General features: G+C 54.1%; 6 protein-coding genes across 17 annotated transcripts; 2 read left to right on the top strand and 4 right to left on the bottom strand.

The window, feature by feature from the left end:
• The first annotated feature begins 4,742 nt into the window (after positions 1-4,742).
• On the top strand, positions 4,743-67,813 carry ANK1 (ankyrin 1). Of its 7 annotated transcripts, none has more exons than XM_032203972.1 (45): positions 4,743-5,712; positions 30,349-30,441; positions 38,461-38,562; positions 43,417-43,515; positions 44,542-44,640; positions 45,315-45,413; positions 45,525-45,710; positions 45,849-45,947; positions 46,474-46,572; positions 46,881-46,979; positions 47,399-47,596; positions 47,715-47,813; positions 48,186-48,284; positions 48,561-48,659; positions 48,831-49,028; positions 49,207-49,305; positions 49,393-49,491; positions 50,591-50,788; positions 51,001-51,099; positions 51,488-51,586; positions 51,898-51,996; positions 52,101-52,193; positions 52,434-52,506; positions 52,884-52,907; positions 53,716-53,818; positions 54,110-54,257; positions 54,479-54,576; positions 54,664-54,888; positions 55,289-55,443; positions 55,547-55,758; positions 55,885-56,089; positions 56,263-56,359; positions 56,714-56,942; positions 57,105-57,230; positions 57,318-57,437; positions 57,572-57,656; positions 57,901-57,975; positions 58,539-58,670; positions 58,866-59,012; positions 61,037-61,109; positions 61,748-62,006; positions 63,290-63,373; positions 63,657-63,824; positions 64,117-64,239; positions 65,528-67,813. In XM_032203972.1, exons 1-44 carry the CDS (start codon positions 5,587-5,589, stop codon positions 64,213-64,215), a joined length of 5,517 nt encoding a protein of 1,838 aa, XP_032059863.1. In that variant the 5' UTR covers positions 4,743-5,586; the 3' UTR covers positions 64,216-64,239; positions 65,528-67,813. The 7 variants fall into 7 exon arrangements, with proteins under 7 accessions (XP_032059863.1, XP_032059857.1, XP_032059860.1 ...); XM_032203966.1 differs by having other exon boundaries at positions 60,557-61,109; XM_032203969.1 differs by lacking the exon at positions 64,117-64,239 and having other exon boundaries at positions 60,557-61,109.
• Positions 67,814-68,902: 1,089 nt separating this feature from the next.
• NKX6-3 (NK6 homeobox 3) lies at positions 68,903-70,736 on the top strand. The gene is made up of 3 exons (XM_032204089.1): positions 68,903-69,284; positions 70,254-70,423; positions 70,506-70,736. The coding sequence occupies exons 1-3, from the start codon at positions 68,903-68,905 to the stop codon at positions 70,734-70,736; spliced, it is 783 nt and encodes a 260-aa protein (XP_032059980.1).
• Positions 70,737-75,383: 4,647 nt separating this feature from the next.
• On the bottom strand, positions 75,384-82,462 carry GPAT4 (glycerol-3-phosphate acyltransferase 4). The gene is made up of 12 exons (XM_032204084.1): positions 81,645-82,462; positions 79,694-79,763; positions 79,113-79,410; positions 78,860-78,934; positions 78,354-78,443; positions 78,142-78,235; positions 77,593-77,708; positions 77,308-77,363; positions 76,894-76,979; positions 76,527-76,655; positions 76,367-76,446; positions 75,384-75,764 (listed from the first exon to the last, which is right to left on the bottom strand). Exons 1-12 carry the CDS (start codon positions 81,807-81,809, stop codon positions 75,656-75,658), a joined length of 1,368 nt encoding a protein of 455 aa, XP_032059975.1. The 5' UTR covers positions 81,810-82,462; the 3' UTR covers positions 75,384-75,655.
• Positions 82,463-82,474: 12 nt separating this feature from the next.
• LOC116499375 (protein phosphatase 1 regulatory subunit 3C-B-like) lies at positions 82,475-88,956 on the bottom strand. Of its 5 annotated transcripts, XM_032204085.1 has the most exons (4): positions 88,904-88,956; positions 86,764-86,822; positions 84,257-85,162; positions 82,475-82,542 (listed from the first exon to the last, which is right to left on the bottom strand). In XM_032204085.1, exons 3-4 carry the CDS (start codon positions 85,117-85,119, stop codon positions 82,491-82,493), a joined length of 915 nt encoding a protein of 304 aa, XP_032059976.1. In that variant the 5' UTR covers positions 85,120-85,162; positions 86,764-86,822; positions 88,904-88,956; the 3' UTR covers positions 82,475-82,490. The 5 variants fall into 5 exon arrangements, 4 of the variants coding, with proteins under 4 accessions (XP_032059976.1, XP_032059977.1, XP_032059979.1 ...); XM_032204086.1 differs by lacking the exon at positions 86,764-86,822 and having other exon boundaries at positions 88,904-88,923; XR_004254221.1 differs by lacking the exons at positions 84,257-85,162; positions 86,764-86,822; positions 88,904-88,956 and adding an exon at positions 83,793-83,810 and having other exon boundaries at positions 82,481-82,542.
• GINS4 (GINS complex subunit 4) lies at positions 85,102-92,934 on the bottom strand. 2 transcript variants are annotated; one of them, XM_032204091.1, is made up of 8 exons: positions 92,836-92,934; positions 92,635-92,721; positions 92,323-92,436; positions 91,771-91,868; positions 91,342-91,430; positions 90,855-90,945; positions 90,648-90,766; positions 85,102-85,162 (listed from the first exon to the last, which is right to left on the bottom strand). In XM_032204091.1, exons 1-7 carry the CDS (start codon positions 92,932-92,934, stop codon positions 90,670-90,672), a joined length of 675 nt encoding a protein of 224 aa, XP_032059982.1. In that variant the 3' UTR covers positions 85,102-85,162; positions 90,648-90,669. The 2 variants fall into 2 exon arrangements, with proteins under 2 accessions (XP_032059982.1, XP_032059981.1); XM_032204090.1 differs by lacking the exon at positions 85,102-85,162 and adding an exon at positions 86,850-89,527.
• A 468-nt stretch (positions 92,935-93,402) lies between these two features.
• On the bottom strand, positions 93,403-97,199 carry GOLGA7 (golgin A7). The gene is made up of 5 exons (XM_032204170.1): positions 97,046-97,199; positions 95,963-96,115; positions 95,512-95,613; positions 95,157-95,220; positions 93,403-94,381 (listed from the first exon to the last, which is right to left on the bottom strand). The coding sequence occupies exons 1-4, from the start codon at positions 97,154-97,156 to the stop codon at positions 95,173-95,175; spliced, it is 414 nt and encodes a 137-aa protein (XP_032060061.1). The 5' UTR covers positions 97,157-97,199; the 3' UTR covers positions 93,403-94,381; positions 95,157-95,172.
• Between the last annotated feature and the right edge of the window lie 5,726 nt (positions 97,200-102,925).

Here is a 102,925-nt window from a genome sequence, read left to right as displayed (position 1 = left end):
CAAACATCGATCTTCACCTAGAACAGAGCAGAGCTCCAGCGACATGTTTCATCTCTTGAAACAGCTGCACTGCCTTGCAGGCAGACAGAAATTTGCTTCTGTACTTCCCTCCTCACAGGAGGTTCTTCTGTCCTTGATTCATTTGTGTGATTATTTTCTTAAGGATTCCTCTGTCGATAACTATTTGTTCTCCCATGTGAAATCCTTTATCCTGAGAACCCTTTGGAACAGGGACTCTGTTGTTGATATGATCGTCATTTGACACAGTACAATCCTAGTCTGTCATGAATATGATAGTACAAATAATTGTTTTCAAGGAAAAAGTGATAAGTTTGTTGCTCTGTGCCAAATAATTAAATAAGGTTCTTGAAAAAGTTTCATGTAAATTATCATGTTGGCTAATGCATGCAGCTGGTATCTTTCAGCTAAAGGAGGAAGTCTGCTTACTGAAATTTTCATCCTCTGTTTCCCCATTTTGGAGTGATTTTATATTTCTCCACCCAGAAAAGCAGCAACAAGATATGATCCATAATACGTTTTCTACTGTTTTGTGTATTTCCTGAACAACTTACTCAAAGAAGAGAAAAATCAGTGTTGGGAAAAAAAAAAAAAAGGAAGTGGCAAGTTAAGTGAAATTATTGCTAAGACCATTTCTCACTTCCTCTGTCCTGTGTCCTTGCTCCATTCTGAAATAGCAAGAATGGAGAAGAAGATGAGATTTTCTTCAAATACAGCAGATCTCTAGGGTCACTTTCTACCAACCATACACCTACAGCGCACAAAAGCTTGGTATCAATCCTAGGTCAAATGCTTCATAACTTAGAATATGATTTGTGTAAGCCCCTGCACAGGACAACCTTATATATATGGCAGAGATAACTAATTCCAGTTAACTTGGTCTCTTAAATCACTCTGTCAAAAATCAATGTAGATGTTTCAAAAACAACCCTCCATGAATTGGAAGACCATCTAGCAGGCTTGTCACTCACCCTCAAGTTAAAGCACTAAGCGTGAAACACTAGATGCTAGGGTTGTAAAAGGACAAAAGCCCTGGATGTAGAGTTTGATAGAGACAAAATCCTCTCTGGTATCTTGAGAGGAGAGGAAAAGGGTGTCATGTAGGAAGAAATAAATTGGTTTTGGACAGCAGATTTCCCAAACCAGGGCTTCAGTGAATCCTGCTGGGAGGAGCTATTCTCCAGAGCAGCTAGTTCAAGCTGTTTTGTGTTCCCTTCTGACAAAAATTGTCTTCTGCAGTCTGATGTAGGCAAGACTGTAGTTACTTTAGCACTGTCCTTGTCCTCCTTTGGTTTGTGTTAGGGAGCATGCTGTTGAGACCAAAGCAATTTGCAGAATTTGGTCCTTGGCAAGTGATCAGAACTGCCCAGGCGCGTCCAGCGAGAGGTCAGCAGGTGATGGTAGAAACTCCAGGGACAAAGAGAAACACTGAAAAAGTGTTTTTTTTTAGAGGCTATCACAGGTGTCCTTGATCATCTCTGTGTGCATCCAGCTGTGAGACATGTGATATGTTAAGAAATGTGCCCACTGTTTTCAGGAATGTTGTCATAAATACTGTGCAGAGCTCAGTGAGTCCAAGTAGTAGATGATGGTTCAGGAGGAAGGTAGAAAGGAAGACATGGGAAAGCGCCACCTGGAGGCTCTGACAGTGTTTACATAACTGTGGGGCACTGTGCTATAGTCGGGGTATGATGAATATATTACTCTGAATGAGTTGGTGAGGAAAATGGATTTGAACAGGGAAGGATTTCTGCCCTTGAGAAAGCACAGGCAGCCCTCTCAGCTGCACCAGTAAAGCAACTGAACTGCTGAAGTGCACCCCTTTTTTCCTGCAAATAGCTGATGATGCTTTGGTGCTCTACGAGGTGTGCCTATATGGTATTAGATCAGAAGTTTCTCTGACTTACAGATGGAGTCTGAACCTGGGGTTGTCTGGGGTCTTGCTTCTCTGCTCTTCTTTGTGGGCAGACAGGGGACAACGGTATTTTGCAATTCATGTGTCTAATGGTTTTCCAGTCAGGATCAGTCATGCATAGTGCAACGGGGGGGGGGGGGGGGGGGGGGGTGTAAGATAAATACTGTGTCCAGGAACTATCTTTTGAAAAGTTCTCTGCATCTTACCTTCCCTTTAGCATCTCGTCTCAGCATTCTAATCAAGCTGTGGTTTAAGGGCTTCCAGAGAAGGAGGCTGAGCCCAAATCATCATGTTCAATAATCTGTGATGGATCTTTCCTGCCCAAATTTGTCTCACTCCTGTATGTTTTGCTATCTGTAGCATTCTGTAAATTTTTCTGCTGAGTGAAAGGATATATATTTTTAGTTATTTTAAATATGGTGCCTCAGATTCTTCTGTTGTATGAAATAATGTGCAATTGTTTCCTTTTGGACGTTATCTGTATCACTCACATTTTTCTGTGCTCCTTTGTCACCTTTCTTCCAGTCTGAAGGTTCTGCACTAGTATGTGCTGTCCCTTTATGTATCACGATGTTTGAGGTTGGAAAGGACCTCTGGAGGTCATCTGGTCAAACCCCCAACCTAAAACCAAATACAGACAATCCTGGTTCAATTCTGTGGTGTCAGAGCTGCCTCCTAAACTGCCTGCCAGTGCGCAAGAGAACTCTTTCAGCCTTACTGTATACATTTCATATCTCTTCTTAGAATCCTTAGAATCTTTTTGCTATTTTTATTTGAATGAGTGCTTCATTCTGTGTCAAACAAGATGGCAGCTGAGCGTATGAGGAGCTTATCCTCAAACTTGAGGAGCTCATGAAAACATACTTGCTCCTTCTGTGAGACTGCATTTCTTTCTTCGTGTGTGTGCACTGAGGAGGAAGCAGGTTTTTAGACAGTTACAAGGAGGTGATTCTCTGTTGTGTCCCCTGGGGCATCAAAAGTGTGACCCCATATCCTATTTCTCCCTTGATGGTAACTGTTCTTGTCCTGTGCTTGTTCTGCTGTGGCTTATAGGGAGTTAAGATGGGATCTCTTTGTAGGAGGAGACAGTGTCCTACAGGCAAAAGTCTGCGTACGGCCACTGCCTGGTGCCATTCAGCTTTGTCTATAGTGGATGCTTTGTTAGCATTAGGAAATACAGAACATCTCAGGGCAGAGCCTGGACTGTAGCACTGCTACTGCTTGACTGCAAGCAAGCAGACCCTGCCACATAGTGGGGCTGGGTTGCAGAAGTCTGACCCAGCTGAAAGCTTGCATCCACGAAGGCAGAACGTAGGTTAGGGATGAGATGTACTCACAGCAGTATCTTGCTGCTGGCTTGCTGACATTTCCTGGACCTCCACAGGCAGGTTGTCTCACAGTTCTGAAAGGTCAAGACCCAAGCACTGTGAGGAGTTGCACATGTGGTGGGAACCGTTGCAGTTGCATTTAGCAGAGCTTGGTTTAATTCCTGGGTTCTGTATTTTGAAAAATGAGGTAGTTCCTCAGAAATTATTCTAAACTGGCAGGGAGCTGGTTTAGGGTGCAAAGTCATGCAGGCAGAACTGAGGAATTCTCAGTGTGTTATGGTTAATTGTGACAATTAATTTCCCTCCTGTGTACATGTTGGTGGCTGCAGAGATATATATATATACATTTCTTTCTTTTTTTGATTTGGCCTCTGCCTCTTTTAGTCTGTGAAGTGTTTCCAGTGGAAGAGACAGGATTAGGGTGACTGAGTGCAGCTGTGCATGTGGCATCTCCTATCTATAGAGTCTTTCACTATACTTTTTTTTTTTTTGATGGGTGTTCATAAGATGTTACTGTATAAAGATGTGCAGCTGTATGTAGAGTGCTTTATTTATCTAGATGAGTAGAGTAGAGAGAACTATAGGTGTCCTTGGAAAACCCTTGTAAAATTTGATGATTTCCTGTTCTCAGACTTTATTAGGACCCCATAAACGTTTGCTGTATTCTTACCCATCATATGCCATATAAACTAAGATACACAGATCTTTTTTTCTGTTTTTGATCTATGTTTCTGTTTCTTAGTCTATGGATGAAGCAAGGGAATTGGAGGAACTTCAAATGAGAAAGAAATGCAGGAAATGCAGGAAAACTTAGAAAAGTGACCTATAGCGCCTAAGGTAATTCTGCATTTCTCCGCTTCCTGTCACTCCGTATAACCTGTCAAGTAGTTGCTGAGAACATTAATCCCTGCTTCCCCGTCTTTTGATACAAAAGGGACCCTTTATGTAGAAAATAGGCTGTGCCAGAACAGCACAGGGTATGCAGGGCTGCTACCTGGGCAGATAATGTTCTGAGTGCTTTACCCATAGGTCTACACATAGGTGAGCTTTACGGGGTTGGGGGGGGGGGGGAGGGGGGTACACAAGAATTGGACTGATAAAGGCAGGGCTGATAAGAAGTGTCTGAATAGAGCACACTTTGCTGCAGCTAATGTGGTCATCACCAAAGTGTCAATCTCACCCACTGGCACAATCTGCAGGAATCAAATTTACATCGCTAGGCCTGATCCCTGACTTCTGACCTGTCACTGGTTGCGCTTCAGGAAGGCAGCTGCAAGTGAAATGTACAGATGTGTGTGGAGAAAGGGTGACTGACTCCAGCAGCCTTAACTAGGGTTCCTTGAAGAGGACTTGAGCTCTGGTGATGCCTGAATGGGCAGGGGCTTTACTCTTCAGGAGCTGTGTAATCAAAGAGCAGACTGAGCCCCCGGTTTCTGTCTCCCATTCACAGCCAAGATCCCTCCCCTCCCCTTGCTGTTCACTCCGTGGAGAAATGCAAGGAGAAAAGGATGCTGTTAAGCTGCACTTTGCTCTGGTACTTGGCACAGCCTTTGCAGTGTCGGCTATTTTCTGAGAGGGATGCTGCCTTCCTTCTAACCAATGCAGCGCCTGCCTATAGCTCCCCCTGAAAGGAGCTGGAATCATAACCCAGAGAGTGAGCGAGTGATGCGGATGCTTCACAGAGAGTGACTGAGAGAGAGAAAATCGGAGAGACTGGAATATGTGCCTGCCTTAGCAGCATTGCAGTGGTGAAGCCACTGACTGACTGCATGCAGGTTACTGCTCTTAATGCATTGCTACAGAGAGCCCCAAAGTCAAGATGAAATGCATCATCCTCCTTTTTCACTGCTTCTCTGTTGTCACCCTGCATTAATTGCTGAGAGTTATTTTCCTTCCTGTGGCTGGCTGCCTGCATCTCTTCTCGTGCTGCAGGAGAGACAGTGAAGGAGCGAGCGCTGCACCAGCCTGGTGTCCTGTCCCACAAGGAGGATTCTGCATGATGTGCCAGTGCAGTCAGGGGCTGCTGAAATGGTGCACAGGACGTCTGGAACAGCTGGATTTAGGATTATTAATGGTTTGTGAAGGTGTCCTGGACTCCGTCTAGCAATTAGCTGGAGACATCGGCTGTCCCTTGGGGCTTGTTGTCTGCTTTCTATCTTCCTCTCATTACTGCTTTCACACCCATCTGGGTCGACAGCATTTGAGCTAGGGGAAGGGACCTTCTTGGCCAGTAACAGAAGGGTGCTGTGTGGAAAGTGCCGTTGTGAGCTCTGGAGGGAACTGCAGCCTTTGTGAGCTCTGGAGGGAACTGCAGCCTGACCAGCCATGGCTCAAGCAGCTAAGCAGCTGAAGAAAATCAAAGATATTGAGGCTCAGGCTTTGCAGGAGCAGAAGGAAAAGGAAGAATCCAATCGCAAGCGCAGGAACCGCTCTCGGGACCGGAAGAAAAAGGTCAGTGGCACTGGGGCAAGCAGCCCTATATCCAGATGCCTATGCTTGTGGCAGTGGGTGCTGTTTGCGTTTGGGAGGAGGGGAGAGAAGAGGGGGGCAGCCTGCTCCCTGTACAATTTCATGTGCACGCAGCATAAGGAACAGTCCCTGCCAAACAGAGGACAACTTTTGGGGTCAGGAGTCTGCTGTTTGCCCCAATGACTTAGGAAGGCAGCTAGAAAAAAGGTGGGTGAAGGGAGAGAGGAAGGGAAGGGTTCATCTGGGCAGCCAAAGAGTCTCACACAGACCACTTCCAAGTCCTTTAATCATCTGCCAGTAACAGATTTGATCTCTGAGATAACATTTCTGGCTTCTAGCTTCATGCAGTTTCCCAGAGTTGCTCTGTATATGCAAAGTGAAGGGGCCGGTGACCCTCACTCCTTTCTCCAGTGATGGAGTGGTCTCAGTGTCCACTTCATGCCCTGCTTTACCCAGAGCACCGAACCCAGGGTAAGGTGGCCGCTCAAGGAGAGGGAGCAGTTTTGTGCAGAGGCTGAGAGCTCTGCTGCTGCTCAGGGCAGGCTGTTTGTGAGCGGGACACAGGTCACCCCTCCCGAGAACAGCATGCTGCTTGTTGGCAGGGGGTGTGCAGGCAGTCAGAAGCAAGAAGAGGTGTCTTTCCCCTCTGCTGACACTGAGGTGCGGGAGCCTTTGGTCCGCCAGCTGTTCCAAGCTGTAGCTTCCCTCTGGAAAGTTACTGCCATTTGTTTTCTTGCTGCCAGCTTCCTGCAGGAGCAGGCAAGTGGCTAAGATAGCTTTGCTGCCCCTTGGAGATCTCGTTCTCACAGCGGGGCCTGATGTGTGTGCTATACACCAATGCGGAGAGGCAGTGAGGAGGGAGGTGAAACCAAGGGTAATCCTGTATATACATGAAGGAGGTTGCGATACCGGGGTGTCTTAGGTAGACTTCTCCTCTGTATTTAGCAAAAGACTTTGTGACTTCCATGTGTCCCCTGTGAGCAAGAGGCTTAAAGCAGAGCTCTGCTGCTTGGAGCATGTTGACAGCTGCTTCCGTGCAGTCCTGAGAAGTGTCCTGCTGAGGTGACAGGGACAGGCACTGCTGACCAGCCCTCAGGCTTTTATTTTTCCTGCCACACTGCTGGACAATTGCCAGTTTAGGTTGTCTGGGCTAGTCCAGACACTGTAATTCCAATTTCATTCATGCCTGTTTCTGGTGAAGGCTCACTCTGTGTGGCTTTCAGAAGACCATCCTATTCCTTCCCACCTCCCCCCTCCCCAGCACAGTGTATGTGTGTCTCAGTGATGGGCTGGGAGATCCAAAGATTCCAGTAAAGTGTCTGGACTTCCTCAGGTGGAAGGTCCTAGGGAGGGCACCTTCTTGCCTGCCCCATGTGAGAGGCCTAAGTCGCACTTGCTGCCAGGACATGGTGACAGAAGGAAGGAAAGCGGAGAAACACTGCTGAATAAACCCAAGAGGGCTCTGGTTCCCTGGGACAGAACAGACCTTGCAGCCATAAAGAAGTCTCTTGCAGCACACTAGTCAGGATTGTCACAGCATGAGGAGCGTGGATCAAGGTCTTCTTGGAGAATTCAGTGGGATTCTGGCACACTGAGGAGAAGCTGATTTTAGCTACCCCTTCCTGAGTATTACGTCCAGGGAACACACTCTGACAAGGGAGACTGGCCTGCCTTTCAGCTTACTGCCTACCGTCAGGGCAGGCAGAGCCCCTGCTCACCCCCTCCCTGTTTCTCCTGGGACCAAAGCTGGGACAGGGATGCTTTCCATGTGAGGCTGAACGCCAGGCTGTCTGACCAGGAGAGCTCTGTGCCTGCCAAGAACAGCTAATTGTGGAGAGATCGACAGACACGTTCAGGACAGACTCAAAGTCTGCAGACAGCAGCTTGGAGCTTGGATGTGGGGTTTTAGCTACAGTGCTGGCATGTCAAATGCTGCCTTCTTCAGTGGTAACTGTTTACTGCATGCGGGCTCGTGGCTTTTTCCTGCAGGGCTTCTTTTACTCTTCTACAGGGCAGCTTGTCTCTCATGTTGCTTCAAAGGGCTTTGCTTTGAAGAGCCACCAACCCAGGAAAGTTTGGTGTGGGGCAAGCTCTCTTTTCTTATCCCCAGCCCTCAAAAGCCCGAGTGTTTGTAGTGGTAGTGGTTTATTGTACAAGTCTCTGTTGGCACCAAGCTGAGGGCTGCCAGAAAGTGTTGGAGTTTCTCATTATGTTTTGCAACAACAGCTATGGGGGTCTCATCTGTGCTAGCCTGGATGTTTGGCCAGTGCCTTGTGAGTCTGTGTGGGGTTTGCATAATGTCTGTGCAGAAGGCCTCTCTTCCAAAATACTCCTGCACTGGCCATCAGCATGGACCAAAAATGTTGTGTCACTGGGTCCTTCTGCTTCTCCACCTGTGTCTGCCATTTGTCTCTTGCTTTATCTCTATGCACATCAGTCTCCTGTGAGCAGAGGAGCTGCTTGTGTTCTGTGTTTGTACAGTGCAGCATGTCAATGTCTTAATTTACGGCTGAGCCCACCATACACTGCTGCAGTGCCCTTTTTTAGAGTTAATAGTAGGGCGTGACCTGTGATCCAGGGAGGTGCTAGCATGACACAAAGCAGCAGAGACAGCCAGAGGAAGGAGATGATGGCCCCAGAACAAGTTTCTTCTAATCTCATGCAAGCTGATCCCTGTATCCATCAGCATTTCCAGCTGTTTTTGTGTGGTCGTGTGTGTCCCCTATATTGCACAAATTACCAGTTGGTGGTTGAATCCTACAAGACCATTGTGTCCTGTGATAGATATCTGGAGGTGGTGAGTTCAGTTATTTAAAGCTGTGTTGCCCCAAACCCTTCTTCTTGGACCATAATTATAGTTGTTGCTTTTTAGTTTCCATGGAAATTTCTTGGCTTTTTTATTGAGTGTGTGTAACGAGCTCAGCTGACCTTGCATTGTCCATTTCCACGTTGTGTGCCTCTTTTTTGTCTCTCAGCACAGGAACAGTCCAGGTGTTATAATCTTTCCTGCTCCTCCAGTATGCTCTGCCTTCACCATTTGTAACTCAGGTGGTGAGAGCTGGTGTTTGGTTTAATAGGGTGCATAAAGTATTTAAGCCATGGCAAAGGTGTCACCCACCTTTGCTCTCTGTGCAGCCTAGCCACACTTGTATTTTGGGCCGAGCTGCCACTGAACAGCTGGACATGTTCTGAGTAGTGGTCCTGATCTGTGTGCTCCACAGCATTGCTGGAGGTTGCCTTGGTCTGAGGATGGCCCTAGGATACCAGCTCTCAATAGTCTGTTCTGTCCCCAAATTCAGCACAGGTGCTGAATTGTGAGGAATTGCAAGGTCCTCACAAGCATAATGTGTTGGTGGCTCCTTGGAATGCTCTGCAGACAGGTAGATGTGATGGGGAGTAGCCCATCAGCAGGGGATGGGAGTTGAATCACAGAAGTTTGCTGCCATTAGAGAATTGGCCAAGCATCAACTGGAATGGCTTCTCACTGTTTCTGCTGCAGTACCCTAGCTTCAGTGCTCTGTGTGTTTTGTTTAGATGGCCAGCCCACAGGGGACCACGGCCACTGAGTTAACAGCTTCTGGGCTGCATGTGGAGTCTCTGATGTGGTCAGCTGCGCTGTCATTAGGGCAGGTGGTGATACATTGTAGCAGTGTCTGTGTTTTGGACCAGCTATCCATCCTTATTTCATGGTTCTGGGAGATGCTGATGGTAAAGAACACCTCCTTCCTTTCATGGCAGGTGTGGCGTGGTCAAGCTGCCACAGCGGTTGGGAAGCCTCCCCCTTGGAAGTCACACAGAACAGTCGACAGATATAGACCTGCCTTTTGCAGGATTATTGATGCTTTGGCACAACTTGTGAGGCTGGTCTGTAAATTGTTACTGTCCATACAGTGTTACTGATTCTTTTTTGGGTTGTATGTGGCTTATTATGGTGATTACATTGTCGAGATAGAGAACATATGGAATCCCTTTCTGGGAATTCTGGAAGCATTTGCCAAGCTCACCAGCCTGGTGGTTAGAAAGGGCCCAAAAGGTGTGACCTCGTGCTGGGACCCAGGGTATTTGGCTCACCTTTGTTTCAAACGTGCATCTTAAGCAACTTGCAACTGTACCAAGTGCAACACGATGGATTGCTAGTGCCTGCAGTGCCTTGCAACCTGACAAGCTTTGAATGAGATGAATAAATAATAATAATAAAAAAAAGCTAATAGTTTTGTGACAGTTGTTCTTACTAGTGAAGTACACGAATTCTGGTACCAAATACAGCCAAATATCCAGTCAGGTCTGAAGAGTGGCAGACATTCATCTGAGGAGCACAAAGAGGCAGATAAGAGCTGAACTCCTCAATTGGCATGTGAGATTCATGGGGCCAGAACATGGAACCTGTAAAACATCTATAACAAGGGTGTTATGCAGCAAATATGACCAACAGTACTTCAGGAAGATCAACAATTCTAATAATGTCCAAAGGCCACCTCAGTTGCACATATGAAAGTGGGTACAGTCGCTATGCAGCACAGCTGGTGGCTAGCAGATTAAATAACAAGCTAACTAGAAGGTCAGAAGAAGGCAATTTGTATGGTAATTGCTATCAATGTTTAAATGATAAATTGTTAGTGTGAAAAATGTGATACATCTGCTCACTATGTTCAGAGCAAGTTTTGCCTGGGCATCTAAAGAATAGAGGAAAGTGCACTGCTGTCTCAATTTACTACTTTTTTGTTTGTTTTTAATAATGAGGAGCAGACCACTTCTTTTATCATTCCACTTCTGTCTAGTTCCTTTGGTTTGCAAGCGTCCGAGAGTAAGATGGTCTCTCGGTATGGATTTGTGCAGCATCTCGCCCAATGCCATCTCGAGTGCTGAAAGAAATTGTTTCCAAATAAGAAATTCTGCACAAAACTCCTCGCTGTTTTTCTAGTTGTCCATTTCCAGGATGCAAAACACATATCAGTCTGTTATATATTGGAATACATCCCAGCAGGAGTCAGAAGAAACTCCAAGCTGAGGTAGGCGAGGTGAACTGGGAGAGGGGCTAGATCCTGAATGGGCAGCTGTGAAAAGCTAGAGGTGATATGGAGGGTGCTAATTCTTTTGCATGAAAGAAATTCTGCATGTTTAGGAAATGTGGGAAATAGTTCAAGTCAAGTAGGGCTTGGAACAACAGCCACAGGTTCCATCAGACAAAGAAGCAATTACAGATGCTTTGTTAGTAGGACAACTGATCAGTCATACAGGATGAGCGTGCTTGTGCTTGTTGTGTCACAGTCCAAAGAGCTTGCTCATCTCCTGTTCACTGATGAACTGTGTCAAGTGGAACCTAACTCCAAGCATAGGATCCCTGAGACTTAAAATCCAGGCACCTCTGTCAGAGCTGTGCAAAAAGCACACAAGAAACCAGGGTGAGAGGTGGCTACTGGAGTGCTGCAACAGAGAAGCTGGTGAGGCTGTACTCTGCTTGCCTGCCATCCTTCCCCAGGGCTGTCACTAACCAGTAGCCTTCAGCCTTGTGCTGGCTTTAGAGAGGCTGCAGGGAGCAGAGTGCTGGACAAAGAAGGGCAAAGGAGTTCAACAGACCTGGGCTGCAGACAGCTTAGAGCATCCCATGTATAACCATGCCTTCCTCCCATGGGTGTCGGGCTTGGTGTAGTTGCTGGACTGGGCTACCTGGGTTCCTGCATTCGGTGGCATTAGATCCTGCCAGATGTGTGATGTGGCTGTCAGCCACCCAGGGCTGTAGGGGCTGCTGGGTGCTGTGTTGGTGTCTAACCTGGAAACTGGAGCTTGCCAGCAAGAGACGAGACCATATCACCTGCAGAGTCTTAGAGCACAGTGCTGCTTTACCTCTGTTGTGTGCCTGCTCCTAGAGCATCCACTCCAGCTGCAATTTCTGCAGTCTCCAGCTGCAAATTTTGTTGTCTCCATCAAGCAGAACTATTCCTGCATATCCTTGAATGGGCCTGGCAGTGGGGTTAAGCAGTCAGCACCACAGATGTTGAAGCAGGCGAAGTTGAGAGATTTTCCTGGCTGGTCATGAAGCCCAGCACTTGGATCTCAAGCCTGCTTCTGGTTGTGCCCATGCTTCCTTACAAATGGATGCTAGAAGCTTGTGCGTGTCTCTCACTGGACATTCTTGCAGTAGTACCCTTTCTGCAAAGGTTGCCGTTGCAGGGAAGAGCGTGAAATGGGAGCCTGGAGTCCTTGGCAGCTCTGGAAGGACAGGCAAGACACTGTGGGAGACCACTGGGGCAGAGTAGTCCCATTAGCTGATCCTGCACTAAGGAGCTCCTCCTTGCTGGAGGAGAAGCAGAGTCAGGAAAGGACATTGAAGTACACAGATGCCATCTCACCCAAGGCGGCATCAGGAGAACAAGTGTGATGATTATGCAGGCGTCTTCCCTAAAAAGTTATCCAGCTGTTGGTGTGGCACAACACTGAAGCAGGTATCTTTAGAGCTTTGTCATAGTTGTACTAGGTGAGGCTGTTAGGGCACCAGATGCCCCAGCCAGGCTCCAGCTACTAACATCAGCTCTTTGCAGCCAGGATTGTGTGTCTGGATTCCAGTTCTCTGGGTATGAGGCACATTTTCTGCAAAGGAATTGGTATCTAGTATCTTCTGCCTGAAACTTGATGCTACTGTGCAGTGGCAGGGAGAAGGGGCATGGGATATCAGGACAGCCAAAACCTTTGAGGCTCTATGAATGTAACTGGCCGAGTGTGTGGACAAAGAATTAGACTGTGTTACTATGAATGGGCTCAGTCAATTAGCTATCTAGCTATTACATAGGCTTTCAAAAGGATTTTGCAATTGAAAGGGCCATCTTAAATCTTTCTGTGTGTTGTGCATGCTAGGTTCAAGGCAGCAGTGCAACGTTGAATCTTTTCTGCTATAATTGCCCGGTTCTTAAAGCATTTTGTATACACAGTTGCTGGCAGACTGGGGCAAAGCATGAGCTCCTTTACAGGTGATCCAGTGCACTGACTGATGGAGCAGCTGTGGAGGATTTGCACCCACCACTGTCTGCCCAGTGCGCCAGCAAGGAATTGATTTGTGCAAGCAGAAGGTAAATGTGACCCTCCAAGCTCTATCAAGGTTGTTGGGGAAGCAAGTCCCATCAGGGTCTGGGAAGGATTACGTCAGCTGGCTGCACTGTCAGGAGATTCAGACCTCTGATTTGCAGAAGATTAATAAACATTTAGTTCATGTTTTATGCTGAGTTGGGAAGTACGGGGGCTGAGTGTGACAACGGCTTCCTCTGATGCTGTTTATCTGACCTGCCACTGGAGTACTGTGTGAATGGAAATGCTGTCAGGATTAGAGAGAGCATCAGTGCTACACTGTGTTGTGCTGCTCTGCCGACTGAGGTCTGCAAGGGGACATTCTCCACACAACCCACTAAGGTTTCCTCTCCATCTCTCTGTTTCTCTCTCACAGGGAGTCATCAGGAAGCAGAGGTGGTTTCAAACTTCCCTTTGGCTAAATTCTGTCCGATTTCACTCACTGCTGCTCACAATCACCCTCTGGCATTTTTCCATTAGGCTGCAATGCAGCGTGCACTGGTTATAATGGGAGCATCTGTGCTCCCAGCATTTGTATTTTCTTTCCAGCGATTGCATTAAGTATGGGGGAGGGATGGCAGAGAATAGTGCATGGCATATTTATGTGGTGGAAGCAAAATGGCAATGCAGAAATTAGACTACTCTCAATGCTCCTTTACAGAAGAGAGGTTACAGGAGTTTGTGGCTGAGCACAGGATGCTGGAATGGACACAAACCAAGATGTCTCATATGGCCCAGAACACGTATTCAGTAGCAGTTCCTCTCTGGTGTTTACCTTTTTCTTCTTTCACTGTCTGCTTTGCCCTTTGCAGGATGTGGTGCTCAGGTAACCTGGTTTCTCAGATAATGAAAGCTGAAGTATGATAGATTGTGTTTGATTGGGAAGTTCATCCCTTTCTCAGTAAACAATTGTCCACAAATACTAAAGGCACTTTTAAGTGAAGAAGAGCTTGCACACTACTTAACTAGCAAGGCATTTTAGAGCCGGTGCCTCTGTCCTTTGCTGACACTTCCAGACAAGAGGGAACTGCAGAGCTTGTGATGGGAGGGGGAGCAGCTGGCATGTAGAACATGAGCAGAATATAAGCATCTGGATGAGAGGGATGTCAGGTCAGAACAGACCCTGCTGCTGCAGGGACTCGCTGGCGGCTAGAAGAGGCACAAAGAAGAAGCTGGTGCCATTCTGCACTGCTGCTCTGCAGGCTCTTAAATTATTCAGGTAATAATGGTATCCATATGTGCTTGGTGAACCAACCAGATATCAAGGTATTGGATTGAGGCAAGCAGCGTTTAAAACCTTGCGGCATTCAGAAATGTGTTTCAGGAGCAAGCTCCTTCAGGCTGTGCCCTATCCTCAGTGCCTGGTCCCCTGCGCTGTGTGGAGCACCCCTGGTGTCTGCCCAAGCAGGGCAATTGCTGTGCACAGGGAGTGAGCCCTGCCCAGAGCAAATGCCTTCAGGAGGATGCGAAGCAAAGGATGATGCCCCTTTTGATAGTCCTGTGCTTGATACCATGAGGGGCTCGGGTAATTCATGGTGAGAAGCTGCTTCTGGTGTGCTGCAGCTGAGGTACAGCAAGCTAGGTTTGAGCTCAAAGGAAAGCAGCTTTACAGAGATCTAAATTTAGAAGTTTAGTCTGAATTATGCTAATTTGTTTTAATTGTCTAAGTATGTCAAGGTTCTTCAGAAATATACCCTCTCTTTGCTGGCCTGGGAAGGTGCAGCTTCACTGGGGGCGTGATGGAAGGATAGGTCAAGGATTACAGACATTACTGTGTTCCCTGTCCTACTTACATGTATATCTCTATAGCAGTCCTCACCTTCAGCTCTCAAAATGCCATGAGGTGAGGTTCTGAAAACGTTAGCCCTGGACTGGACAGACTAGCCTTGTTAAAATCTAAGACGTGTAGAGGGCAGCCTCCTGGACACAGGGAAGTTCCTGATATATATAGCCCCTCTATAAAAGGACTGCTCAGCATGGCAGGACTAACTGAAAATTCACATTTCCTTTCACAGCTGAACTATGTCATGTTTTGAGCCACAGTGCTGCAAACAGCAGCAAAATCCAAGCTCCCTTCCTATTTGCAAACCAAATTTTGCTGACTGGCTGAAACATTAAGCCAGAGCCATATATTTCTTTGCAGGGGCTGCAAATGTAGGGGACTATGTTAAATCTAGGGCTGCAGAATGTCGCAGCCTCAGTGAAAAATCTTCAGCAGAAACAAAGCAGCAGGTATTCACCGAAGTGTCTTGGGAGGTGGAGGGAGAGAATGCAGCAGCAGGAGAGCATTTAGAAAACAGACGAGGTTTCTAAATTTATACAGGGATGAGGGAAGAGGGAGAAAGTGTGCGCGCGCGTGTGTGTGTGTCTGTGTCTGTCCAGGTCATTGAGAAGCCTCCTGTTAAAGCAAAAAGGTACTGCAGCAAAACAACAAGTAGAAATGATGGTTACAGTCATTTACTGCATTGTGGTAAGAGGACTTCTCAGGGCCTGCAGGATACATACATGTGTATATTATGGACCTCTTATATGGGAAATGCAGAGAACAGAGTGCTGAAATCCTTTGCAGAGTATAAACTGTGTTAGATTTTTAACTCATCTGATAGTCCCTGCAAAGGACTAATAAATATTTCCACCTTTTTACAGTGTAATTTGTTCAGAAAACAAAGGCTTCCAGATAATCTACAGGAAAAACAGTGTACTCAGAGTCCATTTAGTTCTGTCATGATGCCTGGAAGGGGAGCATTGTGTCTTTCCCAGGACTTGCTGAGAACAGCAAAAAGTAAAGAATAAGATAAATGCTATGAGAATGTGCTGTTTTGGTGGGTGACATAGACAGGTGTGGGGTGAGTTGAGGACAGTTTCAGCTTTAACAGTGTGCTTCCTGGCTTGCACTGAGCATCTCGGAGCACATGAAAGAGGCTGCCCCTGTCCGTACATGGCTCTGTGAACACTGTGCAGGTATCTCACTGCTGTCTGTGGGCAGCAAAGGCACCAGACTGTCAGTATGACTGCCCCATCTAGATCTTGTTCCAGCTCTGCCTCCCTGTCGTCTGGCATATTCATGGACCCTGAGGCAGTACAGATGCCTGGCATCCTAATGCGCTGGATGGAATACACTCTGAGGGTCTGTCATCTATTTTAAACAACGATCTGGGAAAGAGAAGAAGGGAGTGTCTGTGCCATCACCTCGCAGTGAGTAAGCTGTCTGCTTGGTGCTCTGACTGAACCAGCCTGTGCTCGCAGAGTCTCAGAGCCTTGCCTTGGGCAAGTGCTGTGGGAAATGCTGTGCTAGACATTCTAGGCATTTGACCCTTCCATCTCCAAATGTGCTGCAATTAAACTCAACATCTTCTAAGACACTTCATCAGCTTGCTCTCTCTCCTCTGTCCCCAGCTGAGGGCTTTGCCTCTCAGACCTGAGCACCGTGTCCTGGCACACACACATTGCTCTGTTCAGAGAGAGTGGCTCTGCTGAGCAGTAGGTACTAATTTCTTCAATAGCCTAGCTCTGTGTTGTCACTTGCAGTGTAATTGTTGTTAATGGCACTCGGAGACCTTGGAATCTCTTGTGCAAATAGAGAGGTCCTGGGCAGTGCCAAAATGCATGTACCATCAACCTGATAGCTGCTGTCATCTAGCAGTCTTCTGGGTAAAGTGCTCATGAGGTCCTTGTGGAGAGATTGTTGTGCTACTTCCTGAAACATGTTTTGGCTGCACTGCTGGAGCTACTTGTCAGCTCTGCTGCACAGCTGGCTTCTGATTTAGGAATTTGCAAAGAAAGAGTTTGTTATGCTGGCGCTATGGATGGACATTGAAAATCACTGGCTTTGTTATTGGAACGGAAGAATCTGAAACAAGCAATTCCCTTTTGCTGTGTAGTTCTCTATAATCTTGCAAAAACAAAGTTAAGCTGGTGTTACCAGTGCACGGAAAGTTTCAGAAACTACCATCCTTTCCAACACCTTGTGTTAGGTGGCTGGGAGAAGAATCTTACCATGCAACACATGAAGACTGTGAAACTGTATTGCAGCACAAGGCAAATTCTTACAAGTCAGTTGTTCTTTTTGCAGGTGTCACACAAGCTGTAGGGATGGAGTGAAAAAATGGCTGCTTTGGGCTGTATCTTTCTTCCAGCAGATAGTATCTGCCAGAGCTTTAGGCAGGGATGAAATAGATGCCAACTGAGCTGTTTCTTGCATTCCTCTGCATGGGGAGGGAGGGGAAGGAGTAAAAGGGGTCTGCCTGGGAATCAGCTCTACTCTGTTGATGACTGCTATGAGCTTTTACTGTGTGCTGTAATTGCATGCATGCCTCTTCCACTTCTAGGTTCTTACTCTGATATTTGAAATAATAATATTCTTCTGAAAATGATTTCCAAGGTTTTGCTTACAGGAGTAAATAATGTGTTTTTAAATAAGATGCTAAACTTCAATAATCCCATTTCTATGGCTTGGAAATCTCTGCACGGAGTTCCTTTTCAGCTCTTTCTTCTCCCCCCACCTTCATTTGCCTTGTGGTGGATGAAAGTGCTCGAGTTGGCGGTGGGCCTGGGAAGTGGTGTGTGTGGGGTGGTGATGTGCTAGGGAGCTCTCAGCAAGGGAAAACTTACCTAATTGGCTTTTGATGTTGGACTTGCTTTCCCTGTAGTGGGGAGGGTTATGGTTCCACTTCCTCCACTTTTAACGCTGAAACAGAAGTTACATCTGTGGGTCAGTGTCTTTGGCATGGCAGTGTTTCAGCTCTCAAGCAAGAAATGACTGCACAGAGTCTGTACTTGGCCTTGCAGGTTATAATTTTCTAAGCTCTTCCCTTCTTCAGCTCCTTTTCTGGCAGAATTAGCTCAGCTCACAGGGACAGTAGATTTGGTCCAAGCAAGAATTGCTCGGTGAAGCGTGGCATGGCAGCTCTCTTCATGTACAGGTTGGACGTGCCACTGAATTGATGCATAGCAATGTGCTCCTGTTGAAGAGTAACATGATGGTCATCAGGCTGACCCCTTTCTGTACATACTAAGAAAAATGCTTCCTGTCAAGACTGCTGTCAAATAGCTGCAGTGCTGAGATTGCAGTAAGAGGAGCTGCAGTATCACAGGACAAAAATATAAAATATCTGCTGCCCGTCAGTACTGTATCAGCAAAACTTCTCACAGCTTGTGAACTCATCCCTGTCAATGGTGAGATATGTCTCAGGCCTGCCAGAGGAGTGCTCCGTGGCCAGCAGTAGCACAAGACATAAACAAATTCACCCTCTCTCTGTCCAAAATGTGGGGCAGCAGTGTTCAATGCCTCCTGACAACATAGCAGCAGGGATCAGCAGCACCTCCACAGGGGGACTCTCAACACACTGCATAGCACCCCCACCACAGCAGCAGCAGAGAGGACAGTGGTTCTGCCTTTCTTGTACTGCCCAGACATGGTGGGTATGCTGCAGATGCTGGGGCAGAGGACCTGACATCTTTCCCCAATTCACTTTGTTTGAAAGTCATGCTTTGGAGCTGAGAGTACTGTGAGGATGCACAGAGCGAGCTGATCCAGAGGCTGTGCTCAGCACTGCTGTAGTGAAGCAACTTCCTTCTGGAGTTGGGAGATCAGGTCCATTCACTGGGAAGGGGCATTGCACGTTGGGCATTGTAGTCTGCACAGACTTCATCTCTGTAGAGGTGTTTTGCCCATTTGCTGGAAATAAATGCAGTGTTGTACACAGAGAAAGACAAAGGAGAGTGCCCAGTAATATCACATGAACCTGTAATTTGTTCTTGACAGAAAGAATCTATTGCAACCTACTGTGAGAAAAAAAAAGGAGCTGAGCAGATGAGGAAGGTTCAGAATTTCCTTCATTGTTTGTGTGAGATTTCTGAAGAAACAAACAAACAAACAAACAAAAAAAAAAAAGCAACTAATGTGCAACTAATGTGCTTTTTGTCCTCTTCCTGGAGCTGCAACCACTGCAGTTAGCTTCCTGCCCTCCAGGTGTCTGCTCTTTACTGCCAACTGCTGAGCTTTGCCAGCAGGTCACCAGGATAATGCTAAGCTTATTTAGTGAAGAATGGTACCTTGAAAATATGCACAAATCATGCTTATGTTTAAATTACGAGAGATACATGACATGCCAGTGATGTGATTAGGAGCTGGCAGGAAACAGTAGAGATTTCTGGGGTTGGGTGCCCAACCATGAAAATAAGGACCTAACTTTGGCTGTGGCTTTGAAGATCAGTATGAGCAAACATGCATACAAACTAGTTGCTTGGAGGTCGTCATGCCTCTGAAGAGGCACTAAGGGTTGCAGAGAGCTAGGAGAACAGGCTACAGAGCTGGAGGCTTCCAGCGGGACCAGATTCCAAAACATGGTCAGCAGCTAATGCAGCAAGGCAGCTGTAATGAAACCATTGTGCTGTTATGTCTGCCACTGTGCTTTGGCATCCTGGCCAAAATGTGCTTCCCAGTCTCCATCCATGGGCAGGTGAAAATGGGTCCTCTTTTGAAAAGAACTTGAGGAAGCCAACAGAGGAGATAATCAATAGGATTTTCTTTACTATTTAATTAAGTTCACAGGCATGTACAGCCAGGGCATTCAATGTAAAATAGGCACTTAGACTCCCACCATACTCCATGAAATTAAAAGGAGGAAATCTAAAGGTTTTAGGATGAACTGTCTTTGTGAGCCTTGTAGCCAGCATCTCTTATAGTTGCTGTCAGAGATCCTGTGATGTTTGTGTGTGTGTGTGGACTGACTCCTCTGTCCTGCCAAAATCCTTCTCAAGCAATTGCATTCTGTTTCCTTCAGTTCCCTTGCTTCTCTGGTTCTTTGAGTTCTCCTTAGCATTTCTGTGGTCTGCTAGAGGCTGCTTTCTCTTACACTGGTTATGGGCACATTGGTTTATCTGAGGGTGACCAAATTTAGGGAAATCTTTGCAGTTGTGGAGTAGGCTGTAGGCTGAGTCATCAAAATGAAAGCAGTGGAAATGGAAGAGTGCAGTACATCGATGTTAACTCTGTTGGAGATCAGGTTTCTGTGTTTCATGTTGCAAAGCATATTCTGTTAGAAGGCTAGCATAAAAAATGCTGAAATAAAATCGTCCTCTGTGCCCCCACATTTCAAGGCTTCTTGGATTGTACTGAGCCACCGTAACCTGGTAGTTGAGCAAGGGCACATGGGATGCAGGGGCTAGTGCCTAAAATTTCCTGGCACTGACAGCATTGGTTTCATGCAAAGAGCAAGGTAGTTCTAGTGGTAAGTGCTTCAAGGGTATTCATCTCTGAAGGTACACGAAATTGTGCAGTCCTTTTTGAGCTTTGAGGTGCCCTTGCAGTGCAGGGGATCTCTGAGAGCTGCCGGAGAGGGGATCAAACTGCCTGCTTCTCTTGAGGTTTGCACAGCCTATTTGTCTTGTGGAATTACTTCCCCCTCCTCTGCCTGTGATGCAATGGGAGATGGGGACAGCATTATGCCGCATGTTAGCTGGCTGTGCTGGTGCTTCCCTGCCCTGTAGAAGCCCCAGCAGGTTCCCCAGCTGCTCTGCGGACAATATTCTATGCGCTCAGCTCCCAGTGCTTGCTGCCGGCACCAGTAGCCGGGAGTAACAACATCTTATTTTTGAATCATTTAGGGGGGGATTTTTTATTAATAACCCAAATTACCCCGCAAAACTGCAGCTTCTCTGATGTTAAATATTAAAGTCCACTAAGTAGGTGAGCCAGCACAGAGAACAGCATGCTGGTGACAACTTGTGCTGGTGGGACCTCCAGGGTGCATCCATCCTCCCTCGGTGGAGAGCCCTCCATTGTCAGGGCAGCCAGGTGCTTCCCCACACAGCTCCCCATCTTCCCAATGGCATTTTGCATGCTTTAAACAGATCAGCACATCAAAGGCTGGCAGATCTTCTCTCTGGCGTTGCCATGGCAGCAGCAGCTGAGAGGATTTGGATGTTTCTGGGGCGGATTGCGTTGCTGGGTGCATTGGGGCAGAAGAGGACTGCTGTCCATGCACCTGCATTCCTGTCCTCACAGACACGAGTGTGCACGGAGCTTTCTCACTGTGTAAGGGGCTGCTCTGCCTTGGCTTAGGGTGCTGTGATACCTCCAAACTGCCCCCCTCGTCTCCGTGCAGTCTGTGAGAGAAGAACGCTGTGCCACACGTCAAGTAGGTCAGCTGAATACACCCTTAGAAACGCTTGCTTCTCTCTGCTGGCTCTCCAGGGAGCAGAGGGGTCTGCCCCAGGAGCTGGCCCTGCAGGTGCTTAATGCTGTTACAGTGAGGCTGCCCTCTGGGCGCCTTCCTCAGGGCCCTCCTCAGTGCCTTGCAGCTCCATGCATGCTGGTGCAGGGGATTTCCAGGAGTGGGCACAAAGCTGAGCTTTGAACACTGTGGAAAATGCGACGTTGGTCTGGGCAGCGTGCTGCAGCAGCGTGATCCAGGGCCTCGATGCTAGTCTGTTGAGCTGTGTTTCATTAGCAGAATGCCTAATCCTCCTTAAGAGGTGCTGCAGTTGCTCCCAGGAATTCAGCACTCCCTTGTGAACACTTCCCTCTCAGGTGCTCCTGACCTCTCCAGCCAATGTCTGCTGAGGGGGCAGGCACATGTATGTGACTTATTCTGATGCACCCACAGCAAATGTTCCATGGGTAACAATGGCTGACACTCAGGAACAGCTGCCTGGTGTGGTGAAGGAAACTAGGTAATTTCAGTCACCCAGCCTGCTGCTTATTCTGCTGCAGTTTAGGCAGCCAGCTCTTGGGCCGGTGGCCTCAGTGCTGTTGGACACTGCATTCTTTGGGAGGTTATGAGTTGCTGGCAGTATGCTGTAACATGGTTTGTGGTGGGTATGTTATCATTGTCAAGTTGCTTTGCAATCATCTGAATTAACTGCAAACTCATCTGCAACAAAAAATGCTTCATGTTTCATTGCCTCTAAGAGCACAGTATTCTCTGCTTTCCCTAGGGTAGGCTAGATTCCCTGATGGACTGGGGACCAGTGCTCTTCCAGGCATGGACATGCCAACAGATGATACATATTTTCTTTGTAGTATCTCCAAAAAATGCTCTTGGATTGCAGAAGCACTTCTGATGCCCATCTCTGAGAATCAAGTGACATTCCTGTCTCCAGAGGGCTTCCTTAACACTAGCTGTGGCCTATTAAAGAGGTTCGCCTTAGGGCATAACTGGTCTTTTTCAAGAGCAATTTCCTGCAAAAGGTCTAACTGAGAATCTGGGGTATGTCTGGTCTGCCCATGCAGGATCCACTCTCAGGAACTCTGTATTGTAGTACATTGCAGTATTTTCCCAGACTGAATTTACTTTCTCATAGTTCTGACCTGCATCTGCAGGTACAAGACAGAAGAGCTGGGGTACACATCCAGAAAGTCAGAAGGCAGACAAAAGGATGCTGTTGGTGGGTGGAGCAAAGACCATGGAATTCATTATAATAAATTCCATTTTCTCTTTGTGCATTTACCCTGAAGTAACTCTGTGCTGAGTCTGCTGTCAGGCTGCGGGAGACCTGTGGGAGAACAAAACCTGATTTGTTCTGCAGCGTGGAATCACGGGAGCTCTTTGGTGTTCTCTGCTGCCTCCTGGGTGGGGACTTACCAGTGCCTCTTCCCTAAAATCTGCCCGGTCCTCTTCTGCAATGCAGAGCTGGATGCTGGATGGTGAACAAAACCTGCCATTCGCTGCTGACCTGCACACATTTTCCAGAGTTTAGAGCAGGGTAAACTGGTAATGGTGACTGCTAGAGGCTTTATCCTACCGGGAGATTTTGAGTTGCAGGTGTGTGGTGGGCACCTTGAAGAGCAGAGATGGAGGGTGTATGGTTTGTTGAGATCCCATGCTCCAGAGGAGGATTCATGTAGCCCATGAAGAGGAGCGGTTGCACCGATGTTCTACAGGTGGCAGGGGAAGTTCTCTTCCAGCAGTGAGCACTTGCACATCTCTGGTGAGGTAGCTGACAGAGCTTTGAGGGGCAAAGTTTTACTGCTGAGGCCAGGGAAAACTGCTGATACTGCAGGCATTCATTGAGAAATGTCCACTGGGAGAAATAAAATATTTGATCTCCTTCACTTTTAGAACAATGGTGAGACTCTCATTAGCTCTGTCAGGTCAGGTCAGGAGCTCTGTCCTCACTCTTATTCTACAGAATTGCTCCCCTTCCAAAGTAGTGTATGAGTGAGTATTTCTGGGACTCTGGGACTCTGCTTCTCTCATCCAGAGGCATCTTATATAATTGAATTAGACCTTAGCAAAAGCTACTGTGAGATGAAATCATCCTAAATGCTGATCAGTGAGAACAGAGCTGTGGGCATACAACAGAAATGTGCACATCTCTTCTGAATCATTCATTAATTACCCTTAAATGGAACTCATGAGGTTCAAGATTTCAAGTGTTTTTTCTGCAGATCTGCCAAACTGTTCTTCAGAGCATTGCAGTAACTGGAGAAAGGTGCAGGCTGTTGTACTGTGATCAGGGTGCTCTGGTGTGGGTTGTCGTCCTTGCTGTAACGTTCATACCATGTTGTCCAGGCCTGTCAAGGGTGTTCAGGAAATGAATGAATCAGCAGTACCTGGAACAGTTAGCTAGTCATAGAAGGGGATCAGCAAAGGGATGGGTTTCTAACATCTTGGATGTCTGTATGAGATGTCTTTATGGGACTGATAAGGAGTAGGAGCATGCAGTTGCACTCCAGACCTCAGGGAAGCTGTGCACCTTGCCTGCAGAGATGCAGCTGACTCCTATGGCTGCTAATTGCTAGGTGTGTAATCCATAATCTGTAGGCGTATGGGGCGGAGCAGGAAAATTTTTTCAACTGCTTCCTTTGTTTGCAACTTCCTGTGATATTTTAAAACATGACCTTAAGCTCAGATACTTACATATGAAATGCTTCATATATTATAGTTTGGGAAACAGGAAAAAACAATGGTTTACCACCTTCTTCCCTCTCAGAGGTCCCATTAAGATAGATTCATGCTGTACAAGTATTATCTCTACAGACATCACAGGCTGGCTGCTGGGAAGGGGGCCTGCCCATGTAGGGCAGCTCTGTGCCAGGATGAGCAAACTAATCTTGCCACAGTCCCTTTAGACATCACCTTTAGAAGGAAGAGGAGTGACCTTGTGAGTGTGGAGTTTGATTTTGGAGGAACATGAGGCTCTGAGAACCTGGGAGAAGAGTTAATGACTTTTTTTTTTTCCTTTCATTTTGCATGGGAACCAGAAGAGCGGGGACAAGTCCTGCTCTGTGAGCTGCTGCAGTATAAGTATTTCACCATAATCTCAATGGCCCTCCCTGAACAATCCCCAAGAGCAAATTAGTGACAAACAGATTTTGCTAACACTTTAGTTTTTGCAGATATTCTTGGCAATGCCTGTTATGGACTTTGATGTTGATGGCACAGCCCAGTCAATATTGCTCATCCAGCTCCCAGGAGGGGGTTGTCTAAAGACCCAGATCAATTAGAGAGATGCAGAGAATGGAGGTTTCCCATGACTCATTTTTCTGTGATTATACTTTGACGCTGTAACCACCACTTCGTGGTAACCTGCAGCACAGCACTGCCACTGTCACAGATGTTGCCTACAGATGGCTGATCTACACTTGTAATTCCACCAATTTTCTTGCTGATCCTCGTTTTATTTTTGCCCAGTTGCACTCCATGTCTGTCCAGATAAAAAAGCTGAACAAATCTCATCTGACTGTGGTGTGAATACTGACTGGAATTAATTTAAATTTGGCGCAAGCCTTCCTGCCTTGTACTGATATTTGAGCCCTTCCTCAAACTAGAGAATTTATGTGTCAAATCACAGGTGTATAGCTTGTTTTGTTTCTTGCTGTGAATATTAAATGGAGACTTCTTCCACTCCTCCACTCTCCCCTGTGAGCTCTGTGCAGGTCCCTGGACACCTGTCAAGCCACTGCAGAAGCAGGTAACAGAATTGAATACACCACAGAGTGCCTGGTGGTTGAAGGTTTTCTTGCTAGTACAAAGCTCAGAAGAAATAATTTGAGAAATCAAAAGAGAAGAGATTTACAAAAATGGTTTATACCTTCTGTCAAATTGCTTGAGCTGACACGACTGAGCAAGAAGATCTTGGTGCAGACCATGGCATCTAGGTACACTGCAGACCTCAAAGACCAAGTAACTGCTGAGAGTAAATGTACAGTGAAAGGTCTTGCTTTTCCCCTTACTGCCTTAGCAGCAGTGCAGAAAAATTTCTCTGCAAAAGTAGCAGAGTGCAGCTTGCCAGGTAGGGGACTGTGCGTTCATCTGCTCTCACAGGATGTCAGTCTACATTGCCTCCAGGCATGCACTACAGCCAAATGCTGAATCTCTCTCAGTCTTGAGATCCCCAAATAGGCATAACACTGAGGTATCTCAGTGGATCTGTAATCTTGCAGTTATAGCAGAGTCAGTGGATCCAACAGAATCAATAGCTGGGCTTGATTAGCTGCAGCTAATACGGGTCTTGTTATATCTTTCAGATTGGTACTTGCCTAAGTGAAAGCAGAAACTTGCACCATACGCACTAATTAAGAAGTGATTTGCCCTTGGCCCCTGTAGTGAGCGTAATGCTCAACTGGCTTCCCAGAGCTGGGATTTTTTAGATTCAGGCTGAGTTAGGTGGTACTCTTTGCTCTCTAGAACTGTCTGGTCTCTAGCAGGGGGGAAAAAACGATGATGGGTGAATGGTTAATCCTTTGGTCCTTTGGGCAAGATGTCTCTCGGTCTAGTGGATGGGGGAGCTGATCGCAGCAGTTGCTGAACACTTTCCATCTGAGAAATATTCTCCTTTGCAGCCAGGATAGCACATGGTCCATGAGTATTCCTTTTCTGTGAATGCGTGCAAATAAGATAAATTGGTGTGATAAAATTTTCAGTTGCATTGCCTGGCTCATCCAAATGAGGAGCAAAAAGAACACCTTATGACTCATGTCATGAGTTGCCAAAGGGGTGCATGCAATTCTGTCTGCTCGGTGTCAGTGTAGTGAGGGACAAGGGCTGTGTAAACTTCCCGATTTCAGGCTTAGACTGTTACCTCTCCAAGAACTAAACTGTGGTTATAAAGGCAAAAGGCAGTTATCTCTTGGAGTGAGACAGCAGTTTGCTTCATCTCTGAAATCATGCCTCTGGAGGCAACTGTGCATTGTTCAAGAAACGTAACATGAAGACCTTTTCAGTTTATATTTCTGTATTTCCAGTGTGAATCCCACAGCTCAAACAGTTCTGAACTGATGGAAAGCAGTTAAAGGGTTACTTAGATCAGGGGTGTAATGGGGAGAGATTTCCTATGCCTATTAGCTGCTGAGCTTTGCAAACCCAGTCCACTGGTTTTCTTGCAATTTTTCATCTGTTCCCATGCTTCTGGGTACCAGTTTTTAGACTCATGTGGGGACAAGTATTTGTAAACTGGCCTCCCTCCCCGCCCAGCCCTGGTTGTTCTCTCTCTCTCACACACACACGAAGGGATAGAGAGGCAACCAGCATGAGAGCAAGGCCTGGAAAATCTGTGCATAGCAAATCATTGTCCCTCTTCCACCACATAACATCGCATAGTTTCTCCTCTGATGGAAAGCTGAAGAGCAGGTGTCAGTGTGCACCTTCCATGTCCTTCCTCTGGCTCATGACTGATGATTCCAGCACTATGGAAGCTGAGGAATTGACTGTCTGAGAGGTGAGGCACCAGCAGCTCCCATGGACTTTCTGTAAAATTACGTATCCACCGTCGCCAGAAACAACAAATGCCATGGCAAAGCAAAATCTCAGCCTTGCTGTGCTAGGAGGACTGCCTGCTCTGAACATCAGAGTGCCTAGCTCAGCACTGCAGAGCACTGCTATCTGCTTATTTATGCCGGTATCACAACTGTTCTCTCTTAACAGCATGAAGCAGCCTGACAGTGGCAGTGATTTTCATCACAACTGTGCTTGTGTGAAGCTGGGTACCTTCCATACCTACAGCTGGGCAGCAGGTAACAGAATTGCTAAGGGTTTAAATTATTCATCTTTTGCTGCTGACTCAGCTTTAAATTGCATTCTTGTTTTCTAAGGTAACAGCTTGTTACCAGAACCAGGGAGCCTGGCTGCTCCGTGGAGTCTCAGTAGTGACGGGAGCACTGGGAGCGCTGTTCCTCTGTAAGCAGACGGGACATGCAGCAGGGTGAACCCTGGCACACCTCTTGTCCTTGCTCCAGGAGGGCGTAGCAAGACAGGAGCAGCTCTCTTCAACAGCTTCAGCCCTGGACCTGTCCTGGCATTGTTTCTCAAACTGCTGAATGCAGAAGAGGCTGTACCTCATTCTCTGAGCAAAAGCAGCAAGAAGTTTTCTCCAAGTATTGAAGCCCACTGTTGAAGAGAGGTATTTACTTTTTCCCAAGGCAATGTGTTTAAGACGCTCTGCTGTCTGACGCACTCCCTGTTCCCTTATATGAAAGGAAAAAAACAGCTGAGGACGGACTGGCAGCAGCCTCTGGTGCCCAGAGATCACTTCTCTGGTTACATGGAAGATAACAAGGCAGAGGAAGGAGCCTTGCATTCTTTCACAGCTACATCATAGTGCAGCTGAAGAGCTTCTCCAAAGGCTCTCAGGGAAAGGTCAGTGGCAAGACTTCGTATCTTGAAAAAAAAACAAAAACAAAAAAAAAAAACAGAAAACCCTCTGTATGTGAAGGAGTAGTTTTCTATAAAGATCTCATCCTCCTAGTTGCTGACAGGGTGCTGCCCTCCACCCTACCTCTGTCTGCATTTGGTGCTGGAATTCAATCTTAGGTGTAAATCTGTAGTGCACTAGTCCTGCTGTGTACTGTCGCAGGAGCTGTCTCAGGACCACAGAGGGAGAAATTATTTTTCCTGTGTATGACATATTACAATATCTGGGGAACAGCACTTAAGACAATACTAGAACCCTGGCTGGTAAAAAAATCCCCTGAAGCCCATGGGGTGCACAGAGTGGCACAAAAGGGAGCTGACAGCTATTATTCGCTGTAACTCTCAGCTGCTTTTTCTCAACATGGGTTTGCTCTTTCTTAGAGAGTGTTTCTGTTGTGTCTTTTGTAAATCTTTTCCCTTTTCAGAGCTCTGATTGAGCTCTGTATTAGCTCTTGTGGGGCAACACAATTACGACTTGAACAATCGCAGAGGCCTTTAAGGAGATATTTATATACTCAGATGTCGCTAAGGAAAAGGCATGGTATAAAATCCTAAAGAATGAGCAATCTGGCCAATCTCAGTTCATGGTCTGAAGACAGGTAAGTGTTAAGGAATTGCCTGAGACCTTAGTCTCTTGAAGTGTTTTCATAGAAATGAAAGGAGCTTTGGGATTAAGTGCTATATGTTTATTAGAGTTGTATTCATTAATTTTCATGCTCTTCTGGGCTCTGATTTCTCAGGCAGGATTGTGCCCATACTTCTGTTTTCTCCAGAAGTGCTAGCTGTGTCGAAGATGTTACTGTTAGGTGTAACAGGCAAGGTGACAGTGACAGAATGCTAATAAAGTGAGTTGCTCAGGAGTATTAGATTTCAGAACTGATGCATGCAACTCGCCTGTCTGTGATCATAGAGGGAGAACCTCAGAAATGCCTCAGCCAAGGTGGTAACGAGTGAGGTGAGACCTCATAGATGGATCAGTGAGAAGTGGTCAGAAGAGAATGATTAATGAGGGACTGCAATTGATGTAGCAGAGTTCTAAGAGTTTTAAGTGTCTCCAAGTTTGCTTAGAGATAGAGCCTGCACCAGCTCTACAACCAGCTGAAAAAATAAATGGTTATCAGTGTATTGCACGCTTCAAGGCAAACTGCTGTGCTCTTCCCCTTCTTCAGGGCAGGGAGTGAGCAGGCATGTGCCTACCACCTCTCAGGACACTGCTCATTCCTGCTCTTTGCAATACCCTTCACCTCTAGAACTACGGAGATATGACTGGTCATGGAGTTAACCCTTGGGCTCCATACAGTTGCCTAAAGACAGGTATCTTGTGCCACACAACATGCCATCCCATGGGTCTGCTGTGGTCCTGAACGTGCCAGCCTGCGTCGATGCCCCAGACAGCCTGGGCTGCCTCTTGCTGCCTCTTCTGAGGTCTGACGCAGGTGGTGGAGGGCTGCTTGCAGGCAGAGCTCCAGGTCTCAGTGCAGCAGCAAAGCCTTTGTGGCTCGGCCAGGCTTGCCAGGGCAGTGCCTGGTGGTAGTTCATCTCTGTCCCTTAGAGAAGCTTTGGGGAAAAAAAAAAAAAAAAAAAAATCCCTGCGAGGGGCTCTTAGATTTAGGCACTTTCCTCATTTCTCGTGGCTGCGGAGAGGCTCTGTCTCAATGTTGGGGACCTGGGGCAATTCCTTCTCAGCACCCAAAGCACCCTGTGGTTACTGTCCCTGTCCCTGCAGCACCTGCAGCTGTTCCTTGCTCTGCACACAGTCTCAGGGGCCTTGTTCCACACACAGGTGGAGAGGTCTCAGGGACTTTTGCACTGTTCTTCCCAGAAGTGTGGTATGAGGTAACCCCAGGTGGACCGAAGGACACAGGTCTCATTTCTAGGGCTTTGTCAAGTGTGCATGGCACCTGATTGCAGCAGGTCCTGCATGAATTTTGTGTTATTCTGAGCCAGCAACTCCTGGTTGGCTCAAGAGCCCTAGCTAGTAAGATTCTGTCTTCAGGGTGCAGAGGACTCGTATTTGCATTCATGATATACAGCTATGCAGGGGAAAAGAACAGCAGGATCCGAGACACTGATGATGTTGGCCTGTAGGTTCAGAGCAGCAACACTTTTTAGAGCAAATGCAGTGCCCCAGCCAGAAGTTACATTGCCCATCATTGTGATAATTAACATTTGAGCTCTACCTGAACTGGAGGTGGAGTCTGTTATAGGTCAAACACCTGAGGAATCCCAGGCTTCCAGGGAAGTACTGAATTGCACTAGACAAAGGGAAAGCGTTCTCGTTGGACTGAGACAATGACTATTCGTTACTATGATGCTTCAACCTGGCCTTTGCTCAGTATAAAAATCTTAGTTTCTACATAATGCAAAGCACTTTTCTGCCCTAACAGGCTCTCTTGATCTACTTTTCCTCCTTCAGCTGGTATAAGCTTTCCCAGTGGTGGGCTGGGCTGTTTTATAGGAATTCCCTAGGGGGATGCAGTTGGCAGAGCTGGTTTTGTTCTCTCGGCAGCTGCAAGTGTCACAAGCTGTATTTATCCGTATGCTGCCCGGCCCTTCCAGGTGTGATCAGCTCATGGCCTCACTGGATGGCCCCTGTGCAGAAAGTGCTTTGGCCTTCTTGAACCTGTAATTGGCAAATAGGACCTGGTGAATGGTAGCTAGAAATAGAAACCAAGCTGTGCAGCTCCCCGGCACTGCCCCAGTGCTTTGTCAAGGCTGCCCAGTTTAGCATCTTGCCCCCAAATGGGGTGGGAAAGCACTAGCAGAAGGATGCATCCTGCCACCCAGGAGTGCCAGGTGAGCATCCTGTGGTGCTCTGTGCTGTCATCCCGAGCCTGAGCATGAGGAGAGGGTGGGAAGGGAGTGGTCTCCAGGAGGTCTGTTCCTTTGGACGATCGGTGTGACTCCCTTGCATGTCTTTCAGAGAGGGCATGCACCAACCACTGTGGACCCCTTGCCTTCTTGCTGCAAGCAAGGATCTCCTGAAGGGATGCTGGAGCAGGAGTCTGCTGCGCAGGTAGAAGGGGGGAAGGGGCGCGTTCATTATGTTGCAGTGGGCCCCAGGCCCTACAAAGGGCCTGGAGCTGCTGTCACTAGAGCTCATCTGCCACATCAGTTCCATCTCAGCGTCCCTCACTTTGGGACCTTGCCCCGGCCAAGGTCCGCAGAGACCAGTGGACTGTCCGGGCTCCTCTGCTGACTGCCTCAGCCAGCCTGCTTCGTGCGGCACAAACCAAGAGGTGGTGTGTTCAGGCCACAGCATCGTTTCATTTTGTGGTGTGCTTCTGAAGTTCCATCTTCCCTTGTGCTGTTTGAAGAACAGGGTTGCGCACACGGGCTCCTCCCTGTTTACATCCCGCAGGCATGTTTATGAGGTGTGCGTGGGCACGGCAGTGTCCAGCCTGGCAGCCCTGGCCCAGCCAGTACGTAGAGCAGCTGTAATCTCCAAGCTGCATACAGGAGACTCCCACCGTGCTGGCAGGCACGTGAGAGGGGAGATAGGGTGCAGGCCTCCTGTTGATAAAACTCTTCGGGGCTGGCTTCTCACACTTGATTTGGCTGCAGCATTCAGTGTAAGTGGGCTGATCAGACCTGCAGACCCTGGCTGTCCAGGGCAAGCTGACTGTCCTGCAGCGATGCCATGCCTGCATTACATGAGGGTGAGTACTTGGGCAGCCCTAGGCATTGTAATGGGCTCACTGGGCAGCACTAGGGGAGAAGAATCGGGTCAGCTCTGAGTGTTTTTTTTGCACAAAGGAGTTTAGATATATCCTGGTTGGGAATATGGATTTAAGTCTAGTTCAGAGAAAAAGGTTCCCAAAAGATGGCAGCCTAAATGGGCCACAGAATGGCAGAATGGTTTTGCTGCCCTTCCTAGGTAGCTGGGAGCTTGCCTAAGGTCATTCTGGGATTCAGTGGCAGAGCCTGGCATTGAATCCAGAATTCCTAGTTCCCCCTGGTGCTGTACTCACCTTGTCCTTCTCACTGCTGCTTTGCTGGGAGATGTGAAGTGCCCACTAGGGTGTTTTTTTTGTTGTTGTTGTTTTGTTTTTCCTCAGTTTTAATGGTACATGTTGATTTCTGTGTTTATCATCTTTCTTTTTTTACCCACCCGAGCCCTGGACAGGTGCACAGGATGACGTTCTTTCTAGGCACAGTGCTGCACTAGGCTCTGCTGAGGAGCAGGTGGCTGTGCTGCCACAGCTTTTACTCGCATGTCCTCACCAGGGATCAGCTGGCAGTGATCTACTGCCAGGCTTGTGCTTCAGGTGCTTTCCTGTTGGTGCTTTCTTCCCTGCATGGCTTCCGGAGGCTGCACCCCAAGCGCTGGCCAGGCCAGCCTGGCTGCAGACTGCTAACAGTAAATCTGCAGCCATGGCACAGGGTCTGTGGTGCGATATCTCACAGCCTGCTCATCATAGCAGAAAGCCCCCTTCTCAGCACTTCTGCTCATGCAAGCAAGCAAAGCAGGTGTGGACTAGCCCTGCTGAAGCAGAGGGACAGAACGAACTAATAGAGACTGCAGAAATTAGGAGGAGTTTATACATAACACTAGCAAAGAGAAGGAATTTTCAGCACGAGGCACTGGGTCAGACCCTGATGGCATGCTCCAGCCTCCAGCCCATCTCTTCAGTGCAAGGGCACTGCCCAGAGCCCAGGGCCAGATGAGGCTGGCTCATAAGGTGTGCCTTTGTCTGTGGCTTGCATCAGATGGGCTCAAAGCATGTCCCCATGTTCCCCCTTTCACTGGCAGTGTTTGTTGTATGTACCTGCCTGAGCCATGTCATGGACCAGGAGGGCAGTGCGTTAGGAAAGTGGGAGATAAAAAGCAGTCACAGTGCTGCCACATCTCTGTCACCAGCTGTAAGCGCTGTTATGTTGTAAGAAGAGGTGTAGTTCCTGAGCAACAAGCTCTGATGTATTGTCTTCAGTCACAGTCTATGTATTTTCTGATGAGGTAAAAATAGCTTTTCTTTTTCAGGATATGCAAAGAGCAGAGGCTCCTGCTAATATAAAAGGAGTGTGACAGCTTTCCCCTGGGTGCACCTCACCCCAGCTGGTAGGAGCAGTAGCTGTACTAGCTCTTGCCTTGCTTTGGGTCTGTGTGAGAGGGACAATGTTCTGTTCTCCAGCTCCCTGTTTGGGTATCTGGACCAGCCCCTGTTCCTCTCTCCACTCAGTGCTGCTGAACCCAGCACTTTACTTCATTGAGAAGTGGTGCTTTACAAAAGGCAGAACAAATCTTGATGCTACTGCTTAGAAATCCATCAGTAGTAGGTGGTAACTGACAGACAGGCTGTCACAGAGCTGCAGGCTGTAGCACCAGGGGATCCTTATCAGAAGGATCAGTCTGCCATGAAGGGGCAGCTCCCAAGTCCTTGTTCACCGCAGATTAAGCTGCTTCTGATATACACCCTCCTCCAGTCCTGAAACTATTCCAGCTTCAGCAGCTATCAAAGGGGATCTGTGAGGGGGAGGGAAGGAGCCAACGCAGATGCTGTCTGCACCTGGACATGCTCGGCAGGGACAGAACTAACCATGGCCCTGAACTGCACCACCAGTGACAGTCCAGAACATCTCTTCTGTTAAGACTGAATAAAAATGGACTTTCCAAAAGCTAGTTCGTTATGATTCTGTAAAGATGGAGGACTGTGCATAATAAATGGTCCAGGTGACTGCACCTGAAAACTTGCCTCCTCTTTACTACCTTCCAAGCTCAAACTAACAGACAAGTTGCCTCCCTTCTCCCAAACCTGTCAGGGGCCCTATTTCCTTTACTTTGTGATTTCTGCTCTGCCAGTTGTGCTGAGTTCTCTTTCAGCTCTAACAGCCCCCTCGCTGCAGGAACATGCGCAGAGTTCTTGCTTTCTGCATGGTCAGGTTCTCCTGCATGCAAGATGATTGTGCCCCCACCCCTGCACTCTTGTCACTGGGGGTCTCTGCTGCCCTTACCAGTCTTTGACCTGTGATGATCTGTTGAACAGTGGTATGTGCCCTAGGGAGGCCTGGAGTATTGTGAAATCTCCACTCAAAAGAAAGGAACATGGACAAGGGGTTTACTCAGGGTTTTGCATGAAATGAGAGGAAGCTCGCGTGGCAGGTGCCTTCCAGGGATGACCTCTTGGTGTCTTCACTCTCATCAGTCCTATTAAAGTCTGCAGACCTGCCCTAAATCATGTGGGCAGGGGTGAGGATGGTGAGAGTATAGGTTTTGGGCATATATCCTTTTATCTGATGAGCTTTCCCAAGGCTTTTGCTTTTCTCTTTCATCTGGGTTTGCAGTATGTGCCTGGTAGCCTCTTCTCTGCTCTTCTGGCAGCCCGCCTGAGGCTTTGCTCCAATGGCTTCTCTGGAGATGCTGTGCTCTGCTGAATGCTTTCTTCCACCCAGAAGGCAGAAACCTGACAGTAGGTTTTGTACCCACTGCAGACACCACTGGGAGTATCAAGCTTCTGTGAATGCAGATAGGGAAGAAAGTTCCTGTACAGCAGACAGTGCGGTTTCTCTTTCTGGGTATTCTGAGCTGAATCCCTGATTCAATTTTCCTGATCTTCCCTGATCTTCATAGAGAGACCGTAGGATCCATCTCTGACTGCGCTTAATATTAGCAACTGTTTTAGTTTGCAGGACTGACTCCAATCTGATGAGAAGGGCTCTAGGTTATCACCTGGAATCAGCTGGTTGAAGTCAAAGCACTTTGTTTCAGCAGGCAGGGGGAAGGGCCAGTGGATCCTAGCAGCCTCTAACTGGGCAGGGCTTCTCTTTGGGGACTGCTGGAGTCATGGGCTTGCTGGAAAGGGTGCCCAGTCCCTTTCTCTGAGCATCTTTGGCCATGTCTGCAGCCAGACATGGGCCCGAGCAGTCCCATCAATCTGCATGCACATCCTTGCAGTGAAGGGGTCCCACCTCCTCCGGAGCTCCCCAGCAAGCAGCCAGCTCAGCCCCTTCCTCCTGCTGGGTGCTGAATAAACAACAAAGTATTTGCAGTCCCTGCCCAGGCTGCCTTGCCGCTCCAGCAGAAGACTTGTAAACAGGAGAGACAAGTGGGCAGACAGGGTGAAGAGTGCAGTGTAGTGGGATGCATGTGTGCCTTTCACCAGTCTGGAACAGCACGGCAACTTGCTGCTTGCCTGCTTCCTGCTGGCCCAGAAAACAGTGATAGCAGCATCAGCTTCTGAACTCGTTTGCACTTGGGAATCATCTATGTGCAGCATTTAGCAGCGTGTGCTGAGTGGGTTCCTGACAGATGTAGCCACTTTTCATGGAAGGAGGCAATGTTGAGACCCTCCCTTCCTTTATCAGCAATACGCAGAAGGAGCTGGTGGAGCTCCTCCCAGGGTGGGAGTGAGAACGATGGCACTGCCCGAAGAGATTAGAGCAGAGCTCCAACTGTGGACTGAAGACAAACAAAGCAAGATTACTGAACCTCTGACTGCAGCCCTTGAAATCCAGCCTGAACCTCTGGTTTGGCAGAACATCCACTTTGCATATTGCCTTAGGCACAGCTACAGTGGAGGGGCTTTGGTCAGGCCCAGGCTGCTGTTGGAGTGAAGAGGCACTGGGGGCTGGGACATTGCTATGGTGGCAGTGATGTAGCACAGGGCAGGGCTTTGCAGGCAGGGAAGGCATCTGTGAATAGGGATCGAGGAAGCCTCCTGTCAGGGCCAGGGGAGAGAAAGGGAAAAGGTTGATTGTCAGGAGACAAGGGGAGCTGTTGCCTGAAAGAGAAAGGGAAGGGGAGAAGAAAAGCACAGCCCACTGCACTGTGCTTGTTTTTACTTCAGGTCTTGAACATTTTGCAAGTCCAGATCTTTGGACTTCTGCCTCTGGGAACTGCTGTAAGCAGCATCCTGCTACTTCACAGCTTGAACATCCACAAGTCTGTGGCACACAGCACCTATGTGCGGGATTTAGCAGTTGTGAGAGAGTGCAAGAAGTGCACAATGACAAATACGTAAGTTTATTTTCTCCTCTTAGAATAACTCCTTCCTGGAAAATTGCTGGGAAAGCAAAGGTGAATGGAAAGAAACACTACAAACAACAAAAAAGGAAAACCACTGGGGGCATTCTTTGATCTGGAAGCACTTGCTGCACATGCTGGGGTACACGGATAGCAAGAGACTGTGTGTGTGCAGCAATGCGTGCACAAATACCAAGTGGGTGCATGTGGCGTGCCTGTGCTACGCTTCGTGCTCATCTGTGGATTGTGACTGTGCAGTGTGAGCGCATCTGCATTTAGGTGCATTCATGTTGTGCTGGCTGGGATGTGTGCGCATCTTTTTGATACGCACATACGCTTATGTCCAGAGGGTCTCTGCATTTCTTGCTGTCACTGCTCCTTTTTGTCAAAAAGGAGAGGGCAGTGACCCAATATATGCTTAAATTCCCTTCCTAATCTCGTGCTGTCAGGCTGGCTGTGACACCCAAAAGTAACACGAGCTGTTGTGAAATAGTTCCCCTGAGTGACGGGTAGGTAGTCACAGCGTGCACGGGGACTTCAGGAAGGCAACATGACTGCAGGTCTCTTCCCGCTGCTTTTGCTATCAGAGCTGAGCTCCCCTTTCTCTGGCTGCCTGTGCCACCCGGCTGCTGGTGTCTGGCACCCTGTAGTTCTCTGCGCTACCCTGAGCTGGTCCCAGTGAGCAGGGGGGTGTTTGCTCTGAAGCACCCAAGCCTGAGCCCATCAGGAGGGTCCCACCACCCCTCTGCTTCAGGGTGGGTGTTACCTGTGAGATGCCGGGCTCCTGGGCATGTCTGTGGGGCTGCTTGGTGTTGCCCTTCCCAAGGTGTTCTCTGCAGCTCTGACCTGCTCCCTGTGCTTGGCAGCAGGCATCTGTTTTCTGCAGGCAGCTTGCTATTAAATATCCTGTCTGACACAATAATGGAGAGAAAATGAACAAATTCCATTAGCGGCTGGCGATCCCTGCAGGGTCTGCATTGGAGCAAGGAGTAAGATGGTATTTTTAGAGAGAATGCAATGTAACTTACTGGCTCTCTCAAAGCTGGGGAGTAGATAACCAAGGAGGGGGAGAGGGGACACCAGGCTCAGGTTTCAGCCGAGGTGCCGGACTATGGCAGCACGAAAGGGCAGGTCCCGTCCAGACGTGGCTGTGAGTATACAATGCACTTCTCCTTCGTGCACAGAGCTCTGCTTTGCTTTTTTGCCTGCTTCCTGCTTGTGGTCTCCGCTGCTGGGCGTGCTGGGGCTTTGGGAGCTCCTTTGCTGCCAGAGCCTGTCAAGTCTTACCATGTTAATCTTCGCAGCTCCATGCGTGTCCTGTGGGTGGGAGAGTCTGGCTGAGCTGTGCTTGGAACTTCCAAGGGGGTTGCTGCCGAAGGTCTGTGCTGGTGTGCCTGCAGCATAGCTGGGGTCCTGACCTGAGATGCAGAGGCTTCCAGCAGGGTCTGAAGTTGGAAAAGCTCTTTGCACTCAACCTGTTGGTTGAAGCTGTCAGTGTTTCCTCACTGGGATCCAGGCGCCAACGTGCACTTCTAAGGGCAGTGCCAGCACTGTCCTCTGCCTCTTACAGCGGATCAGCACGAACGAGCAGAGAGCACCGAGGTGCCCCGGTGTGTCTCCTGTGTGCTTGCAGCCCTCCACAGGGCTGGCAGCCCTGATGTGTATTTGAGGGCTCCTCCCAGACGGGCAGGGCTCTCCTCTGGGGTGGCAGCACGCAGTGCCAGCTGGCTGAGGGCATGCCTGCTGCACGTGTTCCCCGGCACGCAGAGGCTGCACGCCAACACAGGGCATGGCAGCGCTGCCCTCATCCACCTGTCCCTTTGTCCTGGACAGGTCCGTGGCACTCAGCCACCGCCTATGGGAGCCACAGCTGGGTCCTGCGTGGGGGGTCAGGACACCCTGTCTGTGGGCCTTCCTTCTTCAGGGCATAGCAGGGCAGTGGGCCCTGCCATGGGCTGCATCTCTGGGTTGGAGGATGAGGGCAGAAAGGATGGAGGATGGCTGGAGGCAGCCAAGTGGTGCTGCTCTGGTTTCCAAGTTGGAATGGCTGAGGCTGGGAGGACAGAGGTCCTGAGCCCAGCTCCTGCACCATCCTGCCTAGGTCTGCCACCAGCGCTGTCCTCAGGCTGCGCTGCTTCCTGCGCCTGTCCCAGGAGCTCACTAACCCTGGATGCTCCTCCACAGCTGGGCTGTGGGTGCCGAAGGGTGGCTAGTTCTGGCAGGACGTATGCTCACATAGCACAGGAGGTCCCTTGGGGACTCCAGCATGAGGGGTAAGAAAGGGGCTCTGATTTTCTAACAGAGCGGAGGGCAGGGGCGTGTGTCCTGCTGCCATGCCACAGATGTCTCATGGCTCCGTGCTGCAGAGAGCCCTTTGGGCTGCACCTAGCAGGCAGTCACCAGCTCATGGTCCCAGCCACACAGAACTGTCACTGCATCTCCACCCTGTAGTTATCCAGCTTTTGGTGAGCCATCTCGTGGTCTTCATTTGCTGCCTTAACCACTAAATAGTGTTGCTAAAAGTATTGCTGCACCTTGCCGAGGTGGCTGTCTCAGTGGTGCAGGGAAGCACTACCTTGTTGCAGTTTTCATGGCTGCAGCATGTGCAGTCAGGGTCATTGTCCCCGATGACACTGTGGCTTCCCAGTGGTTTCTGGAGGACAGCAAAGGCAGGTTCACTAAAGCTGCATTCTAGTGCTTGTCCATCGCTGCTTGCTCTCAGCCAGGATACAAGCATTTGCTGGGCCAAGGGAGGCTGCCGTAGTTGCAGCGGTCCCCTTACAGTGTCATCCCTGCCCTGCCAGCAGCGCTGGGATGAGCCATGGCCCCACGTGGCTCTCCTGCCCCTGCTCGAGGATGCTCTCCACCTTGAGCTCCATTTCCAGCCCTGCCCCATCCCATCAGATTTGGAGCATCTCAGCTTGTCCCAGAAGTGTCCACCTCCACCTGCCCAGCCTCTGCCTGTCCTGCCTGGTCTCTGTAGCCACATGCTCTGCAGCCAAGGGCCAAGGTGGCCCCATGCCAGTGATGGGGGGGATGAGCCCAAGCCTCATGGTTTTTCTTTCTTTCCCAAAGGCCGATGCTGCGACCAGTTTCCTGAGAGCTGCAAGATCTGGGAATCTGGACAAAGCCTTGGATCACCTCAGGAATGGGGTAGATATTAACACCTGTAACCAGGTAGGTGAAACCCAAAGGGGTTCTGGTACCACCTCTCGCTCATGTGGAAACATGCCGTGCGGTGGCTCTGCCCAGCCCAGGTGACAGCCACCGCATCCCTTCCTTACTCTTCCCTGAAGGATGGGGACAGGGAGGTGCCCCGTGGCTGCCTGGTTGCTTGGCCCTGCTCTGGCAGCACCTGCCCTGATCCTGGCATGGAGCAGAGTACAAGTGGGCAGGCAGACACTGTGGCAGAGCAAGTTTAAAAACCCAAAGGAGACGGGCCTGGATCACTGGCCTGGGTTGCTGCTGTATGGCAGCTGTCCTGGGCAGGCTCTGCTTGGAAGAGGCTCCGCGCAGCCCCCAGCCTGTGGCTGCTGCTGGGCAGGGAACAGCTTTGGACCCATGGTCTCTGGGACAGGGAGAACTGCAAAAGCTGAAGACCCAGGGTGCCTGGCAGTGCTGTCTGGAGGGTAGCAAAGTGCATTGGCAGGTAGGAGAGCAGAGGCTTCTTCGGGGCCATCGGTGACTGGGACAGCTGGGAGAGGCTCAGCTGTTTGTCAGAGGGCAGAGAGAAGAGCGTAGCACCATGCAGGACTCACTCCTGGGGTTATCTCTAATGCTTGGGCTTTCAGATTCCCAGAAGCTGCAGCTGCACACAAGCAAAGGATGCTTGCAAAACTCCAGTCTCGGTGGCATGGGAGATGCTGGGCGGGTGGAGCCCCCCCCCAGCTCAGAGCAGGGACAGCTCTGCCACAAGAAAGATCTGCAGGCTTGTACATATTTGACAGTCCAGAGGAATGGCTTGCACATAACTGACGTATCTGTGCAGCTGCCAAATGCAAGTGGCTCAGCCTGAATCAGGGTAGGTGCTGCAGGGAGAGACTCAGGGGGCTTGGGCCGAGCAGGGCGAGCGGACAGACAGCACTGTCAGCTACTTCCCAGAGCAGCAGTGATGCTGGGCAGGCTGCCTCAGCAGGTAGCACAAATGGACCTTCACCTGGTTCAGTATCAAGTCCCCAGGCCAAGTGTGGTTTAAAGCTATGATGTGTGCACTGCAGTGGCCGGTGCAGTTACTGCAGACAGGTTGCCCCAGGAAATGTCTCTGTCTCCTTTTCTTTTCTGGCTGACAGTGGTGTGCAGAAATGCTGGGCTTCTGCAGGCCTCTGGGGCATGTTGCAGCTTGCATTCTCCTCGGCAGGGCACTAGAGGAGGCTTGGGGAAAGCTCGTGATGTCTCTCATTTTGTTCCTCAATGTGTTACCTGGATTATCGGTGGATAATCAGCATCCAGATAATCTCAAAAACTCCTAGGATTGCATGGGCATATGGGATTTAGATCAGATGGGTCTTGAATGGAAAAGAATTAGAAAACTTTCTGTTTCAGCCCTCCAAAAATGAGCTTTCCCTTGGGCTCCCATGTGTGGGCTCAAGGCTCTGACCCCACAACCTTTTTGGAGATGTATAGGGTTTGAAAAGAGGAGAGGCCAAGTGACACACTGTTCGCACAGGGCTGCAGGAACTTGGTTGGCACTCATCACTGAGCAGATATGCTCGTACCTGGCAGGATCTCCCAAGTTGCTGTGCTTCATTTGGGGATTTGGCCCGCTCATGAAACCCAGCTGCTGCTTCCTTGGGCTCTCTTGGTGCTGTGCTCCTCCCCATGAAGGACTGAGGACGTGGCCCTGTGTGCTACACTTGTTCATGCCCCATGCGTGCAAAGGCTGGAGCAGAGCTTGGCGGTAGAAATCGTCTGGCTTTGCTCAGTGGGGTACTGTGGCTGTCCAGAGGAGAGGGGCAGGAGCAGGGTGGCTGTGCGTGGCCAGGCTTACCCACACCTTCTGAGAGGGGAGCCTCCACACGCAGAGCACGCCAAGGATGTTCACTCACTACCGATGACAGCCCTAAAAGCAGAGGAAGGATTTTTACGTCCACGGCTTGGGTACTGCTAGTGCAGACAAATAGATGGGTCTAGAGAGGGCTCTGCATGGAACCAGAACAGAGACAGCCATCCACGAGCTAAAGACAATAGCTTTGAATTTCTTCCTCACCCAGAGGTCAGTCATCAGCTGCCTCCATCCGCTGGTATGAGTCCTGCTTCCAGCCAGATTTCTGCAGCTGGTGAGGTGGTTTAACACTTTGACAGAGAGCATCAGGCCGCAGCATGATGAGGTGCTTCTTTCAGTGATGCTGTCTTTGCGCGGGTTCCTGCCATCTCCCTGAGGTTAGATGGCACTTTGGGGTTTCCTTCTGAGGAATATCAGACCTGTGGGAAAGGTCCAACCTCACATGTCCTGTATAGAATAAAGAGGGATATATGTGGTCAGACCTATCCCACAGGTCCTGTATTCTTACACATGTGCAGAGACCTTGACATGCCATCTGATCTTCATTCTGCCAGTTCCGTCCTCTTCATTGTTGCCATCTGCATCAGTGCCCTCATCACCCGCCGCTCCTGTGTGCCGAACCCATGCACACTTCCCTCTCACCTGTGGAGAGCTGGAGGCTGAGGCTGAGCAGACCTTGCTGCTGCGACCCGTGCCAGCAGTGGTCAGAAGGGTGCCGGGAGGTGGTCCCTGCTGGGGTGGCCAGCCACAGTCCTGATGGGAAGCTCAGGGCAGGGCCTGCATCAGGGCCAAATTCTGAAATGAGGCACAGCAATGTGGACGACCTCGCTGGGTGCAAAGTCCCATCTCTTGCGCTTTTCTGCAGGGCTGTTTGTCGCATTGCCAGCCAGTGCCTGGGATTTCTGGGAAGCGTTTGCGGCAGAATACAGCACCTTTCAAATCAAACACAGCCCTTGGCGGTTTTGGGTCAGATGAGCTGTCAAGCTGAAGCAAATGTGCAAAACAGCCTGCATTGTTCCTGAAGCTCAAATATCAACGGGCCACTGGGAAACAGTCTTCTGTAAACATCGCGCTTAGCACTGTAAGGCCAGAGAATAATGATTCCTTGCAGGTTTTCAGCTTTCAAAAGGTTATTTAAGACTCCTTTGTGTAAAAGGACATAGGTGCTCAGGAGAGCAGCTCAGCATCCACAGTCTTGCCCTCTGTATGTTTTGTTGCATGCATGAGTGTAACAGGGAAAAAGTGCGTGTGTCTGTGGTCACTTATCCAGCTCGTGAGCTCAGGGAGGTGAGGGTGCCAGCAACCACGGGAATGGAGCTGTGCAGGTGTGTCCCAGTCAGAGAAGCTGGGCTGGACCGAGGTGACGGTCTGTGTGTAGCCAGGCCTGGCTGGGGACCGTTTCCTTTCAGTGGCCCTGTTCTGTGCGTGCTGCAGCATCCCCACTTCATTCCCCCTGGGCAGCAGGCCCCTTGTGCTTGGGGCTCCAGGGAATGCTGGAGTTGGTGTGCTGAAGAAGCCCGTGAATATGTATGTTTTTGCTGGCTGTGCAAATCAGACAAATTCGTGACACCAACTATGATCTTGGAGGGCTGATGTCTTGAGCAAGAGGGAGGTAGAAAACCTTTTACAATATGATAACCCACTCTGGGAGCTGTTGTAAGTTTAACTGGAGTGCTGAAGGTTGAAACTGGAGCTTACCCTGGAATTTTCTGTGCCCCTACCTGCATTCAGGTGGGGATGAAGCAATTCTGTGACGTGACCTTCCAGTACTCTACAGAAGCTGAAACAGATGGTTAGGAGGTGGAGTGTTTGGGCAGGACTGTGTGCTCCCAGGGAGCTGGTGGCTCTCTGCCATGTGAGCGAGTTGCACAGGGGTGAGTAAGCATAATGCATCCATCTGGGAGAAGCAAGGCACTTTTCCCTTGTGGGGAAAAAAGTGCCATTTGAAAGTGCCTGCAAATACTTAACGTCTTTGCCAGCAAATATCCCAGCCCTTCTGTTCACATCTGGGAAGTGGAAGAGGGAGTCAGAAATAATGAAGCAGAAGCTATTTCGGCAGCCTCTGGGGTGCTGTCTCGCCTGACCCTGCCTTCTGACAGCCCAGGGATGTTCCAAGGGCATTCTCCAGCCCTGTGCTCCAGGGGTTTCATGTATAGGAAAAAGGAGAGGTAAACTGGGGCACCTGCAGAGACCTTCCCAAGAAGTCACCTGCATTGGTTGAGAGCTTCTAGGAGCAGGCAGAGCTTGAGCAGTGGCACAGCCAATGCTTCCCCTGCAGCCTTTACTACAGTTCAGTGCCAAGGGAGCAAAGCAGCCCCTATGCTGGGCATGAACAGCAGGATGGAGCCGTTGGTGGGCAGTCTGTAAAGCTAGCTGCTAGACTGGAAGCTCCTGAACTGTTATGAGTTAAATTGAGCTGCTACTTGGATAAAACCATTGGCCTAGGCAGAGCTGCTCACTGCACTTCTGTCTGTGTAAATGTTAAATGTTAAGGTTTGCACGCACACTTACACAGTGTGTGCATCCTCCTCACTCTGAGCCATACAGAGAGCTCAGCTCTGTGTTTTAGCTGTGGAAAGCATCACTGTGGGCGAGTGATCTCAAGGATGGACATCTCCGGAAAGCCACTGAAGTGGAGTCAAGAGTTGACATCAGGGATGTGTCAACTGAGACAGTGTTTGTGGGGCCACACACACCCACTGAGAGATGGGGACGTCCAGCCATAGGAAACAGTCTACAGGGGCTGCACTTCTTGCTCATGGGGAAACCTCTACATTAATCAGCAGCTCAGCAGCAGGGCTATGTGCAGTTCCCCTGGCAGCATGGAGCCGACTGTGGCTGTTGTGCTGATGCCAGTGCAGGGCTCGAGGGCAGGACAATGAGTCCTGCTCCCGGTAGCCAGAGCCCTCTCCAGCACAGGCCAAATGCTCACAGTCCAGTCTGTACAGGAGCTCAGGGCAGACGGTTCCCTGGAGAGCCTCAGCCCCACTGTGTGACTAATGCCCCTCTCCCACCTTTGCTCCCTCCAGAACGGGCTGAATGCCTTGCACCTGGCCTCCAAGGAGGGCCATGTGAAAATGGTGGTGGAGCTGCTGCACAAGGAGATCGTTCTGGAGACAACGACCAAGGTGAGGAGAATGGAGTCTGGTCACGCTGGTCACTACACGGTTTGCTGTTGCTGCCAGACGCCAGTGGCAGATGGGCAGTGAGTCGTGCTGGTTGCCTTTCGCTGCTCGGAAGGCTGTGCTGGGGGCAGTGCTGCTGGGCTGGGGGGCCAGGACCTGCCTTCGCTCCCAGTGAGTGAGAGGTTCTGCCCGAGCCTCTGTCCCTTGGGGGCACAAGGGCTACTACAAGCTCAGAAGATAGTAACAGAAGCCACAACCTGTGCTTGTGCTGTCCTTGCCTCTCCACATTGGCTGCCCGCTTACATCAGCCCTTGCTGCCCCAGGGCAGCCCCCGTGCACTGCATAACTGGTGTGGTCTTGGTGCCATTGTAGCAAGCCTTGAGAGCTCTGGAGCTCCATGGATCATTGCCTCCCTGTATCACCATGACAAGGTGTGGCTCTCACTGTGTGACAGGTGAGACAAAGGCACAAGCAAGCTGGGCTGAAAAATGAGCAGCCTCTGGCACTGTCCAAAGGGCTCTGGGAGTGGGCCTGGCGTGCCACCTCCCCAGTGCTCTGGCAAGACTCGGGGTGTGGAGCAGAGTCTGGTATTCTGCCCCCACCACCTCAAGACACAAGTTGGAATAGCCTGTGTCTGCATTTTCTGGCCTGCATATCCCTTAGCTCTGCTGGGATACCTTGGCTCCCAGGGCACACTCTGCAGTTTTGCCTGAAGGCTGCCAGCTCAGCTCCCCCTTCTTCCCTCCCCTACTCATCCCCTGGTGCTGGCGATTTGCAGAGCCTGACAATGCATGCAGCTTTTGCTGCCAGTAACTTCATGAGAAATGTGAGATCATTCTCTTCCCTGGCCAGCAAATATAAGTCTACAGCAGGGATGGGCATGGAGCTCGAGCTGCATGGTCCTAACCCGGCCAGATGCTGCCAAATGGCAGCAGCCCTGTTTCCGTCTGTGTTAGTATACATGTCAGGCCCCTCTTTTCCCAAATGGGTTGTTCCAGCCCCTGAGTGCTGCCCTGTGGTGTCTTTCAGAAGGGAAACACAGCCCTGCACATTGCTGCCCTGGCTGGGCAACAGGACGTGGTCCGGGAACTGGTGAACTATGGGGCCAATGTCAACGCGCAGTCACAGGTAGAGTAACACAGGTTGGGTGGGAAAAGCCCCCAGCATGTGTGGTGGTGGTGGCCTCATGTGAGAACTGTGCCCTGCGTGGGTACTTGAGCAGCCCTTTGCAGTTTCTCTAGTCCTGTTCAGGGTCAAGGATTGCTCTGCCAAACTCACGAAGGACCACGAGGGTGTGAGTGGGTGGGGAGGCTTGAGAGAGATGGGAGATGAGTCCCTCTCTGGTGGGAGTCCAAGGGAGCATGCACAAGCATACTAAACCCTTCCTGGGAAGACTCATGGGTGATGCTCAGACACAGCTGTGAGTTTTCCTGCAGCCCTTGCATGTATGATCACCATGCCTCCTTTGTTCACTCTTTCGTGGACCTGGTGGGGCTGCAAGCCCTTCGATGTGTGCCTGATGGGAAAAATACCCCCAGAGTTAAGGGAGTGTAGAGGCAGGGAGTGGAAGGCAATGTTTTATGGGTTGACTGCTGAAAAGCATCTCCTGGTTCTTTCTGGATGTGGGTGCCTTGGGCTCCTGCTTTCCAATTGCTCCAATGTTGCCACTAGATTTTTACTTTTCTCACACTGTGTGCGCTTTTCCCCCAGTTCAATGAGCTGAGGGGGTGGCTGTTGGTGGGGTGTAGATCTGCAAGGATCTGGAAGAAGGGTTGTGTTGACGTGCACGACTCTGTTTGCAGAAAGGCTTCACACCCCTCTACATGGCAGCACAGGAAAACCACCTGGAAGTTGTCAAGTTCCTGCTGGAAAATGGAGCCAACCAGAACGTAGCCACAGAGGTGAGGTCCTTGGGGAGGACGCTGTAGCCTTGCTTGTTGGGGCTGCTCTTGGATGTGCCAGATGCTGGTGTGGCTCCTCGGCTCTCCCCCTCTCACCTGCCTCTCTTTCAGGATGGGTTCACACCACTAGCTGTGGCTCTGCAGCAGGGACATGAGAATGTGGTTGCTCACCTTATCAACTATGGGACAAAGGGTAAGGTCCGCCTGCCCGCCTTGCACATTGCAGCCCGCAACGATGACACCCGCACAGCCGCCGTGCTGCTGCAGAATGACCCCAATGCTGACGTCCTCTCCAAGGTGTGTGGCTCTCCCACCCCGTATCTGGGAGCTTTTCCACATCCCCAGGGAGAACAGCAGCTTGGTATGCTGTATTTATCCATCCTTTCAGCAGGGAGCATGTGTCTGGCTGGGCTGATCCCTCCTTCTTTCCCCTAGACTGGATTTACCCCCTTGCACATTGCAGCCCACTACGAGAATCTCAGTGTGGCCCAATTACTGCTGAACCGTGGAGCCAGTGTCAACTTCACACCCCAGGTGAGTGCGAAGTGGTGTGGCTGCTGGAACTGGCACTGCCCCAGCGCGAGGGGAGGATACTGTGACTCCCTTCCACGTGGTGAACAGCTCCAAGGGTCCCTTGGAGAGGTGGCACTGTGCAGAAGATAGCACGCTGGTACCTGTCTGAGGGTTGGCCATTAATAAGCAGCATGGGACTTTTCTACTGCATCTCACCTCTGTCACAGCTGTACTCTTGGGACATTGTGTCCAGGCCGAGGGAAAGCTGGTGTTGCCACAGGGCAGAGCTTATGCCCCTGTAGTTGGTGTGCCATTTCCAGTCACATGGGTGTAGACAAGCCCACAAGCTGGCACTTTTCTGTGAGCCCTGTGCAGCTTCTGTTCACAACTGGAGACGGGGGCAGGTGCCCACCCCCTGGCCCAGCCATCCCTGGGCAGGGATTTCGCTGTTTCCTGCCCTCTGTTGTTTGCCCCATGCTTCCTGGCAGCCCTGCAGGGGAAAAAGAAGGGGGTGCTCCCTTTAACAGACTCCCCTTCCTTCTGTCAGAATGGGATCACTCCCCTGCACATAGCCTCCCGTCGAGGCAACATCATCATGGTACGGCTGCTGCTGGATCGTGGGGCCCAGATAGAGACGAGGACCAAGGTGAGAGCCCTTCCGAAGCACCAGCAAGTGCACGGGTCTCCATCCGCAGGCTCCCTGTGCCTGAGCACTGCTGCGCTGTGCTCCCCAGCACGTACCCTGTGAACATCGTGCTGGGGCATGACCGCAGGTCTCTGGTGCACTTTCAGTGCTACTTGCACAGGTTGAGGGGAGGCTGCATGCATGGCTGGTGTGCCTTGGAGACCAAGGGCGAACTCACTTTTGCCTTATTTTACAAACAAGTCACAAGTCTCTGTTCTCTCCTGACCTTTCTTTGCCCATGCTGAGCCTCTGAACCCTTCTCTCCCCAGGACGAGCTTACCCCTCTCCACTGTGCAGCTCGCAATGGACATGTGCGAATTGCAGAGATCCTGCTGGATCATGGGGCTCCCATTCAAGCCAAAACCAAGGTGCCCATGGGACCCTGTGGGGTTGTGCTTGGTGTCAGGCCCTGGGATGGTGAAGGGGTCACAAGCTGTGTGCAGTTGCTGGATGCTCTCTGTGGCTGGGCCAGGGCTGAGCTTTTAGTCACCAAGGGCAAGGAACTTCCAGACCTCCTCACTGGAGCCTTTTGCTGAAGGGCTGCGTGCCCTGGGAAGGGGGTGGCCTGGGGACAGCCTGCCCTATGGCAGCAGCTCTTCACGTCTTGCCCCCTGCTCAGCATTGCTCCCTTGTAAGTCGCAATGGGGCACCTGGGGGCTACTCTCCGGCAGCAGCTTGGGATTACCGTGTCCCTCCTGCCCAGAGCTGTGGCCCAGGGGGCAGCAGGGCTTTGTGAGACGCCCAGTGCCCCCCAGCCCAGCCCTGAGGCCTTGCTCCACGGTCACAGAATGGCCTGTCGCCGATCCACATGGCAGCACAGGGTGACCACCTGGACTGCGTGCGCCTGCTCCTGCAGTACAGTGCTGAGATCGACGACATCACGCTGGACCACCTAACGCCGCTGCATGTGGCTGCACACTGCGGCCACCACCGTGTGGCCAAGCTGTTGGTGGAGAAGGGGGCCAAGCCCAACTCCAGAGCCCTGGTGAGCAAGGAGGGGCAGGCAAAAGATCAGAAAAGGAGGGAGGGGGCTGGGGATGGAGAAAAAAAGGAGGATGAGGAGAAGTGTGCCTGCAGTTGACCATCAGCTGGTTTGTCTACAGAATGGCTTCACGCCCCTCCATATCGCCTGCAAGAAGAACCACATCCGCGTGATGGAGCTGCTGCTGAAGACAGGAGCCTCCATCGACGCTGTCACAGAGGTGGGTGGGCTGCAGGCCGTCCCCAGCTTTTCTGCTGCTGCCTGCGCACAACAGGCAGCGCTGCAGGGGAGGACAGCTTGCTGCCTCTGCTGACCCCCAGCGTCTTCTTCTTTGCGGCTGAGAGCTCTCTGCAGCTCAGGACCTGCTGCTCCTGGCAGCATCTCCCCACAGCCTGCTTCCTGCAGGGCAGGCAGCTGCAGGGGGCAGCAGCTCTTCGTGCTGCCCTCAGCTCACCTCGGGGCTGCCGGGGGCCTGGCGGGAGACATGGGGTTTGCCTGTGTGTCAGAGCATGCCCGGGGGTGGGAGCACAGGAAGAGGTGTTGGTGAGACCGTCAGCCCCCATCAGGAGTCCTGACCCTCTTCTCTCCGCAGTCTGGCCTGACCCCTTTGCATGTGGCTGCCTTCATGGGGCACCTGCCCATTGTTAAGACCCTGCTGCAGCGCGGAGCGTCTCCTAATGTGTCCAATGTGGTGAGTCCTGGCCTGGCTGGGGCTGTGGGGGCTCACTATGGGGGGTGCAGCAGGAGGTCAAGGTTGCCCACATCCCGCTCTCTGCTCTCCTGGGAAATGCCTGGTGCCCCCTCTCCCTCCTTCCTCCCCACCACCACCACCTCTGCTGTCAGGAGGAAACACCGGGGGCTAGAACAAACTGGGGGCACTGCTTTCCTACACTCGGACCAGAAGAATGACTGCAGGAAGGCATGTCCCCTCCCATGGCCTCACCACTTCAACCTGTCCTTGCTGCAGAAAGTGGAGACGCCCCTGCACATGGCAGCCAGAGCTGGGCACACAGATGTGGCCAAGTACCTGCTGCAGAACAAAGCCAAAGCCAACGCCAAGGCCAAGGTAGGCAGGGAGATCCCGTGTGCCAGTCCAGCACTGGGAACAGCTGGTGCTGGGTGCTTGCTGTCGTCTGTCCAGGGCCCTGCCTGCCAGGGGCTGTGGAGCATCAGAAGTTGGGCCAGGGAAGGGACAGGTCTAGGCCCACCAGCAGCAGCCTCTCTGCCTCCCTCACAGGATGACCAGACTCCTCTGCACTGCGCTGCACGCATTGGCCACACCGGCATGGTCAAACTGCTTCTGGACAACAATGCAAACCCCAACCTGGCAACAACAGCAGGGCACACGCCCCTGCACATCACAGCCAGAGAGGGGCATGTGGACACAGCCCTGGCCTTGCTGGAGAAGGGAGCCTCCCAGACCTGCATGACCAAGGTAGGCTGCTGCGGCTGCTTCTACAGTAGGCGAGCTGTGCCTGGGGGGGCTGGCGGCACAGCGTCCCTGTCACAGAAGGGGCAGCTTCCTCCTGTGCTGCAGCACCCCTCCCTGTGCTTGTGCCAGCATTCTCCTTGTCATCCCTGTACACCCTGTGATGGGCTGCCTTTCTCCTCAGAAAGGATTTACCCCTCTCCACGTTGCGGCCAAGTATGGGAAGGTGGATGTGGCAGAGCTGCTCCTGGCACGTGACGCTCACCCTAACGCAGCAGGAAAGGTGAGGGTTGCTCTGGGGCTGTGGGAGGAATGAGTGGTGTGGGGAGAGGCTCTGTCTCACCACTCTGCACCCTCTCCCCCTCTGCAGAATGGCCTGACCCCACTGCATGTGGCTGTGCACCACAACAACCTGGAGATTGTCAAGCTGCTGCTTCCCAAGGGGAGCTCCCCACACAGCTCAGCCTGGGTAAGACTGGACGCGGTCCTGTCTCTGAGGGGATGTCGTGTGTGTGTTCAGTGCACTCTAGCTGTAGGTGGCTGTGCCATGTCCTGTGTCACCCCTCAGCTGTGACACCCGCCAGCCACCCCTGTGGCCCTCCATGCCAACTGCTCATGCTGGCCCATCTCCTGCACCGGCAGGGGTGCTGAGCAGGCATCCTGTTCCCACAGAGCAGCTGTGTCAGGGACGTTCCCTGCTGGCAGCCTGGTGGCTGTTGTTGGGGAGGGGACGTGTTTCCATGGCAAGCCCTGCTGAGCAGCGCTGCGGTCTGGCAGTTTTGGAAACCACAGGCGAATGTTTGCATGCAGCTGGGAAGCCATGAGTCAGAAAAAAGCAGCAGCTTGTGAGCATCTCAGGCTCTGCCTGGGCATGGGGAGCATTTCCCTGTGGAGCAGCCCAGCGGCCTTATGTCCTGATTTCCACATTGTTTGCAGAAGCTGCAACCTCTCAGCAGACAAGCAGCCACCAGTGCCAGCTCTCCCCATCTGGCTCTCCCCTCTCCCCTGTGTGGCTTCTAGCAGACCTGCTGGGCAGGCATCAGGGCAGCTGGTGCTGCTGCTGATCCACCTCCGTCTGCGTCACCGACAGTCCACGTCACTGCGGGCAAGGGGTGTCTGTTCCGCTTCTGGCACACCGCAGCGCAGGCGGTGCTCAGGGCCCTGTGGCCTCTACCTGAATATTAATGCTGTGTGCTGTGAGTCCTGCTCCACACGGCCGCCCAGCGTGTCCCAGTAGGTGCCTGCCTGCCCTGGCTCTTGCTGCCCCAAGTGGCTGCATGCTAGAAATTCACGTGAGGAAAACCTCAGGGCTGCTTATACCAGCTGGACCCAAAGCCTTGGAAGCACCTCGACTGATTTGGCCGGAGAAGCAGGATTTGCTCAGTGGCAGGTGGCCTCAGTGGCAGGCCTAGTTGCTGTCAGGGAGATGGTTCAGGCGTGAGGCTGTGTCCCCGAGCTCTGGAGGTGGCTAGGAAGGGCAGGCCTGTCCTGCATGGGTGGGCTGGTACCTCCTGTCCTGGCAGATCTGCTTGGCGTTTGCTGAGCACTGCAGTGGTCTTCCCCCACAGAACGGGTACACCCCCCTGCACATCGCTGCCAAGCAGAACCAGATGGAGGTGGCCAGCAGCTTGCTGCAGTATGGGGCTTCTGCAAACGCGGAGTCTGTGCAGGGAGTCACCCCCCTACACCTGGCTTCTCAGGAGGGGCATGCGGACATGGTGGCCCTGCTCTTCTCCAAACAAGCCAACGGCGATTTAGGCAACAAGGTAAGTTGTGCTGGTGCTTCCTGCCAGGCCGGAGGTGAACGCCCTGGCAGGCAATAGCAGACCCAGTGCCTCTCTGCATTCAGGCAGCCAGGCCCTTGCCAAGAGCACAGTGTTAGCCAATTTGCCATGTTGACAACCCAACTTAAGAGGCTCTGCTGGTAGAGCTGCAGTGCTTCCACTGCCACTGTGCAAATGACCTGCTCTTTTTGCAGAGTGGCCTGACTCCTCTCCACCTTGTGGCCCAAGAGGGACATGTGCCAGTTGCTGATGTTCTGGTGAAACACAGAGTTACAGTGGATGCAACAACCAGGGTAAAGTAGTGCGTTGGTCATGGCTGGGATGAAAAACACTTGGGAACTACTTATAGGCCTGCTGCAAGCGGAGCCTTGCTTTTCTTCTTTGTGCAAGAACTTCCCCGACTTGCAGGCATCCTTGTGTCCTGGGGTCTCTTCTTTCTCTTCCCCCCACCTCGCTGCAAGAATGCTTTTTGCCTGCTCCCACAGCTCACCCCTGTCTTCCTGGGCACAATGTAGTGTAGTCTGCAGTGTGGCCTCAGCCCTGGTCCTGGGCTCTCAGGCAGCACCAGCACACGTGTTCCATGCTTCAGCTGTGGGGGCTTGCCCATGGAATCAGCATACCCAAGGCAGAAAGGCAGGAAGCACCGCTGAGGGCAGGCTGAGTCCTGATCTTGTCTTTCAGATGGGCTATACCCCGCTGCATGTGGCCAGCCACTATGGGAACATCAAACTGGTGAAGTTTCTGCTACAGCACCAGGCTGATGTCAATGCGAAGACTAAGGTACAGTGATGCCCTGTGCTCCAAGGACCCCTCTGCCCTGGGGAACAGAATGCAGGTTGATGAGAAAGCCTTTGCCTGCCCCTGCCCCCATGACTCCTCCACCTTGCTCCAAGCTCTCCTTTCTCCATGTCTGGAAGCTGCTGTAGTCCACCTACAGCCCCGGGCAGGTGCTGGGTCCTGCAGACATCCACAGAAAGTAGAGGGGCAGACCTTGTCCTCTAGGCATGAAGCACCATGCGAAGCCTGGGGCGAGTGTTTCTTGGGCAGTAGAACCCAGAGCTGATGGCAGCACCCTCTGTCCTCTCCTGCAGCTGGGCTACACCCCCCTGCACCAGGCAGCACAGCAGGGCCACACGGATGTCGTGACGCTGCTGCTGAAGCACGGTGCCTCTCCCAACGAGATCAGCACGGTAGGAAGTGCACTTGCCTGCACCTCCTCACCCTGCGGTGAGCTCAGGTGCTTGCTTGGGCTCCCTCGCAGCTGCAGCTGACCCCATCCTCCCGCCTTGCACAGAATGGCACCACTCCCCTGGCCATTGCGAAGCGGCTCGGCTACATTTCTGTCACAGATGTGCTCAAGATTGTCACAGATGAAACCGACATCCTGGTGAGCTCCTGGGTATGGGACTGGTGGGGTGCAGGACCCTGTGTAGGGGAGTTGGGGCTGGGATCAGCCAGGCGGGGGTCTGCTGTCCTTGCCCAGGCAGCGAGCCCCAGGCAGCGGCTGTGGTCTTGCTTGGGGCAGAGGTTGCCTGAGTGCAGCCCGAGTGCCCGGGCATGGGGGCAGGAGCTGCGGGCGGCGCTGCAGTAAGGGCTGGCCTGCTCTGACTGTCCTCTGGTCCCACAGCCAGTCAGTGACAAGTACCGCATGAGCTTCCCAGAGACTGTGGATGAGATTCTGGATGTGTCAGAGGATGAAGGTGAGGGGCCAGAGCCGGGTCGCACCCCCAGAGGTCTGCTGGCTGAGCTGGCACCACTGCCAGCAGCCCTAGGGATGGGCACTGGGGTGGGGGGAGCTGCCTGGCCACACAGGGGTCTCTCAGAGAGGAGGTGGGGAGCCCACCAGCCTCCGGGGATGGCTTCCCCTGGCTCAGGTGCTCCCCTGTGCTGTGCGAGGGGGAGATACCTGGACCTCTCTGTGGCCCCATACCCCGAGGATGGTGTGCAGAGAGCCCTTGGGCACATGGAGCACCCCACCGTGCTCCCTGGGGCAGTACCAACTCCCAGCCCGGCTGCAGTTGGTCTGCTCCTGTTCCCTCCCACTGAGACCTCACTTTTGCCTCTTCTTACTTTGCAGGCACTGCTCATGTCACAGTAATGGGTATGAAACACGTCTCCCACCCCAGCTCAATGGCCCATTTCACCCCATGGCCACTAACCATCTGCACGCCACGTCCATCTGCTGAGCCTTGTTGCTGGGCTGGTGCTACCCAGCACAGGCCCTGCCATCCTGTTCTGCCCATCCGTGTCCATGCTGCTTGCTGTGGTGTGACTGCATGAACAGGGCTATCCCCCAACCAGGGGGCAGAGGAACCTGGTTCTGTGGCAAGCTCTGGTGCCCATACCCAGCCACCCCGTGCCGCTCTGGCCACAACGGGGGTGAAGCTGAGCACTGGAGGGTCCCTGTGCTGCTGCAGTCCCCTCCCCATCACCAGGGCTGGTCTCCTGCTTTGGGAGTTGCTGGACTCCTTCCTGCAGGGCTTTAGCACAAGCCCAGCCCTGGTGGACTCCTTATCAGGAGTTAACTGGGCCAGCAGGTGGTGCTGGCTGGGCTTGTCCCGCAGTTAGAGGTGCACAGATGCACTTGACAATGTTGGTGAGTCCTTCACGTGGCCCCAGTCCTGCCTACGCCTGTCTGCAGTGCCCGGTGGTGAGGTGTCCCCAGCAGGCTCTGCTCTGTGTGTGGGTGCCGTAGAAAAGGGTCCAGCTGGCAGCTGAGGCTCCCAACAGCTACCACAGCACCTGTCCCACTAACCAACAGCTTCAGCCTCTGTCAGAAGGAAAATTCCCCACACGTCTGGGGATGAATGTGTGTGGCCAGTGGTGGGAGCAGGGATGGGGGCAAAGGCTGAGCTTCTGTGCTCCCCTGTCCTGCTGCCTCTGCATGCTAAGCCAGCTCTTGGTTTCAGAGGAGGAGCTGATCGCACCGAAGCCCAGGACACCTGAACCCAGGGACCAGGAGGGCAAGAGGGAGATGCTGGAGCTTGTGACCAGGATGACACTGGAGCAAATGTATGAGGCACTGGATGGCAGAGAGGGAGTGGGAGCGGGATGCGAGACCAGTTTGGTGTTGGGTTGGGATGCCAGCAGGGCAGGGACAGCCAGAGGCCAGGAGTACATCCCTGAGCCCCAGCAGCCATTGCAGCAGGCACAGCTGGTTTGTGTTGGTCTTGCACAAGGACATGTGTGGGTCTGCGGCTGATTGCACCTTCGCCCCGTGGCCCCAGGGCTCCCTCGGGATGGCTGGAAGCTGAGGGGCCCAGGCCTGCCGCTGCAGTGGCTGTCACTGCTCTCTCCTACCAGGGAGGAGTCTGCAGCTGTCCCACAGGTCCCCTGTATTCCACCTGAGACTGTAGTGACCAGAGCAGAGGAGCCTGAGCAATTAGGACCTGTGGAGACAGAAGCTGAGCAAGTCAGCCTGCTGCCTGCGCCCTCAGTGTCCCCGCAGGAGGTGAGCACGGGACATGGCCTGACATGGCCCCCGGGTCATTCTTTGCCAGGTGGACCCTCCTTCCCTGTCAGCACAGAGCTAAAATGTGAGGTGGGCAGGGGGAACAAAGCTGGCAGTACAAGGCTGCCTCATCAGGGCTGGGAGAGTGCAGAGGGGGGAGCAGGCTCAGCACCCCCAAACAGGGCCCTGTGCCCACGGGGGCTCTTCCCTGCCTTACACAGCCCTCCAAGGAGTTCGATGAGGACTCTCTGATCCCCAGCAGCCCAGCCACTGAGACTTCAGACAACATCAGCCCAGTGGCCAGCCCCGTGCACACAGGGTGAGTGCCCGGCCCGTGTGGCACCTGTGTGGCGTGCGCACGGGTGGCTGCAAGGCACCCACCTGCCCTCACCTCCATCCACGGCAGGTTCCTGGTGAGCTTCATGGTGGATGCCCGCGGCGGCTCCATGCGGGGCAGCCGGCACCATGGGCTGCGTGTGGTCATCCCACCCCGCGCCTGCGCCGCACCAACCCGCATCACCTGCCGCCTGGTGAAGCCCCAGAAGCTGCCCGCACCCCCAAATCTGGCTGAGGAGGAGGGCTTGGCCAGCAGGATCATTGCTCTGGGGCCTGCCGGGGCCCAGTTCCTCAGGTGAGCGAGGCTGGGGACGGAGTAGATGGGGCTGCCCCCACCAGGACCATCCCTTAGGGCTGGGGATGGGCCTGGGCTCCTCTGGAGACTGGGGACAAGACCTGTGCTAGCTGCTGCTTGTGGAGGTCTGGTGCAGGAGTGATCCCAGCTCTGGCCTGGCACAGTGCAATTTTGGGGCGGGTGATGGAGCAGTGGCTGCGCTGTGGTGGGGAAAGCCCTGATCAGCAGTGGCCTGCTGGGTGCAGAGCTCCATTTCCCAGAGACAAGGCTGTGAGGTGCCCTGTCTCCCCCTTCATGTGGCTGTGTAGTGTGGTCAGGTGTTCTGCCCACAGCCACCTTGCTGCCTGCAGATCCCAGTGGCAGCATGTGGGTGTGAGCACACTTCCTTCCCTATCTGCAGCCCTGTCATCGTGGAGATCCCCCACTTTGCCTCTTACGGGCGTGGAGACCGTGAGCTGGTGGTACTGCGCAATGAGAACGGCTCGGTCTGGAAGGAGCACCGCAACCTCTATGAGGAGAGCTACATGGACCAGCTACTCAATGGCATGGATGAGGGTGAGCATTGCCAGGGCTTGGGTTTGACACCAGGCGACAGTGGTGGGTGAGAGCCATGGGCCCGGAGCAGGGGTGAACGCTGACGGCTGCGCTGCCCTTGCAGAGCTGGAGAGCCTGGAGGAGCTGGAGAAGAAGAGGGTCTGCCGCATCGTCACTACCGACTTCCCTCTCTACTTCGTGGTCATGTCCCGGATTTGCCAGGTCTGTGACATGATCGGCCCTGAGGGAGGGTGCTTGAGAAGCACACTGGTGCCCATGGTACAGGCCACCTTCCCAGACGCTGCCGTCACCAAGGAAGTGAGACTGGCCCTGCAGGTGAGCCCCAAGAACTCAGTCTGGAGCCTGGCTGGGCTTCTGCAGTCAGGGACAGGCAGCTGGCCCAGGCTGCACCCCAGCACTTGCAGGGGCTGGCCCTGACTCCCCGACCCGTGCTGCCCGCAGGCACAGCCCGTGCCCGATGAGCTGGTGACCAAGCTGCTGGGGAACCAGGCAACCTTCAGCCCCATTGTCACGGTGGAGCCACGCCGGAGGAAGTTCCACCGCCCCATCGGCCTCCGTATCCCTTTGCCCCCGTCCTGGAAGGACAATCCCCGAGACAGTGGCGAGGGTGACACCACCAGCCTGCGCCTGCTCTGCAGTGTGATTGGTGAGGCTGCCACCCCTGCTGTGTGGGCACGAGTGGTCCGGGTGGGGACGGGCTGGGCCGCCTCGGTAGGATGTAGCTCCTGGGAGTTGAGGGCAGGGTGCAGCTGTGCGGTGGGGAGAGCAGGCCCCTGGCTTACGGAGGGGCAGCGTACTTACCCCTGCTTTCTGCTGCAGGAGGGACAGCCCAAGCTCAGTGGGAAGACATCACAGGCACCACGAAGCTGGTCTATGAAAAGGAATGTGCTAATTTTACCACCAATGTGTCTGCCAGGTAAGTCGTGGGCAAAGCATGTGGTGCAGTGGGGACAGCTGCTGATCCTGGGGCCCTCTTGGGGTGCAGTCTCTGCTGAAAAGAGCCTCCAGCCCCTGTGCTCATCGGTTTCTGTGGTGCTGCCACACCCCCACATGCAGGGCAGTTGACTCTAGCCTTAAGACACCTGTGCTGCCTTGACACACACCAGGAAACACTGTGACACCTGGGTGTGCTGAGGGAGAGGGCCAGTTCTTGCACTTGTGTGCAACTCCCACACCCAGAAACGTTGTGGCAACCTCTGCAATGCAGTTTGCTCTCCCAGCGTGGCTGGGGAACCAGCTCCGCAGCACCCCTGATCCAGCCCTCCCACAGGTTCTGGCTGGCCGACTGCCCGCGCACGGCTGAGGCCGTGCACTTCGCCACCATGCTGTACAAGGAGCTGACAGCTGTGCCCTACATGGCCAAATTTGTGGTGTTTGCCAAGATGAACGATGCACGGGAAGGCAGGCTGCGCTGCTACTGCATGACTGATGACAAGGTGGACAAGACTTTAGAGCAGCATGAAAACTTCACCGAGGTGGCCCGCAGCAGGGACATTGAGGTTTGTCCCCAGCAGCATGCATGGGAGGCAGCAGGGCAAGGGCAAGGGCTGCCTGTGCAGGAGGGGTGCTGATGCCAGTGCAGGGGTCTGGCCCTGGCCTGGAGAGGAGGACAGGGGAAGCTGCCCTGCACAGGGACTTATCCTGTGTTCCCTGCCCTCCAGGTGGTGGAGGGGATGCCTTTGCATGTTGAGCTCTCAGGAAACCTGGTTCCTGTTAAGAAGACCACGCAGCCACGCACCTTCCTCTTCCAGTCCTTCCGGGAGAACCGCCTTGTCATCTCCATCAAGGTAATGGCAGGGCACAGGGCTGGGCTGCAATGGGGCCCCTGCACCTGCCCCGTGCCAGGCCCCACTACCCGGCCTCTTGGTGCGCAGGTCCGGGACAGCAGCCGGGAAGCCAGCGGCTCCCTGTCTTTCCTGCGCAAGGCCATGAAGTATGAAGACCTGCAGCACGTGCTCTGCCACCTCAACATCAGCATACCACCCTGCACCAAGGTCAGCGTCTGCTCTTCTTTCTCAGCTGCCCCATGTGGCCATGCCGCTCCGTGCCAGGGCCGTGCTGGTGCCAGAGCAGAGCCGCTGCCCTCTTTTCAGGCTGGTAACCACTCGGTTTGTCCCCACTCCTGCAGGGAAGCAGCAGTGAGGAGCGGAGGAAGACACTGACGCCGTTGTCTCTGCGGGAGCGATACAGCATCCTAAGCGAAAGCAGTTTCGGTACACAGCCAGCTAGGTCTATTCAAGCCTCTCACCACTTGCGGTTAGGGTAGGGGTACCCAAGCCAGGAACAAGGGCTGGGCTGAGTCTGCTGTACTCACACGTGTGGCAGTGTCCTGCTCCCTGAGTGTTTCCGTGGTCCTGCATGTGCTGTGCTGAGTCCCCGCAGCCAGTACCTCTCTCCCTCCCCACCCCAGTTCAGGGTCCTGTGCAGCTGGAGTTGTGACTCCCTCTTCTCCTCCAGGCTCTCTGAGCAGCACCGACCGTGCAGACCAGAAGATGGTCGACATAGCAGAGCAGCTGGGCCTCAGCTGGGCAGGTGAGTCCACACTTCACGGCCCCAAGGATGCACAATGTGCCTTGAAACTGAGCACTTAGAAAGGCTGGGAAGATGCTGGAGGGTCTCATGAATGTGCTTTATGCTGTCCAGGGAGCTGATTCTTGATGCAGTTTGTATCCACATAGTCTGCACTAGCCCCTCTGGCAGGCTCTTGTGGCAGGTCCCAGCACTTCTGCAAAGCTGAGAGCCTCCTTTCAGCCCTGCATGCATGCACAAGCACGTGCACAAATGCCAGGGGTTTTGGTCCAAGTTGTCACCATTACTGGAGGCCTAGCACTGTTGGTGCAGGCACACACCAGCAGCAGTACCTGCATTTCTCCTTAGTGTGATATGGTAGTCACAGCCAGCCTGGGCAGAGAGGCTTCAGCCTGTGCCCCATCCCAGCTCCTGCTCCTGCCCATTCTGCCATGTTCAGTTGTGTGGGATGTGGGAGGACTGTGCTGGGTCTGGCTGAGCCCTTCACAACACCTCCTGCCTTTCTGGCTCAGGAGCTGGCAGCAGGCACTGAAGGGTGTGATGCTGAGATGTGGTGTCTCCCCCAGAGCTGGCACGTGAGCTGCAGTTTGGGGTGGATGACATCAACAGGATACGTGTGGAGAACCCCAACTCCCTGCTGGAGCAGAGCATAGCCCTACTCAACCTCTGGGTCAGCCGCGAAGGCAAGAGTGTCAAGAGTGAGTATCTGTGGTGCCCTGCTGCAGGAGTGGAAATGGCTGGGCTGGCCGTGCAGCCTGTATGTGCTCAGGGCTCCCTGTCTGGGTTTATGCCACCCGTTCTTGTACACCTGCCTGAAGGGTGGCTGGGGCATGGCTGTGTCCCCCCAGTGACCAGCCTGCCCTGCCTGTGGCTGACGCCAGCTTCCCTTGCAGTGGAGAGCCTGTACACAGCACTGAGAAATATTGACCGCAGCGAGATCGTCAGCACACTGGAGGGTTCTGGGCGGCAGAGCCGGAGCCTGAAGGGCAGTTGGCGCTACACAGACAGGGACTACTCCCTCTCGCCTTCCCAGATGAATGGTGAGCCCCAAGTCCTACACAATGAATGCCGGAGGGCCCGGGGACAGAGTTGCTGCAGACAGACTGGAGCTGATGTCTGCCATGGTCCAGGTGTGCTGGTGGCCCCTTAGGAGCTCCATGGGTGCGAGGTGCCATGGGCAGATGTAGCCTTTCCCAGGGGGCCTGTGCTATGGGAGCCTTGTCCCTGCCGTGCTGTCTTCTCAAAGTACAGACATGTGGGGCTTCCTCCTCACAAGGTACCAGTGTTGAGCAGTGGCCAGGGAGCTCCTGGAGCCATCTGTCCAGCCGTGGCTGTGCCCTGGGCTGGGTGCCAGGCGCAGCCTGCCTGTGTGCAGGGCTGTGTGTGCTGTGGGGGAGCCAGTGCACCAGGCAGGAGTGGGGCTGCTGCAGCCCTGCACCGTGGCACTGCCTGTGTGCCTCTGGCTCATCACTCTCCCCCTCTTTGTCTCTCCCCTCGATCTGCTCTCAAACGTGCCACCTTGTGCCACCAGAGGTGGGCACTCCTGGGGGCCACTTCTTCTCACCTCCTTCCTCCCAGCTCATCCTGGCCTCTCTTCTCATCTTCCTCCTCTGCCTGTCTCCACTGTCTCCAGCTCAGCTGAGCCCTCCAGGAGCCGCGTCCTGCTCCAGCAAATGCATGTCACCCAGGGCTGCCCCTCTCCTGGCTGTGTCACACTTGCAGGCAGCCATCCTGGGCCTCCCTGTCTGCACTGCCCCTGCTCCTTCCCTCGCTGGCCCTGCACTGCTTGCCTCCAGCCAGGCACCTGCATGAGGGGACCTGGGGGCTCCCAGCTGCTCCGTGTGCCCCGGCTTCTGCTGGCAGTCCCTGGCTGCCCAGAGCAGGATGAGTTCCCTCTTAGTCTCCAGGAGTGAACAAGGGGCTCATGGCTCAGAGCTGAAGGAGGCTGAGCAAACCTGCCTGCGTGTGTGGGACTGGACTGCCTGTCTTGGCCATAGTCCCAGCCAGTGTGCCTGGGCTGTGCATGTGGCCCTGGGTGACAAGGACGTGACAATTGTTTGCAGGCCCAGGGACACTGATGGGGTTGTAGAGCCCCTGCTGCCTCCTTCAGCATGGACGTGTACTGGGGCTATCCTTCCCAGCTCAAGGGTTAGCTCTGGGAGCTGGTGCCTGCAGAACCTGGCCACCTTCAGCCAGCTGATGCTGGGTGGGGGCTGGGGACAGAGAACCAGGGGCTGACAGTAGGGTGGCAGAGAGGACACCGTGCCTGGCAGTGGGGATGGGGCATCACCTGGACCCCAGGCCCGCCCTCCCCACGGAAAGTGGGCAGCCACAAGGTCTGGCCTGGTGCAGCCCTAGCACTCAAAGGGAGGCACAGGAGCACTTGCAGGGACAGGAGGGACCACGCAAAGGCAGCAGCCAGTGAGTGCAGTCCTGCTCAGCTCAGACGTGGGAGTCTGGTGTGGCCGGGATGGTGCTGCGCTAGGGCGGGCACCCTCCTGGTGGCTGTTTCCCTTCTTGCCCTGCTGTGCTTGTATGTATATGAGATGGCTGCTGGAGGTGTCACCTCTGTCTGCCCATGTAGGTTACGCTTCTCTGCAGGACGAGCTGCTGTCCCCTGCCTCCCTGCATTACACGCTGCCATCCCCGCTGCGTGCCGACCAGTACTGGAATGAGGTGGCCATCATGGATGCCATCCCCATGGCTGCCACTGAGCAGGATGCCCTGATGGAGATGTCCGACATGCAGGTGTGGTCCTCGGGGCTCACCCCCTCTCTGGTGACGGCTGAGGACTCCTCTCTGGAGTGCAGCAAGGCTGAGGACTCGGATGCCACGAGCGAAGGCCGTTTCCTGGGGCAGCTTCTGACAGACACACACGGCCCGGACCACATGGGCTCTATGGACCTAGTTGAGGATGACACAGTGGATTCAGATGCCATGAATGGTCTGATTGAACTGCTAGACCAGGAGGAGGGGCAGAGGCCAGAGGAGAAGATGCCAGCCGGGGACTGTCAGATGGGGACTGGAGAGCAGGACCCAGAAAGTGAAGTTTCTTTTGTTTCAGTTCATCAGAAGGTACAAGCCAGGATCACAGCATCACCGACCATTAGCCACATTGTGGAGAAGAGTGCAGACAGGTACTGTGGCCCAGGATGCCAGAGGGGGCATGGGGGGAGGGAGCTTCGCCAGCTATTGCCCTGTGCTGGGCCAGCTGCAATAACCTCGCAGCCTTGCTTGCTTCCCTGCTGGTCTCCAGCACTGGAGGCCCGGCACCCCTGGCAGACAGAGCAGTGGCTTGGGCAGAGTGCCTTGTAACCCTCTGGAGATGCTCTGGGGGCTCCTTGCAAAGCACCCCTGGAGAACCCCTGAAGACAGGCAGGCCTTGCATGTAGGTTGTGCTTCCCAGCATCACCTCAGACGGGGCTGTGTCCTGACGTCTTCCCAGTGGCACCAGTCCCATGATGTCGCTGGTAGAGCCCAGTGATGCTCTGAGGTGTTGCCTTAGAGCCTGCAGCCCCAGGGGCAGTGTGGGGCAGCCGAGGCTGTGGGACTGGCAGGGAGCGTGGCAGGGAGGAGGCCTGTGCCCTTTGTGCATCTGCATTTTGTGCTGCTTGTGCCGGGTACCCGGCAGCGCTGGCAGCCGGGGAGACCCGTGCCTGGCGGGGTGCAGGCTGTGCTGGTGCACCTGCCAGCGGTCGGCTGGTGTTCCGGCAAAGCTGACTGCCTCTCTCTCTCTGTCTCTCTCTCCCTGTCCCTGTCCCTCTCCGGTGCCCAGGCTGAGGGACTGGAATGCAGAAGGCTCCTTTATCTCCTGCCTACAGGACCTGACAGCGGGCTCCTGGCAGGAGGGGGTCACCCGAAGGCTGCGCCCGACCTACACCGTGGCTGCCGGGGCGCAGGGCCAGGAGCAAGAGCAGGTCCTGGCACCGGCCGTGGAGCTGATGCGGGTCAGCTCCGCAGAGGACAGCGACTGGCAGCCCCAGCACCCCACGGGCAGCTGGCTGGAGGAGGCAGACAGCCACTTCTTCGGGCAGGTGAGGGTAAGAGCGACAGCAGGGGCAGGCCCCATGGGCAGCCCCTCGCCTGCCACCAGGTCAGCCAGGCTGACCGGCTGCTTGCAGGGACAGAGGTGTCCCAGCAGAACCATTGCACTGGCCCCTGGGGGGGCCTCTCAGCCCTCTGGTGGCCCAGAATAGCCTGCTTTGCACCCGATATGTGAGCTCTTGCTCTCCATTTATAAACCAGGCAGACTCCCTGCTTGCTTCCTTATTGAGTAACTGCCCTGGCTGCTGGCCCTGACAGCCTGCTGAGGCCAGAAATAGAGCTGGTGTGGGGGCCAGGAAGGGTGGTGGGAACCCTGCCGCAGCCGTGTGGAGCTGGCAGGTACAGGGGGAGGGCAGGCAGAGCTGTCCCGGCACCGTGGCTGCTCTTGGGGGCAGCTGCAGCAGGGCAGCTGCACAGCTCTGCAGTGCCATGTGCAGCTTCAGCGGCAGCCCCGACCCCTGGCTCCCACCTGGGGCTTCGTTTGTCCCGCGGCAGAGGATTGCCCGCTGCCCTGGGGCTGCAGCCAGCAAGACAGGTTGTTGGCAGAGTGCGGGCAGGCTGCCGGGGCCGGGGGACAGGGCTGTGCCTGTCACTGCCTGGCTGGGGACGGGTGGTGCTGTTGCAGCCCCAGCCCCATGACTTTGACAGAAACTGTGAGCGCAAAGGACACCCCACCTGCCTGCTGCCTTCTCCCGCCCCAGCCAGCTGATCTGCAGCAGCTAGGGTTACAGCAGCCCTCCCACCGAGCCGGGGCACGCTGCAGACCCGCGGGCAGCTCCTGCACAGGGGGCTTTGCCCGTCCCAGCCGGGCAGCATGGCCGGAGTCTGAGCGGCAGGTTCGGGACCTGTGGGGCACACGCGCAGCCCTGCGCAAGCAGGATGTGGGGCTTCCTGGCCCAGCTGCTGATTGTCGTGGTGCTGCTGGCCTTCTTCCTGGTCAGCTGCCAGAATGTCATGCACATCGTCAGGGGCTCTGTCCGCTTCCTGCTCAAACACGCCCACCGTGAGCTGGACAAGGAGCTCGGGGAGAGCCAGGGGCTGGTGGATGACGAGGAAACTCTCTCCACCAGGGTCGTCCGCCGACGTGTCCTTGTGAAGGTAACGGGCAGGGAGCTGAAAGAGCAGCGCTGGGGCAGTGCAGAGGAGAGCAGAGAAGGGGCTGGGGCAGTGCAGGAGCCAGAGGCTGTGGGGTGTGCGTAAGATGAGCTGTGTTGCTTGCAGAGGGGCCCCTCTTGCCCCCTGAAACACCGTACTGTTCCTCCTGTTCCTGCAGGGCAACGAAGTTCTTCACCTCCCTGGGGAGCAGGTCACAGAGGAGCAGTTCACAGACGAACAAGGCAATATCGTCACCAAGAAGGTGAGTGACCAGAGACAGGGTGTGTGCAGGGTGCGTGCCGCAGCCTTCCTGCTCTCCCCTCTCCAGGCTGTCCCGCTCCTCTCTGCAGCCCAGGGGCTGTGCAGGGTGCCTGCATTCTGCCCTCCGTGGTCATGGTCAGGGGACAGGGGATGCCTGCCACATGGGGCTCAGGACCAGACTGGGCGAGGAGGGAGGCATGGTGCCTGAGGGCCGGCTGGGTCTGCCCTGCGTGGGCTGGTACCTTGGGGCTGGCTGTGACGCCCGGTTGCGTGCCTCTCTGCAGATCATTCGGAAGGTGGTGCGTCAGCTGGGCCCCAGTGACACGGATGACAGGCAGGAGCATGAGGAGCTGATCGTGGAAGGCTCCCTGCAGGAGCCCCAAGACCTAGAGGCCGAGGCCGATCACTTCATGAAGTACTCCATCCTGCACCGGGATGGTCTAGGGGCCAAGGTACGGTGTGGCTTGTAACCTGCCTTGCAGGTGCCCTGCTTGGGGCCAGCACTGCCTCCGCAGCGCTTGCGGGCTCTGGGGTTCTACCACCCTCTGTCCTTTCTTCTGCTTTCCTGCTTTCCTCTCCTATTTCCCTTCTATGGCAGCTAGGGGCGGCTCTTGCCCTCTGCATGAGTCTTCTTGCTTGGTGTCTTCTGCCAACTGACTCTGCCTTTCCCTCTCCTGTCCTTTTCTGTGTGTCTGTCTGTTCACCTGGGTGATGTCCCACTTCCTGTCCCTGCGGCTCCCTCAGGAGGAGGTACAAGTGCGTGTCCCGAAACTGGAGGTCTCCGGGGGCAGGATGGGGGCTCAGATAGTGAAACGAGCCAGCCTGAAAAGGGGAAAGCAGTGACCCCCTCAAATGGCCTCTTTTGAGGTAACTCAACCTTTGTTCTTCCTTCTGTGCCAGCTCCCCGTGCTGCTGCCTGTGCTGAGCTGCGGGTCACGCACACCCTGCTGGGGGCGTGCGGCAGGGCTGTGCCCAGCTCTCGGCCGGCAGAGAGGGGCTGCAGCGAAGAGATGGGGGCAATCAGGGCTGTGCTACCCCACACAGATTCTGCCGGGGGCCAGGAAAGGGGCTGCAGTCCGTGGCAGGATGCTGCTGCTGCTGCGTATAAGAGCAGCAGGGATGCGGTGCAGTTGTAGTGCAGGAACACAGTGCTTGTAGGGGCTGAGGGCAGGGGACCTGCTTTTGTCACGGGACATTTATTCTGTTGATCCCCAGCACGAGCACTGGATCGTCCCCTCTCCTGTGCATTCCCTGCACCCTGAGCCGCCCATTAGGTGGGACAAGCAGGCTCAAGGCAGGAGCTTGGCACAGCGCACTGGGACCCGGCTGTGTCGTTGCGCTCTGCACTCCCGCTGCTGGGCTGGCAGCGCAGTGCTTGGGAGCAGGCGCTGCATGCAGGCTCCCCAGCTGCCAGTCCCTGCCTGCGCCAGGGAGGAGACTGCCTGACAGGGGCAGGCGTCCTCCAGCCTCGCTGTGCGTGACTGTGTGTGTCTTCTCTCTCTCTCTCTAATCCCTTTACTGTGCTAGTGGGTTGTCTGTGGTGCGTGACAGCCAAAACACTCGTGCTTGTAGACGTGTGTTCATGCAGACTGTGTCCCCACGCCTATTGCCTGTCCCTCTCCCCAGACAGTCCCTGGGTCTACCTCTCTCTGTGGTGGTGCTCCTTAGCTCCTGCTGTTTTCCACAGCATGCAAAAACAGCTCAGGGACCACGTTAGGAACCTGAGGGATCTTCCCTGCTGCTGTGAGAGCACAGCGCAGTCATTCACCCTCGGTGAGGCTGGGGGCTCAGGACTGGCCTCCAAAGGGATATGTCTACCTCACACCCTACAGCAGCCCTCCCAGCTCCTTCCCAGTGCCATAGTGCCTTTGGTGCAGCTCAGCTCCTCCTTGTCACTGCTTTTTGCAGCTGGGACAGCAACATCAACACCATCTCTGCCATCTGTTCCAGAGAGAGCACTCTGTTGCTGTCTCTGTGGCACCCCCCCACAAAATTTATCTTGTGGTGACTGGGCATAATGGGTGCATGTAGGACAAGTGCAGGGCACAGAAAGGGCTGGGACTGCCACATACCCAGCTGTCCCCTCCCTTTCTCTTGGCTGTGCCACCACAAATGCCTGGGAACCCCACCTCTGTCTCTCTCTGTATCTCTCCAGGATCTCACCTCAACGCCAAACCACTGAACTCCACACATGTTCTGACACCAACCTGAGAAGAGAAGAGAGGAGAAGAGTGGAGGGGAGCAGGGCTGGCTGTACATGTTTCTATAGGCTAATGGCATGATTTCTGTACGAGACATACTTACCGTCCTACTCGCATGACTGACTGACTGCAAGACGCATGAGCTACAGTACTTACAACAGACGGAGGGGCCCCCGTCCCTGCCCCACTGCCAGCAGGAGCCCAAAGACAGCAGCACGCACGAGGGATATCCTCTCAGCTCCTCTGGGAGGTGAGAGCTGGACTGGCAGCACGCAAGAGGGAAGGAGAACCCACCCTCACACGTCTGTGTGTGTCAGTGCATCCCCACGCCTGTGCTCCAGCTGCAGGAGGGAGGCTGGAGCAGCATGGCTGCTCACCGCGAAAGGAGAGGGGCTTGACCCTCGTCACCCGTGCTGCCTCTGCTGGACTCACTTCTCATCCCTCTCAGTGAGTGCTGGGGCATGGGGAGGGCAGCAGTTGGAAAGGTGTGGGAGAGGGGGGCTGCAGGGAGGCGGCTGCCCTGGGCAGAGGGGCTGGCGCAGGGCTGCCCTTCCTCTCCCCAGCACGTGCAGCGTCTCCCACCAGGGCAGGGCTCTGGGCTCGTTGCTTGTGTTGAAAGTGTAAACTGTACAGCAATCAGCCTTGTGTATATGAACCAATAAATACTATGCAAACCCCTAGGGACACTCTAGCAGTATGTACAAAGCACTAAAAGCTCCGCTCCCAAATACCTCTTCAGGCTGCAGGACGGGCAAAGCCTTTGGAGTATGTGAGCAGCTCTGGTGAACAGAGCTGGGAGGCTACAGGAGTAAAAGGGCAGCAGACTGCCCCTGCCCTGTGCCCCTCTGCCTGAGCCTGGACCCTTCCTGGCCTGAAGATAGGGGCCCATGGGGACAGTCCCCTGGGCTGGTCCATGGTGCAAGCCCCAGTTTGTGCTGGCTTCAGCTGGGGTGAAGCTGGTAGCCTGCACTGAGGTGCTTGGGGCCCAGGGAAGAGGAGTAGTGAGACAGAGCAGGGGATGCTTGTGCCACACACAGGGTTGTGCCTAGCTCTACTCAGCACAATATCTGCTCAGGAGATGAGCCAGGAACTGGCAGGAGTCAGAAGCCTGCACTGCGCATCCTGCGCAAGGGCTTTGCAGGGTCCCCTGGCCTCCCTGCAAGGGCACAAATGAGCACAGACCCTTAACCCCACGGATGCTGACCCTCCCAGGACCAACCCCAGAAATGCGGGGGCTGCTCCCCTGGGTGGCTGCACTTTGGCCAGGCAAAAGGCCCTGCTGCAGCAGCCCAGGCTGAGCAGCCACGCTGGGAGTCAGGGCAACACCTGGGCCAGCTGCTCTGGCAGGGGAGCAGTGACAGGCAGGGCTGCCCAGGCAATGCAGAGAGGTGCAGGAGGTTGAATCTGCTACAAAATTTGGCCCTAGGAGGACAAGATGCAGACAGTGGCAGTAGGTCCCATGTCCCCAGTTCTGTCCTTTACCTAATCAATGTGGGGGTCTGGCCTTTGTAGCACAGTGGTGTGGAGACGCCCCTGCTCTTCCTATGGAGCTGGCCGGGGGCCTGTTTTGCAGGGCCTGAGGTTGCTCTCTGTAGCCATGTGCAGAACAAGCCCAGCTCCAGCTTCAGGCCATGCAATGGTGGCCCTGGCAGGGGCCGCCTGTCTCGCAGGGCTACTGTCTTGCAGTGGGTGTGCATCTGCCAGGAAAACCCTGGCTCCTCTGCAGTCTGGTTAAGAAGCCTGGCTGCAGCAAAGCAAATGGCCCAGCTTAGCCCCGGAGAGCAGAACAACCCCTTCCCCACCCCACCCCAAAATTGAGCCATGTAGGCAGATCCCCCATGCATCACCCTTGCTGTGTACAATAACCTACCTAGACCCACTGCGACAGCTGACTCCGTAGCATCACCGTAGAGTTGTGTTGGGTCCTGTGCTTTGGCCTCGTATACGCCTTAGGGAATGTGCTGTGCTGCAACCCTGCCCGGCACCTGCAGTGACATTGCTTTGCGCTCGGATTGCTCGTAGGGCTGGTAGAGGGAGGCTGCACCCGACATTGAGCCTAGAGAATGCTGCAGTCTGCACACTAGAAGCTTTTTAGAAGTTTTACAGATTACTTTTATTTCCTTTTTTTAATTGTTATGGAAACAAGCCTTTTGGATCTCCCTGTCTTAGCCCTTGATGTATAGATCATTTCCCTGTACACCAGCTATCAGACTATGAATTAATAAAGAAACTAACACAGACCGCGTCTCATCTCTGCTTTTCCAAGGGTGAGGAGAAGATGGAGGCTACGGGACCTGTGGCTGGGGGGGTTCCTCTCTCCACTCGTACCCCATCGCCGGGAGGGCAGGTGGCACTCGGGGGGGGGGCTCGCAGCTGTTTGTGCACCGCCGTTCCTGGGGGAGTCTGATGGGTGCACAAACGCCCTTGACTCCCCCCCGGCCCCCGGCCATCCACGCGGATCTCGTGGCCGACCCCCCAGCAGCCTGGTCCGGGATGGGCTGGGAAGCGGCTGCCCCCGCCCTGCCCGTGCGCGACCCGTGCCCTCCCGCCGTGCCCGCCGCCGCGGGGAGCACGCGGGGGGCACACGGGGGGCCAGAGGGGCCGCCCGGCCACACGGGGGCCGCGGTGCTGCCGCGCCCGGCAGCGGGGGCTCGGCGCGAGCCGCGGGTCCTGGTCCCCGGTCCCTGGTCCTGATCCCGGTCCCGCTCCCGGTCCCTGGTCCCGGTCCCTGGTCCCGGTCCCGTTCCCTGCTCCCCGATCCCTGGTCCCGGTCCCTGCTCCCGCTCCAGGTCCCGGTCCGGTCCCCGCTCCCGGTCCCTGGTCCGTGGTCCTGCTCCCGGTCCCGTCCCGTCCCGGTGCCGGTGCCGATCGCTGTCCGCCGGCCGCGGTGCTGGAAGCGGCGCTCGGCGCCCCTCGGCCGCGCGCTGTCCGGGCGCGATCCGCCTGGGCAGGGCCAATCCCGGGCTGGGACCCGCGGAGCAGCCAACGGGATCCCGGGCCTCTGGGATCCGGCCAATGGGCGCCGGCCGCTGCAGCCGCGCGGCCAATGGGCGCCCAGTATTCTAATGGAGCTCACCTTTATCAGAGTTGCCTCTTGCCAAGCCCAAGTTGAGTGCCCGGGGCCGGGGCCTCGCCGGGCGCGGGGTCAGCCGGGGCCGCTCGCCGAGGCCGTGGCCGCCCCCGCTCTGCCCGCCCGGGGTCCCGGCGTCGCCCAGGCGCCCGCTGGTCACGCTGCGGGCAGGTAGCCCCCGGCATGGGCATGGCAGGGCTGGGCTGCCCACCGTGCGCTCGGGGTTCCGGCCTCTGAGGGCTGCCCTGGTGCTGGAGACATGGACACCAACCTGCCCGGCACCTTCCTGCTCAACGGCCCCTCGCTGGGCGCCTTCCCCGAGGCCAAGGCCCCCGTCTGCCAGTACTCGGTGCAGAGCTCCTTCTACAAGCTGGGTCCCCCTGGGCTGGGCGCCCAGCTGGCTGCCGGAACCCCGCACGGCATCTCCGACATCCTCGGCCGGCCAGCGGCGACACCGAACAGCAGCCTCCTCCCCAGCTACCCCCACGCGGGCGGATTTAATGGACTGAGCTCCCCAGGCGTCTACTATGGGCCCCAGGTGGGCGCCCTTCCCAAGGCCGCCGGTGACTACCTGCCACGGGGCCGGAGCTGCTGGGCGGAGGCAGCCCCTGAGTGGCGTGGCAGCCGGCAGTGCAGCGGCCGTAAGTACAGTGGGCCGGGGGTGGCGGGGGGCAGGCGGAGGCCGCGGGCAGCGGTGCAGCATGCTGGGGCTTGGCAGAGCCCCGTCCCATCGGCGCTGGGGTGCGGGGCGGCCACCTGAGCCACATCTCCATGGCCCAGCACGAGGCATGGGTGGCCACCCTGCAGGCGGCACCGGGAAGCAGAGGTTTTGGCTCGAGAGCGGGGCAGGTCCGACGGTGGGGGTTAACTCTTTGCTTAGCCCCATGGCAAGGCACAGCTGGTGAGGGCAGGCGGAGCCCACGGCCCCTGCAGACCCCTGCCCCCGGCAGCCTCCTTGGGTCAATTCCCGGCCCAGCTCAGGCCAGGGATAAGAACTGGTGGCGCTGCCCGCCTGGTGCAGCTGGGAGGGGAGCACGGGGGGTGGGCAGGGCGGGCGCTCTTACTGGCCTGCAGGAACCCCCCCCCAACACACTCCCCACAGGAGCTTCTGCTGCTCAGCACCTGCAGCCGCAGCCCCGTTTCCCCTCTCCAGGCGCTGCTCTTGGCTCACCAGGGTCAGGCAGCTCAGCTGCCTGCTCTTGGCACGGCAATGAGCCGACCCCCTTGTGCTGCCTTCCCATTGCGCACCCAGCGAGGTGCAGGGCATGGGCATGGCACTCCTGGTGCTGTGCAGCTCTGAGGTCGGGCACTGCTCCTAACAACTGTTCCCTCCTCAGCTCAGCAGAACAGTCCCGTTCCGGAGCTGCAGGTGCAAAGCCTGCCTCTTGCTCTGTGGGGTGAGCACAGAGGGCCGCACAGCCCTCCCAGCACGGGGCTGAAGCCTTGAAGCCAGGACACGGTTTGAATTTGGAGTGGGGTCACAGGACAGAGGGACTCTGTGGTCGCTGAGGCTGGGGGCATGCAGGCACAGTGTCCAGGAAGGGCGAACTGCCCAGAGCCAAGCACCACGGGGAGCCCAGGCACTCAGCCACCTCCCTCCTCTCCTGCAGCCCCCACTCACCTGGCCGACAGCCTGCACAAGAAGAAGCACACACGCCCGACCTTCACGGGGCACCAGATCTTTGCTCTGGAGAAGACTTTTGAGCAGACCAAATACCTGGCGGGGCCCGAGCGGGCACGGCTGGCGTATTCCCTCGGCATGACGGAGTCCCAGGTGAAGGTGAGCATGGGTCCTGTGGGGCGCATGGCACGGGGGCATGGCAGGGTGGCCACTAACAGATGCCGGTCCCATGGGGCGGCAGGTTTGGTTCCAGAACCGACGCACCAAATGGAGGAAGAAGAGTGCCCTGGAGCCCTCCTCATCCTCACAGCGGGCGGGGGGCTCTGGCGGAGAGCGGGCAGCCTCTGAGACTGAGGACGACGAGTATAACAAGCCGCTGGACCCCGACTCAGACGATGAGAAGATCCGGCTGCTGCTGAGGAAGCACCGCGCGGCCTTCTCGGTGCTGGGCTTGGGAACGCACAGCGGCTGAGCACAGCCATGCCAACACCGCCAGCCCCCGGGGCCATGGGGGACCCGGCCCGGCCACCTGCTCCGTGCCCATTCAGACACCTGGCTGTGGGGAGGGGGCACAGCTGCCCCCCCCCCCAGCAGCTCCTGCCTGGGGCTCCTGACTCTGGGCTGGTTGCAGCAGGCGTGGGCGGCAGCAGGCACAGCTGTGCCAGCAGCACCGATGAAATAAAGGCCCCAGCCCCAGCCACGTCCCAGCACTGGCTTCATGGGTGTGTGGTCTGCAGATGCCCTTGCGAGGCTGGGCTGGGGAGGGGCTGGGACTGGGGTGGGAAGGGTCCATGTGCCAGGCAGGGGAAGGGGCTGTGGCTGGGTACCGTGCATGGGGACAGGAAGGCAGTGGGGTAGCCCTGGGGACATTTTGCAGGGTTTCTGCCTGCTTGGGCATGCATTTCCAGCAAGAGGTGCTGGTTCAAAAGTCACTTGTTAGGGCCTCTCGTTGGAACCTATTAGCAGCAAATAAATATCATTTATCTTAACGGTGTGAGTGAGAACCCATTCACCTGTCAGGGCTGCAGGATTGATGCCGTGTCAATAGCACCGACGTGTTTGCTGCCAACCTGGCGCACCCCCCCCGTGCTGCGCCCAGCCTGCTGCTGTCTCGGGGCTGCACACACGTGGGGACCGTGCGCCCCCCCACACCCCCTCTCCCTGGGGCTCGGCCCCTTCTCACTGATGGTGGGTGCCACACGAGGGCAGTGGCCCCCCGCTGTCCACAATGCCCAAGGGGCTCCCGCTGGCACGGGCACCCTGCTGGGGCCCGGCAGGCTGGTTGGTTGATCAGCTAAGAGCCAGCAAAATGCCAGCCGGGTACGAGCAAACAGAGCTGCTGTGTCCCGGGAGGAAATCGATAGGAGATAAGGTGCTGCCTGCACCGTCCGGTCATTAGCAGTGTGGCACGGAGGTGCTGCAACCCAAGGTACCCGCCCCGTGGCAGTAGGCAGTGCCGGTGGCTGAGCCCCCCTGAAGCCCCCACAGCACCGTGGCTCTGCGGCAGCCCCCAGCACCCCCCTACAAGGCACGGGACTGCAGGCAGTCACCGCGCTTCTGCATGCATGGCCCTGAGGCCCATGTTTGGCTTTGGGCCCTCTCAGCCCCCTCACTTTCACCACATGCTGGGCTCTGCAAGGAGCCCCGACTGCTCTGCAGCCATTCCTGGGGGCTTGGGGAAGGCTGAGCCCCCCCTCACCAGCCCCTGGGAAGTGTGTGGGGGTGTGAGGTGGGAAGTAGCCCTTCCCCCGGCCACGCAGCCCCTTTGGTGCTGTGATGGGCCGGGGGGGGCTCCATGGGATGTGGGTTCCCCCAGTCGCGCTGTGTGTGCACTGCGTGTCCCTGGGGCAGCGCCGCGTCACCGCCACCGTCCCTGCACGGAGCCGGCGCTTGGCAGGAGCAGGCTCCACACGGACGAAGTGCGGGGCTGCTGTTGAGATATTTTTTTGACATTTTCTAAGCTGCCCAGCGTGGCTGACAATTTTTAATGTACTAACTGCCTGGTCCAGTGAGCTGATTAATTGGTGCTGTGGAGATCAATACAAAACAGAAAATTAAAACAATTTTAAAGTGATTAAGTAGTTTAACACCTGTCTGATGCCACGTCAGGACCGGGAGACAAATAAAGCAGGTGGCAAAGGGCCTGCTGCAGCCGAGGAGAGAGACAAATCACAGCCACAGCCTGCCTGCCCCGTGCAGCTGGACGGGGCCGCAGGGCACCGCTCAGCCAGGGCCGCGGGGGCTGCCAGCACCGGCACACGGCTCTGCTCACCCGCTGGGGCAGCTCGCAGCCACGCACAGCCCCCTTGGGCACCGGGGGCTCGGCAGGACCTGGCCCGTGGTGCAGGTGAGCTCCGGCACCCCCAGGGCCCGCTCGTGGCCCTGGCTGGGGCCTGCTGTGGGGCCGGGCTTGGCGCCGAGCGGCACTCGGCCGCTGCTCAGGGGCGTGCGGCTGCGAGCGCGGGCAGGGCGGCCTGGCAGGCAGATGGATGGCAGCTCCGCTTCAATTCCGCATCCCTTTTCTCCCAGACAAACCCCGTCGGATTTTCATAAATCAAAGCGCCACACTGTTTAATAAAAATTTATTGACTTACAAGTGATTATTTATCAAAAGGCCATTAATAGCGGCTCCGGGAATGATGTGCTACTGGGTGGTGCGGGGAGACTAATAGCAAATCAATGCCAGCATCCGGGCAGAATGCATATGAGGGCCCCCGGCCCCAGCGGGCTGCATGGCTGCTGCAGCCAGAGCCGGCAGCCCCTACCCCGTGGGCCGCCCGGCGCTCCCCCTGGTTATTTATTGCTTACAAATGAAATGATCGATACTTTTAATCTAGAGCTAAATTTATTAACTTTCCCATCGGAGAGAGACATATTGACTGGGGGCATGGGGAGGGGGAGCCGAGGCAAGATGGATGCGTGCCTCCTAACCTGTCCGGCCGTGCAGCAGCCCGGCTGCGGGGATGGCCACAAGCACGGCGGTGGCTGGAGGCAGCTGGGGACTGCGAGCTGGGGCAGGAGACCTGTGGGCACCTGCAGCCAGGTGCCAGCACGCAGGGGCTGCTGCAGGTGCTGGAACGCAGCCCCTGCCGGTGCACGCAGCGGTGGCTGCACAGCCGGAGCCGGTGCCCGACTTGGAGAGGACAGGAAGAGTGCAGGCAGGTGCATGGGAGCGGGCTGCTGGCTGGGGAAAGGCAAAGGAAAGCCCTGAGACCTTGCCCAGGTGGGGGCAGGCTGGGCAGCGATGCACTGAGCCCAGTGCAGCTCAGCCCAGGGGCACCCAGAGAGCACGGTGCAGCCTGGAGCCTGCAGCGCTCTGGGTCTCGTGCACGCTCCAGAGCCACTCAGGCCAGGGCACGGTGCTGGGGTTTGGGCCAAGTGGGCCCTGGGGCAGGGAAAAGCTTTGTGAGCCCTGGGGCCAGAGCAGCAGCGCTCATCTGGGCAGGGCTGGGGCTGGTCAGAGGCTACCATGGCAGCCACGAGGCCAGCAGCAACCTTTTGGGCATGGATCTGACTCTAGCAGGAACCGGAGCAAATACAGATAGCGAAGTGTTGTGGTTAAATGGTATGGGAGAGTGCTAAAGGATAGCACAGCCCCCCTTGGGAACCGAAGCGTAGCTCCCCCAGCATGTGTGTTATAGCCACCAGTTCTCATACATCTAAAAGTTGGTCATCAAACACTGCCTGCCAACAAAAACTGACAAGAAAGGTTACTTTCTTTCTTTATTTCTTTTTAAGTAGCAAAGCAATAGCCCCATCAGCTAAGAAATAGGGATGGAGGACTGGTGAACGGCTGCTAAGGGTGAGTCTGGTAAACTAAACTACTGGTGAATAGCTCCTTACCACCACTATGAACTCCTGCAGGAGGGGCCTCGGGTACCTATTAGCAAGCTGTTACCTTGTCTTCCTTTGGTAGTACAAGAGCAAAAGCAATTAATTTCAACCCTGTAGATGCTGCTAACTGTCCACTGCTTGGCTTCAGCTGCTTTTGTTTTAATATCTTTGGTGGAAATGGAAATAAACCAGACTTTCTTCATTTTATTTTTTTCTTCCCTTACACCAGTTGCCATATCTGACTTTAGACAGAAGAGAATATGATATTGGGGCAATAATGAAAAGCCTGGGGCCAATAAAGGTGTCTCCATCAGTAAATGAGAAGAGTGTGGTTTCTACTGGTGATGCTGGTGTTAATGGGGATCGTATGTAACAGATCACTGATAACTGAACCCCATGTTTATTCATTGAATGTGTCTGTGTGCATGTTTATGCAGGATCATGTTTTGATCACTGCAAGAAGCAAAGGTGAATCAGTTTGGTACAGAAATATTTCCCTTAATTATATTTTAATAGATCATATGCTGTTAAGTGTAGCTTTACATCATTGGAAGGACTGTCTCCTCTCGGGTATTGTACTGAGAAGATTTTAGGATATCTGTGCATAAGTTCATGGTCCTAGGACAGCTGAAAAATAGCACATGGTGGAAAGTAGGGTTTCTCTTATGGGGACACCCCGTGCTTCGGGCATACCCTGCTTGCACAGGTCAAGATCCCCTAGCTGACCCAAAATAATAGTTTCAAACACATTAACAACACAAAGCTGGAAGGTGGCACACAACTGAGTAACAGGAGGGTGTGCACAGTATATTTTGGGAAAGGTTAGAGGAATTCACGTTTCTTTCTCATGCTTTCTTTTCTCTGCCTCTTTCTTGATATGTGTTTTACCCAAATAAAAACAAGCAGAAAGGAAACTACCTTGAATCCATAGCGGGAGCTTGTTCAGAGAAACTCATATTTAAGGACTCTCACCACAGGATGGCTGTCCTGACCTACAAGGCATCAGCTACCCTTGCTCAGCAACCGCCCCTTAGGGTAGCAAAAGGAAGAGGAAAGGTTTCTCCTTGTGAAGGTAAAGCTGGAAATGGTGAGACCACATACTGGTTCCATGGGTTTTGTGCCACGGACAGGAGAGGCACAGGCTCCTAAGAACCGTTTGGTTGTCAAGGCAGCTAATCTCAGTGCAGCTCACCAGCTTCTGTGCTGTGGGAGACTTGTGACTGACACACATGCACATCAACACACCAGCCCTCCCCCGAGCCTGTGAACACCACATGGAAGCATATGACACCAGAAGTGTTTCATTTAATATTGCCCCTGCAAGGGGCTTCACTGTAACAGTAACAAGAAGGCATCTTTGCCAAGAGCTGCCCAGGGCGAGAAGACTCTGGGCAGTAACAGTGCCCCCGGGAAAAAGCCAGAGAATTAACAAGCAAGTCCAAGCAGCTCTGGAGCAGCCAAAGTCCAAACACACAGAGCTGCTTCAGACAAGCCCTGGCTCGTGCTGGAGGCAGAGGGCTCTGACCGGGCCCAGTATCAGTGCTGGAGGCAGAGGGCTCAGGAGCGGCTCCGGTCTTCATGGTTGCCTACAATCATTTTGCTGTAGAGTTTCTGTTGTTCCTCCTTGAACGTATCTTTCACCTTCTCCCTCTTCAGACCTCCATCCCTGTGAAGAGAGTCATATGCTCAGTGGAGCTACAGGTGTGCACTGACACCTCCACTGGGGCTTCTCAGAGCAGCAGGTCCCACACCGGCCGGACAGCTGCACTTGCACCTCGGGCTGCCAAGACACACTGCAGGCTGACTGTCCCCAAGGGGAGTTTCTTTCACACCTTGCTTTGCCAGGAGTGGCACCCATGGCCCTGCACAGGGCTCTACATGGCAGCTCTGTCAGTGTGGGGTGCTCTGATACCAGCACAGCACAGCGCCTGCAGAGGCCCTCCACCTCCGAGGCTCTGACGATCTTAGTGCCTGACAAGAGAGGTTCTCAAGATCCACCTGTTTTGCTAGCAGCATCAAGAAGAACAAGGGCATCTAAGTGCAAGCCAGAATCACAGAATGAAGCTCTGGTGCCCAGCACACACAGAAGAAGGAAAGATTTGGGTCCTGACTACAGAGCAGCAGTTTTGGAGACTTACCTCCATTTCTCCATAGGCCTAATCTGCCCAATGCAAGAAATGAACTTAGCTCTGCAGCCCACACACACTTACCAGGACCCAGGAGCAAGGAACCCTAGCACCAGGAAGAGAAAAGCCTGCCTGGACTCACCAGAGCAGATCCACAAGGCCTCCCTGCCTGGCAATGGCTGACTTCACTCGATTGGCAAACTGGACAGCGTCCTCTTCAGGCTGTGGGAAAATGACATCATGCAGCAGAAGAAAAGGGCAGCCCTGCAGTGGATCAGGTAGGGCAGGCTCAGCTTACTTACCTGCCTGGTCATCGGGGGCAAGTACCAGACACTGCAGACAATGGCCCAGCTGGTCATCATCCTGAGGAGGTAGGTTACCATGCCGTACTTGCTGCTGTTCCAAAAGGCATCTCCAAACTGTGGATCGTACTACAGAGGCAGAAGAGTTCATGAAAGTCAGGCAGAGGATGCACCCTCCCTGAGGCTCCGAGTTCTCCCCAAAGCCCAGCTGTAGGCCAGCCCTCCCCAGCGCACCACATGAAGTAACCTCAGTGTCCCCACGCCCTCAGACCAGGCTGCTGACCCATCAGTGCCAAGACTGAGCCACTACGACTCAGCTCTCATGCAGAGGGCTACTTCTGCTGTAAGAATGTTTGCTTTCTCATACCTTGATGGCTACAGGGTAAACTGTGGCTCCAATTTCAAAGCTCCCCTTTTTGAACATCATCACAGACGTGTTGTTGATGCAGGTTCCTGTTAAAGGCAAGCACAATCTTCTCAACTTCCCCTTGCAAGTCAGTTCAAGGGTCTAAGCTATACACCTACAGGCATCCAGCAGCTGACCCCTAACACTCACTCCAAACCTCGCTCTCTGGGTGCACAGGAGGTGCAGCATCACTAAGACATCATATATGACTTCTGCATTCCTCGCTCAGTTAGTTCTAAAATTATAATGCTCCTTTTGCCTCACTGAAGGCTCTCAAGGCCCTTGGCTGCACAAGCAAGGAAGTCACATAAAGAGGGTGCTGTCCCAGCACACCCTCTCCACCAGGGGCTCCTCTGGCCTCACTCCACGACTCACCTTCTGGAAAGATAAGAATAGGCAGTTTGCTCTTGTCCTGGACGTGCTCTGTAAGCCTAAACAGAAGAGCGTCACCAATTAGCACACGGCACCGGGGCTATCCTAGCAACCCACACAGCACACAGCACTTATCCTTCAGTCACCGAGGACTATCTGGATGCCAGTGACACTGCCACACTCTCCCAACACCCACGAGGAGAGGCAGTGTCCTCACCCAAGGGAAGAGGGCAGCCCCCTGTCTTTCCCAGCCTCCAGACCTCTCCCTGCAGCTAGCAACTGTCACACCTTTTGGCGACGAGGTGACGGTCTTTGACCTCTGAGCGTTCAAACCAGACGTGGGGGCAAGCCTTCACCATGGCTCTCTGTATCACACCCATCAGCCCGCCGTGGATTTGACCCACCTGAACAGCACGAGAAGACACAAGTTACAAGACCTGGGCACGCTTGAAGGCCAAGGCAGCTCCTACAGCTTCGCAGCCAAGCTGAGGTTCATCTTTCCACCCCTGTCCCGGTAAGGCTGAGAGGCTCTGACTGGAAAGATGCAGCAAGCCCCAGGGTGGCCAAGCTGAGGATGTAGCTTGCTCTTCCATAGAGAGCAAAGCCAAGAACTCTCCTTGCAAAGCAGTGGCCAGAATGCCTTGGTGCTCTGAATTCCAGGCAAACTCGCTGGAAAGCAACGCAACAGGGTATCAGTGCACAGGGCCTGAGAGTTCATGCAGTTCTGCGTGTGCAAAAGCCTCTTTCTGCCCACAACTTGCCCCATGCAATATACTTGCTGCTCCAAAAATACATCTGGCCAGGCCTCAGCAGGCAGAGCTGGGGCACAGACCTTACCATTGCATAGTAGCCATCGCTGGCAAGGATGATCACGTCAATGGGGGATGTGTGATTAGCCACGCAGATGCCTCCGTTTCGGGGTCTGTTTTCTCTAAATGCAAAACAAAGACACAGATGAGGGCAGAGGAACGAAGAGAGAGGCCTGCAAGAGGCACAGCACGGAGTGGCTGGAGGGGAAGGACGGTCTGCAACAGGCAGCGCTTCCTTACCGATCGTGGTAGGTGATGATGGCTGTGAGGGCACGCACGCAGATCCGGTAGCACATCAGGTGGACGTGCTTGCTGAGGAACTCTTTACACCTGCAGCCCAGAACAGAGACTATCACCCCCAGCTCCCTGTGATGGTGCCACTTGGCCCAGCTGGCTCAGGCCATGAGATCCAACTGCAGAAACACATCTCCCGCTGGGGTTTGCTGTCAGCTTATGACCACTGACTGATAATGCCCAAGAAGCACGCTTAGGTCTTTGTTCTCTTCTGGTTTTATTCTGTTCAGAGCCCAGGGCTGAGAGACCCGCCAAGGGCCTTAATGTTTGTATTTAGGTCCTTTGTTTAAAATTACAGGGTGTCTGTTCCTGACAGGCTACAGATGCCAGGACTCTGCGCCTCGCCTGCAGCAGGCAGAACAGCCAGGCCTTTCAAGAAACATTCAGGATCATCGGGTCTCAAATGGCCCACGGAGCTGCCCCATCCCTTCTTCTCTCCAAGACCAACTCACCTTCCATTTGGCAAATATCCCACGACTGTAGTGCCAGTCACCAACAAACTGATACCAGTAAACGCCAGGGCTATCCTGCAGAAAGAGGGAAGTCACATGCTAGCAAAGCCAGGCCACAGGCCCTGCACAGCACCTGTCCGTCCCTCCTGATCGTGCTGAGCAGGGTCCACGGGACTTGAGGACCAGCTGCACCTGCTGCAGCAGCGACAGCCCGCAGCACCACCTCATGGGCACGCTGCACAGCAGCACTCACCTGAGGGGCAGCAGGAAGCAGTAGCGGATGAGAACACCCAGTCCCCAGAGAACAGTGAGGCGCAGGCTGATGTAATGGAAGTTGTAGTTGGTCCTGCTGAGCAGATTCCAGGACTCCAGCTCTTCAGCTGAAAACCTCTTGGTCACTTCATCATCCATGATGGTCTCGATGCCTTTGCGGCAGAAATAGAAGATATCTGAGAGCTCAAACTCAGGGGTGTCCAGGGCTTTGCCACTGCCACTCCGGCGGATCTCCTTGATCTCCTCTTCCAGAGATGTTGGTTCTTTCGCAATGATACCTGTAAGAGGCCATGGGCAGCTGAGCAAAGCTCAAAGACAGATGAGAGCCAGGGTTTCCCTTCCCTCCTCCAGCCCAGCCAGGAACAAACCAGTCCTCCCAGCTACCTAGACATGAAGCAAGCTCTAGGTGCCTCATGCACCTGATCTCTCCACAGCCACCCTGCTGCTCCACCTACAGGGAGAGGGTTTCCCACCCTACCTCGGCTGCTCACAGACACATTTACCACAGCTCCCATACAGAAATTTGAACTTGGTGTATACCCACGCGGGGCATGATCTTACCATTGACATAGGGCTTGTATAACGGATGGTTCTTCTCCTTGGCACCACGCTCTATTCTCAGTGTTGCCCACTGCAAGAGACACACATGGCAATCAAGACTGTCAAAGCCTGCAGCTCCCCTTCAGAATGCCCATTTTCCAGTTGGCTTTCAGGGAAGACCACAGGTAAGGGGAAAAGAGGAGATGAAGGCAGAAGGCTTCTGTACAGAACTGAATGAAAGTCATGAACATGCAACCGAACTGAGGGAGAAGCAGAAACTGGGGTGGGAAGAAAGTTCCCAGAGCAGAGATTTGTCTGCAGTGGGGCAAGAGGACTGCTGGGGAGGTGAGCAGCACCTAGGAAAGCCTTAACACGCACACACGAGCGTGCCATTCTGCACAGCAGAGCCCCAGCAAAGAATGAACACCAGCAGATGGAAGAGTGCTCAGTGGTGAGATGGCACAGCAGGATTTTCTGCAGCCCCTGTCCTGCAGGCTCTGCTGTAGCTCGCAGGTGGCTGCCGCTGCCCAGCCTCCAGGTTTGCAACACTGGCCTTGAGAGTCCGGAAAATATTTCTTGTGAATAATGCTCCCCAGGCGTACACATCCCAGTGACCAGCCCCAGTTGCTGAGTTTTCCATCAATCTGTGGGCAGTTCTGCCAGAGTGCTCTTCTCTCCCACTACAAAGATCCTTTGATAAAAGCTGAAGTAGATTTCAAAGTCTTTTCAGAAAAAACGTTTCAAAATTGAACACCAAAACATGCATTGAGAGTAAATGTTCCAGAACTAAATTAAAGAAAGGAAAGGAGAAAATAAAATAATAATAATAAAAAGGCCAGTGAAATGTTCCATTTTGGATAAACCAAAATTCTTCTGTATTTTTTCTCTCAGTTCAGTCACTAAGTTTGAAGCCAGGCTTTCAGACACCTGTGTTAATGCAGCCCTGCACAACGCCCTGGGACTCCCACTCACACACAGGGCTGCCCTCCCAAGTCCAGAGATCGTCCCAGGAGCAATCAGCCCTGCTCAGGCAGCAGCAGCACCACCAAACACTGCAGAGGTCTGAACTACACATGTAAGAGTCTGAAACTTCCCTGCTAAGCACAAGACAACCCTCTTCCTCTTCCCTGGGCTGGCAGCGTGGGGTGGTTTGGGCTTTACCTATTGGGAGTTTGACAAAAATTCTGGGTTCATCAGGGACTTGATTCAAGGAGAGGTTCTGGGTAAGATAGCTCAGAAAATAGGTCTGCAAAGGCAGGCAGGGAAACAGCATAACCCCACGCTGGAAAATTCCACTTGGCTTCTCGGTGTCCAGAGGGGCAGTGAGGGTTGCTGGGTGTCCTCAGGCTGCAGGTACAAATGTGGCTGCTGGGCTCGGCAGATAAGCAGGTGGCGCCCCAGGACAGAAAGGTCTTGAAAGTTCTGGGTTCTGGCTGCAGACTGCTCAGGGTTCACAGCACACAAAGTCCCGCCTCGCTGCCTGCTTTTGCTTCATCCAAACGTACCAGAGATAAGCAGCCCACTGCCTGCAGCCCCGTCCCTCCCCACCATGCCCTACACCCCTTTTGGCTTCCTTCCACATCAAACTGCAGCAGCGCCCAGCCTCGTCTGGGACGTTAACCCCTCCGAGCACACGCCTCCTCCCAGCACATCTGCAGCTGCACAGGACGGCGGCACTATCTGCATACCGACTGCCTGCGCTGTCCTGCCCTACTACTTGTCTGAAGACTTCGTGGCTTAATTACAGGAAAAAAAAGACCAGCCCGTGATCATTAGTCCAATAAATTGTGTTTGGCTGAGATGACTCCTGCGGGTCAGCTGGCAGCAGCGCGTCACCAGCAAACCAACCTCCCACCCCAGCCACCTTCAGTGTTCTGCTGAGGGGCAAAAGCCTCTCCTCCCAGCACAACTGTGCTTGACGAGACCCCTGTAATTGCTCTCCAACACTCAAAATGTTGAGAACATGACTTACCTGAAAAATCTTTAATAATGTTTTCATGTAAATCTTGCGGATGCCAAAGGAGACTCCAAAAATTGCTGGCACAATGATGAAAACCAGAAGCAGAGTGAAGAGGACAGTTATGGAAATCCCCAAGAGATTAACGACCAGGCTGTCAAAGGGGAGCAGGAGGAACATGGTGAAGGGCCTAAGCAAGGCTGGTGCCCTGCGCCCCCACAGCCAGGCAGAAAGGCTGCCCACAGCAGTTAACCAGTCCTGCTATTATTCAGCAAAAGTCTTACACATGTACCGAGTCTGCAGCTGCTCACAGACCCCATTCCAAAGTTCACATCTTTTTTGGGCTCTACAAGAGAGGGAATGCAACAGGATCAGGGAGCGCGGTTGGGAAAACAAGCAAACAGACTGCCAGGAGCCCCGGTGAGTTCAAACAGCGCAGGCTGAGGAGCTCAAAGGAGATGTAGCATGCGAGCAAGTTCCTCCATGGGTCTGCAGCAAGTACTGGCGTGAAGCTGTGTGAACGGATCTCCCAAGGTGCCGCTGAGCAAGTTCCGCTGTGGGGCAGCTTGTGAAGACGCCAGCAGTAGAATTCCCCTCTGGCTGCCGAGAGCATACAGTATCTCCTCACAGGGACAAGGTGGAGTCCATCCCTGAGTCTGCATTGGAGGAGATCGAGGGAGGTGGCACTTGCAGGCACCTACTGAGCGTGGAGCTATTGCTGTTCTTTCCACGAGGACGCAGACACTGGCACAGACCCTAGCATGACGCCTGTAACAAGTTTAATTCCACAGGCCCTGCGCATCCACTCACACTGAAGGGTCGTAACACACTCAAATGAAGCTCGTGTCCCTGGAAAACTCTTCAAAGAGCGAGTTGGCTTCTTGGCAGACCAGGCACTCGCATGTCACCAGCACTAGCAGAGGAAAGAGAAACCGAAGTCAGGCAAGCCGCACAACTCCGAGAGACGTCAACATGGAGAGGGTGGCAGGAGGCCAGGCACAGCGGGCTCTGAGCTGTCAGAGGCAGTGCTCAGGCTGAGGACACATCACCCCGAGCAGCTCCTCGGGCACAGCGGACTCAGGCCGCCACTCCAGCTACTGCCTGGCACCGCCACAGATGTGTGTGCTGCACCTTCCTCCCATCCAAAGCTCAGCCTGAGCAGCTGCTAGAACCACCCTCAGAGCGCAGGATGTCAGCAGGCTCCGTAAGCAGCTCCCAAATACAGGAAAGGAGCCAATGGAGTGACAGAGGATTCCCCGGAGCGCCAGCGACCTTACCGCCCCTCTCATGTCGCAGGAATCCCAGAGCAGGGAGCCAGCCGGGCCCCAGCTTCCTGGGCAGGAATCACTTCCTCTGCTCCCGTACACAGGTTCCTGGGGCGCGGCTCCCCCGCTGCTGCCTCACAGACAGTTCACGGCAGGAACTTAGCCCAAGGCAAGAATTACTGCGGATGATTAGCCACAGCGGAACGCGCTGGGGCACGGGGACCAGGCAAAGGTCAACACCCGACAGCAGGGCTCTCGGGAGGCGATGCCCCTGGCGCAGCGGGCACGCGGGAGGCCAACGCCGGCTGCTGGGAAGAGCTCAGGGGAGAACGCCCGGGGGACGCTGCCCTCGCCTGCCACCGGAGGGCACGGGCCTGGGCCCGAGGACGGGCACTTGGGAAGCGCAGGGGGGCAGGGGCCGGGCAGGGGCCGGGCGGCCCCTGTGCTCCCCCGGGGAACGGAGCAGCCCCGCCCCGGCCCCAGGCACGCGGTGCCCGTACCGTACCGCACCGCACCGTACCGGCGGCTCCCCGGGCCGGGCAGCCCCGCCCCGCGCCGCCGCCGCCCCCCGTTTGGCCGCGGCCTCCGGGCCCACCCCGCACGGAGCCGGGGCGGACGGCGCCTTACCCTTAACCCTTACCGGGGCCGGGAGCTGGGCCGGGCCGGGCCTCCCCTCCCCTGCCCTCCCCACACGCGGGGGCGCTGCGGCGCGGCCGGCAGCGGGCGGGGAGGCCGCGCTGCTGCCGGTTAACGGTCACAACGGCCCGCGGCCCGGCCGGGCCCCGCGCTACCGCCCCACCCCGCCCCGCCCGCAGCGGGACCGGGCCCGAACCGAACCCAACGGACCCGAACCGAGCCCCCCCGCCTCCCCCCCCCCCCAGCCCCGCTGGGCACCCACCTGCCGCCGCCGCCGCCGGGCCCGGCCCCGCCCCCGCCACGTGCCGTGCGCGCCCCCGCCCCGCGCGATGACGCCACCGCGGGGCCGCGCACGCCGCCGGGCCCGCCCCGCCCCCCCCCGCCCCGCCGCAGAGCCGCAGCCGCTCCAGCCCCCGCCGCCTTTATTGAGCCCGTCACAGCCCGGCCGCGCCGCGAACCCCCCCGGTAAGGCCCTGGGGCGGCAGCCCGGCTCCCCCCGGCGGCCCGTCCGTCCCCGCTGTCCACGCCTCTCGCGGCGGCGCCGCCTTCTGGGACCGCCGGGAGGCGCCCCCCGGGCGCTGCGGCAGGGCCGGCTCTGAAGGTCCCGCGGAGGAGCGAGCAAAGCGGCCCCTGCCGCTGCCGGCCCCCCCCGGTGAGCCCCGCACCACGGCAGGGACGGGGACGGGAAGGGACGGAGCTCCGCCTGTCCCCCCGCTGCTCCCCTACCAGTACGGGGCGCGAGGCTCCGAGCGCCGCCAGGGCTGCAGGTGAGAAAGGACAAGGGCGGCAGCCCGGGAGGTGCCAAGGTGCTCCCGGGCCCCGTTGGCACTCTTCACGGCATGGGAAGGAGGGCGGATCGTGCCCACGTGGCAGATCCTGTAGTTCCTCCCGTGGTTGTTGTCCCAGTGGGTCTTCTGCCCACACTGAAAGGAGATGCAGAACTCCGTGGCCCTGCGGGAGCTGGAGGACTTAGGCAGCGAGAGCTCAAAGGAGAAGGTGTCTGTGTCAGCCGAGCCATACGTGCTGTGCATGTACTGGCAGCAGATGTCTCGAAAGCTCTTCCAGCCATCAAAAGTGATGCGGACTGTGACTTTCTTCTCATATTCGATGTTTCTGACCTTCACTGTCCCTGACAGGGCACGGTCCTGGATCAGGCAGCTCTCCAGGCAGACCAGGTTGCTGTGCAGGCGGCTGCGGAAAGCTGCATAGTCTGAAGAGGGCTGTGGGAAGTCCAGCACGTACCTGCAAACTTCTGGGCGTGAGTCCCGCAGCCTGGGTCGGAAGCAAGCGAGGTCTGACAGGGTGTGCTGCAAATCACAGAGGTCCTCCTCGATCTTTGAGAAGAAACGGATGGCTGTCAGCGAGAGCCCTTTCATATCGGCAAACACAACCCTCTTCTTCTTCTGGCTCTTAGAGCTCTTGGCGCTATCTCGCCGCTCAGGCTCGTGCTCTGCGCTCGGCTTCTGGTTGAGACAGGAGCGGAGGGGTTTGCGCGCCCGGCTGCCCCGCAGCTCCTCGTAGGAGGTCAGCAGCTTGCGGATGGGGGGCGAGTGGCCCAGGCAGAGCCGCACGGCCAGGTCCACGGGCATGGCTGGGGGGGCGACGGCCCGCGGGCTGTACACCTGGAAAAGCCTGGAGGTGAAGAAGGGGCAGGCGGTGAGCCCCGGCTGCCGGGCGGCAGGGCCCCGGCCCGCTCCCGGTCCCGGTCCCGGTCCCGCTCCCTCCCTCCCGCCCCCCCGCGCTCACTCTCCGCAGCTCATCGCGCCCCGGCCCCGCCGCTCCCTCCGCCGCCGGCGCCGCGCGATGAATGGGGCCGTGGGAGCGCCCGCCGCCGGGACGCCGCGCGGCAGCCAATCGGCGCCGGGGACGCGCCCGCGAGCGACCAATGGCGGCTCGGGGCCGGCGAGGCCCCGCCCCCCCAAACCCGGACCCGCGGGCCGAGCCCGGCCGCCCCCAGCCCCCGAGCACGGCGGGGCCCCGGGGGAACGGTCCCGGAACGGCACCGCCCGGGGCAGCCGCGGCCCGAGCAGCGCTGCCCTCCTCTGCCCTCCCTTCCCACTGCCGCCTGCCCCTCTCTTTCCAGGGGGCTTTAGGGCAGCCGTTGCCGGGGCTTTCCCGGTCACAGGGAAGCCGAGTGCCCCGGACCAGAACGCCCCCAGCGCGGCAGCTTCCTGCCCCTGCTTCCTCGCCCTGCTAAAGGTGCCGTGGGGTGCCTGCCACTCGCATTCAGAGCCGCCCTCACTGCTCAGCTCACATGTGACTCCCTGACAGAAAGGACTGTCACCTAAACCAGATCACCCCTGCCCTGCGCTACCTGCTAATCGCCCCGGAGCTGTCTAGCCATTTAGGTTAAGCAGACCTGATTTTTCCTGCTGACAGCACAGATCTTGATCAGCTCATGACACAACCCATCTATCAATATTTATACACGGCTTCTCACCGCCACTGCCTGAACGTCTTCAGCACGGTGCAAGATGTCTCTCCCTGGATGAGCAGAAGTGAGCCTGAACTCTGTGCGTGGCTGGCAGGAATCTGCAGCTCAGCCCTGGCCTCGGTCAGCAAAAACATCAGCAAACAGCCGGAGCCAAAGCTGAGTGCTCCCCTGGAAGGACGTGTGGCACTGAGGTCACTGCGGGTCAGACACTCCTGCCTGGGGAGGAGCACGGCAGAGCCCTTTGCGGATAACCAGGAGCCAGATGCACTTGTCCGGCTGGGCCTGCAGGAGCCGTGTGGTGTTAATTCCTTGCTGGTACCAGTTCCCCAACCCGGCCAGCATCAGGACGGATTCATCTGATGGGCCTGTTAAGCCCATGCCTAGGCCAGAGAGCCCTGCTGTCAGCACACGCCTGCCATGCTGAGCCAGAAGCCTTGAGCTGAAGCCCTGGCTGGCAGCAGGGCTCAGGCCGTCCCTGGAAGCAGCGCTCCTTGTTTCTGAGGCTGGCCTCGGACACAAGCAGGGTCACATCCTTCCGCAGAGGTCAGAAGGAGGACAGGCCATGTTGTACTCATGCCTGCAATGGCTAACTGTGGCTGCAACCGCCCAAGTTACAAACCCAGGCAACGTCTTCCCAGGGTCATGCCAGTGAACGAACCCCTCTTCCCTGGAACTAATGGTTCTTCCTCATGGTCTCCTAATTTGTCTGCTTCTGAACCTTTCAACACTCAAAACGTTCCCTGCAGAAGTTCCAGCTGTTTCCCACTGTGACTTTTTGTAGGCATTTATTCCTACTTACTAAAGAACGATCATCCTTGCTGAATTACATGCTAGTGAGATCATTTTCCTGCAGATACCCTAGAAAAAAGAAACAATCACCTTTTGTTTTTTTTTCTCGACGGCTTTCAGAGGAACAGCCCCCTTGCTATCAGTTCTAATACAGGCACCTCTCAATTCTAGGAAAGACGCTGTCAAACAGCACAGCAACCTACAGCCACAGCGAACAGAGAAAGCTCACCGAAGTGCCAGGGATGGGTTCTTCACGAGGCTGGGGCCCCGGGGAAGACGGCCACCCTGCACACAGCTGTGCTGGGCTGCATACCAGAGGATTGCATTAAATCACATAGGTAAGCACACACACTGCAGGCAGTGAGTCAGTTCCCAGCAGTTTCTTCCTGAGAACCATCCTTTCATCACATCCTCTCAGACTGACAGCGCGTATTCGACTTCAGTGACCTGGGGAAGTTGACACGGCCATGCAAGAGGCTTCCTGCTAATGAAAGCAATCGCTCCACCTTTCTCTTGCACTCGGGAGAGTAGATCCGGCTCAAGCTGGGAAATCACAGCTCACCACCAGTGCCCTCTCTGTGACCTCTTCCACCACCCACCTACTTTGCATTGAAAGCTAATCACCCAGTAAACCAAGCTACCTGCACCCTGGAAGGAACAGAGAACAGGGGCTATATTTCAGCCCAGCAGCGGACCGTGGAGCAGCTGTTCCCTCTCAGTGCATTCTCATCACAGGCACAGACTAAGGTGGACTGACCACCAAGTCTTTTTCTCCATCTAGAAGTACAAGCCAAAAGCACCTCTTCATCGACAAGGTTGCAGATGTTTCCCCTTCCCCCAACACGGATGAGGAAACAGAAGCACTGTGTTGCGCTGAGACAGCATCCAGTCCCAGAAGTGTCCAGGTGCTTGTTTACAGAAGGACACAGCGAGCAGACAGCAGCACTTTCAGGTGGGCCTAAACTTAACCTGTTAGCCTGACTGATCCCAACCTATGAGCCATGTTCAAAAATCCTGCACAGCCTGTGACGATGCTGCCACGTACCAGCTTTCACACTCCAGAAAGGAGCTGTGCTGCAGGCACTCTAGGAAAAATCAGCTCTGGTTGAGATTTGGCTGCTAGAAGAGGGCAGGGGCCCCTTTCACTGACACTGCTGCAGCCACGTGCTGCCCGGACAACTGTTCAGTCAAACTTAATAGGGCCAAGGAGAAAGTCTGCCAGACAGGCCACTAGACGTTCTCCAAGCAGCTCTTCCCGAGCACGTTTTGCAGCAGCAGATTAACAATGACTTTGAACGGGATCTCGGTCACCTCTGTGAAGCTGCCTGGGCTGTAGGAACAGGCAGGGTGCAATCCAAAGCCCTTTCCTGGGGGCTGCGCAGAGGTATGCGCTACTGATTCCTAAGGATTAAACCCAGCTTCCTCTTAACGCCTGTACTTAAAAGAATCTTCTTTACCTAAATGGATTCATTAGAAACACTATAAAGCACACATGCAAAGCCACTCACACTACAAGATGCACTGTGTCACACCCTGCCTGGCAGAGAAAGGGCAGTGTCAGAGGAGCACCAGCCTGTTCCCCACAGAGCACGATGCAGGGAAGGCCCCGAGCTGAAGGAAAATGAGCCACAGTCTGCTCATGCACTTGGCAGGCACTGGGCTGCGTAGCAGGGGACTAGGAGAGGCATGCAAGGGTCAGCAGGGCAGGAGGAGTTTTTGCTCTGTGTGACCAGCACCAAGGAATTGCTCAACTCCCCTTCCCCAGCAGCTGTTTCAGCAGAAGGCAGCTAGACAGCTTCTACCCTCACAAATGCAGACAGCAGCTGCAGCAGAACTCCACACTTTCTGGAGGGAGACTCTTCAGATTCAGAGTGCACACAGCAGAAAGCTGCTTTCACCTGACCCCATCGTTACAGTGACTCCATTTTAGTGAAACTGATCACCACTGTTCTCAAATGAGGCGTCCTGGCAGAACATGCCCTCTGCCGTGTAACTCTGCAGCACCTGGTTCTAGAGATCCACACCTCCCTGCACAGGGAGCTGAATGCTCTGCTGCAGAACTCAGATACAGAGTGCTAGCCTTAGAGGAAGCAACATGAACACACAACACATAGCTGGTGAGGCAAAACCAAGACTGCTTCTGTTCTCACCCTGCAACAAGAGACTGCTTGGGAAAGCTCCGCCAGACTTGTGCTGCAGAATCCTTCTGAACACAACAGCACCACGAGCTTACAGAATCCTTCAGTTCTTCCAGTGCTCAGCTACTGGTCGTGCAGACCGTCCTGTACCAAGGGCCTTACTTGTCCTGAAGTTCACTGAGAAAGGCAGCCTTGAGCTTGAGGATTAACTAACAGCAGTGTAATCTCCCTGAAGTCTGTCGGCCCAAAGGAGGAGGTCAGAAAAGGCCAGAAAAGCAGGAAGGCCTCTCATCCCCCCTTGCTGGACTTGATCGACAAGGATTTCAAGAGGTGAAATAGCAGCACTTCAGTCTTCGGCGCAGGAGCTACTTCGGTGCTGGCTTCGAGCAAAGCCTGTGCACGTAGCAAAACAGTGAATGGAGCAAAATTGTACACAGGCAGCATCGAGACCCTGTGAGCATGAACCAGTTGTTCTGGTTAAAGAGCTCTGTGACAAGTGTTCAATGACTGCCTGGTATTTCCAGAGCTTCCATCAGGATTGCACCATTCGCAATCTCAGAGAAAAGACAAAAGCCCAAGGCCCCTGTAGACACTCCTTCCAAATCCAGGCCTACTCTGCAGGCAAATCTCAGATACCTGTAATGGCAAGGGTGGGTATTTTAAGAGAATAGTGCTATTGTTACCAAAATGCCTGGATAAATCAGTGTAATCAACCACGTCAGAAGGGGGCTTGTGGATGAGTGTCCACCCTGGGACACAAGCTGCATGGGACTTTCCAAGGAAGGACAGACTTGCTGTTTGGCCTTCAGAACTATCCTTCAGAGAAGACTCACCGAATTCCTAAGTTCGTCAGTGTCTCCCAGCCAGTATTTTCAAGAAGACCACATGAAAACAGTCTGTAAACTCTGTAACCTCCCTTCCCACTGCAGATAACAAGCTAATGCTAAGCACCCCTCACATGATCCTGTGGCTGTCCCCTGCCTGCCCGTGACATTCTGTTTGCTCTGCCTGAGCTTCAGTTTTATCCTTTACTTGTTCCCAATCCTTCCTTCTCGCCGTGTGATAATCAAGATTTGCTCTGCCAGCAAATACCTTCACGTGTGGTGTTCTTTTGCTCAAGGGATCATGTGGCAAAGGTGGTGCAGAAGTATTCCCCCCACTTCACCTCAGAGCAATCGGGCACTTGCACAACACCCAGGGTTGCACAGACCCTGTGAAAAGATCAAAGCCGATGGGGGAAGGTGGAGTTTACACAACTGGTTACCACACCATTTGGTCAGCCAGTTCCCACCTGATAGCCTAAATTCAAAGAACAGTGCTAAACTGGGGCACGGATGAACACACAGAGGTTTTATGGTGTGAGTTTAAAACAAAGGGCATCCTGGGATTTACAAAGGCATTATTTACCTTTGAGGACAGATGTGCTCTGTCCACATCTGCTGTCAGACCAGCCCGAAATCTGGAAAGACAGCACCTACACTCGTCCCTCCCTTGGGACTCAAAAGTGATCATGGCAAGGCTCCGCCAAAGCCTCATTGGAAGGAGTGCTGTGACACAGACCACCCTTGCTCAGCAGCTCTAGGCAAAAGGAGCCCGGGTGTACCGTAAGCAATTAAGAGTTTGATTAACTGTGGGGACAACGAGCCCCTCTGGGTTTGTAGAGGGAAGACATCTTGCTGGTCTACTTGGCTGCTCCCAAACCACGGCCCCACCGCGCCATCCCGGCGCCACCTGCCGGCCCTGGCTCAGCACCTACCTGGCTCGGCTCCCAGCACCACTCAGATGAGCTGCACCGCTCCCGAGGCCACCAGAGGGGCGATGGTCTTGTAGCGGATCAGGTGTTGCGAGCCCTCCTCCAGATCGATGGTGTACTCCCTGCAAGAGGCAGGCGTGGCGTTAAGCTACTGCTCCTCACTCACTGCGTTTGGAATCCTGCCCACAGTGCCTGTGGGAGGACCCCTACCTCTGCTCATCAGTCTCCGGCTCGACCAGGATGTTCTCCTGCCTCTCCAGCACCCTCAAGAAGACGAAGGAATCCAGGTTGGGCTTTGGGACTGTGGAAACAGTGGGTTCAGAGCACAGACTCAGCACTCACTCATGTTCCTCTGCAGGATGCTCAGCTCATAAAGGGGCAATGGGGACAACAAGCACAAGGCCAATAAAGGGAACGCTAGGCAATGCTGACCAGGGGTAAGGCGCACTGCTTCCATTTAAGACAACACTGGATTGCAGTGGTCAGCACATGCTCTGAGAGAAGCACGAAGGGACAGCAGCATTAAGCCATGTACTACACAGCAGAGCAACATGAGGATACTGTCACCAAACAATGTTTGTTTCTACTGAGCACCAGCTAAAAAAGTAGTTCTTAATACTGCATGCTCCCCAGAGCTTTCCCCACACCTCTTTTGCTATGATTTGCTGGGACTATCCTAGAGTCTGGCTGTACTCACCTGATTTTAAGAGGGACACTTTCTGCAGGTTGGGTGGCATGTGCTTTAGGGCCACATTTTTTAGGTAAGTCTCTGTGTTTGCCATGTACCTGGAAAAAACAAACAAACAAACATCAGAACATCTGTTGATTAAGTCAAATGCAAATTTGCCTAGAGAGCACTGATTCAAAAATGCCAAGAGGTGACATCTCCTGGTCCTGTGATTGCTAGCAACTGGCTGACAGTAACTGGCTCAGATGCCAAACACAGTGAGGACTCAGAATTATTTCATTTCAGCTCTTTCCTTGCCCATAAGGAAAGCTACTGGTAAAACTGAACTTTACTGCAACCCTGCCTAAAGCTAGCACTCTGCAAAACTGTTCAGCGAAACACAAGGATGAGTACTGTAACCCGTGCAAAGGGAGGGAGATGCATCCAAAACCTACTCACTCTTTAGCAAAGGCAAATTCTTCTGGGGATAGAATAGAAGGCTCCCCTTCAGCTCGAGACTTCTCCTTCTCCAGGACATGGGGAAAAAACTTCTCTATCTGGTATTGAAAGAAAAGTCACAAAGAATAAGACACAGATCGCCTAGAAGCTGGGTGACTACAATCCCCACCCTTCAGATGCTTCCCCTACAGGTCACCTGCTCCTGAACAGCAGACAAACCTGACCAAAGACCTGCTTCTGAATTAACAACATGGTCAGCTGGGGTCTCCACACTGCACAGGCATGTGTGTACATGGCAGGACCCAGGCAGAACACACAAACATTTAATTGTGCTGTCCCGGGCTTAGATGCAGTGATGGAACACCGCAGCAACGCTGGGATTCTCCTTCACCACAACAGAGAAGCAAGCCCAAGGAACGAAACGTTTTGGGTTGCACCCAGGATGAAAGAGAGCGAGCTTTAAAGAAGTGTTTCACTGCAGCAGGTGGGGTTTTATGGGTGAGAATCGCCCCTGAAGTTACCCTTTCCTATCCCCTCTGCACAAGGTGTTACCTTCACAAGCCTACATCGCAGGTAGCTGCTGAGCACGTAGCGGATCCTTTCGATCTCCATGCGGTGCACGCTGACCTTTAAGTCTCCTGCCTTTGCCCGTTTCAGGTTTGACTCCTTAAAGAAAAAAACAAAACTTAAAAGCTTCAAATGCCAAGCAAGGCACAGCGCGTGAGGTCTTCCTGCACACAGGACCACCAAACCCGCCCGCGGCTCCCTCCGGTGCCCCAAAGCGCTGCCCCCCTGCAGCCCCCAGCCGGGGGCACGGAGCCGGGGCGCCCCCAGGGGGTGCCGGGCCCCGTTTGCCGGCCCTACCATGTGGTCCAGCTGCTCCACCACGCACTCCACGATCTCGGCCTTGCTCTCCAGCAGCTCCGGGGCGAACTTCTCATTCAGCCAGGCCTGCGGGACGCAGGCGGTGAGCGGCGGCGGCAGCACCACGCCCGCCCCGCGCCCCAAAAAACGGCCATAACGGGACCCCCCCCAGCCCCGGGGCTCGCCCCCCGGCCCCGCTACCTGCTCCAGGCTGCGGATGAGCTGTGCCGGGGTGAGCTCCAGCTCCTCGCCGCCACCGGCCGCCTCAGGGCCCGGCTCCTCGCCGCCCGCCGCCGCCATCCCAGCGCGGCCCCGAGCGCACGCGCGGCCCGGCCCCGGGCGGCCCCGCCACAGCCGCGAGATGGCGGCGGCGGCGGCTCCCGGCCCGGCCCCCCCCCCCCCCACAGGCCCCGTCCGCTCCCTCCCGGGTCCCCAACACCCAGCGCCGCCAACCACGACACGGACACAGTTTAAGAAAAGATTTACTCATCCGTCCGGACTTCTGCCAATATCACAACAGATGTGAAAGGCCAACAGGTACAGTTTTAGAAAAAAAAAAAAAAAACACGTTTTATACAATTAAAATATGAAACGAATCTCAAAAAAAAAAAAATAAATCAGTGGCTGAGTAATAAGCCTGGAATTTCAGATCCAGTATTAGCACCTACAGTACCACCGGAAGCCGAAACACTCGCTATTTCTGTGGAATTTTTCCGTTTCTAAATTCAAGAATTTCTTCCCCGATCGGACAGCGGTGCTCAGCACCAGGACATCCTTGCTTTGACAACAGAAAAGGATACAAGAGAGAAGTATCAAGCCAACCCAGTTTGTAAGAACTTAACTTTAGCAGGTATTGCTGAGGAATGTCAATGCACAGGAGATGCTAAATAATGCACAGCGCTACTCTTCCATAGCGTCAGCAGACAGAGTTAAGACACCATCTTATACAACATCTAAGTTCATCAAATCAGTGTTTTCCTATAAATTATATATAATAAATCCATAAAGAAACAGTTTTACACTTCACATATTAATCAGAGTAGGGTAGGAACTGTTTATTGGTTCAGCATCCATTTTATCGTACTTACTGTTCTATGCGCGAACAGACCCCCTCTCCTGATGAGCACTGAGAGATGCAATAGCAACATACACACAGTAGTAGAAAAAACATCAGTATTAAAGTCCAGCTATTCCTCCCCCTTCTAGGAACAACCAAAACACTAAAACAAGAAACACTTTGCCTTCTAGTTTTCCATGAGAATCAGCACAGGAAGCTTAAAATGCTTGTTGCCTTGAGTCACTTCTCTCCGGGCAGAGGCACTGCATATCCCCTCACTGCAGCACTGAGCAGGAGGGAAGGCCTTGTTTCTGGAAAATTCCCAACTCTGACTTGTAGCTTTCCAAAGCCCGACTGATGTACAGGAAGGTTTAACAACTAGGGAGGACCAGCACTGCACTCACGTGACTAAAACTAGACTTCTGTTGGGCCAAGCGCCTGGTTTCTTTCAGCAGAGAACGCAGCTTTATCACCTCTTTTTCTTGAAAAAAATTAGAAATAATCTCATTGCTTAAAAATTGGCCACAAAATGGATGCTGACCAGCTGGGCCACCCCATGTGGAACAGAGTTTTAGGAAGTTAGTCCTTGTAGTAGATGGCACTGTGGATCTGGCAGCAGAGAGAAGAATGATGCTCTAAAGTAGGAGGTAGGGGAACTTTGATACAGCAAGTCCACTGTTGAGCTATCTGCTAGAAAAGAAGTTTAATATTATTAGAAACTTTTAGAAAAAAGCATACAAATCTTTACACAGATATTGTGTTTTCTTAGAAGGTACACAGCAAGAAAACCAGGCTATGCAACAGAATATAGAAGCTCATCTTCTATTTGCTTGGAACCAAGAAGGTAAAATGCAATTACTCATATTGATTTGTTCAGGCATCTAGGGCTAATAATAACAACTCCTAGGCAAAACACCTTGGTTTCACAAGTGCTGGAAACACAGCAGCTTTTAAAGTAGAGCTTGCTACAAGGTATCTCTAACAACAGGAAAAGTTCTATCTTTCACAGCATTAAAGGAAGAACAGTTGCTTTTATAGCACCATCAATGATTTCTCTTGAGTATTTCTTAGTCTCTTATTCCATTAGTCTGAAAATTATTCAGCGATCCAAGTAAGAGCTTAAATATTGTTCTATTTTGAAGTCTAGATTTAAGGGTAAGCCTTAAGTGTGTCTACAATAATACAGCACAAGTTAGGTTTATACATATCTGTACAATCAAGACCTGAAATTGTTAATTCTGTTAAATTTTATACCACCTGAAATGTATTAACATTCAGTGACACAATACCAAGTACAGATATTTCTACATATTCAGAAAACTGAAGCCACACAAGACTTACATGAAGAGCCTTTGATTGCATGCAGTGGTTGGATAAATATTTTGTCTCAGTAGGAGAGTCTACATCTTTGAGCACACACAAAAAAGAAGTTGAGATTGGCACCTAATATAATGTTAATATGTACCTGAGACTCCACAGTTTTATCTTCCACTGCTCATACCTCTGTCTTCATAGATGGTAATTTCAATCTGCACAGAAAGGTTGTTAGGGAAACATAGTATGGAAAGATTATGAAAACTTAAAAAAAAGTGGAAAACCACAACAGGAGAACTTTAGTCTTTGTGCTTCACACCTACTGTTTCAAGGCTAGTTTCAGAGCTACAGAACAAATGGAACTGTACGCCTAAGGGTTGTCTCATACAATAGTATGTAGTGTTACAGATCAGGGATGACTAGAGGGTGCCACAGTAACAGAGAGAAACAGGTAGCATAGCACGGATGGACGAGTCAGGAGAAGCTTGGAAACCACAAAAGGATACAACTCTTAGCCCTCTTTCAATGGGATCTGTCAGCAGTAGGCCCTGAGGAGCATAGATCTTCTCATTCTGTTCCTGAATGAACTTGGCAATTTTCTTTAGAACCTGGTAATAGAACAGCCCAAAAGTCAGTTTCTTAAATCATGATTCCCTGAAGTAACAGCCCAGCAGAATCACAAACATAACATCAGGACAGCCCAGCATGACAGTGCCAACACCCACCAGAGACAGAACCTGCAAAGTTCCCTGATGCACAGATGATCATTACACTGCTCAGTCTGATCGGAGTCAGTCTGACGTGCACATGAAACAGCCCTGCAGTAAGATCCAGGCCCTAAATGGAATTTGCACAGCAATGGTGCAAGTCACAGAAAACCTACCAGGAAGTAAATATTTAACTGATGTCTGTGGACGTCCTGCCTTCTAAGCAACACAATGAACAGAAGAAACGCACCTTTTCATAATGTGTTTCCATGCACAAGAAGATAGTATAGGCAGTCAGACAGGCCAGACACCCTTCAAGATAAGATTGGCCCCCAAGTTTTTCAGCTTCCGCATAAAGGTTATTCAGCGTTCGGACAGTCTCTTCAAACTGCTGCCTATCAATCTGCAACAGAAAGTCAAGTTTAGCCATCACACCGCACCCTCCACATTCCAGAACTCACTGATACCTCCATATATCTGCCTTCATTTATAGCTGTTTGTGCTTCCATGTGTTTTTAGATGCATCACCTACTAACATTTTAAACAGACACTGTGTTTAGAGCCAAAGTCTGGAGGATGCATAGTTGCAGGCCAGTAATTCTCTGTTAAATATCCACCAAGCGATTAGAGCCAGTCTGAATTCCAACACAATCTGAATGTAAAGCCATTAAGAGTAAAAATACTACATCAAAGTGCAATTTAAATGAAGGTGGAAAAAAAAATGGGTTATTTAACACACATGCAAAGATCTGGTAGATTAAGAAGAGCATTTAAGAAGTGAATTGATTGAGCTAACTTTTGATGTCAATAATTCCTTGCTGGTCCTGAAATGTTGGGCAAACAAGCCCTCTATAGGACGATATAGAACACGCAAAAAACAATGAACAAAAACAAAGAAAAAAAAAAACACAAAAAGGGGGAAAAAAGCCATCAGCAAGGCGCAGCTGTTGTCTCTCGTGAAGACACCCCCTCAGCGCACATTACGCCAAAGAAAGACCCCGCAGACGATCCTCGTGTGCGGGCACAGCGCCAGCCGAGCCGCTCTCCGCAGTGCCACAAGGCAGGCGTTATTCCCGAGCAGACAACGAGCCCATTCTGCTCCGCTGCCACCAGACGCGGCTGCGCTGGGCGGCCCCGCGGATCGCGCAGCGCCGAGGGGCGGCAGCGGCCGCCTCCCACGCGTTTTCGCCGCCCGTTCCCGTGCCAACCGAGCGGCAACGACCGCACGCCTGGGCCCGGACCCCGACACCCGGCGGCCCCCCGAGGCCTCGGCACCGCCCGGCGGGGGACGGGACCCGGGGACGCCGCCCACCGCCCCCCCCCCGGCCCTCACCCGGTTCTCCAGCTCGGCCGGGAACTTGCTCTGGAACTGGCAGCGCGTGCCGCCGCTGTAGTCGCGCTGGATGAACACCTTGCCCGACACCGGCGCCTGCTGCGGCCTCATCGCGCCGCCCGCAGCGAGCCCCCCCTGCCACTCCCCGCCTCGCTCCGCCCGGCGCCGCCTGCCGCAAAGGCCCCGCCGCGGGCGAGACGAGGGCGGAAGTGCCGCACCGCGCACGCGCCGCCCCTTCGCCGGCCCCAGGGAGCGGCAGTGCGCAAGCGCTCGGCCGCCTCGCCTGGTCTCTGCGCGTGCGCGCGCAACGCCCGTGTCCCATTGGCTGCGTGGCGGTCACTGCCCCCTCCCCGTCACCTCACCCGGGCCGTCGCCCCGCCCCTCGGGCCGTCGCCCCGCCCCCATATTTTAGCCCCGCCCCTGATACCGGAGACACGCCCCCTGACCAATAGCCCCGCCCCCTGGTCTATTAGCCCCGCCCCTTATTGCCTTAGTTCCGCCCCCGATGCTGTAGTCCCGCCCCTGATCAGTAGCCCCCGCCCCCTGATCCAGTAGTCCCGTCCCCTACAGCCTTAGCCCCGCCCCCCGATCCCGTAGCCTCGCGCAGGGTCCTGCCGCCCGCCGGTCGCTCTGGGCCGGGCTCTCCCAGCGCTGCAGAGGCCGCCCCCGTGCCCGTTGCCGGGGGTGGGGGTCACTGGTTGTCCCCTGCCAGCTGCACCGCAACGCAACAGGGCGGAAATGAGCGCAGGAATGATTTATTTACTGAGTTTTTCTCAGGACATAACAAGCAGCCTCCGTGCCGTGCGCCAGACAAGAGCAGCAATGCTGCAGCGATAAAACGCAGCGAGCAGCACCGCAGCTCCCGCAGGCACACGGGGACACAGCTGGAGGGTGGCCCCGGCTGGGGCTGGCGGACGGAGCTTCAGGGCCAGCTGGGGACGGGGACCAGCGCGGGGCTGAGCTGTCCCCAGCATCCCTGCTGCAGGCTTGTGGAGGAGCTGGGGGCACCCCGGCCTTTGCTGGCACTCCTTGTGCTAAACACGTTGTGAATGGGATAAGGATGCTTCCGTTTTGCTTAGGGAAGAGATTAAAGGGGGGGGGGGGAAAGAAAAGGAAAGAAATCCAGCAAAGTGGTGAGCTGCCCCAGGAACCTGGGTATCAGCTGCTGCTGATCTCACCTCACCCTCCAGCCCCCCCTCTCCCATAGGAACAGCCTGAACTAATTAACCCTCTAGCACTCCATAATGAAGGCTAATAAACACCTAATGGGGTTGCTTGAACAAACAATCTCCTCGCGGGCTCTAGGAAACTCCAAGTCACTTGGGGGAGCCTGGGGAAGAGCAGGGAGCGCAGTGCTAGGTCCCCCTGGACCCATGCATCGCGGCGTGCTGGCGGGCTTCTGTGGATGGGTTTGATCGGGATTGTGAGCCCAAGTTCTGAAGGAAGCACGCTCAGAAATAATCTGCTGTAAATACTGTACCAGATGGACTGCATCTTCCTAACCTTTAGCTTGTTCCAATATGCAAACAGTTAAGATCATGATGTTAACATTTTCTCAGATGTTTTATGCGTGTATAAAATATTCTAAAAGAATGTGCTTTTGAATGCAGAGTTTGATCCAATTACAATCTTACCAGAGTTTATAGAAACATAAAAAATCTGTTTTCAGGGTGTCTGAGATCCTGCTGGCCTTTGTAGTAAACTCTGAAGTCCTTGCAGCGGAATATAACTGCTACTACGTAGGAGATGGTCAGTGGAATATTTATGGTCAGGTAAATGTGCTAATTCTTCAGTCCTGTGCTTGGTCTCCTCTGCAGATGGGTAATACAGGGTCACTTAAAAACAATATGTTCCATCTCTGCACCAAATTCTTTTGATTTCTGTTGGTGCTAAAGGCTTGGCTCCTGCAGACATGAATGGATTTGAAAGACACTAAAAATACCACTTAAGAGCTCAGGACAGCTATTCCATGGGATGAGTTGCTTAGCTTATCTCCCTTATCCTACATGGCGACTGCAGCCTCTTATGGGCAGGTTTCCCAGAGATTTAAGTGAGAATATATTTTTCCCTGGTTTAGCTGCAAGGCTGAATTAAGGAAGGACAAAAGTGGAGTTTAATGGATGTTCATTTAAAGATATCCACTGTCATGATTTTGGAATAGAATAGATGGCAAACACTGCGACCAGTGGGGATCTTCTAAGTTTGCTGTGTTATTATGAAGACTAAGCCTGGAAGTGGTAATCGTGTGATCTGTCCGTTTCTGAAAGATGCATTTATTGTTTCAACATTTTATGACGCCGTCCGTAAGCAGTTCATAATTTTAACAGGCGTCTTCTAACTCACCGGTTTTGAATAGGAATAAGACTGTTAAAATTATACAGCAAGTGTGCATGAAATCATAAATAAAGGCAATAAATTACCCTGTTAAAGAGGCAGAAGCAGTCTCTGTCTCCCAGCTGCTTCGGGGCCACTGACGGAGGGCAGCCCCCGTGCTGCAAGAGGTCAGGGACCTGCAGTGGAAGCGCCGTCCCTGCCTGCAGCGGGCAGCACCGCCGGCCCTGCAGCGGGTCCTGAGCTGCTGGCAGCCTCCCGTGGGATGCAGGCCGTGTGGCAGGAGGCTCCCGTGCCCCGGTGCTGCCTGGGAAGGTAATCTGAACCTGCATCACTGGGTATCTCGCTCAGTGTTTACACAGAAAAGGCGAGCGCGAAGAACAGGATTGTATTTGTTTTTTTGTAAGTCAAACCAGCTGTGATCGAAAGGCTGCAGCCCCTGCCTCTGAGAAACACCGACCGCTGCTGCTGCTGCTGCTCGTGGCTGCTGCTCCCCGTGCCCCGTGGGGTCCGGCCCTTCCCCACCGTGACCCCCGGGTGCTGAGCTGCTGGGTGCAGCCCGGCTGAGGGACGCAGCAGGGGCACAGCCAAGGGGCTGCTGCCTGCGCTGGGGCTGGATGGGGCTGGTTCACAGACAGGCATGAGCCTGGGGCTCCGGTGAGCCTGGCTGGCTTGGCATGGCACCTGGCCCTGGGAAGGGCTGGCGGCGTGGTCTGGCTGTCGCTAGGTGCTCCCTGCAGCGGCTCCGATGCATGGGGTGCTGGTGACGAAGCTCCTGCACGCTGCAGGGCTGCAGGACCCAGGTCCTGGCTCCTCTCCTGCGTGACCCACTGGCGAGGCCGAGGTGCTGGAGAGGCACCGAGCCGGTGCTGTTAATCTGCGGGGTGTTCTCCAGCCTGACATGACCAAATGTGGAAACCTGGGGCTGGTGGAGGAGACAGAGGAACTCAGAAACAAAGAGTCTTTCAGGCCACCTAATGCCGTGTGGATCCAAGAGGACAAATCGAATTTACAGGCATAGCTTAGATTGGGAGATATGCTTGCAAAGCCAATTTGTTTCATTTTATAGGCCTGAAAGATTCTAAGTCGGGGCTCCCTGTATGGTTTGAATTAGGTTTGGATAGTGGTGTTCTGGAAAGCTAGGTTTGGAGAGGTTTTCATGCAGTACATTTGTAGTTGAATAGGGGCCATCTAGTGCTTTTGCAATGCTTTTAAACAAAATAATCCATGTCTGCCCCAAAACGAAGCTTCCACCTGGTTAAGAAAAGGATGAATACTTGAAAATGGAGGTCTCTCTCATACTACATATTTTGGATTAAGGTTTGACACATGTATCAACAGAGAAAGTGAGAATTTCAAAGGGTGCTTTCTTTTTAACCCTGCCAATTTGTGCTGTTGATACGTTTACCAGTTTTGTTGTCCACAACTGTGCAAATCACCAAAGCTATAGGGTGCTTCTGTGTGAGACCTCAGCAGCAAGGAGGCTTTAACAGGCTGCCGCCGGGTCCGCTGGTGGAGATGCTCCCATGGCCAACGGACTCAGGTGCTTTACAGAGAAGCTTCCAAGGGGCTGTTTTGGCTGCTGCTATCTCTGTGCAGAGCAGACGATGTCTGAGAACCAGTCCCTCTCCCAGTGCATACAGCAGAAGTAAGAAGTGGCTGGGTAATGCGCTGCGGCAGCAGGACCTTTCCCTGGTGGTGGTGGTCCCAGTGCAGGCTGAGCCCACCCTGGGCACCCGTCCCTGTGCCTCCAGTGCCCCAAACCCCAGGCACCTTCCTCTGGCACGGGTGGGAACCCGGCTGAGTGCTGTCCTCCAGCACGAGGGGGCTCCCAGGCTGCCAGCTCTGGGATACTTCTGCACCCTGCGAGCCCCGGGGAGCAAGGCGACTGTTTCGGCAGAGGGATAAGCCCCTGGCTCCCACTGTGATGCTCGGCTGCCAGAAAAGTTCCCCGGGAAGTAGCACAATCTTTGTTTGGTCTTTAAAGCAGAAAAAGAGAGAGGGAATCTTAGGAAATGCTTGAAACGATTAGGTGATCTTAACTCTAAGGAGCTAAACAAATGCAAAGCAATCCCCCCCCCCTGCCCCGGCCCCCAGCCCCTCGTGCTGCTGTAGAATGTAATCTCATTTCTAAACACACAATTACAGAAAATAAAAAGAAAAGAAAAGAATAATTAATTTCTGCTTCCTCATGCAAATCCTCTGACCAATCATTTAGGGATCAGGGGCAATTCAGCTTCTTGTGCAAATTCCAAGCTGAAGGCCTGAAAAAAAGCAAGTGAATAGATTTACTTTTCTAAGAACCAGAATTAACAAAGGTTCCATTTTCCATGGTTATGTGCCTGGCCAGACAGCTCTTGCTGACAAGCTCTCAAAAAACATGTGTTGGCCTGTTGAAAAGGCCCCAGTGTTGACTGACAGACAATTGAAGTGACAAATTGTTTCATTGTACTTGGCAGGGAGAGCGCTGTATTAGATAATTATGGCGAGGAGGGAAGCGGCGGGTCACAGGTCAGAAGACACGTCTGACCCTGTTTTCTGAAAGCCCTGAGAGGAGCCCACTCTCGGCAGAGCAGCACGGCGCTGCCGGCGGTTTCTCCGCCTGTCGCGGTGATTAAGAGCTAACGAAGACGGAGAGGGTCCAGGCTCGCTCCCTGCTCACCCCAGCCTGGCTCCGATGGGGCAGCGCCGTGCCACAAGGCCGAGCTCTCCTGCGGGGCCTGCTGCACCTCACTGGTACCCATGCACCGGCTGTGCCGCCCAGCTTCGTGTCACCGTCCCTGCAGCTCCGCATTCCAGACCCGCAGCCGACGTCCTGGTGCCTGAGTCCTGGTGCCTGAGCCCCGCAGCTTGCACGGGCATGGGGATGCCGAGGGGCGGCGGGGCCAGGCTGTGCTCCTGAGGCTGGGGTGTTGCTAGCTGCGGCACGGCGCAGCTAACAGTTATTGAAGCCCTTCTCCCACCGTAGAAATAAAATATGGCATGGAATCATGGCACAGCTACTCCATTGAGAGCGCTGCTCAACTGAGTAATACCAATAATTCAAAACAGATGAGCTGAAGGCTCGAACACTATAGACTTAGTATCCTGATCTGCCCTGACCCCTGGCACTCGCTGAAAGTTACCTTGAGACTCGCCAGAGCTCTTTGTGACTTCTGTGAGGGTTATTTATTGCAAACTCATAAATAGTTGTTATGGATTTTCTCCATCAATCTACAAAATGAATTAGGTTAGAAAAAATTTATGTAGTTGGATTTTGGGCATGTGTTTCTCAGGCAGGGAGAAAAAGTGGGATCTCCATTGTGCGAAGGACGGGCTGCTGCAGAGCTCGGGGCTCTGCTGCCTGCGTTAATTAATTCCCTTCCGCAAACAGTTTAAAATGCACAGTATAGTTGAGAAGGGGGGGAGGGAGGGAAGAGGTTCTTCTTTACTTCTCTCTTAAAATCTTCCATAAAACTATTTATGGGGGAAGGAAAATCTATTTCCCTCTCTTCCCTCTTGGATGCACTGCCAGCCCATTCAAAAACTGAAACTTTCAGCTTTCTGCCC

The sequence above is a fragment of the Aythya fuligula genome, chromosome 27 (genome assembly GCF_009819795.1).
Source record: "Aythya fuligula isolate bAytFul2 chromosome 27, bAytFul2.pri, whole genome shotgun sequence".
Lineage (NCBI taxonomy): Eukaryota > Metazoa > Chordata > Aves > Anseriformes > Anatidae > Aythya > Aythya fuligula.
This window is presented reverse-complemented; position numbering and strand designations above follow the sequence as displayed.

What these genes read in the sequence shown, in the direction of transcription:
- GPAT4 (XM_032204084.1), bottom strand. Translation starts at nt 81,809, where the DNA reads ATGTTCCTCCTGCTCCCCTTTGACAGCCTGGTCGTTAATCTCTTGGGG. An exon ending in ATCATCACCTACCACGATCG is followed by an intron (nt 78,236 to 78,353) that starts GTAAGGAAGCGC and finishes TTTTGCATTTAG; the next exon opens with AGAAAACAGACCCCGAAACG. An exon ending in GCGATGGCTACTATGCAATG is followed by an intron (nt 77,709 to 78,141) that starts GTAAGGTCTGTG and finishes CGTGCTGTTCAG; the next exon opens with GTGGGTCAAATCCACGGCGG.
- GOLGA7 (XM_032204170.1), bottom strand. Translation starts at nt 97,156, where the DNA reads ATGAGGCCGCAGCAGGCGCCGGTGTCGGGCAAGGTGTTCATCCAGCGC. An exon ending in CGGCCGAGCTGGAGAACCGG is followed by an intron (nt 96,116 to 97,045) that starts GTGAGGGCCGGG and finishes TTTCTGTTGCAG; the next exon opens with ATTGATAGGCAGCAGTTTGA. An exon ending in TGGAAACACATTATGAAAAG is followed by an intron (nt 95,614 to 95,962) that starts GTGCGTTTCTTC and finishes TTCTATTACCAG; the next exon opens with GTTCTAAAGAAAATTGCCAA.
- LOC116499375 (XM_032204085.1), bottom strand. Translation starts at nt 85,119, where the DNA reads ATGCCCGTGGACCTGGCCGTGCGGCTCTGCCTGGGCCACTCGCCCCCC. An exon ending in GAGCCTCGCGCCCCGTACTG is followed by an intron (nt 82,543 to 84,256) that starts GTAGGGGAGCAG and finishes TTCCTCTGCTAG; the next exon opens with TGCTGGTGACATGCGAGTGC.
- GINS4 (XM_032204091.1), bottom strand. Translation starts at nt 92,934, where the DNA reads ATGGCGGCGGCGGGCGGCGAGGAGCCGGGCCCTGAGGCGGCCGGTGGC. An exon ending in AGTGTCCCTCTTAAAATCAG is followed by an intron (nt 90,946 to 91,341) that starts GTGAGTACAGCC and finishes CTGTTTCCACAG; the next exon opens with TCCCAAAGCCCAACCTGGAT. An exon ending in CCGGAGACTGATGAGCAGAG is followed by an intron (nt 90,767 to 90,854) that starts GTAGGGGTCCTC and finishes TGCCTCTTGCAG; the next exon opens with GGAGTACACCATCGATCTGG.
- NKX6-3 (XM_032204089.1), top strand. Translation starts at nt 68,903, where the DNA reads ATGGACACCAACCTGCCCGGCACCTTCCTGCTCAACGGCCCCTCGCTG. An exon ending in CAGCCGGCAGTGCAGCGGCC is followed by an intron (nt 69,285 to 70,253) that starts GTAAGTACAGTG and finishes CCTCTCCTGCAG; the next exon opens with CCCCCACTCACCTGGCCGAC. An exon ending in TGACGGAGTCCCAGGTGAAG is followed by an intron (nt 70,424 to 70,505) that starts GTGAGCATGGGT and finishes ATGGGGCGGCAG; the next exon opens with GTTTGGTTCCAGAACCGACG.
- ANK1 (XM_032203966.1), top strand. Translation starts at nt 5,587, where the DNA reads ATGGCTCAAGCAGCTAAGCAGCTGAAGAAAATCAAAGATATTGAGGCT. An exon ending in CTCCTAATGTGTCCAATGTG is followed by an intron (nt 48,285 to 48,560) that starts GTGAGTCCTGGC and finishes TCCTTGCTGCAG; the next exon opens with AAAGTGGAGACGCCCCTGCA. An exon ending in ATGTCAATGCGAAGACTAAG is followed by an intron (nt 51,587 to 51,897) that starts GTACAGTGATGC and finishes CCTCTCCTGCAG; the next exon opens with CTGGGCTACACCCCCCTGCA.